At 39.4% G+C, this 144,179-nt stretch overlaps 2 protein-coding genes across 7 annotated transcripts; both read right to left on the reverse strand.

Moving 5' to 3' along the window:
- Positions 1–19,016: 19,016 nt before the first annotated feature.
- LOC128870315 (uncharacterized) lies at positions 19,017–19,556 on the reverse strand. Its single transcript, XM_054112924.1, has one exon. It carries the CDS (start codon positions 19,554–19,556, stop codon positions 19,017–19,019), a length of 540 nt encoding a protein of 179 aa, XP_053968899.1.
- Positions 19,557–20,248: 692 nt separating this feature from the next.
- On the reverse strand, positions 20,249–107,049 carry LOC128869671 (uncharacterized). Of its 6 annotated transcripts, XM_054112259.1 has the most exons (6): positions 106,353–107,049; positions 50,753–50,907; positions 50,395–50,688; positions 50,225–50,340; positions 50,075–50,162; positions 49,188–50,014 (listed from the first exon to the last, which is right to left on the reverse strand). In XM_054112259.1, exons 1-6 carry the CDS (start codon positions 106,358–106,360, stop codon positions 49,407–49,409), a joined length of 1,269 nt encoding a protein of 422 aa, XP_053968234.1. In that variant the 5' UTR covers positions 106,361–107,049; the 3' UTR covers positions 49,188–49,406. The 6 variants fall into 6 exon arrangements, with proteins under 6 accessions (XP_053968237.1, XP_053968232.1, XP_053968234.1 ...); XM_054112257.1 differs by having other exon boundaries at positions 49,184–50,162; positions 50,270–50,340; XM_054112256.1 differs by having other exon boundaries at positions 49,190–50,162.
- Between the last annotated feature and the right edge of the window lie 37,130 nt (positions 107,050–144,179).

Raw genomic sequence — 144,179 nt, forward strand, 5'->3', positions numbered from 1 at the left:
CCGAGGGTAAAGGCGATGTTAAAATACAAACTGGCATGTGTGATTTGACATTGAACGATGTTTTGTACGTTCCTTGTATGAGAGGCAATTTTATATCAGTTGGCCGTGCCGTCGAAATGGGTTGCGAAGTAAGCTTCAACAAAAAATATGCAACGGTGAAAAAGAACGGTGATGATATTTTACGACTCAAACAAAGCAACAACTTGTTCATGTTTGAAGATAAGCGTAGCAGTTGTTTTGGTGCCATGCAAAAGCAAGCAATCATATGGCATAATAGGTATGGGCACTTGAATTATACCAGCTTGAACGAACTTGCACACAAATCTTTAGTTCATGGGATGGAAAAAATAAGTTTCTCGGAAAAGCCAGTATGTAGGACATGTATGTTATGCAAAATTCATACACAACCGTTTCCAAATACAAATGAGCATAGATCAAAGTATTTGCTAGATTTGGTGCATACGGATGTATGTGGGCCTTTTGATACACCATCGCTAGGTGGATCAAAATATTTTTTGACATTCATAGACGATATGTCAAGAAGGATATTTGTCTATTTCATAAAATCAAAAGCTGAGGTGTTCAACAAATTTGTCGCATTTTGTACTAAGGTTGAGCGACAAACAGGAAATCGTATTAAAGCGGTAAGAAGCGACAACGGCGGTGAATATATAAATAAACAGTTGAATGATTTTTTCGAGAGTCGAGGCATTATACGTCAGTTGTCAGTTCCCTACACTCCGCAGCAAAACGGGGTAGCGGAAAGGGCCAACCGCACGTTGGTTGAAATGTCCAGAAGTTTGCTGGTGCATTCGGGTATGCCCGATTCGTTGTGGGCAGAAGCGGTAGCGACGGCAGCGTATTTGCGCAATCGTGCGCCGACCAGAGCGCTCAGCAATGAAACGCCTTATGAGGCGTGGTATGGCAAGAAACCATCAGTGCAGCACTTAAGAGTATTTGGTTCTGTGGCAGTGGCATTGGACAAAACGCATCATAAGAAATTCCAACAAAAAGGTAAGCAGTATGTAATTGTTGGATATTCTCTGGTGTCAAAAGCATATAGGCTATATGATGCAGAAATGCGGCAAGTAGTCGAAAAGCGGGATGTGTTATTTGATGAATCCAATAGCGTTGGAATGTGTAATGATGAACAAATTACATTTGATCTGGTAGATACGAATTCAATTCAAGTTAGCACTGATACAGCTGGCCGTGTAGATGACGATATCATTAATTGCGATGGCGATGGTAATGTAAGCGACGAGTATGTAAGTGCTGAAGAAGATGTTGAACGCATTGGACGTGGTAGGCCTAAGCTTTTGCGAAATGGCCAAAGAGGGCGGCCACGAAAAATATTTAATGTTTTAAGTGCTATGAGTACAAGAGATGTGTATGTGCCTCAAACATACGAAGACGCAATTGATAGCAATGAAGCAGATTTATGGAAAACAGCTGTGAAACACGAGTTTGACTCTTTAGTCACAAACAATACGTGGTCTGTGGTCGATTTACCGAAAGATCAATCAGTAATTGGCTGCAAGTGGGTATATACGTTGAAGCGCAATGAACGCGGCGAAATAGAGCGGTACAAGGCACGTTTGGTGGCCAAGGGTTGTTCACAGAAATATGGCGTTAACTATTTAGACACTTTTTCGCCAGTGTGTCGATTCGAAACTATACGGCTGATACTGGCATTAGCAGCAGAGTTAAAATTACATTTACATCAAATGGATGTATGCACAGCATATTTAAACAGCGAACTTAAAGAAGTAGTGTACATGAAACAGCCACAAGGTTTCACTGAAAATGATAAACCCACAAAAGTTTTAAGGTTGAACAAGGCCATATACGGATTGAAGCAGTCTGGAAGAGCTTGGAATTTTAAGCTAGACGAAGCGCTAAAAGGTCTAGGTTTTACTCAGTGTGAGAGTGAACCTTGTTTGTATAAACAGGATGTAAAAGGTAACCTATTTTTAATCCTTGTTTATGTTGATGATCTACTTTTAGCATGCCAGTCAAAGAGCGTCATGACTAAGGTTAAAGAACAAATATGTAAGACATTTGAGTGTATTGACAAGGGTCCTCTGCGTTTATTTCTGGGCATGCAAATCGATCGCGAAGGTGAACTAGGCGATATTACCCTTGGGCAATCACAATATATTAAAGAATTGTTGACACAACATGGTATTGAGGCATGTAGACCAGCATCAACACCATTGGATGCAGGTTTTCAGGTGGCATGCAATAACGAACAATGCGAGAAAGTTGATCAGATTTCTTATCAATCTACGATTGGTGCCTTGATGTGGTTAGCGATATCAACAAGACCTGACATATTTCATTCGGTAGCAAAGCTAGCACAACGAAACAAGGACCCACACCACGAACATTCGGCAGGAATTAAGCATATATTAAGGTACCTCGCATCGACCATAAACACAAAGCTTCGATATAAGGCAAGTGGTCAAGCATTAATAGGTTACGCCGATGCAGATTGGGGCGGTAACAGAATTGACAGACGTTCATACACGGGCTATGTATTCTTCTTGGCAGGAGGGGCAATTTCGTGTAAATCAGAAAAACAAAATTGTGTAGCGTTAAGCAGCACAGAGGCTGAATACATGGCAATGTCATCGGCAACAAAAGAAGCATTACATCTAAGGCGAGTTATAATCGAAATTGGGTGTGGTGATGGTCGAACTCCAACGATATTGTACGGAGACAATATAAGTGCACAAAATTTGGCAAAGAACCCTGTGCATCATGCAAGGACGAAGCACATAGATATAAGATATCATTTTGTCAGAGAGATTGTTCAAAAGGGTGACATAAAGTTAGAGTATGTATCAACAGATAGTATGATAGCCGATATTTTAACAAAAAATTTGTCAAAAAAGAAACATACAGATTTAATGAAATTGTTAAGTTTAGAATAATGACATTGGCATTGAGAAGGGCTGTTGAAATATGATACTTTGAATATCAACCCTACAAATGTAACAATGCGTATGTCAGTTAATCTTCTCTTCTTCTTAATTGGCGCTATAACCGCTTACGCGATTTTGGCCGAGTTTAGCAAAGCGCGCCAGTCGTTTCTTTCTCGTGCTAACCGGCGCCAGTTGGACACACCAAGTGAAGCCAAGTCCTTCCCCACCTGATCTTTCCAACGCAGAGGAGGCCGCCCCCTTCCTCTGCTACCACCAGCTGGTACCGCATCGAATACTTTTAAAGCCGGAGCGTTTGTATCCATTCGGACGACATGACCCAGCCAACGTAGCCGCTGGATCTTTATTCGCTGCGCTATGTCTATGTCGTCGTAAAGCTCATACAGCTCATCGTTCCATCGTCTGCGATATTCGCCATTGCCAACGTGCAAAGGTCCAAAAATCTTACGCAGAATCTTTCTCTCGAACTCTCCAAGCGTCGCTTCATCGGATGTTGTCATCGTCCAAGCTTCTGCGCCATACGTTAGGACGGGCATGATGAGAGTCTTGTAGAGTGTGAGTTTTGTTCGTCGAGAAAGGACTTTACTGCTCAGTTGCCTACTTAGTCCAAAGTAGCACTTGTTGGCAAGAGAGATTCTACGTTGGATTTCAAGGCTGACATTGTTATCGGTGTTAATGCTGGTTCCTAAATAGACGAAGTCTTTTACAACCTCGAAATTATAACTGTCTACAGTGACGTGGGTGCCGATACGCGAGTGCGCCGACTGTTTGTTTGAAGACAGGAGGTACTTCGTTTTGTCCTCGTTCACCACCAAACCCATTCGCTTTGCCTCTTTGTCCAGTTTGGAGAAGGCAGAACTAACAGCGCGGTTGTTAAGGCCGATGATGTCAATATCATCGGCATACGCCAACAATTGTATGCTCTTATAAAAAATTGTGCCTGAGCGATTAAGTTCTGCGGCTCGTACGATGCTCTCCAACATCAGGTTAAAGAAGTCACACGACAGCGAGTCACCCTGTCTGAAACCTCGTTTGGTATCAAACGGCTCGGAGAGGTCCTTCCCAATTCTGACGGCGCTGCTGGTGTTGAGCAACGTCATCTTACATAGCCGTATTAGTTTTGCGGGGATACCAAATTCAGACATAGCGGCATACAGATAACTCCTTTCCGTACTGTCGAATGCAGCTTTGAAGTCGACGAAAAGATGGTGTGTGTCGATTCTCCTTTCATGGGTCTTTTCCAAGATTTGGCGTATTGAGAATATTTGGTCGATGGTAGACCTTCCAGGTCTGAAGCCACACTGATAAGGCCCAATCAGTTGGTTGACGGTGGGCTTCAGCCTTTCACACAATACGCTCGCTAGAACCTTATAGGCGATATTTAGAAGACTAATCCCGCGGTAATTGGCACAAATTGCAGGATCGCCCTTCTTATGGACTGGGCAGAGTACACTTAAATTCCAATCGGCAGGCATGCTTTCATCCGACCATTTTTGCATAGGAGCTGATGCATGCACCTTACCAGCTCCTCGCCGCCTTGTTTGAATAGCTCAGCCGGCAGTCCGTCGGCGCCCGCGGCTTTGTTGTTCTTTAGCCGTGATATTGCTATTTTCACCTCGTCATGGTCGGGTAACGGAACGACAATTCCATCATCAACGATTGGGGTATCGGGATCTTCACATTCTCTATGACATGCGCAGATGTCACTGTTTAACAGGTTCGAGAAGTGTTCCCTCCATAATTTAAGATTGCTCTGTACGTCAGTCACCAGAGCGCCGTCTTTGTTCTTACAGGAAAACGCGCCGGTCTTAAAACCTTCTGTAAGCCGCCGAACTTTCTGGTAGAATTTTCGGGCGTTGTTCCTATTGGCCAGCATCTCAAGCTCCTCGGACTCACGTATTTCGGCCTCTCGTTTCTTCTGTCGGATAATACGTCTCTCTTCCTTCTTCAGCTCTCTGTAGCGATCCCACATGGCTCGCGTTGCGCCCGATCGCAGCGTGGCTCTATAGGCGGCATCTTTTCTTTCGGCGGCAGCATGACATTCCTCGTCGTACCAATTGTTTTTTCGGGCTCGCCGGAATCCGATTTCTTCTTCGGCGGCGGTACGTAGGGAACGAGAAATGTTGCTCCATTGCTCGCCCATGCCGGTGTGTTGGGCAGTGCTCTCCGAGAGCAGGAGTGAGAGTCGAGTGGCGAATCTTCTGGCTGTATGTTGTGATTGCAGCTTTTCGATGTCGAACATTCTTTGCGTAGGTAGATGTACGTTTTTTGCTGCACAGAGTCGTGTGCGCAGTTTGGCAGCAAAAAGGTAATGATCCGAGTCGATGTTGGCTCCTCGGATCGTACGTACATCTAATACACTAGGAGCGTGTCTTCCATCTATCACAACATGATCGATCTGGTTTCGCGTTTTTCGATCAGGAGACAGCCAGATAGCTTGGTGTATCTTTTTATGCTGGAATCTGGTGCTGCAGACTACCATGTTTTGGGCTCCGGCGAAGTCGATCAGCCTCTGTCCGTTACCGGATGTTTCGTTGTGCAGGCTGAATTTTCCGACTGTGGGACCAAAAATTCCCTCCTTGCCCACCCTGGCGTTGAAGTCGCCAAGCACGATTTTTATGTCGTGGCGGGGGCAGCGCTCATAGGAACGTTCCAAGCGCTCATAGAAAGAATCCTTGGTCGCATCGTCCTTCTCTTCCGTCGGGGCGTGGGCGCAAATTAGCGAGATGTTAAAAAATCGCGCTTTGATGCGGATTATTGCGAGACGCTCGTCCACCGGAGTGAACGACAGTACTTGGCGACGTAGTCTCTCTCCCACAACAAATCCGACACCGAATTTGCGCTCCTTTACATGGCAGCTGTAGTAGACGTCGCAAGGTCCTATGGTTTTCTTACCTCGCCCCGTCCATCGCATTTCTTGGATGGCAGTGATGTCAGCTTTTATTCTCACGAGGACATCAACCAGCCGGGCAGAGGCACCTTCCCCATTAAGGGACCGGACATTCCAGGTGCATGCCCTCAAATCATATTCCTTATTTCGTTTGCAGGGGTCGTCATCAGTATAGGGAGGTCTCATCCGAGGCTTTTTCAAACTTTTCATTGGGGGGGGATTTTTAAGTGGCGGGTCCCAAACCCAACGCACAACCAGCTATCCTGGAATGTTTCGCCTTCTCACGTTAGCTCACTCCCGAACGGGTGTTCGGAAGCTACCCAGAGGATACGTGGGCTAATCCCGGCCGTTGTGAGCTGCTTGAACCATATGCAGAAGAATCGTCCTGGCCATTCCCAAGTGAATGGCGATCAGTAACTTTCCCCACTTGCGTGGACTTCTACACATGGAACCATCCTCAGTTAATCACATCTCTGGTAAATATGTCATGACTATTTTGATTATTCGAAATTAAACGTTGAGTATCACACATCGTGTTTTTTATTCGTCTTCGGAAAACTCAATTTAATTTATCAAATAAAGTACTACTTCATGGTAAAGACCTAAAAAGTTGTTTAAGTAAATTATGAAACAATTTTGTTAACGCTTCATAATTCATAGATTTTGGCACAATGCTTTTTTTTACGGGGAGGAAGCATCGAAAGCCTAACCCCGTCAGTGTGGGACTTTAACCCGAACTAAACTTCCTACCGTCAAAGTACCGATTCCCCCGGTACAACCGTTAAGTATTCGTCGGGGGGCAGTTTGAGCACTAAACTCAACGACCGTTATTGTCCTGATGCAATACGTCGAAATTAGCATCTGCTTGTTACCACCCAGTGTTTAAGTCATCTGATAAGAGAGCCACCCCTGTCATAACAGTACTCCCCCACCCACCATGTCTCTGTCCATACCACTGAAAGGTAAGTTTCTATGTCTGGTATCGTCAGTTTACCTGCATCCAAATAAATTTATCTAGAAAGTGGTCCTACAGCACAACCGTAAGTTACTAAATCTACTACTACAGGAAAAGTTACTACATCTACTACTATGGAATTTCAGCTATTTAGTGCTATGCTTTCGCTTTTTCGCCTTCTCTCCATTTGTCTCAAATCATTGAGTACGAACGCTGACAATTTTTTGATACAATCCAAAACTTCTTTAGATTGTAGCATGTGTGGAACAACATTGTCCGGTGTTATTGGTTCTGCTATTTGGTTCTCTAACAACTCTCGTTCTTTACTATATCTTTGACAGTGAAAGAAAATATGCTCCGCATTTTCATTAGCCTTGGCACAAAATGAGCATATAACTCCATCATCATGGCCATACTTGTGGAGGTATTCTCTAAAACAACCATGTCCTGTCTGGAACTGCGTCATATAAAAGTAGACATTACCATGTTTTCTATCGACACATGCCTGCACATTACTAATGAGTCGGTGTGTCCATCTCCTTTTGGTTGTTATATCCCAGCGTCTTTGCCATTTAGATAGACTCTCGTACCTGATTTCTTTGCGCTCCTCAGCTATTAACGACCTGCCAAGGCTTCAGAGATTTTGTACTCTTGCCGTATGTTTCGTATTTTAACGATTGTCCCCATACCGGTGCAACATAAATTACAATGGACTGGGTAACTTTTGCCAGTAGTAGCCTTCTGTGCTGGCTTGGCCCGCCTATGCTAGCCATTATTCGAGATAGCGCCGTATTTACCCGTGCTGCTTTCTCTCAAGCTTTTTCAATGTGCACTCTGAAGTTTAAGCGTGCATCAATCATGACTCCCAAGTATTTCAGGTACGGTTGGGTGTTGATGTTATGCCCGTCTATGCTTAGTGTGATGAGAACATTTTTTTTCTACTTGTGATCAAAACTGCTCCAGTTTTTTTTCCCGCAAGCTGTAGGTTTGAAGATATAAGCCAGTTTTTTAGTTTGTGAACTGTCGCACTACATATAGTCTTCATTTGATAAAGCTCTTTTGCCACTATTGCCAACAAAATATCATCCGCGTATTCGATTAATTGGACTGCTACAAACGATCAGCAATAAGCCGTTCTAAAATTTTGCCCATCGTATCAATTATACGAGCTTGGTTGATTCGGCGTCTTATTAGGTTTCGGCAAAAGGACAAGTCGTTGCTGTTTCCAAATTATTGGGAAGACACCATCTCGAAAACATTTTTGATACGTCTCCGTGAAGAGTTTTTCATCTTCTTTCAGTGCGAGTTTAAGAACTCCGTTAGGTATTCCATCTAGTCCTGGAGCTTTAGCGTTTCCAATACGATCCAAGGCTGTATTTACCTCTGTTTCCGTGACAGTAGGTATATCTGTAATAAATGATGCGTCTGCTGGCAGTCGGTATTCTTGCTCATCTTCTTGTCTTGGAAAAAGGGTTTCCACAACCTTCTTTAAGATAACAGGACAAGTCGGAGCTTTTCCTGTGCGACCACTAATCTTAGACATTACCAACTTATACGCTCCTCCCCACGGATTTTCCTCAGCTTTGGCACACAGTTCTTTGAAGGATCACGCCTTGCTTTTTTAATCGCATTTTTGAGGCCCTTGCGTTTTATTTTGAAAATTTCCTGCAGCCTTTCTCTTTCACTTGTTCCTCTGCTTCTTTGGTATTGACATCTAGCTTTGTGGCAAGAGCCTCTGAGTTCAGTTATATCGCTGTTCCACCAGTATGCCGGTTTCCGTACGTAAGTGTGTTTTTTCCTGATCATTGCAGCATCACAGGATTTGGTCAGGCGTGTTACCAGTCGTAGAGCTTGCTCATTCGCGTCGTTTATGTTAGTTGGATGAGCGTTTAGCATAAGCTTAAAAATCTCCTCGTCCATGGTTTCGATCTTCCACCCTTTTGTCTGGGCTTTTTTAGCAGGCTTGTTCTTTCCTTTACTTTGTTTCGGATTCATTATTTCGATCATTATGGCCAAGTGGTCGCTGTCGGTATAAATATCGCAAATCTGCCATTTCGTATTTAAAGCTAGAGATTTGCTTATAAAAGCTATGTCAATAACGGAGCCATGACCATTCTTCTCGAAAGTGTTCTTTCTTCCAGCATTTTATAACACGACGTCAAGTAAGGAGAAGGCTTTGAGCAGTGCTTTCCCTCGTTGGTTTGTACATTTACTTCCCCATTCTAAGGTCCATGCATTGAAGTCTCCAGCTATTAAGTTTGGCGTTGTTGTCAGGGCTCCTCTGACCAGCTCGTCAAGAATCTTTTCAAATGCTGCTGGAGGTAGACTCGGCAGTATATAACAGCTATATATATGTACACCAGAAATTGTTGTCCTAGTGTAACTGGTTTTGTCTGCAGGTTGCCCCTCTTGGATAGTATTATCTGCTAGGACCCATATGGCTGCCTTCCTTGTTGCATCCGAAACCCACGTTCCAGCGTCTGGCTTGTTGTATTGTTCACATATTACCGCCACGTCTGCGTCCTGTTCGTACATCGTTTGCGTTAGAAGATCTTGCGCTTCCCTGCAGTGATTTAAATTTATTTGGATCACTCTCATTTTCTTTTTGTCTTGCATGCTTTTTGTTTTGGTGGTTGAAGTTAAACCTTCCGGCTTTATTGCACACAATACAAAAAGGTTCCCTTTCACAAGTTTTTTCGAAATGACCTTTCCCACCTCATTTCATACAGCACTCACTCCTGTCTTCAGAATGTGTACATTTAGTTGCAGTATGTCCATATTCTAGGCATCTATAACACTTCGTAAGGTTCAGTTTTTCACGAATTCTGCAGATCACCCATCCAACCTTAATTTTTTTCTGCGCTCAATAAGTACCCTGCTTCTAGCGCAGGAAGGCTTATAGCGGCTGTTTGAGTACCTGCATATGCCGGTCTTAAATTTTTAGTTGAGCTTTCGCTGAAGTTACTTAGTTCCTTGACTTGTGACCGGATGGCATCGACTATATCATCCTTCGTAGTTATTTCGTCTAGGTCCCGTATTTCTACTGACTGCTCGTGTGCTAGCGCTTTTATTTCCGCCTGATCTCCCAGTAACTTGGCAATCCCTTCTTTATATTCTCGGGCACGCCCTGTCTGTGCTCTTATAAGTTGCAGCAGTATCTCTCCTTTAGCTGTCTTTCTGATTCGTGACACGTTTTCACCAAGTTGCTGGAGACCATCATCTTTTTTGACCGCCCTAAATATGTCGATATATGACATTTCGCCAGTTTTTGTGATAACTATGGCATCAGGTCGCGGAGTGAAATTCATCTTCTTCTTGTTTTTGTTTTTGCTCTTTCGCGTCTTGTACTTGACCTTCACCCAGTTCTCGTCTCTTGGAGTTTCCACTCTCGCAGTTTTATCTGGGCTCTTATCTTTGTGGCAGGGCGTAATAACGTCAGCTTTTCTGGCTAGTTCTTGCGATATTCTGCTCCTTTTTGGGGGAGTCTTTCGCCGTGTAGAGTTATCCTCACGCGGCCTCTTTGGTGTTGCTTCGACCATTTTTCTGGGCACCAAACTCTGGCTAACTTTCTTCCTTAGCTCTACATTTTCCACTTTAGCACATGCGTGGAGCTTCGTAATAGTGCTAAGAAGGTCCCGCATGCTATTATTAATCGAGCGCTGAGGATGTCGCATCAATTAAGAGAGTTTGTTAATGTTCTCTCCTGCTTATTTAGTACTGGCAGTTAACCTACACATTTATAGGCCTAGATGGCGGATAGCTATCTTGCTGACCCTCACAGTAGCCTAAGCTCAGCCCTATGAATGTGCGCTGGATTTCTTTGGTATTTTGTGCGCATCGTCATATTTTTGCTGTGCTAAGTGCGTGCAGCCGCATATCTATATATATAAAAATTCAGCCGTTTTTCGCGTTGTGATGAACTTTACGGAGAATGGCTCAACCGATTTTAACCAAACTTTGTCACATTGAAGAGACACATATGGAGAAGGTTTGTGTTTTGAAATTTTAAGAATCGGATACCAGAGTCTCGAGAAATAAGCCAAAACGTGGACCCGGGTAACCCTAGGATGTGTTTGTACAGTATGGGTAGCAAATGGAAGCTGTTGATGATTTCTATAGTAAAGAGTATTTTTCATACCGTTCCGTGACTAGGGTTTCGAGATATAGGCCAAAACGTGGACCCGGGTAACCCTAGGATGTGTTTGTACAATATGGGTAGCAAATGAAAGCTGTTGTTGATTTCTATAGTATAGAGTATTTTTCATACCGTTCCGTGACTAGGGTCTCGAGATATAGGCCAAAACGTAGACCCGGGTAACCCTAGGATGTGTTTGTACAATATGGATATCAAATGGAAGCTGTTGGTGAATGCTTTAGTACAGAGTATTTTTCATGCCGCTCCCTGACTGGGGTCTCGAGATATAGGTCAAAACGTGGACCCGGGTAACCTTTGGTTGTGCATGTACAATATGGGTATCAAATGAAAGATGTTAATAAGTGCTTTAATATGGGGTAATTTTCATACCTATTGATGAATAGGGTCTCGAAATATATGCCAAAACGTGGACCCGCCGTGTCTTTGAACCGAATTAAACCAAACTTACACACATTGTTAAGTAGGTATTGAAGATGATTTCCGTATAGTTTGAATACCTATTGGTAGATAGGGTCTCAAGATATAGGTCAAAACGTGGACCCGGGTAACCTTCGGACGTGTATGTACAATTTGGGTATCAAATGGAAGCTGTTGGTGAATGCTTTAGTTCAGAGTATTTCCATCCGCTCCGTGACTAGGGTCTCGAGATAGAGACCAAAACGTTGACCCTAGAATGTGTTTGTACAATATGGGTATCAAATGAAAGCTGTTGATAAGTGCTTTAATACGGGGTAATTTTCATACCTATTGATGACTAAGGTCTCGAAATATATGCCAAAACGTGGACCCGCCGTGTCTTTGAACCGAATTAAACCAAACTTACACACATTGTTAAGTAGGTATTGAAGATGATTTCCGTATAGTTTGAATACCTATTGGTAGATAGGGTCTCAAGATATAGGTCAAAACGTGGACCCGGGTAACCTTCGGACGTGTATGTACAATTTGGGTATCAAATGGAAGCTGTTGGTGAATGCTTTAGTTCAGAGTATTTCCATCCGCTCCGTGACTAGGGTCTCGAGATAGAGACCAAAACGTTGACCCTAGAATGTGTTTGTACAATATGGATATCAAATGAAAGCTGTTGATAAGTGCTTTAATACGGGGTAATTTTCATACCTATTGATGAATAGGGTCTCGAAATATATGCCAAAACGTGGACCCGCCGTGTCTTTGCACCGAATTAAACCAAACTTATGCACATTATTAAGTAAGTATTGAAAATGGGTTTCGTAAAGTTTGGTTGTAATTCGGAGCAGTGGCAACGGGTACAGCGTTCTTTTGAACCAGCCATAATGTCGCTTACTTTTTTAACGCTTGGGGCGGAACTGAACTGTCCAATTGACAGTGTGAGTTACAATGTGTCAATATTTCTTTCTGATTTGGATGCCATACGGAGAAAACGTAAGTGCAACATGTAAAAATTGTTTGTGAACTTTTTTGGAGTGGATTTTGGAACAGTGAATAATTTCTTACGAAATTTGGGAATTTAATGTGAAATCCGAATGAAATTATGTGTTCGTGGAAAAACAATTTTTTTCGTTTTTTTTTTTTGAAAAATATAAATGGATAATGGTTAAAAAAGCTCCAATGCTTAATAAAACATATAAATTGAAACGAAAAATTCATGGATGATCAGGAAAAAAGACGATTGTTTATTCATATGCGTTGATTTGAAATTTAAAAACAATCTTCTTTTTTCCTGATTTTTAATTTATATTTTTATATTTACTCAAAAACAAATAGAAAAACAAAAAATATTGTTTATGCCAAAGCGCTTGAATAAAGAATAAAGACATAAATAATATGAAAACCATATATTTTCTGTTCTAAACCATATCTACTCTATTTTAATGTGCCCAGCGAAGGGGGCCGGGTTTGCTAGTTATATATAAAAATTCAGCCGTTTTTCGCGTTGTGATGAACTTTACGGAGAATGGCTCAACCGATTTTAACCAAACTTTGTCACATTGAAGAGACACATATGGAGAAGGTTTGTGTTTTGAAATTTTAAGAATCGGATACCAGAGTCTCGAGAAATAAGCCAAAACGTGGACCCGGGTAACCCTAGGATGTGTTTGTACAATATGGATATCAAATGGAAGCTGTTGGTGAATGCTTTAGTACAGAGTATTTTTCATGCCGCTCCCTGACTGGGGTCTCGAGATATAGGTCAAAACGTGGACCCGGGTAACCTTTGGTTGTGCATGTACAATATGGGTATCAAATGAAAGATGTTAATAAGTGCTTTAATATGGGGTAATTTTCATACCTATTGATGAATAGGGTCTCGAAATATATGCCAAAACGTGGACCCGCCGTGTCTTTGCACAGAATTAAACCAAACTTACACACATTGTTATGTAAGTATTGAAAATGGGTTTCGTAAAGTTTGGTTGTAATTCGGAACACCGGCAACGCGTACAGCGTTCTTTTGAACCAGCCATAATGTCGTTTACTTTTTTAACGCTTGGGACGGAACTGAACTGTCAAATTGACAGTGTGAGTTACAATGTGTCAATATTTCTTTCTGATTTGGACGCCATAAGGAGAAGACGTAAGTGCAAAGTGTAAACATTTTTTGTGAATTTTTTTGGAGTTGATTTTGGCACAGTGAATATATTCTTACGAAATTTGAGAATTTAATGTGAAATCCGAATGTTCAAATGAAATTATGTTTCGTGGATTTATTTTTTCGGTTCATATGCGATAAGCTACGATACACCATGAGTGAAAAAAATGGTAGAAAAAAATGAAAAATCAAAAGAAATTGTTAAAGGATGCAAACGAAGGGCACGAAAAATGCGTAACTTTGATGAAAAAATTAATAGTCTTATCATGCAAATTGTCAACAATTTTCAGGAGAAAAGAGATGATTTAAGAAAATCACAACAAAATAAAATAATCCTGACCATGTGGAATTGGGCTTTTAAACACATATGCATCGAAAATATAATCCACAAAATTGAAAAAAAAAAACATGTTTTAAAATCTCAGGATACCATAATTACAATCATGTTTATTGCAGTACAAATGCCAAGACAACCACGTAATCATATTGGTCGTTCGACAAATAATAATAGGCGCATGAGAAATGCCCGGAATAACGCGACATCAGAAGAACGTCAAGAACAAAATGAAGTAGTCAAACGATTGATGAATAATGTTATCCAAGCAACTATTTTAATTGGTAAATTCAATATGAAGACGTTCTAATACCAAGAATTCCAATGATTTCACCTGAATTGCCATTTGAATTCAAGCGTTTGCAACTGCCCATTCGTTTAGCATTTGCAATAACTATCAATAAATCACAAGGGCAAACTTTAGAAATATGCGGGATGAATTTAGAAGAACCAGTATTCACCCATGGTCAACTATACGTTAGCTGTTCACGTGTTGGGAAGCCAACAACATTATATATTTACTCAAAAGCAAATAGAAAAACAAAAAATATGGTTTATGCCAAAGCGTTTGAATAAAGAAATAAATAATATGAAAACCATATCTTTTCTGTTCCAAACCATATCTATTCTATTTTAGTGTGCCCAGCGAAGCGGGCCGGGTTTGCTAGTGCACATATATGAATTCACATATTTGAATTTGCGATGCCACTTTTCTGAGAGCCTGGTAATGAATCATTTCTCTATGAAGGAATTTGATTTGCTTGAAGGAATTTGAATAATCTGGATTTATACTTATATATATATATATATATATCCATGCTAATATATAAACATGCATACATACAATCATACAGTTTTCCAATATTTGGTGCAATTTTCATAAAAAAACCAAAAAGAACAAATCTAATAAGTAAACATGCATACAATTCACGTGGACATTTCAAATGAACAAATCTATTATGTACGCAAGCTAATGTAAGTTAATGTAAACTCCATTTCTTCACACATGCGTGTCACTCTCTTACTCTCATTTTTCTCCAGCAACCATACACCCGATTTACACACGGAGACATCTGGAAGGGAGACACTGGAAATTCTCTTTTCATGTCTCATTCGCGGCCACACGGGCAAATTTGTTTTCGGCAACATTTTGACATTTAATGCTTTAGCATCGTCTGGTTCGGATGTATTCTCGCATGCGCTTACATGTAAAGCGGAAAACGTTCGTCAACAATTTCTTAAATATATGAACGAAAAATGCACCGCAGATGTGCCAACTCCGACAACAGATAATACAATGATAGCAACGTTCGCGGATGATACTGTGTTAATGGCATCAAACAATGACGAAAAACTGGCGACCTTTACACTTCAAAAATTAATAAACAATACAGTAAATTGGTTTGACGAATGGGGTATAGAAGTTAATAAAGACAAAACTATACAAGTTATATATACAAACAAAAAGAGATCAAAATATAATCTAACCTTAAAAAACAACAAAATAAAAATCTGTCCAGCAGCAAAATATCTTGGAATAACTATTGACGAAAAACTAACATGGAAGCAGCATATCATTAACAAAAGAAATCAAATCAAGAATAAGTACCGGCAATTAAGTTGGCTAATCGGACGAGCATCAAAACTATCACTGTATAATAAGGTGACTATATACAAAACAATTATTACTCCTATCTGGAAATACGGAATAGAAATATGGGGAACGGCTAAAAACACAAATATTCAGCTCATACAGCGAACACAATCCAAAATATTACGAAATATAACAAATGCTGGATGGTATATTTCCAATGAAGCCATACATCGTGACTTAAACGTAGACACTATCCAAGAAACAATCACAAAATGTAGCACTAAGCATATACAGCGACTGTCAGTCCACCAAAACGAAGAAATGCGTAAAATAGCACCGGCAGAAAATATCAAACGAAGATTAAAGCGACTCACACCGACTGATCTAACTATAAGATTTACAGTGTAATCACAAAAAACAATAATAATAATAACAGATTCTTCTTACATTGGTTAAAGAACATAATAGACCCTAATTGTACAAAAATTACATATTGTTAATATATAACAGACTGTAATAAATAAAGGGGAGATATAAAAAAAAAAATAAAAAAAAAAATGCAAACTGGTTAAATAATAAATAATTTGTTGTTTTTTATTTAAATATATTTATAAATTGTTGTACTTGAATGAAAAAAATTAAATTAAAAATACTTCATACATAAATAATTAACTTAAAATTAACTTGAGTATCTAGAAATGCGGGGAAAATTAGAATTCAACATAAACATGCCCCATAATATATTTTAAATTATACCCACTTTACTAGCAAAAATAATCGTGCATTTCCCAAGCAGTGTTCGGATGTTTGTCATAGTTGTTATCTTCCGTTTGCTTGAAAACCATCACATAACTCAGAACCTTCTCCCACAAAAGAAGAAAACAAATGAAGCAACTGTCAAAAATTGCTTTAAGATTGGAAATACGAATAAGAAGAGCAAAGCGTGTCGCCAGTACAGGAGACAAATTCCCTTCTCTCTTCCGCGGCCGTCCTTCACCCTCGAACAAAATGTCTCCCTTCCAGTTGTCTCCTCGTGTAAATGGGCACATATTAATTAATTACCTACTGTTAGCTTGTGCTAAAGCAATTTTTGAGTTGAATTCCTTACCCTTGTTTTGTTTCTCCTCAAAATGAGGAACGGGCCAGGACTCAATACTCTCTATGTATTTACGTTCTCTGCACATATATAAATATATATATTCAGCCCTATCATAGAATCCGTCGAAGAAAACATACGAATACGAATGTCTATTACGAATAGGAAAATATTGTAATCGTGGGTTCCATGTGAACACGAAAAAAGTGCTGCCAAACTCAATTGTTAAATTTTAATATTTCGGCAATAGCTCACTTCAATGTAAAGAAGACAACTTGACAAATAATCTGTAAGTTTTTTGTAAAGTTAGTTGCGATTGTGTTAATGGAGGAAAAGACGGTAAAGAAGTAAACGGAGTCTCAAAATTGAGCGAAAAATATTAAGAAATTCCAGCAACCCTCTCGATGTGGACGAACCATTGTAAGTGCTTGCCTTTTTGTTAAAAAAACTTAAATTCGGTTAATCTAAAATTACCGGTGAAATAAAACTGCATTTACATACATTTTGAGTTTCATTGAAGACAGTGCAAGCTCAGCAAGCTCGTCTATAACTCCAGTTCTCCGACTATCCTCTGGTTTACGGTTTCTGGCGGAGGAAGGCTATCAGCACGGAGTTGGCAAAGATTTCAACGTGCCAATGGGACAGTCGACATTTAGCTATCTGCTAAAAGACGTATTGGTGTCACTACAAACACGATTGTATTCCCAGTGGATAAATCTCGACATGAGGGCCAATGAAAAACAGCAAAACAAAATGGAGTTCTATCAAAAATATAGATTTCCTGGCATCATTTTGTATGTGGATGGGACGCACATAAAAATTACTTCCCCCACTAAAGAAAATCCCTCTACCACACGCGGGGGGGCTACTACAGTATCAATGACATGATTGTAAGTATCGCGAATAAATTGTACTATACGTTTCTAATTAATTTACATTCAGATATGTGACAATAAAATGCGAATCCGCTACGAGACCCCGCAATATCCCGGGAGCAACCATGAATTTCACACATGGAATGTGAGCAATGCCAGATCCTTTTTTGAGAGGAAATACCTAGAAGGTGAATGAAATACTTGGATTCTATTTGAGTAATTTTCGTTACATAATTTAAAGTGCTATATTTGTTGCACAGGAGACGCTGGATACGCCTTTGAACCTTGGCTGATGCCACTTTTTCGTCCACCTGAAATGGGCAGCCCTGAAATGAACTATAACAACATACACGCAAAGGCTCGAAATATTGTAGAAAGAACAATCGGCGATTTAAAAAAATCGAATTAGGGAGAGTTTGCCAAATTGTCAACGTTGCTGCAGCTTTGCACAACGGTTGCCTTCATTATCGTGTGGTTGATTATGTTTCTGTAGAAACTGTGGAGTCTCTTTCCATTAGCGAAAATGTTTCAAATATTAGACAATCTTCATATATGTAGAGCACTAGTATAAAGTTTGTTCTTAGTGACAAATAAAATAAATTTAACACAAAACATTTGTGACTTTCAATAAAAAAATTGCTTTTTTGTTTTTTGACAACGTTTCGAGGCTCCTATTTTCACTTCTAGCATTTGTTGCTTTATTTGGTTTTGGCCGCATTCAATCACACTATGTTTCTATGGTGCCCACGCGTTTCTTTCAGTTCGGCTGCTTTCAGGTCGCACATATTTTCAAGTGCCGAACACATTCGCTGCATAGTCGAAGCGAGATTGTCTAGATTCATATCTTGCTGCAGCTCTAGCTGCTCTTTAATAAAATCTGCAGCATGAAATCATAAAGAGGCTCATATCAGTCGTGTGCTTCGGAGCTTCCCCATAAGACGTGCCTCGCATTGCCGTCGCGTCCGAGTAGCAGGGGTTTGATTGTATTTTCGTGCACAGTCTGCGGGCCACCTCATTCGGTTCTAGTCAATCATGTACCATGTATATTGAGGGAAGTATTAAGGGATTAAAAATGTATTTAAATGTTTTTTAGCAACAATACATGATCTGGGATTACCTTGAACCCGTTTATAGTAAATATTGTAGCTTTTTCCAGTAAACTTCTTCACCTCGGTGCTCCGCACCCAGGCTTCCTGAATTAAGGCGATGTCAGCGTCTTCCTCCGCCAGGAGAACGGTTAGGTTGTCCGTTGCAATCTGAGAGTGATGCGGATTCATTTCGACAACCTCTAGACCCATGTTTATTCGATTCCTTTTTCGGACTCGGTGTCATCAAGCAGCATGCCAGTTAGCAGCTCGTTGGCACCATCCACCTCATCTTTCTCCTCTTCCGGACTCGCAAAACGGAATATCTTCCGAATGCCGAAGGGAAGCTTTTGTTCTCACTTTCTCTTCTGTAATTAGAAAGAGGAAAGACATGCTGTTCTTTTGCGGAGCCTCCGCTTTGATGATCTATCAGTCGGTCGGATAAATTGATTGGCCTCAAACTCCGTGTTTAGTACTCAGGAGTGAGCCCTCGGCCTTCGAGGGATGTCTACAATTAGCTTGAATTTCCAGTACTCCCAACTGTTCTGGAATTTACGTTCCACGCGTTTGTCCGGAAGTGCAGCGAGAATCGGTCTTCACATTTGATGACACGGTACCCGCGGACTACCTCCACCGAATCGAAACCGGGTGTTTGACCCTCCGAGTTCGTCATTACATGGTCAACGACTATAAGAGACAACCGTGCCTCAATCTCTGACCACTTGTCAAACACTGGTTTTTCGCGATTGGAGTTTTCATCTACCAATGCCATTTGAAGATGGTCCCGTGCCACCTGACTAAGTCGCTTGGTAGGTTTGGAGGCAACTGCACCCTGATCCGAGATCTTGTTCTTCTTCGTTACCTTCCCTGCTTCGTCGTGCAAGCGGTTCCAGTTTTTGGCATCTATCTTGTTGGGGGCCTGGAATGCCAAGTATTCGTCCACCACCTTTTGGAATCTCGCCTTGTCGGGCTCATCTTTGGGATAAACTCTACCTTCGGTATCGTTTTTTTTGAATCTTGCCAAGGATAGCGAGAGACCTCTGGTAGAGCTCATACCTCGAGGGACCTTTGCTTCCTCGCGGATGTTGTTGGTTTATTTATAGTTGTTGGCGTGCTGTGGCTCACAGCTTTGTCCTTAACTGTTTCTTGGCTAGAGGCCAAGAGCTCATCCTCTGAGGGTGACCTAGTCATACTCAGTTCATCCTTGCTCGCACGTCTTGTTCGTTTGTCTGACTGTTTGCTTAGTACGTATGTCTCTTTTTTCTGTCTGACTGCTTGATTGTACTGTGGCTTTGTCCACGTGTTCGTTTGTATATCAGTCTGTGCTGTCAATGCGTAAGTATGTTTTCCCGACATTTTGTCCGTTTCTTTTGTAACTTTTTTTCCGTCATCCGAGGTTGTTTTTGTTTTATTCCTTTCAACTGGTTCATACGGTTCGTACCTGCCTCGCCAAGGGACCTACGCATGTCACCGTGCGCGGTGACCTAAGAGGATTATGGGGAAGTAACCGGTCGACCATGGCAGCACCCATACCATGCCAAGGCCACCGTTACAACCTGAGGCGGCCTGATATTACGGAGATATTTAGTGTTCTACCCCCAGGGAGGTGTTCCCCTATCCACCACCTGGAGATGCGCTCTCTAGGGACTACAGGCTTCCCCGAGGGCTCGTACTATTGAAAACTTAAGATGCATTCCTTTTTGTTCTCTTATAGAAGATATTTATTTTATTTATTTATATGTAAGAGTAATAGTTATAAATAACCAATACACTAAAATTTAACAAGAACTCTGGCTACTAAGGCCTTCGGCTCGAGATTCATACTTATAAGACTATTTTAGATAATTTAGAGATAATTTACATTAAGTATTAAAAAAACAAACAAAAACTTTGTGTTATTCCGGATGAAAGAAACAATAATTTTAAATATTTAGTTTAGCTAAGATTTGAAATTTAAGGAAAGCGTTAATATTATCTGAATTTGCTAATTTCAGATGGTCAGAGGGTTTGCTGCTGCCAAAAACTGTTGTTCGGATCTGACTTAGGCCAGGGCATTCGTCCAGGAGATGTTGTACTGATAAATCTGGTATATTGCAGTATGAGCATGGCGGCTTCAAGACTCCATTTAGTAAATGACTATGAGTTGGAATTGCATGTCCGATTCGTAGACGCACAAAAGTTCTGATACCTCTGCAAGGAGAGTCAGATGGGAAAATCGGTTTAGTTCCACGGGGATTATTTAATTTGTAGTAGTGATGATAGGCGGCCCAATCATGCGTGAGTTTTCCGGCTAAATAATTAGACGCATACCTCCGTAGGTCTTTAGGAGTGAAGTGGTTAAAGAAATGTAATGGCTGCATCCGTGCTTTATTTGCACGTTCATCAGCAACTTCGTTGCCTTTGATTCCAGCATGACCAGGAACCCACATAATTTTTATTGCGTCTTTCTTTTCATATATAATATTTCTAATCATATTGATGAGTAACATATCGTTTTTTGGGTTCTGCAAGGCTTCGATGACGGATTTGCTGTCGCTGCATATTAGATGTTTTTTGCTCGTTTGGGAGGCAAACATTACTGCTTCATGCAGTGCAGCTGCTTCTGCTGTGAAAGCTGAGCAGTATGTAGGCAGTGCACCGACAGAAATTGTGGCACCGTCGCTATTTGTCACAGCAAATGTTGTGCTGGTGTCCGATTTGGATCCGTCAGTGAGTATAAAATCCCATTCTGCACGAAAAGGTTCAGTAGCTTCGCTGTAGTGCTGTATGTATTCGACCGATGCTGTTTCAATTTTTTTAAGGCAGAATAATTTGTTATAGAAACAGGATTTGAGGGAAACCCACTGAGGGTATGTTGGTGTTCTCATAAGGATCGGAGTCGATATGATGTTCAATTCTTTGGCGAGTGTGATGCATCGCGACAGAACCGACGGCTTTTTGCTTTGCATTGTAAGCTGTGACGACCTTTCGACTATGTTGAATAGAAGTTTGCTCTTGCAGTGCATAATTTTTGGTATTAACATCAGCGTCTTGCTCAATACTCTGGATGCGATATCTGGTAGTCCTGCTTCCGTTAAGACAGCTTTGATTGGGGATGTAGGGAAAGCCCGGATACATCGTCTAGCGGCTGTGTGATATGGTGCCTGCAGTAGTTTTAGATGATTTTTGGCACAGTGCCCGTATATAGACAGGGCGAAATCAATTTTTGATAATATTAACGCTTTTGTTATATTTATTAGGGTTAAAGTATGTACAAAAAAGTGTTTAGACGAAAGATATTTTATAATATTTAATCGAGATAACAAACTTATTCTAATATATTTACAATGGTCTTTAAATGTAAGTTTTTTGTCAAAAACAACGTCGAGTATCTTAAGAGTGTTAGTGTGGGGGATTATAGTGTTAGAAATGGAAAGGGAAGGGAAGATACACTTATGTTTACGGCAGATGTGGAATGTTGCACACTTGTTCAAAGCAATGCTGGCTCCTGATGATTTAGACCATTCAGAGATCTGACTTGAAATATTTAGAAAATGAGTTTTTATCTGCGAAAGGTCGTTTAGGTCAGAGAAAATTACCAGATCATCAGCGTAAACAAAATGACTAATAGATGGGAGTGGAGAAATTAAGGAAGTGATTTCATTAAAAGCTATGATGAACAAAATTACTGAAAGAGGGGAACCTTGAGGTATGCCATTGTGTAATTTTAAAATATTAGAATTGTAATTGTTGATACTAACAAAGAATTTGCGGTTCAGTAAAAATGACTTAATTGTATGGTACATTTTGTTGCCAACTTTCCAGCGTTTTAATTGCCGAAGAACAATATGAGGACCTATCCTATCGAAAGCTTTTTCGAAGTCTAGGTTAAGAACTGAAACGTGTTTTCGAGAGGATAAAGCGGTTGAGGCAAAGTGTTCAAAATATAGAAGTGGATCAATCACACCAAGACCCCTTTGAAACGCAAATTGATTGTCCGATATGAAACCTTTTTGTTTAGCGTACCACAGTAACCGAGTTGAAATTATTTTTTCGAAAACTTTAGACATGCAGGGGAGTAAGGATATAGGTCTGTAGTTCGAAATAATGGTATTGGGCTTATTAGGTTTAAGGATAGGAATAATCTTTGCAGTTTTCCAGGCCTGCGGATAAATACCCTGGCTGAAAATGTTGTTATAGAGATTTACGAGTCTGTTTCTAAGATTGTATGGGAGATTTTTGAGAAGGGGATATGGGATTTTGTCCGCTCCTGGGGTTTTGCCGGTCATTGAGCCTATTGTAGTCTCAAATTCTTCTATCGTAATTGGTAAATCAGAAAGGATGGCTTTAGGGCAGGGAAAGGTGTTGTCGTAGGGTTCAGATAGGATTTTGTTCTTTACGGTATTGAAATTTGTATGGAAATTAGAAGAATGTGAATAATCCCTCCAAGTGGTTGCAAATTCTTCGGAAATATCCTGTGCACTGTAGATCGGACCTCTTTGGGAGTGGACGAATTTTATATGGTTGTGTTGGCCTGATCCTGTGAACGATTTTATGTCTGTCCAAATATGCTTGGGACTAGATGCCGGAGTGATTTTGGCCGTAAGCGTTTCTAATGCTTTCCGTTTTGCTAATTTTAACTCTCTCCTAAATACAGCGTTCGCTTTTTTAAATCTTACAAGGTTGTCTAATGTTCTACTTTGTTTATAACTGACCCACAATGATTGTTTGTGGTTTCTTAGGGATGAGAGAACAGTAGACCAGTAAGGAAGCCTTGTAGCAAACTGTTTTGATCTGGATTGAGGGATGGCAATGTGAGCAGCGGATCTGATTAATGCTTTTATGGATGAGGCCTCAGCGTTTATATTATGCAAAGATGGCTTACTGCTACATGTATCTGCCAAAAGAGAGAGGAATTTAGGCCAGTCCGCTTTGTCTGTTAAAAATTTTGCTCTAAGCTTAACTTGGTATTGGATCGGTAGGTTGAGGGTAGTAACTAGGGGGAAGTGATCACTGTTATGTAGCTCGTCAAGTGTTCGGGATGACAATTTGGGTCCTAGGGAGGCGGAAGCGAGGATAATGTCAGGATGGGTGAAGGAGCCATGAGTGGAAAAGTGAGTGGATGAACCGTCGTTAAGGACGATGAGGTTGTTGGATAGGACAATATCTTCAATTATTTCGCCTCTACGGTTTGTTGATGGAGAGCCCCAAAGTGGGCTCCAGGCATTGACATCACCGAGAAAGATGTAGGGAGGGGGAAATAGGATTAGGATATTTTGAAGTTCCCTGCTATTAAAAGTCTGATTGGGCGGAATATAGCAGGTTATAACTGACAATTTAAAGCCAATGTCTATTTCAACTGCTAACGCGGAGATGTTGGATGAAATGGGGATAGCTTTATGTGCGAAAGATTTTTTTACAAAAAGGGCAATGCCTTGTTTGCATGAAGAATTTTGAGGGAGGTTGTGGAAATAGCTATTGTACTTGATTGGGGAAAAAGCTGTTTTGTTGTGTGGGAGGTGTGTCTCTTGCAGAGCAATAATATCGGGAGAAAATTCATTTATGAGAATGTTAAGGTCTGGATAATTGTTTAGTAGACCATTTAGATTCCATTGCAAAATTTTCATTGTTTAATCTGAGATATTATCAGATAAATAATCGGATTGGGATATTTTATTTAATGTAGAAATATTGTACGAAGAAGATTTCGAATTATTTGAGTCATCGACTGAATTTATTGGTGCTATAGTTTGATTTGAGAGGTTAGGGCTTTTATTAGTGTGACTGTTGCTATCTGCATTAAGGCTTGCAATGTTGTTAGTGTTAAAGCTATGTTGATTGTTTTTGTTGTTGTTTGTAACTATGGATAGAGATGTAGAAAACAGGTTTGTATTACTTTGTTGTTGGTTACTTAAAATGCAATTTTCGGCTATGGAAAGAGGTGGTGAAGAGGTTTGTTTGTCACTTTGTTGTTGATTATTTGAAATATTGTTAGAGAGTGAAGGAAGAAGTCGTGGAGTTTTGGAGTTATTTTGCTGTTGAATATTTAATATGTTGTTTGTAGCTGCAGTAGGGAGAGGAGAAGAAATAAGAGAATCTTTAGTTACAGTAGAAAAGGAAGTAGAGTACTCGTTGAGTTGAGGTGGAATTTGCAATTTATGTATTTTTACTGCTTCTCTCATTGAGCATTTATTGTCAGTTTTTATTACAATAATCTCTTTCATTTGCTTATACTTTGGACAAAGCTTGCTGGAAGCGGAGTGGTTTCCAGCGCAGTTTACGCAGAAGATTCGAGTGCAAGGTACTGGAAGATGGGGAGGAAGAGCGCACATATCGCATGCTGGTGTTTTCTGACAGCGTTTAGCTGTGTGCCCAAGCAGTTGGCAGCTCTTGCATCTCATTGGATTGGAATAATATGCTCTTACCTTAGTTGTATACCAAGAGACATCGATTTTTTCTGGAAGATAGTAAGAATCAAATGTAAGGAGTACAACTCCGCTGGGAAATGATTTGCCCTCATTGTATTTCTGAAATTTATAAACACTAACTACTCCATGATCTTTAAGGTTTTCCACTATTTCGCTCTCTGGTATTTCATTTAAGCACGGAGCGTAAATGGTGCCCTTGGAATAATTAAGGGTATTGTGAAGGTCAATGTTAACTTTACAAATTCCATTTAAATGTTTGGTTGCCAGAAATTTCTTAGCAATATTGGAATTTTTCACCATTAATAAAAGATTTCCATCTTTTAAATCCGTGATTTTCATAGGTTCTGAGCTTATATTTTGTAGGGCTTTATGCACTGCAAAACACGAATATTTTTTCAGGGGCTTATTATTATCAACAGCACTTACCACGAGATATTTTGGGTTGTCTTTTTTTATTGTTGGTAAAGATGGAAAAAACTCTGTAGTTACTGATTTTGCTTTTTTCCTCTTTGGTTGGGGACTAGGGGATAACAAGGAAAACCTGTTATTCCCTAGTGGAGGTCCCTCTAGGGACATTTCGGCTTACACTCCAACAAACAATTAATCAGCAGAGGCAAAATCACACGAATTAGTAGTTAATGAGAAATAGGAAAGTAGAGAAAAGAATAATCGCACTGAGGAGAAAACACAACTTCGCTGTGGAAACGACCGTATGGTTCGGAAGGCAGTCGATGACTGTATAGAAGATATATTTACACTTAATTAAGATATAACTTGACGTATTGATTTTTTATTATTATTATTAGAATTCCATTACACACTGCGACTAGAGTTGATCTATTGTGCAAGGCCTATTTTTGAAGCCCTAGAGTTTTAGGTTAGGTTAGGTTTTTGTGGCAGTCGACTTAGAGTAGCCAAACTCACTCCGTTGTGATACCACTGTGTAACACGGGAACCCGACAGTTAGTGTTCATGGAGCCAATTAGACTCTCTTATGAAGCGTAGGATAGGTTTTATCCCAACACCGTATAGTTCCGCAAGAGAGTCAAAATGATATTTTCCCCACAACCTTGCTCTAGTCCTATCTAAGGCTGGACACTTACAAAGAAAGTGTTCTACTCTTTCTTCCTCTTCCTCGTCGCTACAACTCTGCAGTATTAATGCGAAAATCATCCTAGAAGAGGGCCTACCCAACAGCCAATGACCGATGACACGACCTTCGAGGTGTTCTCTCCTGAGAAGTTGAGCAACTCTCCTGATCTTCTCTTATCTATCTGCGGCCAAATCAGCCTAGTTGTACCACAAGTATTTTCTTCTCTCCATAACTTATTAGCCTCCTGAAGAATATTATTTTTGGAGTTTACTCCTTAAGAAACGATATATAAGGCCCATGGTATGAAAAATATGGGTAGTAAAATCGTGTGAATCACCGGAAGTGTACGCTGACGGAAGTGACGCGTTGCCCTTTTCTCTTTTGGTTTGTGTTTTTGATGGTTTATTTAATTGGTAAGTGTTTATTTTAAATTTTTCCAACGAAGACACAAACCACCACTTTGAATATTTGAATATTATCTGCGCAGCGCAATAGTGCAACAACAAACCATACAGCAGCTACTCAGTGTTTTTGCTACTACATTTCACCTCAAACTGTGCATGTGTAATTGTGCCTGCGAATGTTTTGTTACAATGGAGAAACTACTCACAGTGTTTCGCTGCTACATTTGACATCAAACTGTGGCTCATCATCATAAATGACGTGTTGCCCTTTTCTCTTTTGGTTTGTGTTTTTGATGGTTTATTTAGTTGGTAAGTGTTTATTTTAAATTTTTCCAACGAAGACACAAACCACCACTTTCAATATTTGAATATTATCAGCGCAGCGCAATAGTGCAACAACAAACCATACGCCAGCTACTCAGTGTTTTTGCTACTACATTTCACCTCAAACTGTGCATGTGTAATTGACATCAAACTGTGGCTCATCATCATAAATGTGTGGCTTACAAAGTATATTCACTAATTTTGCAAACAGCAAAATTGCATAGCTGGAAACATAAAACGCCTCTGTTAGCTATCCTACATAAAAGTAAATTTTGTAAACTGTGCATGTTAATTATTAATTGCGCAGTTACCGTGTAAAGCAAATTAAACTTTAGAACAGCCATTTTTCATACGCCGCCGGCCAAGGCATCCACACCAGAGCAGCAATAGAAACTTGGTTAAGAATTTGCGCTAGCTAAGCTACGAACCATTTCTGGTTCCATTTTGCACAGACGCTACTACAGTGCACATCAAACAGTGGACGAGTAGGTAGCAGCACAACGTACCGGAAATTTTACCCAATGCACGTTTTAAATGAGTTTCTGCAGAGAATGTTAATTAACATGCAAGAGAATTCTGCATTCTGTTGCATATAATTAACATTATCTGCTGCTACAAACCTTTCAAATCTCAATTTTACTAAAAATAGTTAACAGTAACATTTGCGCCTTCTCATCTCATTAAGGGGGAACACCACTGTGATTTTTCAAAAAAAAAAGAGGTGTGTGTGTCAGCTCCGACACGCGACTGGAGTTTACTCCTTAAGAACGATTACCGTGATATTTAAAAATAAAGGTTCCAGAGAGCTTAAAATACGTTCACATATGCATTAATTACCAATAAATCAACAAAATTAATATACCCGTTCACATATGGCAGATACCTGCAAAATTGACAATCAGCTATCAATACTGTTGTGAAAGGTTTTTCTTCATAGAAATTAATTTGCTAATAAATAAATGTATATTTTTCCAGTAATATAGAAAAGGTCTTCATTTACTCCTTTTGCATATTAAATACAATATATTTTTAAATATCACGGTAATCGTTCTTAAGGAGTAAACTCCAGTCGCGTGTCGGAGCTGACACACACACCTCTTTTTTTATCCTTAATATGCAAGTTGCCATAGGGATTCCAATATTGCCTCTGTTTTCAAGCAGAGTAAGATTAGTACCCTTTCTGGCTAGCTCAGCGTCCTTCCTTATCCTTCCTTCAATATCTCTATGACCCGGATCCCATATAAGGCTTACCTTGAAGACGGTGCCAATATAATTTCGCAGTTCTTGTTACGGCGTGTGTGTTAAGGTACACAATTACCTCCTTAATGGCTAAGACATCTGGCAGATATATGCTACAGTAGCCCAGAAATCAGTTTAGAAGCGTGGCCATACTGTTAAGTAGGAGCGCTGAAGTGGCGGCCACCTGTTTTTCTATCAGATTTAGAGCAACTAAGTTGACTAGCACCTCGAGCGCTTTATTAACCCTCTACTGCATGGAAATGTTTAAAATAATGAAAATAAATAAAACACTGCAAATTTATGTTGATTGAGGGTAATTTATTGCGTATTTAACAAAAATGAAAAAATTCACTTGGCGGTTTGGAAGAAAAAAATGAAGCCATATATGGCCTTATATGCGTTTAGGGTTATTTTTGGGAAAACAATTTATTGGGTGTGGAAACTTGTAAAACAGTTCCTTTTGTCGTTGTAGCACAAGAACACGTTGCACTTTTCGCAAAAGGTGTATGAGCGAAAAGAGCAATCATTTTGACAAAGTTGTCGGTTTTTCATCCATTTCGGGAAATGGCCTATTCCGTCCGTCCGCACAGAACTCAAGGGGAAATCCTGTCGCTTTTTTCTTTTACTGCTGGTAGGTATATTTTCTCTACTTGCCGATGGAGAGTTTGAGGGTGTGGATATAGGTCGTCCTCGTTTTTTCAATTTACCAACTTTGCAAAGATGTTCAGCTATTGCAAGCTTGAAGTCAAACAATGGCATATATTCTTTCGACTTTCGACGCCACAAAATCCAAGCATTGACAACGCACATATCAATCATATGAAAAAAAATCTTTTTATACCACTTTTTTGTCCTCAGTTGTATTCTATAAAGGCCTAGTAAAGAATCCAGTAAATCAACGCCACCCATATAATAATTATATACATCAACTGCCCTAGGAGAATTGATTTCAATATACTTCTTCTCTCTTTTACAGTACCGTTTTTTCGTTGACATAGGGTAACATCCGACTTATGTTGAAAGAATATTTACCACTTTGTTGTCAAACCAAGTGACGAGACCAAGCTCAACTCCATCAATATCTGCTACTTTTTCAACCATACTTCCACGGCCTAACTTTTTCATTTCTTTTTCGGTTGGCATCTTACAATTTGTTACACGATTTAACCTTACTGTCCCTAAAGGTAATATACCATTTTTCATTAGATACACCTGAAGCTTTGGACTGTTAAACCAATTATCAAAAAATAGTTGATAGTTTTTTCCTTTTGGTATTGTAGCTGCTAGTCTCGTTTCAACATTTCCACTTACTCCTATATTTGGTGCTCCTTCCGGGAATGTATCGCTTTGAGCTCCGGCAAATATATCAAAATCGTAACTGAAACCTGAAACTCCGCTCAAGACAAAATTTTTGAATCCCCATTTGTGGGGTTTAGCTGGATTGTACTGTTTGAGGTGATGGCGGCACTTTGTGGGAATTATTTGTTCATCAACCACTAAATGTTCTTCTTTGGGTACAAGCAACAGTCGAGCACGAATTTTGTCTAACAATGGTCGAATCTTAAAGAGCTTATCAAACCCGAGTTCACCTGGTGATCTTATATTTTCATTATTATTGAAGTGTAAAAATCGTTTGATGTTTTCCCATCTGTTACATGTCATTGCGTTGCGTACAAATTCTTGGCCAATGAATGTGTTCCAATAATGTCTGGATGATGGTAGTTTTATCAAAAACATGTATATTGTTATGTCTGAAATAATTTTTATAAGTAATTTTTTTAACTTTTTTACTTGAACTCACCTACAAACTGATCAATCTTGTTCCGAGTAATATTGGCAGGTTTATTTATATCCATTTGTAATGCAATTAAATTCGATTGTTCTACAATAAAGTTCATCAAATCGTCATTAAAAATAAAATTAAACATATCTGCTGGTGTCTCCAGTTCCTCAATAAAGTCAGGAAGGTTTGAATCTCCTTGAAATGGAAAACTTTCTCTGGAATAAGGAGGCAAACAAATTTCTTTCCAAATTGGAGGTCTAGGCTTTTTAGCAGATTTTGCATTTGATGTAGAAGGCTTGTTATAGTCATCTGAGTCATCGGTATCATCAGTCTCTGGTACATAAATATGCTCCTGTTCTGGCGGTTTACTTATAAAGTCTTCTTCGTCGGTATCAGATATGTAGTCATCATCACTTTGATCACCTCTATTAACTTCATAAACATACTTTAAGTTACCATAAAATGATCGTACATTCATTTCTAGGAAATTCCATTGCGATTTATCAAAAAACAAAACAGAAATATGTATACACATATGTTAGTTCATTATTTACCTTAGTGCATGAAACGCCATATATGGCTTCGTCAGTTTTTACAAAAAATCAAACACAAGATACTTTCTTTTCATACAAATTATATTTTTATTCAAAAAATAACTTCACTTTCTATACAAATATATATTTTTTGCTTTAGTCTTGCTTTTATTTTTTATGCAATAGTGCACATAAATCACTTCAAAATTTGCTTTTATTCTCACACTTGAAGCACTCAAAAAAAGATAACGGAAAAGGTAGCTAAAACACTTGTTGACAATATTTAGTTTTGCGTATGAGAAGAAAACAAAGCATAGAATGTGATAATTATTATTCTCTTTTGATTAAGTCCCGTTTTTATAAAAATACAACACAATCAAAGGTAAAAGCCATATTTGGCGTTGTATGCGGTAGAGGGTTAAGAATAGTCCTTAAAACGCCGGTGATGCATAAAAACGCAGTTCTTTGGACCTTGCTCAGCAGTTTCCTATAACTTGCCTTTTGAGTTGATAGCACCACACAAGTAGTCTACATACTATATATAGTCAAATAGGCGGGTCTACCGAAGTGCAAAGCCAGTGTATGATACGAGGTGTTAATCCCCATTTGATTCCGACCGCTTTTTTGCATGTGTGCCTGTGTGTTGGCCTATTTAAACCTATACTCAATATTAGAATTCCACGTAAGTTTCCTGTCTAATATCAGTCCTAGGTGTTTAGCATTATCTTCCAAAGGAATCTTTACACCTTTGAAAATTAGTGGGGAGACTGTGGGCAGTCTATGTTTCCTTGTAAAAAGAAATGGTCCAGTTTTATCTATTCTCTGTCCAGTTACTAAGCGTGGCCTTGCAGAATATCGATGAGCGTACTGGTATACTTGCCTTTAAACGCGATTGCCAAATCGTCAGCGTAAGCTGTGACGTGGCATCCCCCTCTCTTTAGGGTCAGCAGCAAGGAGTTCATTGCCAAAACCCAGAGGAGAGGGCAGAGGACCCCTGATTGAGGAGTACTTCTGCAGACCTCTCTGCTTAATATTGTGTTGACTAATCTTGCAGTTACCTTTCTTCTGACAAGTATGGTTTCGATCAGAGTAGCATCATTAGATTCGACTCCAAAATTTTCTAGAGCACCCGTTATGGCGGTTGTATTACAGTTGTTAAAGGGTCATTCAATGTCTAAAAAAGCTAGCAAAGCAAACTCTTTTTCGACCAGGCTTTTTTCCACGAACCCAACAAGCGAGTGTAAAGCAGTTTCTGTAGATGTGCGTTTTACGTAGGCGCGTTGTTCCGGGGAGAACCTGCTCATTGGTATGACGCTCCGTATATACTCATCGACAATCCTTTCTAGAATTTTTAGGAGGAAGACCTAAGTCTGTTAGGTCTGAAATCCTCAGGATTAGTGTGTGAGGACCTGCCTGCCTTGTGTATGAAGGAGACTTTCGTCTCTCTCCAATTAAGCGGATTGTAACTCCTATTCAAGCAGCTTCTAACAATGACAGAAATGAACGGAGGGATTACAACTCGTGATTGCTGCAAATCATTTGAATCCATTTGATTTGCTTGATTTGATTGCCGGCCATTCTTAGCAGAGTCATTATGCTCTACTGGCTTGTTGCTTGGGAAGAGTGAGTCTAGGAGGAGACCTAAAGATTCTTTACTTGACGCGGAACGTGTATTTCCCGGACCCTTGAGATAGCCTAGGCTACATGGTGTCTTTGCAAGAATAATCTGGCCGCATCCGTAGTTTCCTCAAGTCCCTCACAGTAGTTTTGGATAAAAAAATCAACTCAGAAATTGCTTCACCCTGAGTTAACAGTAGGAGATTCATTAATATGGCTGCCCAGAGAAAATAAGAGAGATAGAATCAGACCTGAGCACCTGGTTTTTGCATTGGCTTGTTTACGTAATAGATTTGTTCATTTGATATGCTGATATGATTTGTATCCATGTTTACATATTAGATTCCTTCTGTTTGGTTTTTGTTTTTTAAATTTAACTAGATTTTTTTTTTTTTTGGGTAGGAGGTTCAAATCAAAATGTCAGAAACATCATCAAGGCGCCGTCGCACCAGTGGTATGTGGGGCATGCTCCCACTAACACTATAACATTCCTCCTCCTCGGCTGATTTCCTCCCTGGAACCGCTGTAAACATTTCATCAAGGTGGAGCCGCGTTTATGTCTATTGACACAACCAGGTACCTGCGTCCAGGTCCTTCTCTTGTGGACGTATGGAGATCTTACGTCAGCGATGGTATCCACTCCCCCCACTGTTTTCATACGTGGTTCTGGAGGAAATTGAACATCGAAAAATTTGCGATAGCGCAGTTTTTACGAACTATCGTCTTGTCTTCTGTCTGATATTATTGTGAGTGATTCACTCAAGTGTCTGTGTTTGTCGTCATTCTGTCCGGAAACAGTTCATCTCCATTTCGTAATTGCAACTGTAGTTGCTGTTGCTGGGTCTTGCGCTCCCATTCGATGAATTGGAGTCGTAGCATAATTTTTCCAGCAAACGCTCGAACCGCCACCCATTTAGCACTAGATGAGCACATGTCCTGTACGATGTCATTAGGACTAGCTGAGTGTCCCAAAACCCTTTCAAGTATTGCACGTTCTCGTGCGAAGCGATCACAATGAAAAGCCACGTGTTCCGCGCTTTCGATTGCATTAGGACAGCTTGGGCAGAGTGGGCTTTCTGCCAGCTGAAAGCGGTGGAGATATTCCATAAAGCAGCCATGACCGGTGAGTATCTGCGTAAGGTAATAATCAGTTTCGACATGCTTTCTTTTTACCCACTGCTCGAGATGTGGTATTGACTTGTACGTCCAGCGCCCTTTAAGTGACTCTTCCCATCTTCTTTGCCCATCATACATAGATCGCTCTCGTTCGATGGCTTTTTTTGTTGCCGTTGGTTTAGCTCCTTGCTCGCTATAGAGGCGGCGAAGCTCTCTTGCGTGAATATCAACTGGCAATTTCCCGGCTACAACACATATTGCATCGTCTGATACCGTTCTATATGCACATGAAACCCGTAATGCACTCCGCCTGTGTGTGCGCACCACTTCACGCATGTGAATGTTCTTTGCTTCTGCCCATACCGGTGCCGCGTAGAGTATGATTGAGTCCACGACTGTTGATAATAGTTTCCTTATTTCCCCTTGTGGACCACCTATATTCGGTAGTATTTTTGTGAGAGCGCCCATTACCGCCGCTGCTTTGTTATTAACTGCTGCTAGATGTCGCTTAAAGCTCAATCTCGTGTCGGTCATTACACCTAGGTATTTTATTGCCTCCTTTGAGAGTATCTCGTGTCCACCAACTGAGAGTTTCATGGTCGCCTTTTTCTTCCGAGCACTTATCAGCACTGCCTCCGTTTTTTGGGCTGCCAGCTCTAGACCTGCATTGCTGAGCCAACGCTGTACTCTCGTTGCCGCATCATTGCATTTTGCTTCTAGATGATCCAGTCGCTTGTCAACTACAAGTAGCCCAATGTCGTCCGCATAACCTACGATTGTTGTTTTTGCTGGAAGTTTTAACTTCTGAACCCCGTCATACATAATATTCCAAAGAGTTGGCCCCAAAACCGATCCTTGTGGAACTCCCCCTGTGACTTCATATGTTTTTGGGCCATCATCAGTGTCATACCGTAAAATTCGTTTGCTGAAATAGCTTCGAATAATGCTCAGTAGGTAGCTTGGTATCTTCAAATTTTCTAGAGACAGCAGTATGTTGGACCAATTTGCCGAGTTGAACGCGTTTTTTATATCTAGCGTTATGACTGCGCAGAGCTTCATAGCAGTGTGCCCTCCGCTAATAGCTTCCCGGGCTATGTTTGTTACGATTCGGATCGCATCTAATGTGGATCTTGCACACCGGAAACCAAATTGGTTATCGGAGAGACCACCAGGGCTTTCTATTATTCCTGGAGCCGATCACATATGATACGTTCTAATATTTTCCCTGTTGTGTCTAACATGCATAAAGGTCTGTATGCGGCTGGGTGATCAGGTTGTTTTCCTGGCTTAAGTAGCAAAACTAAGCGCTGTAGCTTCCATCTGGTTGGAAAGGTTCCTTCTTCTAGGCATGTGTATATAAGTCCGCAAATATTTGCGGGTTTGCCCGTCTTTAGTGCATTATTTGGGACGCCGTCGAGACCAGGAGCCTTGCAGTCTTTTATGCGTTTCAGCGTTTGCAAAATAACGTCTGTTGATACTGGTGGAACGTTTCTGCTTGTGTTGACAGCATATTCCTGATCACTACTTTGTGGGGGAAATAGTTCCACTACTATTTACTCTAAAAGAATCGGACACGTTGGCTGTGGTGGTCTTGGCCCTCTGACGTTTCGCATCACAGTTTTATATGTCATGCCCCAGGGATCGTCGTCTGCACTGTTTCGCATTTCCTTAAAGCAATTGTTTTTGCTATTCCGAATTGCCTTCTTAAGGTGGAATTTTCGTGTACGATATTCTGCGTGCCCCTCGTTATAGTTTGGTCGATGGCGTGCTCTTTGTGCCTTTCTTCGTGCTTTGTTGCAGGCTTTCCGAAGGTCGGCTATTTCGGTAGTCCACCAGTAAGCTGCGTCTCCCCGCCTATTTCAATAACTATAGCTAGATGATCACTATGCGTGTATATAGATTCGTCTACTCTCCATTTGATACTTCTCGCCGTTACACAGTCTGCAAAGGCTAAGTCAATTATGGAGCGCCCTCTACTACAATCAAACGTGTATATTCTGGGCGTGTTTAGCAAGACAAGATCCATTGCCGCGACGGTTTCTTCCACCAACCGCCCTCTTTGAGTTGTGTGTGCACTCCCCCATGTTCTTGACCATGCTATGAAATCTCCTGTGATGAGTATTGGGCGCTTACCTCTTAGCTCAACTTCTATAGCAGTCATCATGCGCTCAAGCGCCTCAAGTGACCAACTCGGTGGTGCATAGCAGCTTACGTAGTAGATGCCCTCTAGTTTCAGCCATGTATATCCGCTACTAGGCGTGTTCATCACCCAAATCGCCGTCTGCTTCTCCGAATCTACTACCCAGTTATCAGGGTCAGTATTTTTGAAGGGTTCCGATATTAGCGCCACATCTATATTGTTTTCTGCAGCGTTTTGCCAAAGTAGGTCATGGGCTTCTCGGCAGTGGTTGGTATTCAGTTGGAGTACCTTCATGTTTTTATTTTGCGCACCGCCTCTTGATAGCGGGGACATTTCCCACTTCCGGCCGCGTGTGTGCCCTCGCATAATGCGCATTTTTCAGCGTTTGTGCATGATGCAGCTTGATGCCCTTCTATGCCGCACCGCCTACATAGTTTCGTGCGGTCCTGTTCCCTGCATGCATTCGAAATATGGTCATACGTCCAGCATTTATAGCATCTTTTTGGCGATATAACTTCTGTGACGCGACTGCGAATCCATCCCACTTTAACGTGTCCGAGCGTCAGTACCTTTTTGGCGTCATCTGCGTGGAGTAATGTGTAGACCGATTCTGTGCCCCCATGGGTGTTGCGCCTACTCTTACTTGAGCTTTCATCTGGCTTTTTCACTTGTGCCTGTTCTGCAATTGCGCTTAAAAGCTCTTCGTTCGTGGTCAGACCAGGGATTATTCCTTTGCATTGAATTGAATTGTAATGGTGTGAGTTTTTAAATTCACGATAGCGACATCTTTTAGAGCATTTTCAAAAGCTGTTTCGACGTCCTTGCTTCTCTTGAGCTCAATAAGCAGTCCTCCTTTTTGGGTTGGTCGCATGGTTTTCACCTTTTCACCAAGATCCTTGAATTCTACGCTATTTTTTACCTTTCGTAGCATGTCCGCATATGCCACATCCTTTGACTTTTTCTCGATTACGATCGCATCTGACCTAGTTCGGATGGATTTGCCACCATTTCTTTTCCTTGAAGGTTTTTTCCGCACTTTTGTCCACCCTTCCTTTGACCCAATAGTTTCCGTATTTTGAGAAAGAAGATTATTGCTGTCATTCTTTCTTTTTTTCGCAGATGGGGACTTGGTTGTTGCCTGCGCTGCAGTGGGTTTCGGGCTAACCTTTTCTCTCAGCCTTTTTGCCGCGCCTCTTAGGGCTACGCTTGCTGTTTTCTGTACTGGGGCAGAAATTGTCAGAGCCTTGCGCTCTTCGTCTTCAAGCTTTGTGATCACGTCGGTATGGGTGCGCTTTATAATGCTGCACATCCTCCTAATGTCACCATGGACATTTTTGCGTGGTTCGACGTATGATAGGACGCCATGTATCTCATTGCCTAAGCGTTCGGCAAGCTCATACAATGCATTTGGTTTGGGCGCTGCGGCAATGCCTTGCACTTCATTGTCCGTCTTCTGTTTTTCTTTCTGTTGTGGCTGTTCTGTAGAGTCATTTTTGCTGAGATGTGATGTTGGCGTCCCGACCAAGCCACCGATGATACTACTTGATTGCGCTGTTATTCTGTTTCCGCGACGCTGACTACCGGTGGGCATGGGTGATTCATTATCCTTTGTATTTTCTATAGTTGCTGTTGCTTGTGGAGGAGACCGTCTAATCACAGAGCTCCTCTTAAATGCGTTTGCAGCTTCACCTGTCGGCGAGTGAACATTTCTGTTTACATCAGGTACATGCGTCCCATCATTGAGGGTTTTTGAGTTTTTGTTTGTAATAATAAATTTGTTCATGCTATATGGGCCCCAAATCACATCCGCTATCTCCGCGCGTGTACGTAGTTACCGTAAGTCCCATAGTTATCTATGTAAACAGGGAGGCCATGCGAGAGTTGACTTTGGCCCTTATGGGGTCCAGAGTTCAGAGCCAGACTTCAAGACGGAATTAATGGGGAGCCATCTCAACCCAACCTACGTGGTCACTGAAGACTACGCGCTTTGAGCGCTCTGCCATGTTTGAAAGGGGCGGAGGAGGCTATGAACCCTTCTGAAAGCCATTTTTGCAAGATTTCACTCCGCATACTCAGGTAACAGAGATTCAAAGCCCCAGCCGTTGTTCGCGTTTAGCGATTAGTACAGCCGCTCCTTACGTGGAGAACAGACGCTGACCAGAGAGCCGCTCAATATGAGTCAGACGCTTCTAGAATTTTTTGAGTTGCCTGTTTTGGTCCGCGATTGGTATTTTATTTCCCACCTACCCTGCCTATCTGCTGAGCGTTCCCCTATCCGCCACGTGGGGACACGTCCGATGGGAGACAGGCAACTCCACACGGAAAATTGATCTAGATTGTATGTATGCATGTTTATATATGTATATTACATGATGGACAGAATAATCATCATTCTTGAGTATATTTACGTAGAACATATCAATGGTTTTCGAGAAAAGCGACACAGCTTAAAATTCGGAGCTTCGCCGTTAAAAGTAAAAATCAACTACAGAGTTTATATATTTTTATCTGGAAAAGCGTCATAAGCGAATCTTGAAGCAACTCTGAGAGATGGCGTTAGTGTCGTTTTGTCAGGTGATCGAATTGGCGCGTCACTTATTTAGAAAACTGACCTAACTCAGTAGTTGTGTCGCATTGCTTGAGAGTACGTCGACTTATTTCTCGAAAAGCGACACATATCGAAAAGTGTCGAAATTTTATTATTTTAATTTATCAAGAAAAGTGTATTTTTTTAGTTGCAACGTTTTTGACGATAAGGTAAGTGAAACAAATTGACTATTTCTATTAGTGTATTGTTTTTTTTTTGAGTTATGTCATTTTTCTTTAAATACTAATGAGCTCACCGAGCAGTATCATTATTAACTTTTGATTTATGTCACTTTTCTCGAAATAATATTGTTAATTTTTCGGATTGTGGCAGTTTTTGTGCATTTTTGAAGTGAAAACTTCTTTAGAATCGTTGGGAGTGATTTGAGACTCGATGAAACGAAAAAGTGACACTAAAAAGAGACATACATATAGATCTTATAGTATATAGCCTGCGAGAGAATGAGGTAGAACACAGTTATACAGCGTTCCCTATTCCCCGTCTCCTCTTTGTGCGGTGCTTCGTAGCCTCCCCATTCTTTGCTACGAAGCGTTATATAATATGTTGATATACGTATATGTGTGTGGCTGCGTACTGCTGAGCCACGCTAGTATAGTGAGTATTGTAGTATGTATTACTTGCTTTGGTGTTTAGTTCAAGCGTCATACGTATGTATGTTTGTATGTATGCTAGTACGTATGTGAGCGCGCCTGAGTATTACGGAGCCACGGTGAGCGAGAAGTACCTATACTACACTCCCTAATACTTGCTTAGACCAACCGTCCTCCGAATGTTTGTGTGTTAGTACGTCTGTGTAATATACGCGTTACGACGCTCATAATAGCAACCGCGTGTGCTGTATTGCGTCCGAATTTTTATATTCGTAAATATTTTCATTTTTAAATATTTACCGCTATTATGCCGAAAAATAATGAAGAAAAGTGTCGTGAATATCGACAGAAAAAAAACAAAAAGAAAATAAAACTAAAAAAACCGCAAAGACTTCAACAGAACGTGTACGTGAAACCAGATTGAGCAATGGAAAACAGTTTTAATTGTGGCAATTTATATTTCACCGAATCAATCAATAAATAGTCATAAGCCAATCGTATCATTTGTTGAAATTGAAAACATTGAAATAAAGAAAATAAAATATGAACTTTATAGCAATACTAGCAAACCCGGCCCGCTTCGCTGGGCACACTAAAATAGAATAGATATGGTTTAGAACAGAAAAGATATGGTTTTCATTTATTTATTTCTTTATTCTCATACTATTTATTTATTTATTCAATACCACGTTTTGGTCTCTATCTCGAGACCCTAGTCACGGAGCGGCATGAAAAATACTCTGAACTAAAGCATTCACCAACAGCTTCCATTTGATACCCATATTGAACATACACATCCGAAGGTTACCTGAGTCCACGTTTTGACCTATATCTCGAGACCCCTGTCACGGAGCGGCATGAAAAATACTCTGAACTAAAGCATTCACCAACAGCTTCAATTTGATATCCATATTGTACAAACACATTCTAGGCTCCATGTTTTGGTCTCTATCTCGAGACCCTAGTCACGGAGCGGCATGAAAAATACTCTGAACTAAAGCATTCACTAACAGCTTCCATTTGATACCCATATTGTACATACACATCCGAAGGTTACCCGGGTCCACGTTTTGACCTATATCTCGAGACCCTAGTCACGGAGCGGCATGAAAAATACACTGCACTAAAGCATTCATCAACAGCTTCCAATTGATATCCATATTGTACAAACACATTCTAAGGTCCACGTGTTGGTCTCTATCTCGAGGCCCTAGTCACGGAGCGGCATGAAAACTACTCTGTACTAAAGCTTTCACCAACAGCTTCCATTTGATACCCATATTGTACATACACATCCGAAGGTTACCCGGGTCCACGTGTTGGTCTCTATCTCGAGGCCCTAGACACGGAGCGGCATGAAAACTACTCTGTACTAAAGCTTTCACCAACAGCTTCCATTTGATACCCATATTGTACATACACATCCGAAGGTTACCCGGGTCCACGTTTTGACCTATCTCTCGAGACCCTAGTCACGGAGCTGCATGAAAAATACTCTGTACGAAAGCATTCACCAACAGCTTCGAATTGATATCCATATTGTACAAACACATTCTAGGGTCCACGTGTTGGTCTCTATCTCGAGGCCCTAGTCACGGAGCGGCATGAAAAATACTCTGAACTAAAGCATTCACCAACAGCTTCCAATTGATATCCATATTGTACAAACACATTCTAGGGTCCAAGTGTTGGTCTCTATCTCGAGGCCCTAGTCACGGAGCGGCATGAAAAATACTCTGAACTAAAGCATTCACCAACAGCTTCCAATTGATATCCATATTGTACAAACACATTCTAGGGTCCACGTGTTGGTCTCTATCTCGAGGCCCTAGTCACGGAGCGGCATGGAAAATACTCTGAACTAAAGCATTCACCAACAGCTTCAATTTGATATCCATATTGTACAAACACATTCTAGGCTCCACGTTTTGGTCTCTATCTCGAGGCCCTAGTCACGGAGCGGCATGAAAAATACTGTGAACTAAAGCATTCACTAACAGCTTCCATTTGATATCCATATTGTACAAACACATTCTAGGCTCCACGTTTTGGTCTCTATCTCGAGGCCCTAGTCACGGAACGGTATGAAAAATACTCTATACTATAGAAATCATCAACAGCTTCCATTTGCTACCCATATTGTACATATACGTCCGAAGGTTACCCGGGTCCACGTTTTGACCTATATCTCGAGACCCTATCTACCAATAGGTATTCAAACTATACGGAAACCATCTTCAATACCTACTTAACAATGTGTGTAAGTTTGGTTTAATTCGGTTTAAAGACACGGCGGGTCCACGTTTTGGCATATATTTCGAGACCCTAGTCATCAATAGGTATGAAAATTACCCCACATTAAAGCACTTATCGACAGCTTTCATTTGATGCCCATATTGTACATCCACAACCAAAGGTTACCCGGGCCCACGTTTTGACCTATATCTCGAGACCCCAGTCACGGAGCGGCATGAGAAATACTCTGTACTAAAGCATTCACCAACAGCTTCCAATTGATATCCATATTGTACAAACACATTCTAGGGTCCACGTGTTGGTCTCTATCTCGGGACCCTAGTCACGGAGCGGCATGAAAAATACTCTGAACTAAAGCATTCACCAACAGCTTCCATTTGATACCCATATTGTATATACACATCCGAAGGTTACCCGGGTCCTCGTTTTGACCTATATCTCGAGACCCCAGTCACGGAGCGGCATGAGAAATACTCTGTACTAAAGCATTCACCAACAGCTTCCAATTGATATCCATATTGTACAAACACATTCTAGGGTCCACGTGTTGGTCTCTATCTCGGGACCCTAGTCACGGAGCCGCATGAAAAATACTCTGAACTAAAGCATTCACCAACAGCTTCCATTTGATACCCATATTGTATATACACATCCGAAGGTTACCCGGGCCCACGTTTTGACCTATATCTCGAGACCCCAGTCTCGGAGCGGCATGAAAAATACTCTGTACTAAAGCATTCACCAACAGCTTCAATTTGATATTCATATTGTACAAACACATTCTAGGGTCCACGTTTTGGTCTCTATCTCGAGACCCTAGTCACGGAGCGGCATGAAAAATACTCTGAACTAAAGCATTCACCAACAGCTTTCATTTGATACCCATATTGTATATACACATCCGAAGGTTACCCGGGTCCACGTTTTGACCATTTTCCCGGCAATTATTCGAATTTTTCTCACCTTTTAAACCTTCCCTAGACCTCCACGAATAATTCAAGACCAAGATAAGATAAATCCGTTCAGCCATTCTCGAGTTATAAGCGAACATAGGGACAGATTTTCACATTTATATATATAGATTATAATGAATCTATATTTATCCCGCTCCTAATGCTGCTTTCGTCTCATTCTCTCTCAGTTTGTTTTACGGAAGGTCTCACTTCTATCGCGTCTAACCGTTAGACTGGTATTTTTTTAATATACATAGAAACTAAAATTAATTTAAAAATATTTACTATCACTAACTATTACTATTACTAGCTATGTAATATATATTATTTTGTTGTTATGGCAGGGTTTCATTCTAATGGAAATAGGGGAAGGAAAAATTTGGAGATGGCGCAAAAAATTAATAATACAAATACTATATTGGAAGGCGCTACATCGAATCAAAATTTTAAAAGTGTAACACGCTTAAATCAGCATTTGACCAATGAAGGTACTACTTTTTTATAGTAGGTGTATATTATTTATTTTCAAATTTAAAAATAAATATATCAAGATTAAAAATAATATTGTTTCAGATCAAAACGACGGTTTAGACATTAGCTTACAGTTATCAGCTGCCGCCAAGTCACCGAAATATGACATATTAAATAGAGAAACAGAAATTAAAGATATGGGCCCAAATTAGATATTCTCCTTATGTTGATTTCTCCGAAATTTGTTTGCTCTTGTCACTGTTGTTACTCCCTTAAAATATGTTTATCTTTTATTTTAGATAATTCTGTATTACCTTCTTGTGGACCGTCAAGTTCCAACTTGGTTTCAACGTTTCATCAATCGCCATCGAGTTCAAGTTCCGACTCATCATCATCAGATTCAGATTCATCATCTGACTCTGGGAGCAAAAGAACGGACTTTTCTAGTGATGACAGCATCAAAGATCCGAACTATATTCAATCGCTTTCTGAAGATGAATTAAATGAAGTCGAAATGGTCAGAAAAAGAAAAAGAAAGGCTGAGCCAAATACATGGAGGAAAACAGCAGCTAAGATTTGTCGAAATTCTGGAAAACAGTATGAATCTAGTTCCAAGAGTAAAAAGATTTTTGAAGCCAAGAAAATGGGAAAGACTTGCACTGAGAAGTGCAGATTAATGTGCAATACTAAAATAAAAGAAGAAGAACGACAAAAAATATTCGACGAATTTTGGAAACTAGGCGATAGCCAAAGATAGCGCCATTTTATGTTAATAAGTATGGAAAGTATTAGGCCTAAATATCAATACAAGAGAGCAAATAGTAATGCATTTTTTTTTCAAATTGGGGGGAAAAAATACGTGTGTGCATAACCTATTTTAAAGGAACCTTGGCTATAACCGATCGTCCAATTCGAACGGTGATGCATAAGAGACAGCAATCAGTAAGTGGAATGATAAGTACTTACTTAAGAGGCAAACATAGTAATCATCGTAGGACTGATGAAGCCATTAAGGAGGGAGTTCTAAAACACATTATTTCTATACCCAAAATTGAGAGTCACTACTGCAGAAAGGATACGAAAAAAAAGTATATCGAGGGAGGAAAATCTGTAACTGAGTTACATAGATATTATGTTAATCAATGCAAAGAAAATAATCTTTTGTATGCCAATTACTTAATGTATTTTAGAATATTTAGTGACCTCAATATCTCATTTTTTAAACCAAAAAAAGACATGTGCGAAAATTGTGTCTCATATACCAATGCATATGAAGAAGAAAAGGAAAAATTGAGGATTAAGTATGAAAACCACCTTTTAGAAAAAGATTTAGCAAGAGATGAAAAAAACGTGGACAAGGAAAGCGTAAGTAACAGTTTAATTGTGGCCGTATACGATTTACAGCAGTTCTTCAATGCCTAGAGGAAATAGTTCTTCTTTTTATTACACATCAAAAATATTATAAATGTGTTTAACTTCACAATTTTTGAGCTAAAAAGTAACTTAGCCAAATGTTATGTGTGGGATGAAACAGAGGCCAATAGGGGAGTTAATGAAATTGGGTCCTGTGTGCTATCGTATCTTGAAAACTTACGAGAAAAAACTATCAACAGTGATGGCAATGTACTTGATATCATTTTCTACTCAGACAACTGCTGTGGTCAACAGAAAAATCGTTACATGATGTCAATGTACTTATTTGCTGTAAGAAAATATCCCCATATAAATTCTATCACACACAAGTTTCTCGTAAAAGGGCATAGTCAGAACGAGGGCGAAAGTGTTCATGCTACAATCGAGCGCCAAATTTCGAAATCACTGATGTCTGGACCTATCTATGTACCGCAACAATACGTTACAATTATCCGGGGAGCTAAAAAAAGAGGCAACTTGTATGAAGTACATGAATTAAATTATGAACAATTTTTTGATTTAAAAGACTTAGCGGACCGGCTTTATAGTCCTTAAAAACTTAGATGGAGAACTTGTAAAAATAAATGATATTAGTATCTTCAGAGTGGAAAAAGAGTCCCCTTTTAACATCATTTTCCGAGACTGATTTTATGAAATTTGTAGTAAAAAAAGCCCGAACATCGTCTCCCGTAGCAGTACCTAATAGCGAATTAACAACTCTACCTGCGCTCAATCGCGCCTACAAGGCTAAACAGAAAGTTAAGGATAAAAAAAGGAAGGTTTATTAAAACTGATGGAGAAGAATATCATTCCAAAGTATTACTCTCAGTTCTACAATAACATCTAGGATTTTTCTTACCATTATGCCTTAAAAAAGTATTTTTTATGTTCTACCAATCTATTACCAAAGGATTTACTTGTTTTTGTTTTACTAGTTTATTCAGAGGATGTTTGTAAATGTTGTGTTACAATTTCTATTTTGTAATAAAAAATAATCAAAAATAAATTGCTTTTTTGCTTTTGACCCTACTACTCTTCGAAATGTATCTCAAAATTTGAAAAAAATGTAATATTCATTTTTTAAATCTTTTCAGGAAAAATAACACATTTGCGAAAAACTTACAATATTTCTTTTTAAAATAATCTAAGAATGTAAAATATGTTATTTCCACAAAGCACTGTTGTATTATGATTGCACAAAACCAGTAGAATTGTAAAATATGCATAATTGTAATGAAAAACTTAAATTATCTATTTGCGTAATTTTAAAATTGATTTTCTACAAAACTTGATTTTTGAATTATGTCACTTTTCTCGAAAACCATCTATATGTATATTAGGTTTATATGAAAATTGCGCTAAATATTGGAAAAACTGTACGATTGTATGCACGCATGTTTATATATTAGCAGAGAACATGTACTAGATTTGATTTTGTTTGTATGTTTGTTTGTAAAGCGTTTTTCAGTAAGAGAGCTTCAACTTTTTTTTTGAATAAAACACAAACGGTTTGACTTTTTTAACTAATTTTTTTTTTTATTATCGAGTTTGAACATATACATTTAAGTATGAAATTCGATTTGTTTTGCATGACCACCGCGTGCACGTTTTACGAAGTCCAATCGTTGAACCCAATTTTCAATATCGGCTCTGAGCTCACAAATCGTCGCCGGCTTCTTACTGTAGACCAATGACTTCACATAACCCCAAAGAAAATAGTCTAGAGGCGTCAAATCACACGAGCGCGGCGGCCATTCGACCGGTCCATTTCTGGAAATAATGCGCTCATCGAACTTATTCTTCAACAAATCAGTTGTAGCGTGTGCTGTGTGGCTTGTGGCCCCGTCCTGTTGAAACCACATGTCGTCTAAGTCCATACCATTCAATTGCGGCCAAAAATAATCGTTTATCATGTCGCGGTATCGATTTCCATTCACAGTAACGTGGCGATCGTTCTCGTCAACGAAAAAATATGGGCCAATTACACCGCCGGCATGTAAACCGCACCAAACAGTGATTTTTTCGGGATGTAACGGTGCCTCATGAATCACGTGTGGATTGCTTTCTGCCCAGTAACGCATATTTAGCTTGTTGGCAAAGCCATTGAGCCAAAAGTGAGCTTCATCACTGAAGATGATTTTTTGGAAAATTTATAAATTTTCATAAAAAATTTGCACGATTATTTTCATAAAAAATTTGCACGATTTGCAATCATTGCTCAAGTGTGTAGCGTTCCATGATGAAATGTATACTAATGAAGTTTACAAATAACAAGCGGAAAATAAAAAATATTGCGTCGTTCGCCCTCCCTATCGGAAAAAAGTTGAAGCGCACCTATTGAAAAACGCCTTATATATTTGAAAATTCCGCCAAATTTTGAAAAGCTCTTATGAATGCATGTAAGCAATTGAACTTTGATTTGAAATTTAATTCGAAAAGAAAGACAATTGCAAGTGCACGTGCGTGGAGCCATGCAGATTCTAAAAATATTATTATTAAATAAAAAAAATTCCCAAAGCATCGAATTGTCGCGTAAGTGATGAAAACATACGTTGTTTCTCATTTTCAAAAAATCAGGAATTATCTCACTTGTGGAGATAAAACTTAATGCATTCAACATTTTAAGGAAGATGCTGTAGGACCGAAATATCTCAAAAATGGAGCGGTTCCAACTCTAAACTCAGGTAAGTAAATGATCTTATTATTGTGCCCGCATATACAAGGTGAAGTTCAAAATAAACAAGACTGAGCTAAAATACAATGTCCGGCACTCGAAGTGTAACCAACTTCAGGCCGCTCGCGCAGCAGATGCTCGGGCATCAGCTGTCTGCCAGTTGGCTAAATGACAGTCCAGAGTATTGTTTATATGTGCGCGGAAGCATTTTGCCGAGAGTCAACGCGAAAAAAAATCAGTAATGGATTTCAAACGTAATAGAGTGATTGCATTATGTTTGGCTGGAGAATCATAATTGTGGGATTGTTCGTGAGCTCGAGACCTTAAAGTAAATAAAGTTTTTGTTTATCGCCCCATTACTCTTACAATGATACTGGTAGCATCGCGAAACGTCAAGGAGGTGGTCATCAAAATACTGCAACCTCACGTGAAACGTTTTGAAAAGTAACAAAGCGACTTGAGTGAAATCCCCCCCGAAGTGCCAACCAAATGGCGAACGAACTAAAAACAACTGACCGTAGCATCCACCGCATACTAAAAAATGATCTCAAAGTCAAGTCTTACAAGATCCAAGAGACGCATGAGCTCACATCAAAGCAGCAACAAGTCAGACTTGAGAGAGCGAAGGAGTTGCTTTGCTTGGCCGAAACTGGTCAATTTTCAAACACTGTGTTTTCTGACGAGACAATTTTTCAAATTGCGCAATTCGTAAACTTCTAAAACGATAGGTTTTATTTAACCGGCCGTTCATACAAGAATTTGTGTAATCGATTGGCCACCAGGAGGCAGCACCCGCCACAGGTAATGGTTAAGGTTGCTGTAACCGCAGATGGGCCCTATCCAATTGTTTTCATCGAGCCTGGCGTCGAGGTAAATGCGAAATATTATCGGGAAAGTATTCTGGAGGTTGCTTTTAAGCCGTAGGCAGACAAACATTTCGGTGGCAGACCATGGACGTTTCAACCAGACTCGGCACCGTCTCACAAAGCTCGAGTGAACCAAAAATGGCTAAAAAACAACGTTCCGAACTTCATAACGTCCACACAATGGCTCTCAAATTCACCAGACGTGAATCCGATGGATTATTCTCTTTGGGCCGTTTTGGAGAGCAAAGTCCGAACTAAAACCAGCAAAAGTAAATTGGATTACGACGCAAAACGTTTTCCTTTCCGAATAGGTACTTTGACGCTTAGTTTCAGGTTCATGTTGGAAACACAACGTTTCACCACCAGTTATAATGTTGTAAAGGAAGCTCTCGTCTGTTCTCGCCTGCCATATGATCAGTTAAAATACAATAAATCGTTGTTTTTAAGATATTCAATTCCGATTCCATGAATTTCAACGATGATTTTGGTTCATTTTTGGTAAATTTACGAAAAATTTCGATGGAGTTATCGGTGATTGCTGGTTTTGGGCGGCCTGTATGTTTATTATCATTTATGCCCTCACAACCATCTCTGAAACGTGTAAACCACTCATGAACTTTGGCACGAGATAGACAATCATCGTTATAAACTTTTTTTATGATAACAAAATTTGTTATTAGCTCTTTGTTCGAGACTAATTTTTGTACCGATGACACAAACATACTCACACTTTAGACGCAATAACTTCGCTTTCACTGAACCGAATGACCCGATTTACACGAGGAGACATCTGGAAGGGAAACATTTTGTTCGGGGGCGAAGGACGGTCGGGGAAGAGAGAAGGGATTTTGTCTCCCGTACTCGGCGACACGCTTTGTGCTTATCCGTATTTTCAATGTTGAAGTTGGCTGCAAGCTATTTTTTTGACGCTTGCTTCATTCGTTTTCGTCATTTGTGAGATAAAGTCCTGTGTTTTAAAACGTATATCGGAAAGTAAAAATGGAATACAAGTGGGAAAGAGAAGCAGTGGAAAAGCTTATAATATATGTGCAAGAAAATACTTGCTTATATAATGTTCGCTCCAGTGAGTATATGGATCGAGGCAAAAAAGCGTCAGCATTTACCGATATCCATAAAAAATTGGAAACGGAAATGTTTGGCGTCTCACTGGACGATGTTAAAAAAAATGGAAAAACCTCCGTAGCCAGTATATGAGGGAGCTACGTATACAGAAAAACTCCAAAAAAAGTGGAAGTGGAGTAAATGATTTATACGAAGCAAAGCTTTGGTGCTTTGACCAGTTATCGTTCCTTGAAGGCCATGTTGCAACTAGGCAGAGCCAAGACAATACTGAGGTAATAAAAAAATTTATTTCAATACATAACTAACATAATTTAACATGCTTCACAAATTTGTTTTTCAGATGCCTTCTTCGAGTAACTCAAGTAATTTAAGTACAGCAAACAGCACAGAAACCGGTAGCTCGAGTGTGAATGATGAGCCACTGAAAAAACGAAAAAAGGTACAAAACTTGACGATAAATATACAAAAAAAATCAAATTTTGTTTTTTATAGAAAAGCAACCAGTTCGCTGATGTGCAACAGGAGCTGTCAGAATTTAGGTCTATGCTCGAAAATAAACAACAAAATGGCAGAAAATACGCATGGTTGGGAGCTTTGGTTTCCAACCAAATGGATGAGATAGATCCTGATGAACAGCAGGACGCCGCTTGGGAAATCCAATCAGTGATAAAAAAATATATAGGAAAATCTCAGCAAAAGCGTAGCACTCCAACATCAAACAGAACGTCTTCATCGTCAGACAAGGATCTGTTGCAGCTATCCATGGAGGGAGTTTTTGACGGAGAAGATTTTTGCGAATAAAGTAGGTATGGCTTAAAAAACTTATGGAACATGTTGATGTTGAATTACAATTGTTTTTTTGTTTCATTTCTAGATACTGAAGCACCAAAAAAAGTGATAATTATATCCATGCCAAATATTATGTAAATAAGTAATACTTTAGTAAATAAGTAATAATAAGAATATGTTTAAGAAATGTGTACACCAAAGTGCCTTAAAGAAAAGACTGAATTTAAAGCCAATTATTTTTTTGTAACTTTGTTTTAGTTAAGCGTTTACACATGAAGTGAATTTTTATTTATTTATTTTTTTATTGAAAAACAAAGACTAATGTTTACATATATTTAAAAAGTTGATAATTATGCTCCGTGCCAAATACTATGTCTTAGTAAATAAGTAATAATAAGAATATGTTAAAAGACTGAATTTAAATCCAATTATTTTTTTGTAACTTTGTTTTAGTTAAGCGTTTACACATGAAGTGAATTTTAATTTTTTTATTTTTTAATGAAAAAACAAAGACTAATGTTTACATATATATAAATAAAAACAAATTATTTATTATGTAACCAATCCAGTTTGCCTTCTTCATTAAAATATTTGAGAAACTGTTCACGTACGTTCTCTGCTGCACCTTTTCGCGGATTGTAGAATACATCGGAATCAGTTGAGTGGTTATTATTTACAGTTTCTGCGTTTACTCTCTCATCAGTGAACATTTCGCCATTTTCGATTAAATAATTGTGTAAAGCACAACACGTCAATACAATTTTCTCTACAGTGGCCACTTTCAGATTTATCGGAGCTAGAAGGACGCGAAATCTATTGGATAAAATTCCAAATGCATGTTCCACCACATGCCTTGCACGAGAGAGTCTTTGATTAAAAACTTGTTTTTCCTGGCATTGCGTGTGGTAGGGATATGGCTTCATTAAATGCATCTGCAGAGGAAATGCATCGTCTCCGACTACGACGTACGGTAGGCGTCGATCGTTTCCTATTGAAGCAGCTTTTGGTATTTCCTTCTCTTCTTGCAGAACATCCCTTAATTTGCTTTGCAGAAATACTCCAGCATCGTTACTGCGACCGTTACAACCAACGTCCACGAAAATAAATTTGGAATTAGCATCCACCAGGGCTAGTAAAATTATACTTCTAGTCCCTTTATAATTGTAATAGAAAGCTCCTTCAGAACGTGATGGACGAAAAGTTATATGCTTACCATCTAACGCGCCAATGCAGTTGGGGAATTGCCATTTAACTGCAAATTCTTTTGCAATGGCCTCCCATTCTGAATTGCTGTTTGGAAACTGCGTAAAAATTGTCATTAATTGCAAAATATTACAATTTCTATACTAAAAATAGTGCATACCTTTAAATACGACGATTTCAATTTGTTATAAAGGGCACTGCATACCTCAGGAACTATACTGGAAATTGAAGATTTGGATAAACGGGTCTGGTAATCCAAACTCACGTAAGACTCTCCTGAAAAAAACACCCGCTCATAACAATGCTACATTACCATTTCTTTTAACTTACCAGTGCTGAGAAATCGCAGCGTCAATGCCAATTTTTCTGCTGCGGGAATCGCGGCTCTCATAGTCGAATCAGAGCGTTGTATTTCATTCGCTATTAGCGACAGCAAATAATCAAATTGAGATTTTGATACTCGTAGGAAGTTCCTGTAGCTTTGCTCATCGTGTACCAGCAATTCTTTGTTTAAAAAGGCGAACGAGCCGCGATCGCACCTATTTTTCCTCCATTCCTTAATCCATTGCCGCTTGGCTCTTTTGATAGGCAACGATGCAGCTTTCTCGCCCAATCTGGCCAATCCTATTAGGAATATATAGTAATTAAAAATCGTATGTGCACATTTTACAAGCACTTAGTAACATACCTAAAAGTATTTCCTCTTTATCGCTGTCATCGGAGTCCAATTGCATAGCTTCTCTAATGGATTGAAATATGCTTGTAATTAATTCGCACTTTTGTTTTTTATCCATATTTTTGGAAAATATTTCCTTCACTTTATAAAATTGAGAATAGTAATCGCTGCACAAATTTGAGAAATGTCAAAATATGCAAAATGTCAAAAATGTCGCGGAAACATTGTTGCCCGTGTGAAAGCGAATGAAACATCAAAAGAGAATTTCCAGTGTCTCCCTTCCAGATGTCTCCTCGTGTAAATCGGGTCAATGTCACCAAGCTTTCACTGGAAGTCAGCTAGGGATGTAACTTCCAACGCACTAAGTACCGATTTACACACGGAGGCATCTGGAAGGGAGACATTGGAAATTCTCTTTTGGTGTTTCATTCGCGCTCACACGGGCAAAATTGTTTTCGGACACATTTTGACGTTTACTACTTCGCATCTTCTGGCTCGGATATATTCTACAACCTGCTTACATGTAAAGCGGAGAACGTTCGTCAACATTTTCTTAAATATTTCAGTGAATAATACAAACTTGTTAAATAAAAATTAATTTCTTGGTTTTTTTTTTATTTACATATATATATAAATTTTTGAACTTGATGGGGGCAAAAATTAGAATTCAACATAAACATGTCCCATAACTTTTTTACATTATACCGACTTTACTAGAAAAAACAATCCTGCGTTTCCCAAACAGCGTTCGGATGTTTGTCATTTGAACCAATATTTGTCAGTTGATTTCTTCCGTTTGAGTGAAAACCCACACAGAACTTAGTTATTTCCCACACAAAAATAGGAAACGTATGAAGCAACTGTCAAAAATTGCTTTAAGATTGGAAATACGAATAAGAAACACAAAGCGTGTCGCCAGTACGGGAGACAAATTCCCTTCTCTCTTCCGCGGCTGTCCTTCTCTCCGGAACAAAATGTTTCCATTCGAAATATTTCCCTGTGTACGTGTGCGTCTTCAAAAACATTTTTTTTCTTGTTTATTTTGGAGTTCACCTTGTATGTACAGTGAAGTAAAAATAAACTGGGACACTTGTTTTCTTATTTGAATCCTTTATAACGTGAACTTTCAATAATAACGAAATACACATTGTTTACTCAAATGTGCTAAAAATTAGGGTGTCCCAATATTTGTTTGACTTAGGAAAATTATACTATTGCGATTACGAGTATTACTGAAATAACCGGCGTTGCCGTCAATACTAAAAAAAGAATTATGCATAGTTAAGTAAATTTTTCATCCGGGTCGGAAAAGAGTTTGAGATATGAATTGCACAGCTTTTGGAGCTTTTATGTCTGTTCGTGAGCGAGATGTTCTGTTCTTATTTCGATATTATTTACAGATTTTGCATTTTGTTGTTTAATTGCTATCTTTATACTATTTTTCAATTAACGGTATAATAGTTTTCCGAAGTGAAAATGACTGCTTTCAGTTTCTTTAGACTGTCGTTACCAAGAATTTCGTGAAAAGATTTTAATGCGGGTAACATAAAAAATTTTAAAGGTTAGTTAAGGTTATTTTAATATTTCCGCCTACTGAACTTCCATAGAAAATTTCTTTGTTGGGAATAGGACTATTGGCGAGCTGTGGTTGTATATAAGTTTTAATTTGAGGCGGTATCAATTAAAAATTTTTGTGTTTCCCCGTTACTGTCTTTACACTGGCAGTAAGTTTACGTGGAATTCGTTAGCCTAAAAAATGAATATCATAAAATTCGTTCGCGTAATCTTCTGGGGGGTTGTGATTGATGTATGCAGTTGTCATTTGAGGTATACTGGTCGTAATAGTCCTCCCACGATTCTAAATTTTCTTTCTCGTTTTGCTATTTTTCGTTATTTACCGTATTTTCAGTAGGTTCTATGTGATTAATTCGTCTACGTCCATTGGGACTGGTGGTTTGAGTTGGGTGGGTCTCGGCGGTGGGTTTTGGTATTGATAGGGCCTTGGTGGCTGCTTTTGATGATAATTGAAGCTTTGTTAGTATTGGGCATTGGCTAAATCTTTGAATTTCAAAATAACACCTCTTATTGGAAAACCCTATAGTTTTGAAGGTTCACTATTCAAGCCTCTAATAAATTTGTACAGTGCTTTATCGCGGTAGGTCTTTGTTAGGATGTTAATTGATTCGTGTCCTATTTCAAGGCAGGCTATTTTGTTTAATGTAAGAGAAAGGTGGGAAAATACATCTTGGTAAAACTCATTAATGGTTTACTCCCTTGGAAAATTGCTGACATCCGGTACTTTAAAATACTAATGTCCCTTTTGCATAGTGGGTACTGAGGCATTAGGATATGACTTCCTAATTAAGGGAAGTATTGTAGGATTCCAGGTCTACATCGGCATTTCCCGTTATTTTATTTCTAATGACATTTAAAATGCCAAAATTACAAGGAGTGCCTCTTTCACCTTCGTAGATTCTTAAAATTCTTTCTACGCTTTTCTTCCACTCACTAGTTATGGGGTTACCTGAGGGCTTAAGGCTGGGGGTTTTGGTGGCGCGTTGAGGACTGGGGGTCTGCCTAAGGGATCTAGCATTTTGGGATATCTTAAATGTCCTTATAAAAATTTAATTTTTTTTCTTTCTTTTTTCATGTTTTTAAATTTTTTTCTTAATTGCTCCAATTTAAATGTTTTTAAAAAGTTGTTCCAATTTGAATATTCTAGCACACTATTCTTACTTAAATGATCTAATTTAAATGTTCTTACAAAAACTTCTTCCAATTTAATTATTCTTACTCAATGTTCTTACTTAAATGTTTTCACTTAAATATTCGTACATGGATCCCACGGCGAACTGGGTGCTTCCCCTTTGCATGATAAGCTCCTCCGGTCCGGTTGCGCACTCTTCGTGGGTGTGTGGTTCTCATCAATCGATGTCTACCACCTGCTCAGCGGACGTTTTTCTTTTACTTTGCACTTTTGTTAATTTTAACGAAATTAAAACAAGCGCGCGGCATTACTTCAGGGCCTTTTTGTTCGAGTAAACGCGACTGTTATTATTACTCACATTTCATAAAAAATGAAAATGTATTTTTGCGGTTTGTGGCGTTTGTTTATTATTTTAGCATCAACCAAAAAATTAACTTGCTTAATTGTTATTAGTAATATTTATCCGCAGTAGTCACGTGGCACCGGTAGGTGAATTGCACTTGTTTACCAAAACAATTCCCATGAAACGGTAATGCAACGTAAACATGAAGCGGTAATCCTGCATTAGCATATTGGCTTTCCCATGAAGCGGTAAGCCCATCCTTAGTTTCATTGTTTGGCCGGATGCGCGTGAGGTGTCATTTACCCGTGAGATGGTAGCTTTTAGTTTAATCGCATGCTTATGCAATCGATTGGGTGTTAATTATTTTTACACCAATTTCTGTGCATATTGCATTAACTAGTACAACATATTGCTGTATACTACCCTTTGATGTAAATAAATGGTTTACATAATTAATTAAGTTAATTTTTTATTTCGATGTTTTGAAATAATTTTTATAATACACTTAATATCAATACAACTTAGCTAATAAGATGTTTCAAATTTCACATTCATACATGCAAACTTACAGGGTGAAGTGTTACCAACTTCACACTGTTTGTATCTGTAAAACAGCTCATGCCATCAATGTCAAAATTGTTCTAATGACAGTTCAATACATTGCTTATAAGCTATCAAAAGCATTTGCGTCTCAGTTTTGTTGATTTTTTTTCTGTGATGGAATTCAAACGTAATAGTGTGATTGCGTTATATTTCGCTGGAAAATCACAACCAGCCAGTGTTCGTGAGCTCAGACACCTCAAAGTGAATAAAATGTTTGTGTATCGCACTATAAAACGTTACAATGATACTGGTAGCATTGAAAAACGCTATGGAGGTGGACCAAAAAAAACCACAACAACGCCAGAAATGGTTCGGAAAGTGAAGGCTCGACTTGAACAAAATCCACGTCAAACTGGAAGAAAAATGGCCAAAGAACTTAAAATATCGCAAGACAGCATTCGACGCATATTGAAAAATAAGCTCAAGATCAAGGCTTACAAGTTCCAAAAAGCACACGATCTTTCACCCCAGCAAAAAAAGTTCGGTGCGAAAGAGCAAGTAATGGTTAGGGCCGCAGTGACCGCTGACCCAATCGTTTTTATCGAGCCTGGTGTAAAAGTGAATGCGATTTATTATCAGGAAAATGTTTAAGAAGCTGCTTTAGAGCCTTGGACACGCAAACATTTCGGTGGTAGACCATGGACGCCCAACAGGACTCGGCACCGTCTCATAAAGCTCGTGCGAACCAAGAATGGTTAAAAAATCTTGTTCCACACTTCATTTCGTCCACACAATGGCTTTCGAATTCGCCAGACGCAAATCCGATGGACTATTCCATCTGGTCCATTTTGGAGAGCAAGCTGAGGACTAAAAAATATGCCAGTATGGATGCGCTGGAAAAAGAGATTATACGAAAATGGGCCAAAATATGTACCTCAAGATCAGCATGCAACTCATTTTTTGACCGTTTGAAAGCTATAGTCAAGGCAAAAGGTGGTCATATCAAGCTAAAGTGAATATATGTTAAAATTGTAATCATTTTTGAACAATTTTGTCTTTGTAATCAATAAAAACTAATTTCACAGAAAAAAGTTATGGTGTTTTGAATAAGTAACACCGACGGTAAATAAGCATGAAGAAAAATGTACAAGCTCTATTGTTATTTTTTTTTTTTTGCCTAACACCAAATCATGGCATTTTACATTTCAATGCAAGCGCTATATTTAATTCTGTTGACTACGCTCCGCTATATTAACTCTCGTATGTTTGGGGGTGAAGTGTACGTTGCTTCTTGGGGGAATGCACACAGAGGCGTATGGCAGTTGTGCCAGTAGCCTAAAGACCGACCATTGTGGTAGAATGCCACTCCTGCACGAGGTGCCCCTGCTTTTAACCAAAAATGGCGGATCTAGAGAGGCATAACTCGAAAAAACCCGTAATCCTAGGTGTAATTTGAACCGTGCCTATAGGATGAATGGCACTACGTAAGTGTGTCTTATAACGGTGATCTCCAGATATCGGGCGCCCTCTGGTTGTAATTAGCCTTACCGCGACACCGGGGCACTGTCGTGGCTCGACCTTCCCTTCCCCTTCACTCGTGGGACCACATGGCAGAGTCAAACAATTTATTAAAAAAGGCAGAAGTGCCTAATATAAACCAGGTCGATAACGACCTTTCGGTAAACAGTGCCGAATTACCAACAACATCGCAGGCAGCTAAGGGCAAACAATGCCCTCCAACTATCAGCGAGAGCACGGATATGGAAGTTGACGACATGGCCCTGGGGCCAGATGGCAAAGCTTCTACCATATCACCAGAGGAAGAGGAGAAACTATTATCTTCTCCCACTCGTGACTCAGGAAGAAAGGACGAAGACAAGGTGCGGCTTTGCGGTGCCGCCAAAAAGCGCCTAAAGTACTTCCTGAGAAAAGGTCACAGCATTGACGAGGCAAGAGAGTTGGCTCAAAAACCAGCTGATCTGAAGCGACAACGCTCCAGCAGCACCACGCCAAAGCAAAGCTCCCCTAAACGTGCCAATTTACAGGGGAGCTCTAGCGTTGGAAAAAAGGCAGAAGAGACTACCGAAACGGAAGGACCAAAGGCAGCAGTGCCTAATCCAGAAGTCAAGGTAGACTCAACAAAAATGTCTTACAAAGACGCGTCGTGTAGCACGAAGTTGGGAATAATTCCTCCGGACTATCCCACTACAGTATGGTCGACGGAAAGACTAACGGCCATACAACATGCTATCCTGGAGGCGATAAGGAAAAAGCAGAGTGGCGCTGCAAAGCCCAAATTTAATAGCTGCACCTTTCGCCCAGGATATATAGTTATATCATGCGGCTGCGATGATACGGCTAATTGACTAAAGGAAGTAGTTCCTAAGCTGAAGCCGTGGAAAGATGCACAGCTGAAGATTGTGCAGGAGGCGGACATACCGCGCCCACAAATCTTCGTTGGTCACTTTCCAGAATTGGACAGCACCTCAACTGAGGATATTATTAGCCTCCTTGACGGCCAAAACGAGGGCCTCAACACCAATGACTGGCGGGTGCTCAACAGAGTGCGCAAGGGTACTGTGGTAGAAATTACCATTGCTATTGACCCAATCTCCGCAGAAGTCATAAAGACTTCCAACAACTGGTTGAACTACGGGTTCGGTAAAGCCCAACTTCGGCCAAAATCTAAAGGCCCGATTGATCCGCCTAAGGTTACCGAACAGGACCCTGACCCCTCGGCGAAACAAAGCTCTGAGGAAGCGGGAACTTTGACTCCAACGGCTTCAATAGCCCAGGACGATAAGGCCAGCTGCTCCAGACACGAGCCAGAAAAGCCAACAACATCCGGCGCATGGCGCCATAACGTGGCCGAGGGTATCCGCATGCGACCCCCGCTGCAGGCTGATAAAAAAGCGCACAGCCACAACAAGGATCGAAGGGGGGATCAAATGTCCGCTGAGGAAGCAGTCCTGCTGAAAAACAACCGAGGCAAGAAAAAGGCAGCCATTGCCAAACGAAGGATCACTAGATGACCTGGCCTAAGCGAAAACCCTACAACACCAGAAGACAACTCGGATGCCTTCAAATAAATCTCCATCACGCAAAAGCAGCCTCGGACGTGCTTACGAGGAGATTTAACCAAGAACTCTTGGATGTAGCTTTCATTCAAGAACCATGGGTACGTAAAGGAGTCATTCAGGGACTCCAGAGCGCAAACGGTAAGTTGATATATGCTGCCAACAAAGACAAATTGGCATGTGTCAGAGGAAACATCTATGTCGGATCACAGACATATTAGATTCGATATAGGTGCAACCAAACCACAAATGACAATTTACAGAATCCCCAGAAAAACTAACTGGGACTACTTTCACTTCTATTTAGAACAAAGTGTTAACTGCTCTAAGCGTCACATTCAGCTTATATCTGAGCTTGAGTTCGAATCGAACGAACTACATTCAAACATAATATCTGCGTTTCACGAAAGTTGCCCAGTAAAAGTGAAAAAGCCACAAAAAAATGTTCCTTGGTGGAATAGTACACTTTCCAACCTGCGTAAAGAAACAAGAACCCTATGGAATAGAGCTAAAGCAATGGGGGACTGGTCCTCCTACTCAACAGCCCTAACCAACTACAATAAAGAATTGAGGAAATCTAAAAGGGCTACTTGGAGGAATCACTGTGAAAAGATTTGTAGTCTTCCGGATGATATTCGTATCCAAAACGCCCTACTAAAAGATCACTAAAACGGCATTAGTACCCTGAAAAAGCCAGACGGAAGCTACACAAGGAATCCAGAGGAAACCAGTCAACTTCTGCTGGACACTCACTTCCCTGGATCACTTGTGCTAGACGAGATCTCTGTACCGGCAGAAACTACTACATCTGCGGGTGCTGAGAACTTAAAACTAGCAAACAAGCTATTCCATGAAAAGCGGGTACAATGGGCGATATCAACATTCAGCCCATACAAATCTCCTGGTCCTGATGGGATATTCCCCTGTCTTTTACAGCAGGGTGCACACCATATTATCCCTAATTTGACCAGACTATACAAAGCAAGCTTACTGCTAGGATATTTGCCTACAAAATGGGCTGAGGTTAAGGTCGTATTTATTCCAAAGGTAGGGAAAAAACCCGAACAATTGCCTAAATCATACAATTAGTCTCAGCTCATTTTTCCTCAAAACAATGGAAAAGATAGTTGATCAGTATATTAGGGAATACAATCTAGCTGAATTCCCACTGCATCGACTTCAATTTGCCTATAAAAAGGCTATTGAGTCCAAACAGATAGCTCTATGTGCATTTATTGACATATCAGGAGCTTTCGATAACACCTCCTATGAGGCAATCTATAATGCCCTATATCTAAAGGAGGTACCTGAACCCATCACTAGATGGATAATATTCATGCTGAAATCTAGGACGATCAGCACCGAACTAGGAGGAACAATCAAATCTATCAAAGCCACAAGAGGTTGCCCTCAAGGTGGCGTACTCTCTCCTCTTCTGTGGACTCTAGTCATAGATGAACTTCTCCACAAACTGAATAACCTAGGATTTCACACTCAGGGTTACGCTGATGACCTAGTAGTTTATGTATTAGGCTGGCATGAGGAAACCATTTCGGATCGCATGCAGCAAGCCCTTACAATAATAAACAAATGGTGCACGGAAAAAGGGCTCTCCATCAACCCATCTAAAACAACACTTGTACCGTTTACTAGGAGAAGGAACATAAATCTCAAATGTCCGACCCTTAATAGAACAACACTTGAACTCTTGACAGAAGCGAACTATCTTGGCGTTAGTCTTGACAAAACGCTTACGTGGAACTCCCATATTGAGAGAATTACTTCAAAAGCCACAAGGGCATTCTTTGCCTGTACAAGGCTTTTTGGTAAGACATGGGGACTAAGCCCTAGAATGACCTTCTGGACATTCACCACAGTTGTAAAACCCATAGTCACTTATGCATCCTTAGCATGGTGGCCCAAGGTCAAGCAAAGAAAGGCGGCAAATGAATTAAGCAAACTGCATCGCCTGGTATGTGTTGGTATTACAGGGGCTATGAAAACGTGTCCCACGGATGCATTGGGTGTGCTCCTGAACATACCACCGCTTCCAATTCTAATTGAAAGGGAAGCTCGCTCGAGTGCCTTAAGACTAAAAGGTATATCTGAACTTAAAAGTGGGGATATGAAAGGACATTTAAAGATCTTAGAAGACTTCCTACATAGTCCCGTTCTTCATAGGGATGATATACTATCACCCAAACCAATACTCTTCAGGAACTTCCAAGTTATAATCAATGAACGAACAGACTGGAGAACTAACTCTATCACCTTCAAACCTGGCTCCCAGCTATGGTTTACTGATGGGTCCAAATTGGAAAATGGTAGAACAGGGGCAGGAATCAATGGGCCCAAATTCAAAAAATCGATTCCGATGGGATCCTACCCAACAATATTCCAGGCAGAAATACATGCCATTGAAATATGTGTGAGAGAATGCCTTAGAAGGAAAATGAGAGGTACTCACATCTACATACTTTCAGATAGCCAAGCGGCTTTAAAAGCCCTTCTATCTACAACCATCACCTCTAAATTGGTAAACGATTGCCTAAACGTCTTAAACACGTTAGGAAACCTCAACACAGTAACACTATGTTGGATTCCGGGACATGAAGGACATGAGGGAAATGAAATGGCTGACTACCTTGCAAAACAAGGAGCAAATATGCAACTTACTGGTCCTGAGCCTTTCTGTGGACTGACAAAAGGCCACATTAATGAATTCCTTAGGAAATGGGAGGAAAGAAAACTTGCCGCACACTGGCTAAACTGTGCCGGTCAGCGTCAAGCCAAACTATTCCTAAGTCCCAACAAAGGAATATCTGACAAACTTCTCTCACTAAACAGAGTAGATCTGCGTCTTTTAACCGGATACCTTACAGGTCACTGCAGCCTGAGGTACCATCTAAACAAGATTGGTCTATCCGAGACCAATGTCTGCCGCTTTTGCGAAATGGACATAGAAAGCTCAGAACATGTGCTTTGTGAATGTCCTGCGTTGGGTAGACAAAGACTTCACCACCTTGGTGGTATCGTAGTATCTCCATGCAATCTTTGGAACAACAAACCCAAAACTGTGCTAAAATTTCTAAAAAGCCTAAAACTCTAGGGTTACAAAATAGGCCTTTCACAATAGATCAGCTCTGGTCGCAGTGCGTAATGGCCTCCTAATAATAATAACTCTCGTATGTTAACTTTTCCCCAGTCGTGTTGGGATAATAAACATTTCTTAACCGCGTTTTGTTAGCATTTGACGTTTAACCTGCCCATTCGTTCCTGATCTTTCTCGTTCTCTGCATTAAATATGTTATAACTATAAAATACGCTTTAAAAACTTACATATAGTAAGCTCTTGGAATAATTTGCTTTATTGTACACACATATTTTTGTACAAGTGTTAATATTGTACTATATGTTATATATGTACATATGTATATATTGTAATTGTATAATTTAGGTCTGAAGGCCATGATAAATAAATATATTATGTTATCACTCTTTCGTGTGCACACAAAAGTCATAAACTAACGGCAATACAACTTGGTTGCTTTAGTGAACCATTTTATTACTTTTCGTTTACTCTTTCACACGCATAACTTAAGACTGAATACACTATGCGAATGTACCTCTGCTCATATAGGCGAATTGAGTACTGAAAGTGGTGCCATTTAACAAGAGTTACTTTACTCTGACATCAGCTCCCTTCGCAATACAAAACAAAAATAGGAGAAATCGCAAATTTGTTAAAATTCAGTGAATGGCTTGTGAATTAATCAAAATTAAAAAAATTAAAACTACACTGGATGGCGAATTCAGAAGGCGCAGTATTCTTCTCTATCATTCTTGCTTAATAACTATCGCAATTTTCAGATTTGGCAACTTGTATCTTCTGGCGAGTTCTATTTTCGGTTTGGTAACTCATTCATTCGGTTTTGTTGCCAGTCCGTTCGCGAAGTTTCTCAGATCGTTACAAGACTTATGCTGAAAACAGTGAACGACGTAAACGCAGTCCCCTGTCAGCTGTTACGATCAAACTAATGAGAACCCCATGTAAATGAAAAATTCCTTCCTTCCGTATCGTAGTATCGTAGATTTTATTTCACGATAATTAAAAATTCACGTAATACCCTGTCAGCTGATTGAATTCTACACATTTGTCGAAAATCCAACTGCCCCCAGCTACAAGTAAACACAATGAATACAACCATAGAAAATGTCAATTACCTGAAAGTACTGGGCATCATTTTCGATACCAAGTACACATTCAAAGAACATTGTATCTACCTAAAAAAAAACCTTATAGCCCGACTTAACATAATCAAATACCTTTCCTCAAAACACCTACATATTCACACCAACACACTTGTGAACATAACCAGGTCATTGATTCTATCCAAAATAGACTACGGTCTTCCAATATATGGAGGATGCGCCAGCTCTCATCTTAAACTTCACAATAAACCTTATCACACGGCAGTACGCAGAAGCGTGTACGCCTTCCCAACATCTCCAATTAAATGCGTCCTCGCCGAGGCCGAGGTGCCATTCATCCTTGAACGATACAAAACGGCCACTTTGAGGCTCATTCCGAAAATATTGACCACAACCAACAGACCTCTATTTGATATCTTGAAAAACGCTTCCATGCACAAAGGAACTTACAAAATAAAGTCCGCTATACGACATTGCATCTCCAACCTTAACGACCTGGATACAAAAATACCTCCAACCTGTTCGACGGTAAACCGCCAGGCGCCATGGCTCCTACATCCTAACTCAATCAATTATAGTCTTCATTCCTTCAAAAAAAAATAACACCAGTCCTGACACATTTAAACAGCTGTAGCATGAATTAGTCAACAAGAAAGATTTAGCCAATAGATCCCTATTATTTACCGATGGGTCCAAAATCGACCACAGTACAACTTTTGCTGTCGTTGATAACAACGGCAAACTATTAACAGGTGGTCGACTACCAAGTTACAGCTCTATCTATTCATCAGAAGCCTTCGCAATTCTGAAGGTAGGAACCCTCGCATCTAATGCAAAAGGCAAGTTCGCAGTCTTCACCGATAGTTTCTCTGTCCTCCAGAGTTTGGACAATATTCACAACAGCAATCAAATAATCTCCCAAATACGCGACCATTTAATAAAAAAAACCTGGCAAAACAAAAATAATATGGACCCCAAGTCACAAAGGTATTACCGGAAATGAACATGCCGACTCTGCAGCCAAAAGTTTACACCTCTCTCCCGTCATCACGTTCAACCCCCTCATGCAAAAAGACATCCGCAAGCTTATCACTCATCACCTCTACTTACAGTAACACAACACCTGGACTCATTTCAACCACCCTTACACTAACCTCAACCCTGAATGCAAAAAGTCAATTTTCCCATCCACACTATCTTCACCCGCCTAAGAATTGGCCACTCCAAACTAACTCACGAACACCTCTTCTCATCCACACCCCCTTCTGCTTGTCCATATTGCAGAAACAACCTAAGCATACTACACATTCTCGACAACTGCCCAGCTCTGTCCACCAAAAGACAACTCCACTTCAATTCCATACAACCTTCCAAACTCCTAAAAAACATAACCGCAGACAATGTACTTAAAATATTCAATTTCATAAAAGATACCAACCTAATCAACAGCATTTAACCAATATCGACGAATTAAAAAAGCTTAACAATTTCCTATACGTGTAAAATAGCATATAAAGTAATATTTAAAACAATTGTACCGTAGGCCTAAGTAGCTAGTGTGCTCTATCAATTAGTGTTATATTTCATATTGCTCTAATAAATAATAATATATTAATAATAATAATCTTCATAGAGAAATGATTCAAACACACAGGAAGATGGCATATGCAAATACAAATATGTAGGTGAATTTATATTCATATGTGCATATATATATTACATGTATATACTATGCTGTGTGTATGTATGTATGTGCACTTGCCCCCGCAAAACAAATATTACGATTCCCTAAAACTTCTCAAGAAATCCAGCGCACATTCATAGGCACAGTATCGTATGCACAGTAACCTTCAAATATGTACAGTAACCTCCAAATACTCTGATTTCAGAGTAAGCTTCTAACCTTGCAGATATATGCATATGTTTTTCTGCACTTTTTATCAATTGAAGATCTACACACGTAAAGTAATATACTAATTAACTATTTACCTACTATCAGAGAACATAAAATAATTGTTTCGAAATTTACTCCTAGTATTGAAATGTCCGACACAGAACTTTTTTATAACTTTACGGAGCGGCCGCCGTAGCCGAATGGGTTGGTGCGTGACTACCATTCGGAATTCAGAGAGAGAACGTCGGTTCGAATCTCGGTGAAACACCAAAATTAAGAAAAACATTTTTCTAATAGCGGTCGCCCCTCGGCAGGCAATGGCAAACCTCCGAGTGTATTTCTGCCATGAAAAAGCTCCTCATAAAAATATTTGCCGTTCGGAGTCGGCTTAAAACTGTAGGTCCCTCCATTTGTGGAACAACATCAAGACGCACACCACAAATAGGAGGAGGAGCTCGGCCAAACACCCAAAAAGGGTGTACGCGCCAATTATATATATATGTATGTACGGAGCCGCGACCATTCGACATGACAAAAATTCAAGATTTACCAAATATTGGCAAATAATTCAACGCGAAATATTACAATATTAACTATTTTCGAATGGTCGAGAAAATTGGCATATGGACGGCTCGTTTTAAGAATGCGGGTAAATAATCATGGCCGCTACAGTTGCGCCTATTGCTGAAAACAGTGAAGCCCGTAACCGCAATTCCGACTCAGCTGTTTCGGTCAAACTAATGAGAACCCCATGTAAACGAAAAGTTCCTTCCTTCCGTATCGTAGTACCGTAGATTTTATTTCACGATTATTAAAAAAAATTCCGTAATTCCGACCCAGCTGATTGCTCTCTCACCACACAGTGTTGCCAAGCAGTACATTTCGAAATCATTTACAAAATAAACTTAGAAAAATGATAATTTTTGTTAAAATTGCTTAAAAATACTGTTGAATAATGTTAATTATAGACAAATGAACTATTTGCATTTGTTGGTTTTTAGCTTTGGTTTATTAAACAATGAAAAATTGTACCTGATAACGCGGATGTGTGAAAAAGTGTGTAAGCAAAAATATCAATGGCAACATTGTGTAGATACAAACAAACACATTCACACAAAAACCGATGTATTGTGTAAATATGTAATTAAAAGAACGCAGTTGTTCTCGGGGATGAGTTTTTGTGCACGGTAAGGGCATGCGGTAAGGGATTCCGTGCGGTCTTCACTGTTTTCAGCATATGAATGCATTTTGTTCTTGTAGTCGCTGGCTTAAAATTTTAGTTTTGGGAACATTCGCATGTAGAGGCATAAAGTGAGTGTGTGCGTGCATTGTTTTGCTTAGAATAGCACGAGAAAGAAACGACTGGTGCGCTTTGTTAAACTCGGCCAAAATCGCGTAAGCAGCTATCCCGCCAATTAAGAAGAAGGTATAATGCTGAAAACAGTGAAGCCCGTAAACGCAATTCCGACTCAGCTGTTTCGATCAAACTAATGAGAACCCCATGTAAACGGAAAGTTCCTTCCTTCCGTATCGTAGTACCGTAGATTTTATTTCACGATTATTAAAAAAAATTCCGTAATTCCGACCCAGCTGATTGCTCTCTCACCACACAGTGTTGCCAAGCAGTACATTTCGAAATCATTTACAAAATAAACTTAGAAAAATTATAATTTTTGTTAAAATTGCTTAAAAATACTGTTGAATAATGTTAATTATAGACAAATGAACTATTTGCATTTGTTGGTTTTTAGCTTTGGTTTATTAAACAATGAAAAATTGTAACTGATAACGCGGATGTGTGAAAAAGTGTGTAAGCAAAAATATCAGTGGCAACGTTGTGTAGATACAACCAAACACATACACACACAAACCGATGTATTGTGTAAATATGTAATTAAAAGAACGCATTTGTTCTCGGGGGTGAGTTTTTGTGCACGGTAAGGGCATGCGGAAAGGGATTCCTTGCGGGCTTCACTGTTTTCAGCATAAGGGCATGCGGTAAGGGGCTCCGTGCGGTCTTCACTGTTTTCAGCATTAGAAATATGTTTGCATATGTTTGTCTATTTGCTCTTGAATTTTTTATATGTAGCTGTGAATATGAGCTGTGTTATGAGGCAGGTCAAGATTTTTTTCTGCCCACATAAATATGGATCGTAGATGTTATATTATATGTATTCAACACTTTGTAGTATATGAATATACGTACATATATAATAATTTAAAAAGTACAACATATTGTTGAATAATAACCCTTGATGTAAATGAATGGCTTAGAAAGTTATTTCTTATGTTATGGTATTTGAATAATTCATACATATGTTATATGTATTCAACACTTTGTAGTATATGAATATATACATACATATATAATAATTTAAAAAGTACAACATATAAAATTTTTGAATAATAACCCTTGATGTAAATGTAATACACCTAAATTCAATACAATTACATAAGTTAATTAGATACTTAACACTAAACCTACCGACAATTCTTGTATACCTATTCCTACCGCGCGCGGTCAAATTGACCGGTAATTAAAAAGATTATCAATTTTATTATTCAGTGCAGATAATGGTTGATTTGTGGCTAAATGTATATAAAATAAAGAATTTTCATGAAATTTCGTCCAAATTTATTTCTATATAATTTCTAAAATTCTTTATAAAAAAAACAAATAAAATAAAATTTTAATACAGAATGTTATGCATACATAATATACTTATTCGACTTCTTCGGCTTCCCCACATTGTTTACAAATAATTGTAGTCTGAAATGTGCATTTGCCGCAAACATATTTTTCGCACTTCGAACAGATTTTTGTTGTTTTATAATCTTTACAAAATTTTATTTGGCAAGTTTTTCGTACGCACAAATCGGAACTTGTGGACGGTGTTGGTAAAAGCTTTTTTTCTTGAGATTTTGTATATGCATCTCTGAGTTCTGAAGCTAACTGGAACAAAAATTCCTGCCTGGAAATGTTTTCACCCGTCGTTTCTTTATACAAAATCCAGGCATTTATTCCAGCTAGGTCCAAAATGTTAAAAAAACCCTGAAGTGGCCACCTACAACTTTTCGACTTCACGCTGTATTTCCTTGCCATCTGATCTGCCACATCTACACCAAATTTTGTACTATTATAAAATCTAATAGTTTCCGGTATACGTTTGTTGCTTTTTTCTATTTCTATTGAGTTATGTTTGGAACTTAGGACAAGCACTTTTTTTTCGGCTTACTTTTATACACTGTAAGAGTGATGTAATTTGATTTATACAATTTGCTTGAAAATCTAACCATTTTATCTTTTCTTTCTTTGGCTAACTTTGGCAACTCTCTTTTGTTTCCACGAATTGTTCCAACAATTGTAGTATTTTTTGCAAGTAATTTCTTGGCTAATGATACACTCGTGAAAAAATTATCTGTTGTTACATTCCTTCCGCATCCTGTGAAAGGATCCATCAGCTTTAGAACAACGAACTCCCCAAGTGAAATTGAACAATCTCTCCTTTCATCCTTTCCCAAATAGGGAAACCCATTTATAATATACTTACTATTGACGTCACACGCCAACTAGAACTTTATTCCAAATTTGTCTGGTTTGTTTGGCATATATTGTGTAAATCTACACCTAGTCTTCGACGGGAATAACTGCTCATCAACAGCAATATATGCACCAGGTTTATAACAATTTTGAGAATTTTCAATAAATCGATCCCATATTGTAGATATCATAGCAAATTTATTGGTTTGTAAACGCTGGCTTCTTTCGCTCTTCTTATCAAATCGTATGTACTTCATAATTTCTGTAAAATCGTTTCGGCTCATTGTTTTCGAAAAAAAAGCGGGTCCCCAATTTTTATTCCACAAATATGAGATATCCAAATTTTTTGCCTCATATGCGCCGCGAGCATATAGCAAAGAAATAAATGCTTCTAGTTTTGTTTCATTTAGCTCCCACTTAGTCCCCAACACCCTAAATGCTTCTTCTTCTGTACATTTTATAATATGATGCATTATGCGCTGATCAATGATAAGAGTAAATGCCGTCTTCATTTGCCCTTTCATTATATATCGTTTAGCGTATCCTGTTGGTCCTGACATATCCCTAAAAATATTATGCACTGGTAACCTGCCAGATTTAGGTCTTCCGTTTATTTCTTCCCAGACTGTTCCATCAGCAGCAGTTTCGATGCGTTGATCCTCTAAATCTGTCTCACATTCGGATGTCAATAAAACCCTCTTTCTTTTCTGCCCTGAACGCTTATTTATAATATTCTCCTCTTCACTATCGCTTTCTGATTCCAATTCATTTGTAAATAGCTCTTGATCTATTTCCATGTTTTTTTCAATTTCAGAAGTTTCTTGTTCATCATATTCTGAAAATTTTTCTTCCATGTCCGTTATATTTCTTAGGTAATTTGTAATTTTCAAATGCTTTGACATTTTTAGGGTAAATATCTACAACAGATTATTACACTATGTAAGGAATAACAAATTTACATCCATGTTTTGATACTTTACCTTATCTCCTTCAAATAAACAATTGTAAAAAAAATTGCATAAAAAACTCTTTAGAAGTGCACTACTTGAGACTGTAATCAATACTATTGTTATTTACTCTTTTCACTTGAAAGCGACTCTGAGATAACTGTAGAACATTTTTTCTCACCGGTCATATTGACCGACCGCGGTAGTTAGGCTACATAACAATTTTTTTTGGGAAAATAGAAAAAATAACTAAAAGTAAAGAGTGACCAACATATTATATGCATATTCTAAGAATTGTCATATAGTTTGATAACGGTATTATAACGTTTAAAAATGTGTAAGTTTTACAAAAAGTTTGAAAACGGTCAATTTGACCGGTGTTGGTAGGTTTAGTGTTAAAATTTCACATTCATGCATGCATATGATTGGTTGGTTTAAGTGGTGATTCTTCCAGAATCCAACTAGCGCTTCCGCACCATTTTGTTGCCACATCCTCGTTACCAACTTGTTTTCCAGTTATTTTCAGCATGACTATATCCAGTCTGTGCGGTTCAGGAACCTTATCAGATTGTTGACATCTAAGCCAGACAGCTGTTCCAGACTCTCGAACAGCGGTTTACCCAGGGTTAACATTCTGTCCTTCCATAGGGCAGGGTATTCGCAGAGGAAATGGAATATTGTTTCCTTATGCATGCATATACTTAGAATTAATTTATTCATCTCACAAGAAATAATTCATTTGCGCATGCAAAATGCCGACGGCAAATAAGCCAGAAAGAAAAATGTACAAGTCTGCGTAATTTTCTTTTGCCTAACACCAAATATTGTATGTACCTCAAGATCACATTCGTGCAGCATATCGAGCTAAAGTGAATATATGTATGTTAAAATTGTAATCATTTTTGAACAATTTTGTCTTTGAAATCAATAAAAAAATAATTTAACAGAAAAAAGTTATGGTGTTTTGAATAAGTAACACTTCATATCGTTCACCCTGTATATATGTAGTATTTAGAAACATATCATTTGCGCATGCAAAATGCCTAAGGTAAATAAGCATGAAAGAAAAATGTACAAGCTCTATTGTTATTTTATTTTGCCTAACACCAAATCATGGCATTTTAGATTTCAATGCAAGCGCTATATTTAATTCTGTTGACTACGCTTCGTTATGTTAACTCTCGTATGTTAACTCTCGTATGTTAACATTTGCAAGCCCGTGGTGAAATAATAAAAATTTCTTACCCGCGTTTTGTTAGCATTTGACATTTAACCTGCTCATTCGCTCCTGAGCCTTCTCTATTAACTTACGTTCTCTGCATACATCATGCTATTTAAAGTTATTGAACTGTATTTCATTTGAGAGTTGGAAAAAAGGCGTATCTATACAAAGTGATGGCATTACAGTTACCACATTTTCGGCTGGCGTTCCCAACACAATATGTTTATCGTAAACTTTAAATATCTTATAGTTGAAAAGAATGTGTGAAATGCATTAAAATTGACACCGATAAGTGCACATTATTTATATTTACCGTCTTTTAACTGCTAAGTATAAGTTTATATAACATCTAATTTGTACAAATCAAGGCCAGAATATGGCATTATGGAAGCGGTTTGGAAGAATGTACTTACCGAGACAAAATGACAATAATTATCACACGCTAATGCATATCAAGAAACGCAAAGATATGAAGTAATTGTCTAAAAAGGCGCAAAAGTCTTGGGTTAAAATGTTAGTTAAATTCCTTAAAAACCCATTTGCCGTTCAGAGTCGGCTTAAAACTGTAGATCCCCCATTTGTGGAACAACATCAAGAATCGCACCAAAAATAAGAGAAGGAGCTCAACCAAACACCCAAAAAGGGTGTAAACGTTAATTAAGATGGTTCCGCATTCCGGAACGGACATAGGCTGATCGGCCTCGCAGGGGCTCGAAACATGGTAATCTGCAGCACCAGATTCTAGTATAAAAAATACACCATGCTACGGGGTTGTCTCCTGATCAAAAAAGACAAAACCAGATCTATCATGTTGGGATAGATGGAAGACACGCTTCTAGGGGTTTAGATGTAAGTATGGTCCGGGGATCCAACATCGACTCAGATCATTATCTCGTGGCAGCCAAATTACGTCCATGCCTCTGTGCAGCAAAAAACATACTTAAGTTACTACAGTTTCCACTCAACTTTTTATGCAGTCGCACGATCTGCGAAGAATAAATCAATAACAAGTGGCCCTCTCCTATTGTCGAGTGTATATACTCCGAGATCGTTTAGAAGCTCCATATTCAAGTACGCGAATGCTACTTCGGTAGCTGTTCCTCTTACGTAGGTGTTTTTACTTCCTAATGTGGTAGATCAAGCGTTGAAGTCTCCAGTAATTATTATTGGTCATTTTCCGCTCAGCTCTGCTTCCAAAAGTGTACCTTAACCCAAGTGAAACCCTCGTGTCATTCTACATTAAGTATTTTGTCTCCGGAATCTCAGCAAGGTTCTGTTTATCTTCTCCAATGTCGTGAGTTTTTAGGTGCTACCGGCTCCGATAACAGCGCCACAACAATCCTTTTCTCCGTCACCAATTGATCTAAGAGGCCCTATGCCGTATTGCAGTGGTTGATATTAAGCTGCAGTAGTTTCATGGTCATCGCATTCGCACAGCCTTTTGGCAATGCGGACCCTTTGCACTTCCAGCTGCATGTGTGCTTATGCATAATACACATTTATTTATTTTTGCTGCGATCTACGGCATTTTGACCTTCTTCACCGCACCTTCTGCACTGTTTATTGCGATCAGGCTCCTTGCACGCTGTGGCAACTTGTCCATATCCCCAACATCTATAGCAGTACTTGGGTGGCATTACTTCCGAGACTTGACATCGTATCCAGCCAACTTTTAGATGCCCCAGAGCAATAGTCCTCTTAGCATCTTCTGCCGCAAGTTGTATGTAAACGGCGTAGGTTCCTCCATATGCTGCTCTGGTACTCGTTATCGCTCTTTTGTCTGGCCTTTTAATATGCGTTTGCTCCACCATGGCAACCAATAATTCGTCTGTCGAGTTTAGTTCCAATATAGGGACTCTGATCTGCACAGTGACCATGTGTGTTCGCAGATTTATTTCAATTACCGCCTGATATCATGGCATCGAGGGTCACTCTCTCGGCCGAGCGGGCAGCGCTAACTAAGCTTCAGCGCTTAACATGCGTGTACATCACAGTTACCCAAGGATGATATCACTCAGGTGATCAAACTCGAAAAGAAGTTCGAAATTGAACTGAACAATAAGTTAAACTTGAGTGGACCTGCGTTTGAAAAGAAACTCAAGGAGTAAACTCTGCACTGCTCCACAGAGGGCTCGAAGACAATAGTAGGCATAGGCGCTGACATTTACGGCCAAAACCAAGCGCTCTGTGCTGTTTTCCTCTAGGCAGTTTTCCAAGCATCTTCCAAGCAGAGATGTAAGCCATCTGTCCATGTACAGAGGTAAGCTTAGACAGAAATTTCCGGAATGAGGGAATTGTCATTCTGAGTGACAGTCAGGCGGACTCATGGCCCCATCGTCCTGGGAAATGAAATCCTCATTGGGTCTTGAGTATATCGAGAAGCTTAATCTACAAGAATTGCATCCGGCTAATTTTGGTCCCAGGATACAGGCCTTTAACTGGGAACAATATATGCTATGGGACAACCCAACATCAAGGAGAAGCTCAGGAGTGAAGTGCTAGGGTTAAGGGAAATTTGCTGGCACCAAACTATGAGGCTACGCCAAGCGAAATCCTAACTGGGACGTTTCTGCGACCAATCAGAGTAGACTCGAAAGCCCCTTCTCCTGGAATGCAGTGCTATAGCGCGGAGAAGATTCTGATATCTTGGCCAATTTCAGTCAGAAGAAAGGCACATACGCTCAGTCCAACCCGGCGCAGAAGCTTGGACGGTGACAACATCCAAAAAGGCGTCACTTGGAGTATTTGAAAAAAAGATTCTGGGAAAGATTTTTGGACTTTTGCTCGTTGGCAAAGGCGAATATCGCAGGCGATGGAACAATGAGTTGTATGAGCTTTACGGCGACATAGACATAGCGCACCGAATAAAAATCCAGCGTCTACGTTGGCTGGTTCATGTCGACCGAATAGAAACGGCTCTGAAAGTATTCGATGTGAAAAGAGGAAGAGGAAGGCATCCTTTACTTTGGTAAGATCAGGTGGAGAAAGACTTGGCTTCACTTGGTGTGTCCAACTGGCGGTCAAAAAGAAGAAGAATAAGTATTGAAACAAAACGTTGAAATCAAAATATTATTATTAATATAAAATAATATTAATTAATTAATATTATTATATATAATAATATTATACAATATTATATTATTATATTATATTAATTAATATTATATTAAATGAAAATTAATTCTGTGTCTATATTTCCATAGATGTGTTGACTGCATTAGGCTTAGCGATATTTGCTACAACTCCATTTTGTTCGTTGCGCTTTGGGTTGGTTGCTTTTGCGTTTGTTATATTTTTAACTTTATATAAGCATTTGTTTTGAATATAATGTATTTTGCCAGCGCATATGCGAATACTGTCATTTGACGTTTTTATTCCGACGATTGGCGCAGCCCAAATTGAGTATTGACCTGGCGAAATTAAATTTAGATCTTGCAGTCTGTAATTCTGATTCAACCAGGTGTTGAATTGCGTAAGTGACGGACTCACTTTGGCAGAAAACAAGTTGAAAATTAGTCTTCACAACCTCTGCGCTTTATTGCAGAGACCTTTTTGTTTGACGAAAAGTACTGGATAAAAATCTTTGGGTAGTAATTCATCGTAAGTTTTTGGTATTGGGATGAGACTTACCTGTTTTCTCGACGAAATCTGATTACAAAAAGCACTGAAAGGCATATCCTCGAGTTGAAATGCAGATATCCAATCCAAACCGATCACATTAAGATTGATTGTAGTGACGAAACACGTCAGGATTTTTATTGCTACTTTAAGATCCACTTTGCCCACAAATTGTGTGTACCGGGGTAAATCGCCAGTCGTACTTCTTGCGGAATGCGTCCTAATTTAAATTTATTATTCGTTGACATTCTCTTGACAGCACGTCGCAATTAATTGTGTTGGCTTCTATGTACAATTTTGTTAACATTCAAGTTCTTATATCGAAGTCTGATTCGGCTTTAAGTCCTGTTCGGTTCATACTATATGTGCAGTCGGGGTTAAAGCACTATCGCCAACCTTAGCAACTATGTATGTATATGTAAAAAATAGCCAAACTAATAACAGCTAAGTAAGTGTTTTTATTTGGTATTTTTTAAGTTACTTTTCTTGGGATATCATAAAAGCGATATTTTTTTGTAAACTCACTTGCTCTAATTGATAAAGCGGCAAATAAGCAATCGAAATATTGGAGCACTATAACCGTAACTAGTTTAAGGTTACTTTGAATAAGTGGCGATGACGGTCAAATTACGCCATTCAACGCTGAAAACGCTGGCTGTCTCCATCAACGAGGCCAATAGATTTAATAGCTCTAAAACTAAAGGCTACTTGAAGCTCCTGGAGGAATAATGGGCAAAGTTTAAGGAGGCATAAGAGGCGTCGAAACCATAGATGCTGAAGAGCATGCCTAGGGGCAAGCAGAAACGTGGTACGTAGAGGCACTTTGCAACTCCAAGCAAGTACAAAGCCGAACGATGTTGCCTCTTACCAGTACACCTGCCGTAATAACACAAGCCATCGAAACACCGAATCCGGTCGTACGTCTGGCAAGAATTGAACTTCCGAAATTTAGTGGTTATTCAACTGCATGGATTCAATTCCACGATGTATTCAAATCATTGGTGCATGACAACACAACGATTTCTGGTTGTCAGAAACTGCACTACCTACGCAGCTGCCTTCAAGGTAAAGCGCTGCAAGTCGTATCTAACCTCACAATTTCGGCAAAAATTTACCACATGGCTTGGGGTCTGGTCTGCTCGAGATACAAAGTGATACGGATCATTGCGGAAAGTAACTTCGGAGCAATATTCAGCATAAAGCAAGGAGCAAACGAAACGGCACAAGGGCTTACACACATTCTTAGTGCAGCGCTGCAAAACATACGTGATCTGCAGGCCTCAGAACAAACTAGTGGGAGCTCTCGTTAACAAACAATAAATTTAGTACATTCGGAGACTTGCAAGCATTCCTTGAGAGCCGTTCTCGTTTACTGGAGGTACTAGCACCTAGTGATACCGGTCCAGTCAGTAAAAGGGCAGTAACACAGCTGTTCTGCATGCTGCTGATTCCTCCAATCGTCATTCATCTCATAATAATCCATCTGCAAATCCCGAGTCCTGCTGTTTTTCTCAGCATAAAATATGCGCTTTTAGCAGCTTCAAAAAGTTAAGCGCAACTGCTCGAGCGCAAATCATTAAGCAGAGGGCAGCATTTTTTAATTGTTTTTGCCAAGATTACAAGGCATCAAACTGCAAAAGCTCATCCAATTGTTTAATCACGCGGCTGCACCGGGCCAGGGGTCTAGCGAAAGGTATACACATCTTGCAACGAGTGATGCGATCGATGAACTATACGAACGCAACATCGACGCCCGTGCTGCGCTATCGCCTTCGGCTGACATCTTGACGGAAAAAACACAATAACGATGACTGTTCGCGTTAAAAAGCGGTAATGTAAGGGAGTTTATGGTCTGATTGCGAGCTCACTAGACACCAGTGGAGCACACACTTGCCTAGTAGTCCGCAAGCCAGCGACAAGATTGTCACGACCAAGTTCCTCTCAGTCGATAACTCGTAAAATGCCTCAGAGAGTCGCATTATGAAGCGTTGTAAATGTCAGCTGCGGCTCCGAGGGTGGGTTGAGCAGTGGTAGCCGCCCACGCACGTAATAAAAAACTTTATTTTTAATCATTTATTCCCGATTAAAAAATTTATCAAATGAAAGTTAGACTAATATTTTGAAGAAATAAAATTGTCAGCTTATTATAAAGTGGTGGATTATACCGCAGCTGGTCACACAAATATGAAAAATATACAATATATATGTGTTCAGTGATTTCCTCCGAAAAGAAAATGTATCTGATGATAGTTTATGTATTGTTTTTAATAAATAATTAAGTCAGCTGGCTATATGTAGGTCGAATGTGTGTCCGCTGATGCCCTGAAAGTGTAACGTAGGGGCTAGTCGGAAACGAGTTTTCCCCCAACATACTGCCAGCGGATTTGTTTTATTACTTACAGGATCATATCAACAATCCGCACAAAAATGTTTTTTCGGGAGGAAATGGCGTACTTTAAGTTATTCAACATTACATTTTATGTGCAAACTGAAATGTATAATTTTATGGCAATGTTTCGATTACTAATTATACATTTCAGTTTGCACACAAATCCGCTGGCAGTATATTGGGGGAAAATTCGTCAGCTGATACATTTATTTACGCTATAAATGTTTCCGACTAGCTCCTACGTTACACCCTCAGAACATCAGCTGAAACACATTCCAACTACATATAGCCAGCTGACTTATTTATTTATCAAAAACAATACATAAACTATCATCTGATAAATTTTCTTTTGGGAGGAAATCACTGAACACGTTTAATCCACCATATTATAATTAGCTGACAATTTTATTTCTTAAAAATATTAGTCTAACTTTCATTTGATCAATTTTTTAATCGGGAATAAATGATTAAAAATAATTTTTTTTATTATTTGCGTGGGCGGCTACAGCCGCAGCTGACGTTTACAACGCTTCATAATGCGACTCTCTGAAGCATTTTACGAATTATCGACTGAGAAGAAATAATTGATAAAAATTAGCGCCTGGCTTACGGACTATAGTGCATCATCGACATTTCCGCCGTCAGCTAATCTCTGCGCACGTGGGACAACTGTGTTCCTTTCCTCTGCTACAAAGAAAGCGTCCAAAAGGGCGATTCAGCAACCAACAACTTGCTCGCGAAGCATCAACTGCTACGCTCCTGCGACTTCATCAGTTAATACGTCATTACACTATGACGATACAGATATCACCATATTATTGGCTACTTCGGGGGTCTGGCACACCATGCGCGTACTTTTCGACAACGGAGCGTTGCGCACAGCGACTTTATCACAGGCATAGGTCTCCACCGAGTACTACGCCAAGGGGTGAAGTACTGCTTCATCATCGTAGTTGCAGCCGGCTCACGTCATCAACGCTTTAGTGCTGCCAAAGATAACCAATAATCTGCCGATCACCTGTGTAAAGGTCCCGAAATGGCAATATAACAAAAAGCTTACGCTGGCCGACCCACACTTCGCCACGCCAGCTCCTATTGTCATACTCATCGGTATGGACGAGATAGAGCAGTTCCTGACTACTGATCTACGAAAGGGTCCACCTGGGACACCACTTGCTCAGCGACCAACACTCGGCTGGGTTCTATTTGAAAGAACCAGCAATCAACAACTACTAGAGAAATCAGTCAATCCGAAGTACCTAGCTTGCAATATGGTGTATACCTTGCCGAAGTTTTAAGCAAATTTTGGAAACCTGATGGCGTACCGCACCGAAAGCTTCTCATAGATGCGGAAAAGTTTTGTCAAAATCTAATCGAGTCAACACACCAACGAGCTTCAGATAGGCGTTTCATTGTGCAGCTACCTCAAAAACCTACGGTACCTGTAGGAGAAACCCGCTCTATCGCATTGCGCAGGTTTTTCAGACTAGAGAGCTACCAACCAAAAACTACGTCAGCACTATGTGGATTTCATGCATGAACTGCTATTGATGGGTCTCATGGAGCCTGTACGTGATATACCCTAGTCCTGTTATTACATACCGCATCATGCCATTTTACTGTGTTTTAGTATGCATCGTTATGTCATGACCGCCGACATAGCGAAAATGCACCGGCAGATATATGTTCACGAGAAGTCTGTAGATTTTCAAAGAACCGTCGGAAGAGATTGGCCAACTGAAGAACTAAAAGACTATCGAATGCTTCGCCTCACTTACGGTACAACTGCTGCAAGCCACTTAGCGGTGAAGGCGCTGCAACAAGTTGCAAAGAATAACAAGTTCGAGTGCCAGTCTTTAGCGAAAATCATTCTACGCGATTTCTATATGGGTGATTTTTTACAAGAGTTGAAGGCGCTGACGAGCTTGCGCTGTGTCAGAGGGAAGTGTCCCATATGTATGTAAGTGCCCTCGGCGGCCTCGAGCTAGGAAAGTAGGAAAGTAGGCAAGTACCAAACCTGAAAAAACTCAAATCAGCAGAAATGATTGAAGATGCTACTAAGAAATTAGAAGGTGCTTTAATCAATTGCTTTGAGGAACTGTGCCCACTTAGGCAAAGCAGACAGGGGAAAGCGGTTCCTTGGTGGAACCCTGAACTGTCGAAGCTTCGTGTACGGTCCAGGAAACTTCTTAATAAGGCCATGAAGACCAAAACAGAAGATTACTGGGCTATTCATCGACTTACACAGAGAGAATATAAGAAAAAAGTACGGAAAGCCAAACTTGAATCCTATAGAAATTTCTGCAGTAACGTCGTGGAAATGAGGAAAACAGCGAGACTTTGTAAGGTCCTTCATTTAGACCGCTCAGTAAGGCTGGATTCCATTCGAAAACCTGATGGTTCATACACCATTTCCAAATCGGAAACGTTTAATGCTCTACTCGAAACCCATTTTCCGGGTAGTAGAACTCTCTCTGAAGTTGAGAGCGGCATGAACAATAACGGTAGCAACGGTGGAACCTCTCGGTATAGCTGGTATATTGCTAGTCGGATAGTGATAAGGGAATCGATAAGATTTTCCTTATCTTCCTTTGAGAACTTTAAGTCCCCTGGACCTGACGGAATATATCCAGCAATGCCTAAAAAAGGAGGAGACAGGCTGATTGAGGCCCTGAAAAGGATCTTCACAGCCTGTCTTGCATTTGGTTATATACCATCCCAATGGCGACGCGTAAGAGTAGTATTTATTCCGAAACCAGGAAAAGATGAATATTGATTAGCAAAAAGTTTTAGACCAATCAGTTTGACATCGTTCGTGTTGAAAAGTCTGGAGCGAGTGGTGGAGAAACATATTCGAAAGGGGGTATTGCCGAGAAGTCCACTTAGTAGAGATCAACACGCTTACCGGAGTGGAAAGTCATGTGAATCAGCCTTACATGATCTTGTTAGCAAGATTGAAGCCGGGCTGGAAGCTGACGAATACACAATGGGCGTGTTCGTGGGCATTGAGGGGGCTTTTGATAATGCCACTTTCGGCTCGATATGTTCTTCTGCCGAACGACACGGAGTTAATGAATTCATTATAAAATGGATATATTCCATGCTCTCTGAGAGGCTGTTAACCGCTGGTGGGAGCAGTGACGAACAAATCACAGTCAGGGCCAAGCAAGGATGTCCCCAAGGGGGTGTCTTTCTCCGTTGCTGTGGTGCTTCGTCGTAGACTCTCTATTAGTGTAGATGCAGGAACTCGGTTTTCACGTCCAAGCATATGCGGACGACGTCTGTGCGCTAACATCAGATAAATCCTTAAGGAGGCTTTGCACGAAAGTGCAGAGGATTCTTGACAAAATCGATGACTGGTGCATGAGACAAGGTCTTTCCGTTAACCCGAACAAAACAACCATAGTCTTGTTTACGAGAGAACGGAAATTGGATAGACCCAGTCTTCCAACACTGAAAGGTGTGACACTCGGTCTTTCCAACGAAGTTAAATATCTAGGAGTAATCTTGGATAAGATGCTGACTTGGGAGACACACGTTTCACTGAAGGTGAATTGTGCATTGAAGATTTTTCAGCAATGCCGTAGAGCCTTTGGCAAAACTTGGGGTCTGAAACCTGCTGTGGTCCCATGGATATAGGTACACAGCACTTATCAGACCAATCATCACTTACGCTTCTGTGGTCTGGTGGCGACGGAGCATGGTTAAGTCCACAATCCGGGAACTATACAGGCTGCAAAGAAGTGTATGTTTATGCATCACGGGTGCCATGAGTACAACCTCTGGTGATGCCCTAAATGCTATGCTCTATTTGCTCCCCCTGGATCTTAAGAAACAACAGGAAGCAATAAAAGCAATGTGTAGACTCCATAAATATGGGTTCTGGTACGAAGATGGAACTTCGGGACACAGAGAAATCTTTAAGTTGCTGTCGGAGCAGTATCCACTGTTTTTGGAACCTAAAGATGACCTGATACCCCAGTTTCATTTGGAAGGAAATTTGACGTCAGATTTCCATTGCGTGAGCAATGGTGCAATCCAGAATGCATGCAGGGAGGTTTGACGGATATTTTCTTTACCGATGGGTCCAAGAATGAAATAGGCTCTGGAGCCGGATGGTACTTAAACGATAGTAATAAGTATCACTATGCTATGGGGGGAATGGCAACTGTTTTCCAAACAAAAGTTTTTGCCATCCTAAAAGTAGCCGAATGGATAATCGAGAGGAGATGGAGCGGGAAACAGATTGGAGTCTCCACTGACAGTCAGGCTGCATTGAAGGCCCTGGAGAACGCGAAGCAAACCTCAAAGATTGTTCAAGAATGTAAGAAGAAGCTTAATTCTGTCGCAAGACAAAACAGGCTTGTACTTATATGGGTTCCGGGACACTCCGGTGTTCAAGGAAACGAAATTGCCGACGAATTGGCCAACCGTGGATCAGCGGTGCCCCCACAGGGGCCAGAGCCAATAATCGGAATCAGTTCTGCAGGAATCAAGAACTGGATCAGCGATTATGTAGGCAATCTACATAAAGAGCGATGGTCCGGTCTAGAACGCTGTAGAACTGCAAAGTGTTTTGTGGCAAGTCCGAACAGAAAACTGTCAAACTTTCTACTAAAACTTAGAAGGAAAGACATTCGGTTGATGGTCGGCATCAATACAGGACACAACCCATGGGGTCAGCATATGACCACCATTGTAATCATCGAGGACCCGGTATGCCTGTCATGCTGGGAGGAGGCGGATAGCACTGAGCACTTTCTCTGTGAGTGTCCTGCCTTTGCTAGAGCACGGCTATGAGTATTGGGTTCCGATGTCATGAGAATGAGTAATATTCGTTCTCTAAAACTGGAGGATATTTACAGATTTGCCAAAGAATCTGGAAAATTTTCACAGGACTAACTATCTCTATCTTTGTCTCTATTCTTTTCTATCTCTTTCTCCGATACTTTTCTCCCTCCCTTCTTGACTATCTACCCCCTTTGCAGAGCTTTAAATACAATGGGCTCTTTAGCCTGAGTGTTTTAGGAGCCACCAAATCTCCTGGTGCTCCTTGGCTCGACCTTTTCAAATTCAAATTCAGGCAAGTAATTGCAAACAGATTTTGATAAATTTTCAACTTATGATCAATTCAGATAAATCACTGGCTAGCTGAAGAATGGGAAGTAAGAACGTTGGGCTTGACATAGAATACTCTTCACGATTATTTGACGTGTGCGATAAGTCTTAAAGAACCTCCATCTACCTCTACTAAAAGATTTTCATTCTGATACAAGTACAACTTTCAATCCGCTGGGTCTAATGACGCCTTGTTCCATAAGAGCGAGAATTTGGTTTCAGCAAATCTGGCGTACTAATGTCGATTGGTACGAAACAGTTCCTGAGAAAATATTAAGAGATTTGTACATTCATCCTGGCGAGCTTCGTTTGCTGTATAGTCTCCAGGTAAGCCTTTGGCTGAGCATGAGCCCCAACGCATCCACCGCATTTGCAGACGCTTTGGAAAGGATACGGTCGAAGTCAATCTAATCGCATCCAGAGCAAGGGTTGCTCCTTCGAAATTAATATCTTTACTACGACTCGAGCTGAGCGCCACTCATTTAGCAGCAAAACTCATGAAACAGATCGCAGATAGTTTGGATGGACAGATTCCACCGTGACATTGACTGAGCTACAAAGTCATGCCAGCCGATGGTTTACGGTCATTGCGGATCGTGTAGCAGAAGTGCATGAGATATTGCCACCAAAATGTTGGGCGCTTGTTAGATCTGAGTGCAATTCTGCTGACTACGCTTCCAGGTGCATATCAACATCCAGTTTGCTCTCCTATAAGTTGTGGTTGAATGGTCTGACTTGGTTGTCGTCGCCAAGCTATATACGACATGAAAGCAAATTAGAGCTGCTAAAGAAAGCTGCTGCCGTAAACATTGTTGAACAATCCCACCAATGGTGCCTTCGCGGCAAGTTCTCCTCGTTTTCGAAATTGAAAAGAGGTACCGCTAATACCATGCGTTTCATCACCCATGTCCGCAATTGCATATACGCCATACCCCGGCCACAAACAGGACAGTTAACCAAGAAGAAAGTTCAAGCCGCGGAGCTTCAACTCATCAGGTACACTCAAGTCTTCTACTTACCCAATGAAATTGTTCTTTGCTACATGAAAAGGCCGCTCACACAACGTAGAAGTCTTTTTTGTTTACAGCCATTTGCCGATAAAAACGGTGTTCTTCGCGTTGGAGGTAAACTAAAACACTCCAAGTTGGCGTGTGATGCAAAACATCCTGTCGTCCTAGCCAGGGATTCCGCGCTTGCTAAGCTGATAATGCGAGAAATTCATGAAAATACACTTCACGCTGGACCTCCAATAAGCAAGTAATCCAGTAACGCTGTTATTGAGTATTGGTACACGCAATATAATCCGCAACGTCTACCATAATTGCGTCAAATGTACTTGCTTAAATCGAAATATAGCAACGTAATCATTCGATGTTTCACGGTGGCAGACATTCCAAAACCGCCGTTGAATAGGTAACCGTATTTCTCCAGCAATCACTTAGCATTCGACCTCTCTAGCACTTCTAGCACTTAACTCATGCAACCAGATCATTAGGAAGTCGGGAGTTTTCTTCCTGTTTCCTGGAATTCTTCACTTTCCCGTTGTGGCCCATCGTCTATGTCTTCGAAATTTCCCAATAACAGCTTTATCCAAAATAACTGGTGAATAAAAAGCACTTAGAACCCTTACGGGAACCCTCGTGTTTTCCCCCGACTTCACTAGTTTTCTTTCCACGATTATATTCGCCGTCTCGTCAGCAGCTTTTATGACACACACTTCGCCTCTTCTACAGCTTGCTTCCACATTAACTCATATCACTGCTTCAGATTTTGGCGGAATCTTTTGATGGTGACTTTGGGTTACCATTCTGGACTGTACACTTAGCTTATTTATTTATTTATTTATTTAAGTCTATGTATTACAATCCTTACAGACTATGATATAAAAGTTGCTTAGACTAAACTACAGGTATACATGTAATTAAAAACAACTATAATATATATAGAATTCAGGAGATTTAAAAATGCTACTCTTGAAAGCGAAAAATTGAGAACAACATCATTATGAACGGAATTCAAATCTCGTAAAGCACGAGCAATGGGAGCATTACTGGCATACTTAGTTTTAAAGATTCCCCCATAAAAAGGGTAGAAGCTCCTAAGAGTTGAGGAACATTAAATCAAATCCTTTACAACAAGTAGGGAAAATCAATTACTCCAGTAATAATATTATGAGTAAAAGATAGACACAGTATAGACCTACGAATTTTCTAAGGACTTAAATCTAAAAGCTTGAGACGAGCGGAATATGACGGCATGGGATCAATAAAATACAGAGACCGAAGGGCATATTTGAGAAATATTTTTTGCACACGTTCGATTCTATTGATAGCCTACTGACTACACGTCGTCAAAATAAACATAGCATATTCTAAATGAGATCTAACAAAAGATATATAGAGTAACTTAATAGTGTAGCGATCAGAGAACTTAGTTGCGTTCCGTCTTGCGAAGCCCAACAGCGAAAAAGATTTTGAAGTAATATAATTTATATGGTTATTAAAAGAGAATTTGTTGTCAAAGATAACGCCAAGGTCTTTAAACTCGCTAACACACTGCAGGACACATGTCGAGATACTGTACTTAGTGCACAAAATGTTAGATGTTTTCGAATAAGATATTTGAAAGCACTTAGATAAGTTCAGCGAAAGTCGTGAATTCTGGCACGACAAGTAAAGCCTATTCAAATCGGTTTGAAGTTTAGTGGCATCCTGTTGAGTCTTGATCGCTGAGAAGATCTTAAGGTCATCAGCATAAAGCAAAAATTTAGCATATGAGAAACAACTTTTGATGTCATTAATAAATAACACAATTAAAAGCGGTCCCAAGAAACTTCCTTGCGGAACACCAGAGGTGGCAGCAAAGGAAGTAGATGAAATACTATCAATTCTTACAACACAACGTCTATTGCTCAAATAAGAGTTTATCCATTGCAGAAATGCAGAATGAAAGCCAAAACAAGCTAAGTTTTTAACTAAGATTCTATGAGAAACTTTGTCGGAGGCTGTCGATGTATATACAATCGACCTGGAAGCCAACCGAGAAAGAATCAATGCAGTATTCACTAAAAACAGCCAGATTAGATACTGTAGATCTGTTAGCAATAAACCCACCCATGCTGATTAGGGCAAATTAAAGATTTAACCGCAAAGCTCAGCTTTGCATAGACCGCGTGCTCAAAAATTTTGGAAATAGTTGACAGCTTTGAAATAGGCCTATAATTTCTAACGTCATTTTTATTGCCACTCTTAAAGAAGGGCGTAATGAAAGAGAGCTGCCATGCGTCAATGAAACACCCCGACGATAAAGATTTGTTGAAAATGATTTTCAGGGGAAAGACCAAGGCCGGACGAGTTTTTAACAAAACTGCTGAAAGTCCATCAGCATCAGTTTGAGAGGATGAATTTAACTTAATTAAAGCTTTATTTATATCCTCATGAGAGAGGGAAAGACCTCCAAAGTTCAGGGCATAAACTAAGTTAGAAGAAAAGTCGGACGGAGGATCAAGTTCTTCGTCAACACAATTGGATTTAAAAAACTCAGCAAATAAGTTTGCCGCTTCACTTGGGCTTCGCGCTTGACTATTATCGAAAGTGTATATACGAGTGGGAACACTGGCACTACTCCTTCTAGATTTTATGTATTTCAGAAGATTTTGGGATTTGCTTTAATGTTTAACTCCATGTTGTTAATATAGCTATTATAGAGAGAATTATTTAAATCATTGAAATCCTTTAGCATTCGCTATCCCAATTAATGTCCAGTAATAAGTCATTGAAATTGGAAAAATCGCATAATAAATAATTGAATGATAACCTGGCATCAGACGGAATAGCAGCAAAACTGTAAAAGTTGAGTTTGAAAACTAAGGGTAAATGATGGTTATCTTTAGGAGTTATGGGACTCAAACATTCATTGATCTTGTAGCTTATGTTATCACTTACAAATATGAGGTCCAAGATTCTATTCAGAGAATTAACAAAATTATTAATTTGAAATAAATTAAGACTAAGCATATTATCAATAAAATATAATTCATGATTTGCAGTAACATTATTTGGTGTGAGAATAGAGTCAGAGACTCTAGTACACCAGTTTATCTTACTTAAGTTGAAATCACCTAACACACATAAATGATTGTCATTTAGATTATTTAAGACTAGATACACAATGTTGTTAACATGCGCTTTATACAGCTCGTATGAACTATGAGGAGGCACAAAAATGCGTTTAAGTGACACTTGATAGCAATAAGAACGCCACGCCCGCGCAAGCACCCTGTTTTTGCAGCATCCCTGTCTTTGCGAAAAACGTTAAATAAGTTCGGGTCGAAAAATTCACTGTCGCAGAAACTTGTATTTAGCCAAGTCTCAACAAGAACGAAGATGTCGTAATATAACTGCGCACTAAGGGAATGTACATACTCAGCCTTTGTACGCATGCCGGATAAGTTCTGAAAATAGACCTTAAGGCCACCACAAGGAAGATTCGAAGATGTTGTTATGCCGGTGTCGGCTGCTGCGAGTCCTTCTGAAAAAACCGACACTGCTTCACTGTTACATTTGTTGGCCAGATTTCTGAGCTTAACCACTTTTCATACGAGGGCTCCGGAACTCCCAACTTAAAGTTGACCCTTTTAATGCTGGTTAATGGAACATCCTTTTTAAGCCTGTATGCTTAGAGACGTAATCTTTAATAGCATCTTCAGATACGGAGGGAGAGAAAGAAGCCAGGTGTAACCATTTGTATTTGACCGCGACATCCAAACCATTACAAGTATTTGTTCCTATTACTCGTACTTGGTTTTTGCTCCGTTTCTTATTGACAGTGGTCCACTGTGCATTATCAACTGGAGCAGCAGGCGAATGAACAGAGCGCGAAGTGTTGGGTGCAGCAGCGACTGGCGCAGAAATTTGTACATGTTTTTTGCACCGTTTATTATTGACCGTCGCCCACTGTGCATTATTAACTGCAGCAGCAGGCGAAAGAACAGAGAATGAAGTGGACAAAAGAGCAGCATTAGAGACAGCATCGACTGGTGCCGAAACCTTAGCGTATGTATGTGTAGACAGATTAGAGCGAATAGCAGCAGTCACATTAACTCCAACATCAGCATTAGCAGCAGTAGTAGGTGAGAGCGTAGCAGAGGAAACAACAACTGTTGATGCCAAAATCTCAACGTGCGAATGTGAAACAGTACTTGACCAAGCATTAGATGTGGATCGTAAATCCTTAGTAGCGACGGGCGAAGATAGAGCAGCATGAGAAATTAGTGATAACGGTGGGCGGGTACATTTAGCAGCAGTCACTTCTCTAGCTGCAGCATTATCACTACCAAACTTCTCAAGAGCAACAGTAATGCATAAGCGTAGGTTCTTAACCTCAGTTGTAAGTAAGGAAATCACATTATCTTTTTCCAGCAGATCTCGCTGCATAGAGAGAAGATCTGAGTGCAAATTCTCAGTTTTCTTCAAAAGTTTATCATTGTCCTCACGAATATCACTGATTACTTTATGCACACCAGCATTCTCAGATCGAAGAGAAACCAATATGCTGTATAATGATTCTAATGATATTTCTCACTTTTTGGTGGTTTCACTGTCACTATCACTTTGATTAGGCGAACCAATAGAATTTATATTTGATGAGTTCGATGAATTTGATTGAACAGTTGAGTTAGTTCCGGTAGTTGATATGGCGTTCATGGGAGGTGGAGGGGGTGATTTGATTTACGCCAAGCAGCAGCACAGACAATACAGAAAAAACTCCTATCCGAGCTCATTAGAAACACTAAATCAGCCGGTAGGATACCAACACATTGCGTATGAAAAAGTGCAGTGCGCGAAGTGCTGAGCCCTTTCAACCTTTTGGCCACACGAACAAGGCCTTATTATGCCTATATAGTTTGTAACTAATTAAGCTAAATTATATTTTTGAATTTTTTATTTATTTTTGTTAATTTTGCGTAATGCAAGAGTCGCTGTCTCAGGTAATGCTAATTTTTTAACATTGAGAAAAAAAAGCAAAATAATAATATTGAACTAAAAAATCAAAGTACGACACTAGCATACTAAAACACGCCCCTTCAGCGCAACCCCTAACAATATATTTTGGCATGGTAATTATATAAAGCCTTAAATCAGTGGAGTACCATGAAATCCACACCAATTATAACTTCATCCGTGGTTTCAGCCAGTAAAAATGTGTGAACTATTGACAAAGCTCCAAATCCGACCTCGCAATCAACCTTTCCCGAAATCGTAGCTCTGTCTCCTGTAGCTACCTGAAACTTGTAGCCAACCAATGGTTCTATATTAATGTTTACCAAGTCTGACCGGATGATCAAGTTCGTTGCACCTGTGTTTAGAGTTAACACCTGGTCGACCATTTATGGTTCCCCTTATCGTTAAGTTGCTTCTTTTCCGTCCAATTTCCGAGGCAGAGGCTGCGGGGCATTCAGTTGTGGGATCAGTTCCCGCCCCTTAGAACTGGTTCGCTTTAGTTTAACGCCTACTGTGTATCAGGAGCGCCATTGTCAGTCTCAACGCTTCGCTACTTTTCACTTGAGTTTGCCTTCGGTTGGATGTGTAGCATTCTGCAATTTTGTGCTATATATTCTATCTTACCCAGGTTGTAACACTTTATCCGAGCTTCTGGGTGAATGACATTTGTGACAGTTATGATGGCATTTGCGATATTTGCGATGACATTCGCGACGCCATTTGGGATACCGCAGTCAACATCACATTCTTGTCTATAACTGGTGATAGTCTTGGGTTCTCTTAAATCTTGGCCGATGATTTCTCAACTTCTAGCTGTGACACATATTTGTCTTCAGCTATGGCCTCTGCCTCCATATCTTCGTGTAGCCGTGCTTGCAACTTTGCTTTATTACCAGAAAATATTTAACAAGCAACGTTGTTGCAACTCCTTCTAACGTCGCTGAATCTTAAGTTTAAATGTCTCACAATAATTCCTTTGAGTTTGATTTTGGATTGTTAAATAAAAGTCACAAATTATTGGCAACAGTGAATGCTTGCTTTAGTGAATCACTTTATTGCTTTACTTTTCGTTTACACGCTTTTCTTAAGACTGAACACCCTATATATGCATTAACATACATATATTCATTAACAATTATCGTTTTTTCTAGGTTTGGCAACTCGTATTTTTTGGCGACTTCTATCTCGCCATGTTCTGTTTAACCATCTGATGTCAAGGCGAATTATGCCGAAAACAGTGAACGACGTACGTAGTCCCTTACCGCAGCCCCTAACGAGCACAAAAACCATTAATATTATTGCTTACACAATTTTTCACACATCCGCGTTATCAGTTACATTTTTCATTGTTTAATAAACCAAAGCCAAAAACGAACAAATTCAAATAGTTCATTTATCTATAACTAGCTGACCCGGCGAACTTTGTTCCGCCCTAGAGGCAATAAAAAAAAAGAATTTTGGATTTTATTAAGTTATTTTTTTGATTAATCAAGTATTTCAATGAAGCTTTAATAGATTGCACTCTTCAGTTAAGCACCTTGTGATACACGACATTTTTTGTTTTATTATCAGGTGCACGAACAAACAACACAGATGGTTTTCCGACCCGTGAACATGCCACATATAAAAACTTTAAAGGATTGGGCTTGTGATTTGTTAATGGTTATGGCGAATGCAAGAAGGATCGGAAATTGAAGTCTTTTAAACTCAAACGGAAGATCGGTTGGGATCATGGGGATCCTCGGAATGAGAACTTCTTCACCTTCGAATTTCCCATTAAGTATCGTCGCATAAATCACATTGTTCATCAATTTATTTACCACCAAACGCGTACCGTAGCAAAGTTTTGGTAGGCTTATGTTTCGAAGCATGATTACTACGGAGCCAACTTTTAGGCGTAAATTGTGCGGTGGTAAGCCAGGCACATCCAAGGAGTTTAAAAATTCAATTGGATAGTTGGTGGCTTCATCTTCATTTGTTACACAGTCAATGGATTTGAATGAATGCATTGTTCTTCTACATCTTTATTCTTAGCCGCTAAAATTGCTCGCTCACTCAACCATTCATTATTTTTGTAGTTATTAATGATGTTTGGGAATACATTATTGATAAGTTTGTCTTTCGTTGAGACAAAGTTACAGAAATTTTGAGGAAATGAAATCAATCCGCTCGATTCGTCGACAGGTACTCGACCATTACCGATAGTCAGTAATTACTCAGAGAAATCTTCAGTAGATGTATAATTAAGTAATGCAACTCTCATATTTGTTGTCAGCTGAAGTTTCTTCACATAGCGTCATAGATTCGATGATTTGAGGCAAGCGTTTATTTCGTCAGCAGCCGTTGATCTTGGAATTACTGGCAGTGTTTGGCGGAAGTCGCCAGACAGTAAATTCATTACGCCTCCAAAAAAAAGTCAATAATGGCAATTTCACCCTTCCACTAAGGCATCACAATCCGGGCGCCACAATACTCGCAAACAACGTTAATTGGCCCAATGCGAACGCAACGCAAGCAGTAATCAGTGTTGCAATCATATCGAAACGCTGCTCGGTTCAAATCAGCACTTGATAATTCTCTTCTTGTGCGCCGAAAATGATATATTTGTTTATCTCTGTTATTCGCTCGACGATTTCGCATTGCCAAATGAACCGTTTCACGGGCTGCCTCGCTTCGCGCTTGTGATTGAGAAGCACGAAGTCGAGCCATACTAACGCGGCGCTCCTCACGGGCAATTCCTTGTTCTTTTGCTGTCGTTTCATTCATTCGCAATGTTTCGTATCATTCTTGCATTACGGCTTTGTCGGGAAAGATTCGATCGTCTTGGTCGCGGCATTGATAATGATGATTCAAAGTGAATACAAATTACTGTGATTATATATTTCTGACAAAATTTATGTTATCAAATTTTCTACTTAACCATAGACAAAATTACGTTTAGCTGTCCTTTGCGTTTTGTTATACCAAATTTTATAGTGACTTCACGGAAACGCGTTCGAATGGGATAAAAAGTATCCTATGTCCGTCTCCTGGTCCTAAGCTTCCTCTCCACCGATTTTCAGCCAAATCGGTTCAGCCGTTCTCGAGTTATAAATAGTGTAACTAACATGACTTTCTTTTATATATATAGATTACCTTTAATCAACAGTGTTTTTAAGTTATTTTAATAAAAATTATAATTTTTCTAAGTTTATTCTGTAAATGATTTCGATATGTACTGCTCGGCAACACTGTGTGGTGAGCGAGCAATCAGCTGACAGGGTTCTACGGGAATTTTTAAAAATCGCGAAATTAATTCTACGATACTACGATACGGAAGGAAGTAATTTTTCATTTACATGGGGTTCTCGTTAATTTGATCGTAACAGCTGACAAGGTACCGCGTTTACATCGGTCACTGTTTTCAGCATCATTCCTTACGTACAGCCGCCGAGGATGAAATCGGATTTCAGCGAGTCCGAAAAAACAATTGGTACGACGGGGAATGTCATGCTGCCGCAAAAATATAAGATGTTCCCTATAGAGCCACGCTGCAATCTGGTGCAACGCGAGCCATGCGGGAACACTACCGGGAGCTAAGAAAGGAAGAGAGGAGAAACAAGAGGCGAAAGGTAGAAATGAGAGTGAGTGCGAGGAGCTCGAGATGCTGGCCGATAGGAGCAACGCCCGAAAATTCTACCCAAAAAGTTCGCCGGCTTAAAGAAGGTTTTACAAACATCGGCTATAAGGTTCTAGCGAGCGTATTGTGTGAAAGGCTGAAGCCTACCATCAACCAACTGATTGAACCTTATCAGTTTGGCTTTAGACCAGGAAAATCTAATATCGAGCAGATATTCACAATACGCCAAGTCTTAGAAAAAACCCATGAAATGAGAATCGATACACATCATATTTTCGTCGACGTCACAGCTACATTCGAAAGCACGAAAAGGAATTGCCTTTAGGCCGCGATGTCTGAATTTGGTATCCCCGCAAAACTTTTACGGCTATGTAAAATGGCGTTGCTCAATTTAAGCAGCCCCGTCGTAATTGGGAAGGACCTCTCCGAGCGAAAACAAAACGAAGTACCTCCTGTCTCCAAACAAACAGTCGGCTCACACGCGTATCGACACCTATGCCACTGTTGACAGTTATTATTTCGAAGTTGTAAAAGACTTTGTTTGTTTAAGAACAATCATTAACACCGATAACAATGTCTACCTTAAAATCTAATGGGGTATATCTCTTGCCAACAAGTGCTACTTTGGACTAAGTAGGCAATTGAGTAGTAAAGTACCCTCTCGACGAACAAAACTAACACTCTACAAGGCTGTCATCATGCCCGTCCTAACGTATGGTGCAGAAGCGTGGACCAATATCCGATGAGGCGTCACTTGGAGTGTTTGAGAGAATAATTCTGGGATAGATTTTTGGACCTTTGCACGTTGACAACGGCGAATATCGCAGGCAATGGACCAATGATCTGTATGAGCATTATAGTGACATAGACATAGCGCAACTCTGAAAGCTCCAGTTAGCACGAGAAAGAATCGACTGGTACCCTTTATTAAGCTCGGTCAAAATCGCGTAAGGATCAGAAAGAAGATGATTGTTATGACAGCGTTCAAAGTGCTCATTTGGCCATAAAAGTTTTCAAAGCCAAGCAGAGCAATAACAGCTAGGACAGCCTGCCAGCATTTGGCCAGCACTAACACCTTATTCGCTCAGTATTGCCTCAATTGATAGTCGGTTCGCGCAGTTTCTTCTTTTGTTACAATAAGTAAACTGTTGTTTTTGTAACGGGTGGTCAACTGATCCACCGCTCTTCGGAAAATACGGTACGTTAAATATACGGTGAGCCATGTAAAATTTTCTTTTTGAATCGGCTATAAAAAAATAACTAATCAATATTTTTTCAAACTTTTTTTTTATTTTGAAGATTGAACATTGTCATTTATTAATGAAAAATAATATTGTTCAAATGACTGCCACGACTGGCTTTACAGTAGGCCATTCGATCAACCCAATTTTTAAGCACATTTTCGATTGTTTCATGAATGGCAACTTCGATTTCATGTTTTAAAGCATCAATCGTCTCTGGATGGTTTGCATAGCATTTGTCCTTAACGGCTCCCCACAGAAAGTAGTCCAACGGGCTTAAATCACAGCTCCGAGGCGGCCAATTGATATCGGAATGTCGGCTGATTATTCGGTTTTCAAAAACGGTAGCCAAAAGTTCAAGTGTAACTTTGGCAGTGTGACAAGTTGCACCGTCTGTTGAAACCAAATGTCGTCCATATCATCCTCTTCAATTTTTGGAAACAAAAACTCGTTGAGCCTGTCACGGTAACGCTCGTCATTTACTGTAACCGCGGAAGGAGAGGAAGACTCACCACTTTGGAAATAGGTTTTCAATCTTTCCCAATTTTGTTCAAGCGTATAGCGTCCCATTTCGTAAATGTCAAACCTTTAAGTAAATTATGAACACATTTGACATGTCATTTGTGTTACCATTCTCAAAAAAATAGGTGGTTCAAAACGCAAACGCTATATGGCCCACCCTGTATATGAAAATTGCGCCAAATATTGAAAAGCTCTCATGATTGCATGTAACCAATTGAACTTTGGTTTGAATTTTAATTCGAAAATAAAGGCAATTGTGAGTGGACGTGCGCGGTGAAGTAAACATTTTTAAATTATTAATCAATAATTAATAAAACAAAAAAATGCCTAAAGCTTCGAAATATCGTGTTCGGGAGTGTAAAAGTGAACAAAACATTCGTTGTTTTTCATTTCCCAAAAATCGGGAATTATCAAATTTGTTACCATTCTCAAAAAAATATGCTGCATTTTCAATCCTTCTTCTCCTTTTCAGCATTTCTTCTTTCATTTAGATCAAGGTTTTTTTTCTTTATACACATTTTTAGATACAAAATTTTATAATTTATCATATAGATAATGTTGTATTAGATCCTAATGTGTGCATTTCTGTAGAGCGTAATAATTGTTTCGTTTTTGTGCTCTCCGCGCGTGTCTCTTACCTTATGCTAATATCGATCTTACGACTTCCTTAGATATTACTGTTGATTTTGTTTTTACAGTTGAAACTTCCATATTAAATTTCAAGCCAGTAGTAACGAAACGGTGCTAGAACCTTTGAAGCTTATCTTAAGTTTTACCAATTAAAACTGCATCGTATGGATAGCAAATAATTGTTATATTATGACTAGCGGACCCTCACCCGCTTCGCTGGGTGAAAGAAAAATATAAATGAAAAGAGTTCTTTGTTTTTTTCTTGTTTCATCATTTAATTCATGCTCGGCCATTATTTTGTGACTAATTCTAATAACGGAAAATTCAGCCTGCACAACGAAACATCCGGTAACGGACAGAGGCTGATCGACTTCGTCGGGGCCCGAAACATGGTAGTCTGCAGCACCAGATTCCAGCATAAAAAGATTCACCAAGCTACCTGGCTGTCTCCTGATCGAAAAACGCGAAACCAGATCGATCATGTTGTGATAGATGGAAGACACGCTTCTAGTGTATTAGATGTACGTACGATCCGAGGAGCCAACATCGACTCGGATCATTACCTTGTTGCAGTTAAACTGCGCACACGCCTCTGTGCAGCAAAAAACGTACATCTACCTACGCAAAGAATGTTCGACATCGAAAAGCTGCAATCACAACAGACAGCCAGAAAATTCGCCACTCGACTCTCACTCCTGCTCTCGGAGAGCACTGCCCAACAAACCGGCATGCGCGAGCAATGGAGCAACATTTCTCGTTCCCTACGTACCGCCGCCGAAGAAGAAATCGGATTCCGGCGAGCCCGAAAAAACAATTGGTACGACGAGGAGTGTCATGCTGCCGCCGAAAGAAAAGATGCCGCCTATAGAGCCACGCTGCGATCGGGCGCAACGCGAACCATGTGGGATCGCTACAGAGAGCTGAAAAAGGTAGAGAGACGTATTATCCGACAGAAGAAATGAGAGGCCGAAATACGTGAGTGCGAGGAGCTTGAGATGCTGGCCAATAGGAACAACGCCCGAAAATTTTACCAGAAAGTTCGGCGGCTTACAGAAGGTTTTAAGACCGGGGCGTTTTCCTGTAAGAACAAAGACGGCGATCTGGTGACTGACGTACAGAGCAATCTTAAATTATGGAGGGAACACTTCTCGAACCTGTTAAACAGTGACAGCTGCGCATGTCATAGAGAATGTGAAGATCCCGATACCCCAATCGTTGACGACGGAATTATCGTTCCGTTACCCGACCATGACGAGGTGAGAATAGCAATATCACGGCTAAAGAACAACAAAGCCGCGGGCGCCGACGGACTGCCGGCTGAGCTATTCAAACATGGCGGCGAGGAGCTGGTAAGGTGCATGCATCAGCTCCTATGCAAAATATGGTCGGATGAAAGCATGCCTGCCGATTGGAATTTAAGTGTGCTCTGCCCAATCCATAAGAAGGGCGATCCTGCAATTTGTGCCAATTACCGCGGGATTAGTCTTCTAAATATCGCCTATAAGGTTCTAGCGAGCGTATTGTGTGAAAGGCTGAAGCCCACCGTCAACCAACTGATTGGACCTTATCAGTGTGGCTTCAGACCTGGAAAGTCTACCATCGACCAAATATTCACAATACGCCAAATCTTGGAAAAGACCCATGAAAGGAGAATCGACACACACCATCTTTTCGTCGACTTCAAAGCTGCATTCGACAGTACGGAAATTAGTTACCTGTATGCTGTATCAGACAATTTGGTATCCCCGCAAAACTAATACGGCTATGTAAGATGACGTTGCTCAACACCAGCAGCGCCGTCAGAATTGGGAAGGACCTCTCCGAGCCGTTTGATACCAAACGAGGTTTCAGACAGGGTGACTCGCTGTCGTGTGACTTCTTTAACCTGATGTTGGAGAGCATCGTACGAGCCGCAGAACTTAATCGCTCAGGCACAATTTTTTATAAGAGCGTACAATTGTTGGCGTATGCCGATCATATTGATATCATCGGCCTTAACAACCGCGCTGTTAGTTCTGCCTTCTCCAAACTGGATAAAGAGGCAAAGCGAATGGGTTTGGTGGTGAACGAGGACAAAACGAAGTACCTCCTGTCTTCAAACAAACAGTCGGCGCATTCGCGTATCGGCACCCACGTCACTGTAGACAGTTATAATTTCGAGGTTGTAAAAGACTTCGTTTATTTAGGAACCAGCATTAACACCGATAACAATGTCAGCCTTGAAATCCAACGTAGAATCTCTCTTGCCAACAAGTGCTACTTTGGACTAAGTAGGCAACTGAGCAGTAAAGTCCTCTCTCGACGAACAAAACTAACACTCTACAAGACTCTCATCATGCCCGTCCTAACGTATGGCGCAGAAGCTTGGACGATGACAACATCCGATGAAGCGACGCTTGGAGTGTTCGAGAGAAAGATTCTGCGTAAGATTTTTGGACCTTTGCACGTTGGCAACGGCGAATATCGCAGGCGATGGAACGATGAGCTGTATGAGCTTTACGGCGACATAGACATATCCCAGCGAATAAAGATCCAGCGGCTTCTTTGGCTGGGTCATGTCGTCCGAAAGGATACAAACGCTCCGGCTTTGAAAGTATTCGATGCGGTACCAGCTGGTGGTAGCAGAGGAAGAAGAAGGCCTCCTCTGCGTTGGAAAGATCAGGTGGAGAAGGACTTGGCTTCACTTGGTGTGTCCAACTGGCGCCGGTTAGCACCAGAAAGAAACGACTGGCGCGCTTTGTTAAGCTCGGCCAAAATCGCGTAAGCGGTTATCGCGCCAATTAAGAAGAAGAATTCTAATAACAATGTTTTATTTATTTTAGTGACTTACTCTAATGATTGTAAACTAACAACTTATTCTAAAGCCTTCTGATGCACAAAATTTTTGTTTTTATTTTCATGCGGTGTATAAATATAAAGTAACGATGTTTTCCCTACTCGAGAACATCCTACATACAGTTGCCCATGTCCAAAGCATGGATAAGTTAGGTCAATTCCACATAATTGAAGTGTTTGATCTTGAGACTTATTGATTGTAATAGCAAAAGCAAGGCGAATGGGAAATTGAAGTCGCTTAAAATCAAAAGTCAAATCTGTTGAAATGATTAGAATGCGCGGAATCAAAACATCTTCACCTTTAAATTTGCCTTTCAAAATTGTTGCTTCAATTACATTGTTCATTGTCCGTTTCACTGCTAATCTGGTCCCATTGTATAGTTTCGGCTGATTGATATTTCGATACTGGCATTGATTTCATTGACATCGACATTTTTGGCAGCTAATATAGCTCTCTCGCTTAGCCAATCTTCATTTCGATAGTTTTGTGCAATATTTGGGAATACATTTTGCACTAATTGTACTCTTGATTCTGTTACGGTACAAAAATTAGTTGGAAGTGCGATCATGCCTGTATTCTTATCAATTGGCTTTCGTCCATTTCCAATTTGCAACAAATGTTCGGAAAATTCAGCAGCTGTGGGATCATTCTGTAACTGCACACGAATATTAGTAGTTAATGTGAGTTTTTGAACATATCTCCACAGATTAGAAGATTTAAGGCACGCTCTCAATTCATCAGCTGCTGTTGATTTGGGAATAACAGGCAAAGTTTGTCGAAAATAGCTGGCCAATAGAATTAGTGCACCACCAAATATGTTTGTGTTATTTCGAAAATCTTTCAGTGTTCTATTTAAGGCTTCCAGTGATCTTTTATGAGCCATCGTACATTCATCCCATACAATAATTTTACATGTTTGTAAAACCTTTCCCATTCCATTTTTAGAAATGTTGCAAGTTGGTTCTTCATTTACTTGCAAATTTAATGGTAACTTTAATGCAGAATGTGCAGTGCGACCGCCGTCCAATAAAGTTGCCGTATTCCAGATGATGCCAAAGCCAATGCAATATTATTCTGTGATCGAATGGTGGCCAAAATTAACGACAACAAAAACGTTTTTCCAGTCCCACCTGGTGCATCTAAGAAGAATATTCCTCCTCTTTCATTTGCAACATTGTCTATAATTATGTCATATGCCTGCCTTTGTTCTGTGTTTAATTTTGGGAGGTTTGTTGTTACAAATGTGTTCAGATCATTTCGATCATATTCTTTTTCACGTCTTAATTCTGCATTTATGCATCATGCATCGGACGATAACTCACTCAGAGTTTTACTTGCAGTCATCGGGCAAAAGTCTTCGATTTTAATTAATGCCTCATTATATAATTCATCTGTATAATTCAAGTTTGGATTTGCAGTAATGCGACGTACTTGATGTAGGATATCTTCTGTCATGTATTCTTTGTAAGTACTCCACAATTCTTTTGGGTTTGCTGGGAAACATGTAGCAATAATGATGGTAAATAGTGTTCTTATTTGGTGTGGAGAACTTGTTGCACATGCATCCATAAGAGTTGCATCCCACTGATTATCATTTTCAAGCAAATTCAATTCTTTGCATGCTTGCTGATAAGTACAACAAAGATGACCATTAACTCGTTTCAAACTTTCGAATGATCTTGGGCCGGGAATATCAACTAAGAGTAAACGTAAATAGAAACATTCCACTTTACTTGGATGTACAGTGTAAAGTCGTCCGATTGAATCACCCAAATGAACACCTGGATATCCATCTACAGGTATTCCTCGTTGCCTTCGTACCCAGGACCGTGACGATGCATTCCAAGTATAATATTTAGGAACATTTGAATAAAGCAATGTTCTTGCAAATGAATCTGTTCCACATAAGTTGAAAAATGCAGTTAGTGTTGTTGCTGGTGGTCGTTCGGCCATTTGTTGAGCAGTATTTTCAGTGAAATAAACACTTTGTTCATTTTCTAAATGGACTGACAAATGAATAACAGCTGGATGGCGATCATGAATCGGAAATGATAATATTCTCCAAACTGCTTCGTTGCTACTAATGTATCTTCCCATTTGGTAATTAGTAATTTCATCATTTCGATTTACAACTCCAAATATTGCCATGTTACTTCCTTTATTGATATATTTGCATATGTATTTGATGGATTTTACGGAGTTACAATATACAACATTTATATATGCGTTAAATGTTTCCGATAATAATTTGGAATACGGAACTATCCAACGGTTATCGATCTCCACATCTTGATTATTTATTTTCACAGTGACTGTTTTTCCATTATCTTCTGGTGATCTTCTACCGTGCAATGGATATCCATCATTTCCAGTCATTGTTTCAGCAATTAATTGCCTTGGGTAGTTTTTTGAACATTTACCATCAACCATGCATGGAGAATTTTGATTTAACGTACCACACGGTCCATGAATCATGTTTTTGGTTACAGTAGTATGTAATTCTGGATCTTCATTAATATATCTGGAATTTCAGCACATATAAGATGATCAATTTTATTTGTGGTTAGTTTTTGTTTTAACCAAATCAAAATATGCGCATGAGGCAAGCCTCTTGTTTGCCATTCCACAGAATACATGAAACATTGTACATCTCCGAAAACTTTATGTTTTACAATGAAATCCATTAGAGACTGTAGCTTTCGTCTAAGCACTCTTGCAGTAATGTCATGCCTATCAGTAGCTGATTGCCCAGTATATAAATGATTCTTAATATCATCCCATTTCGGATTGCATGTGAAAGTTATGAATAAGTCGGGTCGACCATAATTTCTGACATAACACATTGCATCTTGGGCGTATTCATGCATATGCCTTGGACTGCCTGTATACGATGAAGGTAATATTACCATTTGACCAATGCTATTAACGTTGGTATCGTTGTTAATTGCATCTGGTAAATGTATGTATTCGTCACAGCGTAATTTTCTTTGGTTGAATCTAATGTAATTCAATCGTTCTGTTTCTATTTTCGCATACATGTCAACAATATACTGATGAAATAATTTACGACATTTTAAAATGTGATTCTCTTGATTTTCTCTTATCATGATTCTGTATGCATAATAATTCATTGCGCTTACAGTTTTATTTGTTTCTTGACCATTTGCTGGATTTATTTGTTTTATATCAATCGAATAACCATCTTCACCACGACAGAACATAAGAGGATATAGTAATGCATCATATTTTCGATGCGTTTCATTAACACGTTGCAGTGTATCATTTCTTCTTTGCAAAACAATATCTCTTGGTTGAAATTCATCTCCAGATATAACAATTGCAACCTCGTTGCTTGAAGTTAGTTGATTGTGTCTTCCACGATGTTCGCCGGCAGGCATTTTATTTGCATCAATTTTAATTTTATGATTATCAGATGACAATCTTTCGATTGTTGTTTTAAAACTTTGCACCAAAACATTGTGTGTGTGTAATAAATCTTGTAACTCTCTCATAATGACTCTGTTTATATTTCTGGAAAATGCACACCGTGCTTCAAGCTCATCATCGTTGTCATTAATGAAATAAATTTGCAAAAATTTTGACTCTTGATCGGGTAGTGGTAGTAATGAACCTATTAAGTGATATGCTTGCCCTTGAATCTGAAAAAAGCCATAATTTGTGTCCATAAAGTCTAATGATTCATTAGATGTGTCAGCGATTGTTGTTGAACGTTGAAGTTTATGTATTACCTTGAACGTTGGCATGAAGTTATCGGTTATAATTTTTCCAGCACCAAAAGATGTCATTTGAAAACATGAATTATATGTGGAAATTTTTTCAAAAAAATGTTTGGAATCGGGTGATGTTCCCGATAATAATGTAGCTAATGGTTCGGGCGGATATTGTATGTCTGGTAAACGAACTTTTCCTGCAGCGCAACACATGCCTGGTGTTTCAGTTTTGAATTTCAATGCTTGCCGAAATCGGTAAATTTTATCCATACTTCCAATGACAACGTATTTGTGAGATGAATAATCAAGTTGTGGATTATATTGAAATGCTGCACCATTCAAATTTACAGAATTGATATTTATTGGCTGATTTTGAGAACGTGACCTAGTACGATCTCTTTGTTGACTTAATCTATCAGCATGATTTTCCTCACTTTCATTTTGTCTGTGATTTTGCGCATTTCTATTGTGACGTATATTACGTCCGATGTTAGAATGTCTTCTACCTCTTGAGCATTTCTTTTACCGAATCAAAGTGGTCTTCTTTATGTCACTCTGAGCTCTTGATTGCTACTTTTCTTGTTTTTAAACTGGAATTCAAATTAACATACTGTTAGCGCCATCTTTTAAAAATATAATTGAACTGTGAGCTCGCGCTGAAATGAAAATTACACAGAACAGAAATGGGAAATGATCAGCAAAAATAATATATATTTTTGAAATTTTTCTTGAAAATATCTACGGAAAGTGTGAAACCAATCTCTTTTCTTAAATATCTTAAGAAAAAACTTCTAAAATATTATTTATTTTTGCCGATTTCTGTTGTGTGTATTTTTCACACCATTTATTCACTGTTTCACTTGTTATCAATCATTTGCAAAATTAATATATATTTTGTAAATTTTTCGTGAAAATATCGTTGGAAAATGTGAAAACAATCTCTTCTCTTAAATATTTCTGACGCACTTTTTTTATCTCTTTGGTTGATGCCTGGAAACTGCTTCACTTGAACACTTTACCAAATAAAACACTTTCTTGTTAGTTTTAACACTTACTTTCGCTGTGCACTATTACTGATAACCTTTGGTAATCTTCTAAGAAAACGGCCTTGCTTAAGTACTTTTTTAGCGACGACCTGTTCAGGTTCGTTGAGCTAATGGTTTTGCTTCGGTTATCCCGAAGTGTGGGTGTAAAGAAGAAGTATTTAAGCAAAATGTTAAGTTAGTCACAGCAGCATTGTGTTACGATTAATTATTGCAGGCGGTCAGCTACAGCTGTGCCTGCTTATTTGTATGTTTCTATTCTATGCGAATGCAGGCGTGCAGCCACTGCTGTATGAATATATGTATTGTATATGTATGTATGTTTGCATTCCATTGAAATGTATGTAATGGAATGAAAATTTAGGCATAAATACTGATGCGTTAGCTTGTACCTACCTATGTGAGTAAAATGTACGCTCCATGCAACCGTTTACAATAACAACCACACGCGTAAAAAGAACGCTGCCTTGTGTATACTGTGTGTTGACGAAGAAGTAAAGGAGATTTTAACCAAACATAGTTACAAACCTTCTCCACATGTGTCTCTTCAATGTGGCAAAGTTTGGTTAAAATCGGTTGAGCCATTCTCCGTAAAGTTCATCACAACGCGAAAAACGGATGTATTTTTATATATATAGATTGTTTAGTTTGTAACCTTCAAGTTGGTTAACTTCAGAAATAATTTTATCCATAACGAGATTAAAAAGTTGAGAGCTTAATGAATCCTCTGGTCGTATTCCCGTTAAATTCCTCATTTACCATAACTTTAGTTGTGCAATTAGTATTGAGATTCCCAATAACGTCAACAATTTGTCGAGGAACTGTTCTCTATTTTAAAATTTCTAAACGTCATTTAGCCTGACTCGGGCCAAAGCCTTTTTAAGGTCTACAAAACACATGAAAACTGGACAATCAAACTCAATTTATTTTTCCATGATTTGTTGTAGGATAAAAATTCAATCTGTTGTTGATCGGTTTTTACGAAATCCTTGCTGTTCTTCTTGTCCGTACAAGTGTGGCTGTAATTTTGACGATAGGATATTTGTGAAAAGCTTTTGAGTTGAATGCAGGAGCTTTATTCCGCGATAATTATGCGGATCGTCTTTTTTACCCGGGATTATTATACTTGTTTTCAAGGAGAAGGAATAGCTATTTTAATTGCGCTAATAATAAACAGTTCAAGGAAATCCGTATGCGACGTTTACTGAGGTTGAAAAGTTATGGCAGCAATACGCATGCGAAATTCAATATTATGTACATTGTGTAATAAGCAGGAACAGGTCAAAGCGTTTATGAACACACGTAAGTAATTGTGTTTGTTTTTGTTTTTATTAGTGAATATAATAAGTAACGCCTGTCCGTGTATTCTAGGTGAGGCATGGCAAGTTCTGGGATCTAGACATTCCTTGCAGCACCGACCAGTTTTTCAAGGAGTGCTTTAGGATGAGCCGGGACTTCTTTGCCTTTTTATGTAACGAAGTCATGACCATTGCAAAAACTGATACAACGTATAGGAAATGCATCCCTTTAAACAAACGTGTCGCGATTGCTTTATATACGCTTGGTTCTTCAGCTGAATACAGGACGAGCAGTCGTTATTAAAGAAAATCCTTCAAAGCCCTCTTCTCAGCGAGAATACGAAACCAATTTTTGGTACAAATGTTCCAGTCGTTGTGCTAGGAGACTCAGCGTTTCGCTTTACAGAAGCCTTACCTTTACAACTCAACGGCCGGATACAGCGAAAAGAGTTTTAATTACCAACTTTCCAAGTCTAGAAGAGTAGTAGAAAATGCTTTCGGTCACTTGAAAGCAAGGTTTAGAAGAATTGGTAAAGGCATTGATAATGACATCAAAAATGCATCGTCAATAATAAAATGTTGCTGTATTTTGCACAATTTTGTAAATGAACGTAATGATAGCATTAACAACAAATGGATCCAAAGCCAAACAAATTTCGAATTCGTAAATCAACGAGAGCAACCAGAACCTACGTACTATACTCAAGACCACAACGTCAGCGCAGAACAATTTCGAGAATCAATCGCTTCGTTTTTATACTCCTTTTAAATTTCATTTATTTCACATTTTCATTTTAAATTCATTTTTTATTATTAAATTAATTAAACCTACTTAAAGTACCAACAATTCCTTCTGTAAACTTAAAATTCGTACTCTGTATTTACCAAAAATTGTATTAGAATTATGTTTACAGACCTGTTTTCTTTGCCGGCATTCATTTCATTTAGTTTTTATTTTGATGTTTCTCCTACATTCGTAATAATAGTTATCGATAACACAGAAAACACAGGGTTGTATGTCGAAAATTATCGTTATTATCTAGGATTATTTTATAATCTCAGATTTTGGGAGAGAAAATTTATATGGGAAATCGCACTTTTTAATCACGGATTTTGAGTTAAGCGCGAAAAAGTAGATCATCTACTTATATGTGAACGTATTATAATGCCAGTAAATTAAAACACGCCAAATATTATCCAACTATTGCTAAGGATGTATTTCGATCACTCTAGTGGAAGTATTTACAAGAAAATTTGATTGCCGAATTTGGGGGTCGACATTTTTTGCCTACCTTCAGCATTTGTATTCGGACCTCAGGGTATGATGTCTCGAGGTTTTGTCTCGTCGACAATTTTCGTTTATTCTTTAACCTCCTTCAAGTATGATACTTACCTACGGGATCATATCAACTTCTCAAAAATGAATAAACAAATTCGAAATTTGAAATTTGCTTCGAATTGAAAGACTCTGGGGTATATGATGAACTTTTTTACTTTTTTACAAAAACGATGTCCGCGCCAATTATATATATATTTTGTACAAATATACCTGGTTTAATGACTACAATGGGATTATAAAATTACGGAATTTAAAATGCATTCTTGTTGAAATGTTACTCTATATAAGCAAACCTACCAATGCATATGTTCATGTTCGAAATGATCGAACATAAGTATTAATAAGTAAGCACATGAACTTTAAGATTAATTCGGATTTACCTACCACGTGTGTTCTCCCAATAAAACCAACAGGTTATGGGCCCAGTCCCGCAATTAGAGTTTAAAGGTTAGAATTAATTTTTCAAGATGAGTGCGATGTACCAGATAGAAAAGCTCGACGAGAATAATTTCGATTCTTGAAGCGTACAAATGCGAAGCGTACTGGTACATGCAGAGCTGTGGAATATCACATCGGGTGAGTCACCGAAGCCAGAGGCCAACGCAGAGGTTGTGACCTGGACTGCGAAGGATGAGAAGGCACTTTCGATAATTACACTAAGTATAAAGCCTTCACAACTAAATTACTTGTGCAATGACATAACGGTAGCAGACGCGTGGAGACGACTTAAAGAAGTGTATCAGCCCAGCAGTCCCGTTAGGAAAGTATCATTGCACAAAAAGTTACCTAACCTCAAATTATCAGAAGGTGAGAAAATGGCGGCATATTTGAATGCCTTTGCAACAGTCATGGATAAGTTGACCGAGGTGATCATCCTGCTATCAAGTCTTCCAAAGGAGTTCGTCATCGCAATGGAGACGAGAGACAACTTGCCAACAGGAAAGGGAATGCAGAATGAATAGTGATACACACACAAAACTTGAAGGTAGCACTCAGCAGGCGGTTGCAGTGAAGTCAGCGCAGGGCAGCGAAAAGAAGTTCAAAAGTAAGCAGTTGAAAAATGTTATTTGCTTTCGCTGCGGTCAACGTGGACACATCAAAGCAAGTTGTACAACCAAGCTGAATGAAGGTTCGAAACAACAAAAACAGTATTCGTTTACCGTGTTAGCTGCATCGAACTGCAGCATGTTTGACAGAACGAAATGGTGTTTGGACAGCGGCGCAACCGCGCATACATACATATGTGTTGCGATCGCAATTTATTCTCTAACTTCGAGAAGCATACCGAGGTGATTGCATTGGCTGGTGAACATATCATTCATGCAGAAGGCAAAGGCAGCGAGAATATATCTACGGGGTTGTGTGCTTTGACTTTGAACGATGTTTTGTATGTTCCTTGTATGAGAGGTAGTTTTATTTCTGTCGGTCGTGCCAAGCGTTGCCGCGAGCTTCGAAAAAAATGTATCAATTTCCAAGCAAAAAATGTTTTAAAATGTATCAAACTCATCAAGGGCAACAATTTTGATTATTTTTTCCCTAAATATAAATAACACTAGATATTTAAAAAAATTCATATTTATTTTAGTAATATCTATTTATATATCATTTGCCTAACAAAAATCCCTGATTATTTGCACAAATTTACACATTCAGACTTATTAGGCAATTTTTTTATGCATGGGTACATAGTAAAAAAACATATACATGCAAGGTACATTTTTTCAAAAAATAATTCAGGAAATAAAAGTTTTAATTTTTTGATAAAAACTGAAAACTTAAAAAACTAAATAGAATTAACAAATTTTCGTACTCATATTCACTTCGCAAACATAACAGCTTCAACCGTTTTTCCATAACACTTATTTTTTAAATTTGTTTTTATCAAATTAAATTGTGAAAAAATACGTTCAGCCGCTGCTGAGCTATGAAGTAAACTCATTACTTTTGATGCCAATTCAAAAATGTCTTTATACAATGGACATTTTTCTGCATTTTTTATATTACCTACATTTCCCCAAAAATTTTGAATATTGTTTAAACTCGACAGATTAGTTTCTAATTGCAACAGTTTATACTATGTGCATATATCTTCTTTTTTTTCACTATCATACATGTCAGGAAGTGAGTTTAAAAGTGTTGAGAAGAAAATAAAATCATTTTCTGAAACTATTTTTTCAGGATCTATTGAAGATATACACTTTAAAGCAATATTATCCAATTTAAGCCATTTTGTGATTTGCAAACATATTTCAATAAAAAACTACGTATCTTTGATTTAATTTGCAAAACATCTGCGCTATATATTTTTTTCTGTGATATATATAATTCTGTTTTAACTCCAAAATAAATGTCTTTCAAAAGTAGAAAATTTGACTGGTCATTAACATTTAATGTGCTTAGTTCCGCTTTATTACAAATATCGCGTTTTATAAAAAAAAGATAAAATTAGTTTATAGTGGGCTTCACAGTTTTTGTAAATTTTATTTAAGCGAAACTCCTCTGACTGGAAATCTAAATTTAATTTTGTGATAATGATCAATATATGTATGTTAAAGAAAATAGAAATATATTTTATAATAAGGATCACCAATCTTTTCAGCAATGTCTTTAGATATTGAAATGTTTTCCTCTGCCAGTGAAGAAATAAAAAAAAGTTGCAATGAATCCCACTGAGCCAAAAGTCTATCAGCAACTTGCTTTAGGGATAACCAACACCTACCACAAATTCACAAAATTGTATGCTTTTTTTCGTCAACGTAATCTTGGAACTCTTTAAATTGGCCGATTCTTTTGGGACTATGTGCAAAAAATTGTATACATCCCGCGCTAGTTCCTCTATTTCATAAATGCAGCGAGTGACAGGGCATATAAAATAAACTTGAATTCAATGTTTTGAATTTTGCACACAGCCCTCCTATCTCACTGGCCATAGCAGAAGCGTTATCTGTAGCATGTCCAATTACATGTTTTAACGTAATTTGTAAACTATTTAAATGGTCTTTGATAACATTATGGTAAATATAGATACAGCGTTACAATCTCTTAGTTGAAGTAGCCCAAAAAACATGTCACAAGTTGTATGCTTGGTTTTGCAATAAAACGGCGCTAACAAAGCAAGAACTTTTTTTGAACTAACGTCTGTACTCTCATCAACAATTAATGAAAAATAGGTCACTCTCAAAATGCTTGCTAATTGGTTCTTTGCCTTTGACTGACTTTGTTCTAGCACAGGTCACATTTTTTGCAAATACTTGAATCCGGAAAAATATTTTTTAAAACTCGAGGTAGTGCATTCATTGTTGACATTGGTAGATTGTGGACTGCGCAAAATATAACTGGCGAGTGTTCAGCGTTTTTTTGGTGCAAAGCAGATTTTTCGGGCCCTCGAATATGTGTTAATATATTGAACATACATATAATACTTTCCCTGCAGTATACACAAAATGCATTACCATTTTGTTCATCCAGCCAATGAAATAATTCCTTTCAATTTTCCCTGAAATGACGTTCATATGCTTTGGGCGTTGAAGATCTAAACGAGTGGTCAAATATATTTGCAAATTAAATGAATGTACATATGTATGTGTGCATGGCTGAGTATACTTTACAATTAGCTTTCGTTTTCTATGTTTTTTGTTTCTTTCCTTGTGGAATCCACCTTATTTTCATTGTTACTAGTATTTTTTGTAAGCCGTTGTACAAATCTAATAATATACGTTATTATTATATGAAATACTTACTTATCCATTTTTATCTAAAATCAACGCACCATATCTTTCCAAATATTAACAGTAAAGGACCAACAACACTTATGCTGAAAACAGTGAAGCCCGTAAAAGCAATTCCGACTCAGCTGTTTCAATCAAACTAATGAGAACCCCATGTAAACGAAAAGTTCCTTCCTTCCGTATCGTAGTACGGTAGATTTTATTTCACGATTATTTAAAAAATTCCGTAATTTCGACCCAGCTGATTGCTCTCTCACCACACAGTGTTGCCAAGCAGTACATTTCGAAATCATTTACAAAATAAACTTAGAAAAATTATAATTTTTGTTAAAATAGCTTAAAAATACTGTTAAATAATGTTAATTATAGATAAATGAACTATTTGCATTTGTTGGTTTTTGGCTTTGGTTTATTAAACAATGAAAAATTGTAACTGATAACGCGGATGTGTGAAAAAGTGTGTAAGCAAAAATATCAATGGCAACATTGTGTAGATACAACCACACATACACACACAAACCGATGTATTGTGTAAATATGTAGTTAAAAGAACGCAGTTGCTCTCGGGGTGAGTTTTTGTGCACGGTAAGGGCATGCGGTAAGGGATTCCCGTAAACGCAATTCCGACTCAGCTGTGTCGGTCAAACTAATGAGAACCCCATGTAAACGAAAAGTTCCTTCCTTCCGTATCGTAGTTCCGTAGATTTTATTTCACGATTATTAAAAAAATTCCGTAATTCTGACCCAGCTGATTGCTCTCTCACCACACAGTGTTGCCAAGCAGTACATTTCGAAATCATTTACAAAATAAACTTAGAAAAATTATAATTTTTGTTAAAATTGCTTAAAAATACTGTTGAATAATGTTAATTATAGATAAATGAACTATTTGCATTTGTTGGTTTTTGGCTTTGGTTTATTAAACAATGAAAAATTGTAACTGATAACGCGGATGTGGGAAAAAGTGTGTAAGCAAAAATATCAATGGCAACATTGTATGGATGCAACCAAAGACATACACACAAAAACCGATTTATTGTGTGGATACAACCAAACACATACACACGCAAACCGATGTATTGTGTAAATATGTAATTAAAAGAACGCAGTTGTTCTAGGGGGTGATTTTTTGTACACGGTAAGGGCATGCGGTAAAGGATTCCGTGCGGCCTTCACTGTTTTCAGTATTATTCAAATTAAAGTGGTGCACAACAGAGAACTGCACCGTTTGAGTGTAAAACATTCATACGCTTCGCTTGAACAAAAAAACAGGCCTTTGAGATCAAACGATCGAACTTGTTCAAATAAGTTATTGTCATTGTTTATTTCAGCTCAATCAAATCATGTGCTGCGTTTTAGCTCTCCGATGTTATCACCAATCGTCTTCATAGCAGCCGTTTCGGGTATTTGCTCGTTCGGCTGTACATTCATTTTTTTGAGCAAGAATAAAAGGGCTATAGAGCCAAATGAGCCGGTTTGAACACGTATGATCCCGCATGAGTTTTTGCATGTAACGATAGAAAAGTAAAAGCAAAATTTTAAAGCAAAAACACTATATTTTCATATTTGTTTTTTTTCTTAAAACTTATAATAAAACACGAAAGAAAATAATGTTAATAAGGAAAACATTGCAATTCATTTTTTCCTTTCAATCCTTTCAAATACGAAACGCAATTTACAGCGTACATTGTACGTCAACGCTCGTTTGCTCGAACATGTGCTATTTACAATAATGACAATTACTTCTTTGAACAAGTTTGATCGCTTGAACGCAAAGGCCGATGCTAATTTCATTCAATGCTGCTTTTTGTTCAATGATTAGATTTGAGCCGAAGACATTAGATCATACGTGTTGACTGAGCAGAACTACGCGTTCGCCGGCATGAGCTGACTGCACTTGACCAAATATTTTGGTTCAATTGACTGAATGTGAGCAAGAAATTTAGCGTGTGAACAACTCAAGAAAACAGTGAGCCATGCAGGTCTCTGGTGCACAAGTCGACATATATGTGCTTTCAAGTCATTTGCTAAATTCACACAACAATGCAGTGCTCTGTTCTCAACTAACACTAACAGGCAATAGCAGCTAGAGAGAAAACCAAATCATGCTTTTGTATGACTTGTTTCTCTCTCAGCATTGTCACTACACACATATTTCGGCAAGATAGCAAGAAAAGCAATGACACTGAAAGGCAATGAAAAACAATTAAATTCAAACAAGTGAATTGTGTCAAATGTGGATTATTTACTTACATGAATTCCTGATATTTTAAAATCAAATAGGCAATTAATGTTTGGTATGATGGTTTTGTAGAATAAAAATTAAATTCTGATTAATATTTGAATATAACTTACACTTTGCCTGCAAATATTCTTCTGCGCACTTTATTGGCTTTTAAATTTACTAAAAGCGGTCTTATTTCATAACTTCAATAGCTTTAAAAATTATTCATCGAAAGTTTACCGTTATTTATTAATATTCTCCCCTTAATACGCAAAAGTGCGCGGGGAGCGAAGAAATGTGTATGCAATTTTCATACATCTCGAAGGTGTGCTAATACACACTACGTACATACATACATATGACACCAATTCACACATTGTACTTGATGTTTTTCATCAAAGCTTGTATAAGAATGTTTTTCTACCATTGCCATACAAGCATATAAGCAGCGTCGTGCAATTCGTGCACTGTCGATAGAGCCGAAGTAGTATTGCTTATTGAAGACAGTTTTTCTTCGTTGCTGTTCAAGTTGTGTGCCTACATTGCTTTTTGTCATCACAAACAGTGTCACATGCAATGTGTGACTTGTTGCTTTATAATAAGCAAGTCATTTGTGCACCACTTGAATTCAAATCCATATGTACATACACACACATTGCACGTACGCTCAACAGTGGTGTCAAAACAAAATTGAGCCGAAAATAGAAAAGAAATCAGGGTTATGTTTCTGTATAAGAGTTGCCAAAGAAAAATTTTAGCATTTCTAAAATTTTAGTAATGAAAGAAAATAAATTTGTTTTAATTTTAGTTGCCCCTATGCAAATTTAAAATTAATTTAGAGATATAAGCAAAATGTTTCAAAATAGGGCATTTCGGAATAAAAAAGTATCTATGTATCAAATCACTAAATTTAGAAAAAAGTGTATCAAGAATGATACAATTGTAGCAAAACGGCAACGCTGGTCGTGCCGTCGAAATGGGTTGCATAGTAAGCTTAATCAAAAAAATATGCAACGGTGAAAAACAACGGTGATGATATTTTACGACTCAAACAAAGCAACAACTTGTTCATGTTTGAAGATAAGCGCAGCAGTTGTCATGCAAAATCAAGCAATCGTGTGGCAAAATAGGTATGGGCAGCATGAATGAACTTGCACACAAATCTTTAGGGCATGGGATGGAAAAGATTAGTTTCTCGGAAAAGCCGTTTCCAAATACAGATGATCATAGAGCAACGAATTTGTTAGATTTGGTGCATAAGGCTGTATGTGGGCCTTTTGATACATCATCGCTAGGTGGATCAACATATTTTCTGACATTTATAGACGATACGTCAAGAAAGATATTTGACTATTTTATAAAATCAAAAGCTGAGATGTTCAACAGATTTGTCGCCTTTTGTACTCTGATTGAGCGACAAACAGGTAATCGTATTAAAGCGGTCTGAAGCGACAACGGCCGTGCATATATAAATAAACAATTAAATGAATTTTGTGGCAGTGGCGTTGGACAAAACGCATCATAAGATATTCCAACAAAAAGGCAAGCAGTATATAATGGTTGGATATTCTCTAGTGTCAAAGGCATATTCTCTATACTCTAAAGGTGAATGTCTGTACGTTGTCCGCGCATCACTACGAAACGACAACACCAAATAACGTAAACATTTTTATACATTCATATTTTTACCCAATGAAGGTTATAGGCATGTTTTTATGATGGAACTCCCTTCCCAGAGCCCCCAGGCCGCGCCACCACTCTCATTCGTCACTAATAATCAAATATTTGCTTAAATTTAATCTAAAAAATCTTAGTTTTTCCTATTTCCCACTATTTATAGCACACTCTAGACTTCATAATCCGCATAAGCTGTTCAATTTCTATGACCCAAATGCAAAGTTCAAAAACGATTTGAGATAGAAAATTAATAAAAATAATTTTGCTTGATATTTTTCTGATTGGTTGTTTCGATTTTATTCAATGAGGCATAGCAACGGATGCCGGGTATTGTAATATTATGGTTATTAATAAAACATTATTTTCAATAACATTATTGTTTGTAATTCTTTTATATACATATCCTAAATCCCTCAAAACTACTCCTATGCGACGGGGCCGCGGGTTAAAGCTAGTAGGCTATATGATGCAAAGTCGCGGCAAATAGTCGAAAACCGTTATGTGTTGTTCGATGAGGCAGGTTGCGTTGAAGGATCTGGTAGTAACAGAATAATGCTTGATTTTGAGCGTAAGCAGCAGGTTCAGATAGAAGCCAATAAAAACAACAACAAATCAGGGGACACAAGGGAAGTAGTTAATGAAAAAAACAGCAGCTGTGAGAGTGACGCGAACGACAGCGATGATGGTGTAAAAGAAATCAGCAGCGAAAATGACGAATTTCTAAGCGCTGATGATCAGCGGGTGAAGCGTGGACCAGGAAGGCCAATGCTGATTCGAACAGGTAAGCCAGGTCGTCCCAAGTAGAAATTTAACGTGTTGGATGCTATAGACATGAGTGAAATAGAAGTACCAGAAACAATGGCTAGTAAGCAAGTGGCTATATGGATTAAGGCGATGGACAGGGAGCACCAGGCGCTCATTTCAAATCAGACTTGGTCCTTGGTAGATCGGTAATCGGCTGTAAATGGGTGCATAGTATCAAAAGAGACAAACACGGCAACATTGATCGTTATTAGGCGCGTTTGGTGACCAAAGGGTGTTCGTAGCAGTTTGGTGTAAATTATGAAGAGACTTTTTCTCCGATGCGTCGTTTTGAAACGGTACGATTACTATTAGCGTTAGCGGTAGAGCTGAAAGTGTATATACATCAGATGGATGTGTGCACAGCGTATCTCAACAGTGAGCTTAACGATGTCGTTTATATGAAGCAGCCAAAAGGGTATTGCAGGGGTAGTAATCAACAAAAAGTTTTGCGGTTAAATAAAGCTATCTACGGTTTAAAGCAAAGCGGTATAGAATGGAATTCCAAGCTGGATGCGACGTTGCGCGAGTTGGGTTTTATTAGTTTGAGAGCGAGTGGTGTCTATATAAGAAAAATGCAGAAGGTAATATTTGCCTATTACTTATATATGTAGATGATCTCCTTCAAGCGTGCCACTCAAAAGAAGTAATAATTAAAGGCAAAGTAATATATGCGACAAGTTTGAGTGCGTTGACAAAGGTTCAGCTCAGATGTTTTTAGGCATGCAAATTGAGCGAGGTTATATATCGGTTGGACAATCACAGTACATCAAAGATTTGTTGCGACAGCATTGTATCGGTTCATGCAGACCAGCATCGACACCACTGAGCGCCGGTTTCCAGGTCCCGTGCAACAGCGAAAACTGTAAGAGGGTTGACGAAACGTCTTATCAGTCTATAATTGGAGCGCTGATGTGGCTAGCGCTATCCACGGGACATCTTTCACTCAGTATCGAAACTAGCACAGATGATCATATGGTAGGTATTATGCATGTGTTACGGTATTTAGCAGCAACGGTCGATATGAAGATACATTATCGTATATGCAAGCAACTATTGAAAGGGTATTCTGACGCGGATTGGGGTGGCGATAGAGTTGACCGCAGGTCTTATACCGGCTACGTGTTCTTTCTGGTTGGTGGTCCCATATCCTGGAAGTCGGAAAAACAGGACTGCGTCGCCTTAAGTAGTACAGAATATTTATCTATGTCATCTGCAGCAAAATAGGCGTTAACCCTGCGACGTATTATCCGCGAGATTAATTGTGGCAATGCGCGCACACCAACTGTGTTATTTGGATACAACCTCACCTTGCAAGGAATCCTGTGCACCATGCAAGGACAAAACACATTGATATTAGATATCACTTTGTGAGAAATATTGTTGAGAGAGGCGACATTATACATATTAGATTACGTATCAACTAATGATATGATAGCAGATGTTCGTTAATTTAATTTGTCAAAAACGAAACACAATGAATTTTTAAAATTGTTAAGCCTTAAGAAATGTATAAATATTTTTGTAAGAACATCTGCATTGAGGAGGGCTGTTGAAATGCTACTTTATAAAAACAACCCTAGCAATGCATATGTTCATGTTCGAAATGTCGAACATAAGTATTAATAAGTAAGCACATGAATTTTAAGATTGATTCGGGTTTAACCACCGCTTGTGTTCTGTCAATAAAGCCAACAGTTCTCTTTCACAATGGGAATAAATTTGGTCTATACACATTCTTCTAAAAAAAGAAGAATACACAACTGTTACCCTGGTTTTAGATAAAATTAAATATGTGTAACACAACTACTAATATAGTTCATATGTGTCGAATTAAAAATGGTAAACTTCTTTCTAGTCTAACAAAGTGGTTACACAAAGAATCCTTGTTTTCTTTGCTTGTGCGACAGTAGAACTAAAACACAATATTTTATTTAAAAAAATTGGCATATTCGGGAAGCGCTAGCTCCCGATCAACAGAATGTGATAAACCCACTTCTAATATCAAGGGATCATATAATTTTACCCCCGTTACACATAAAACTGGGGCTTATAAAACAATTTGTGAAAGGTCTTGACAAGAACGGAAATTGTTTCCTATTTCTATCAAAAAAGTTTAAAAAACTAAGTGCAGAAAAGATAAAGGCGGGAATTTTTGATGGTCCACAGATAAGATCTTTAATAAAAGCCTCAAATTTTACGGACGTTATGACAGAGATTGAAAAAAGTATGGAATGAGTTAAGTTGACTTGTTCAAAATTTTTTTCGGAATAAAAAAATTCTGATTATTCCCAATTGGTCGAAAAACGAATGAGTCACTTTAAAAGTCTTGCATGTAACATGAACCTCAAGTTACACTTTCTTCATAACCACCTCGACTATTTACCGGCCAATCTTGGAGATCTAAGTGAAGAACAAGGAGAGCGGTTCCACCAGGACCTTCGTACGATAGATGAACGCTATCAAGGCTACTGGAATTCATATATAACGGCTAACTATTGTTGGAGCATTCAGAATAGCTCTCTGCTTCCAACTTCAAAAAGAAAATTAAACAAACGAAAGTTGTTTCGACTTAAAAACTTAATCTATACTATAAAGGTGAATGTCTGTACGTTGTCCGCGCATCACTACGAAACGACAACACCAAATGACGTATTTTCACCCAATGAAGGTTAGAGGCATGTTTTTATGATGGAACTCCCTTCCCACAACCCCCAGGCCGCGCCACCACTCTCATTCGTCACTAATAATCAAATATTTGCTTAAATTTAATCTAAAAAATCTTAGTTTTTCCTATTTCCCACTATTTATAGCACACTCTAGACTTCATAATCCGCATAAGCTGTTCAACTATGACCCAAATGCAAAGTTCAAAAAACGGTTTGAGATAGAAAATTAATAAAAATAATTTTGCTTGATATTTTTCTGATTGGTTGTTTTGATTTTATTCAACGAGGCATAGCAAAAGATGCCGGGTATTGTAATATTATGGTTATTAATAAAAAATTATTTTCTTTGAAATTATTGTTTGTAATTCTTTTATATACATATCCTAAATCCCTCAAAACTACTCCTACACGAGCGGGGCCGCGGGTTAAAGCTAGTAACATATGATTATCTTTAAATATTAGTGCTTTTTTTAATATAAAAAGGCTCGAGTGTCCTATTTTTGAACAAGAGCTGATACTGGAATTTCAATTACAGATTTGATAAAAAATTGTACCAAGATCATATGTCATAACCCAATCATGGACGTGGTTGGACATGGACATGCTGTTGTGCACTATAATTACACAGATTTGAGTACGTAGAATGAGAGGAAGTAATTCGCTTATAGAACTTATCATTTATTATGAAAACCAATATTTTTCAATATCGTTCATCGGATGTTGTCATCGTCCAAGCTTCTGCGCCACACGTTAGGACGGGTATGATGAGAGTCTTGTAGAGTGTTAGTTTTGTTCGTCGAGAGAGGACTGCTCAGATGCCTACTTAGTCCAAAGTAGCACTTATTTGCAAGAGAGATTCTGCGTTGGATTTCAAGGCTGACATTGTTTTCGGTGTTAATACTGGTTCCTAAATACACGAAGTCTTTTACAACCTCGAAATTATAACTGTCAACAGTAACGTGGGTGCCGATACCACCAGACCCATTCGCTTTGTCTCTTTATGCAGTTTGGAGAAGGCAGAACTAACAGCGCGATTGTTAAGGCCGATAATGTCAATATCATCGGCATACGCTGACCTTAGTGCGGGCTCTTAGTCTCCCGCACAGTGCGCTCATCAGAGGTTAAGACCTATTGGTAGTAGGTGACTTCAATGCGCATCACGATCTGTGGCATTCAAGCTTACCGAATGATCGTAGGGGACATCAATTGGCAGAGCAGATAGACGACTTGACATTCAGCACAGTAAATGATGACATCACAATTGCTAGCGCAGGTCTGATAAATAGCATAACCCAGCGACCTTTGCTATCGCTTGTATCAGACCACTTGCCCATTATCATCTAGATCGAGAGACCTGCCGACTTCGTGTCCGCGGATCACCGGTCTTACATTAACTTGAACAAAGCTAAAACCTTATTATTATTGTGCGGACTTCGCCGCTCTATTCATCTCCACCCACGTGCGCGCAGGCGAACGCGAACTCCAAAAGGTGCTCATAGCTGCTGCTGCCCAATTTCTCCGATGAAGCAGCCGTTTCAGCAATGGATCGTGACCACCTATGCCAAGCCGATCCCGGGAATCCTCGCATAAAGGATCTCAATTTGGATATCCGGCAACTGGTAACTAAACACAAGCTTACTAAATGGGAAGAGCATCACTGTCGAACCCAACGAAGCACAACGATGAGGTGGCTATCACCGTCAATGGTTGCTCTTCGTTGGACCCGAAGAGATGCGGGAGCTATTTCAGCCGGCAATTCATTCTGCATCCTCCAACCGACAGATCTAAACGCTACCAGACGGCTGCACAAACTAACGAACGACAGCGATGAGGTTGAGGGGGCCATCAACCATATGAAGTAATCTAAAGCCATAGGCCCTGACGAACATGCAAATGCTGGCAAACCTGGATCCATTGTGAGTAGGATACCTCACTAGGGTTTCCTATATGTCAATGACCACTCTCATCATTCCTGACACGGGGAAATCAGCACTGAAACATTAGAAGCCCGACAACCAAGGGCAATCTTATAGTCCGATAACTCTCCTTTCCCCAGTAGTGAAGATTTTTGAAGCCCTCCTAATCTCACTCTCCACGAAACATCTGACTCCAGCCGCACATCATCATGTTTTCTGTCGAGTGCACAGTACCACCACAGCAATCACCGCCATGCACCAAAACCGCTCCTGCGAGAGAACTGTCCTAGTAGCACTGGACCTGAAGAAGGGTTTCGATACTGTCAGCCATTCCACGCTACTAGATGACATTGTACAGACGACACTCCCGCCGGGACTGAAGAGATGGCCTGCGAATTATTTGCGTGATCGGCACTCGTCAGTCACTTTCCGACACCACAACTCAAAAGAGAGGAAGATAAAGCAAGGTGTTCTGCAGGGTGGTGTACTATAACACTTGCTTTTCTACTTCTATATATCGAAGCTCCCCCAGCCACCAGTGGGAGTCTCCCTGGACTACTATGCTGACGACTGCACAATAGTGGCGTCGGGTCATAATATCGATGGCTTGTGCGCCACAGTAAACGATTATCTCACCAGTCTTTCTCGCTTTTCCACTACGAGGAATCTACAACTTTCCCCCAAAAAGACCACGGCGATCCTCTTTACCACATGAACAAAGGAGGTCAATCTACAGCTAAAGCTCAAAGTCGACGACACAGCAATACCGACAATAAATAACCCCAAAATTTCGGGAGTAACCTTCTATAATTTGCTCTCGTTTTCTGTGCACACAACCGCAATTGCTATTAAAGTCCAAAAGGTTCTCTAATCGCTAGCCGGCATTACTTGGGGCAAAGGCAAAGAAATGGTGCTAAGAACATATAAGGCAGGGGCCGGCTGGTTCTAAAATACGCTGCGCCTTTCGGATCGCCTGGAACCAGTGACACACGCAGTGCACTAAGCCCCAGACATTCCAAAACACTACAATCGAGATGATTCCTGATGTCCCCCATAAAATACCTACACAATGAGGCACAAAGGATTCCAATCAAGGAGCACAATAAAATGCTCAGCAAACCGTTTCTACTCCTGTTCTACCTTAGGTTTCACCCTTATACCGCACGTCTGGAGGCAACTTTTCAATTACGGCGACGTGATCCAAGGCAAATCGAATCAACAACTACTGGACCGAACAGTGTTTAGACAGATAATAACCAGCATTCATCGGGAAACCCTTACCACCCCTGAATACCGTAATCGGAGTCCAACCACCACCCAAAGCAGATGAAGACCCGCGACTGGATATTGTAGCAGGTTAAACTCCTACCTATCCGGAATTGGCCCTGACATACCAAATATAATAAGATAAGTCTCCAAAAATTGTGATTGTGTTGGTCATATCATATAAAGTTAAAGCAGCAACTGCAATGAAACAATAACCGATTGGAAGGGCATGAGAATATGTATATGTGAAATAAGCGGTCATAAAGCCGGAATAGGTTTTTCATTATTTTAATGAATTAAAGAACATTGAGTTAGATATAGTATATATTTAACATATTTTATTAATTCAATACACTTAAAGCGAAATTTCCTTAAACCTTCAGCAGGACACAAATAAAAGCAAAAATGTATTACAAATATCGGTTGACAAAGTGTCCTGATCTCTTCAAATTCGTGCATGTTTTTAATCGGTGCCGAGTACCGAATAGAAAGTACTTAGTACCCCAACTTTTACGTAATTTTGGGTACCGCGTATTGGTTACCACGAAATAGAACATCACTAGTTTTCTTGCCTTAATGTAGAGCAATTACCTAAGGAATATATTGTTTCCTCAATTTCGATTATTCATATGTTGAATAAAGTAGTAAATACCGTTTTCATGAAGTTAAGAATGAAACATGTGCTATATATCTGAAATTCCAATTTTGGTGGAAGTTTTTGCAGAAATTGGTGCTCTAAAAAACTGTCGATGACATTACAGGTGCGATGCGAAGTTAATTTTGTTTTTGCAGATGTTTCAAATGGAAAACAAAAGGAACTTCTTGTGTGTGTTTGTAATATTCAAAGAATTCGTGTATGGATATTTTGTGAAGACTGTAGAAAACACGTAACTATTGGTTTTGATTACAGACTTAAACTTAGCCATTTAATTTATATAAGGACCAACCTACAATGTTTAAATCGAGGCCACTTGATTCGACCATTTAGAAACAAAACGCATTTGAATGTGATTGTGTCCAAACACTCTTGATTTACCCACTCCAGATTTTTTGGATTAAACTAACAATTGTAAATGAGAACAGTTAAAGTAAAAGGACCTTGATTTATGTATTTTCCGAATATTAACTAAGTACGCAGAATCGGATATGTGGGCTGTTTTAAAAGAAGTGAACAGTGGACTTCTGGACTTTCTATGAGAAAAGTACGGCGTTGTCATGATAGCGTCAATGATGCCTTTTTCCAAATAATTTCACCAGCTTCAATTACTATTCCTATTACTTTCTGATTTCAAAAATATAGAATTGGCTTTGAAATGGAGATAACTGATTTTGGGAGTAAAAGGGGTGCCGTTAGAAAGCTGGAAACGTCCAGATGGCTGATTGGTAATTTTTCTTTCGTTAAATATATACACTTGCCAGAAAAAAATATATGTACACAAAGAAATTGTAAAAAAAACTAAAATATTTTAAACTTTTAAAAGAAATGTCAAGTCAGTAATTTTTCTACAATTTCTATACACTTATTCCTAAGTACATCTTCAGAAATTAAATTTTACAACACAAAAGCAGAAAACTTCACCTCCACGAAGCAGAAAAAGTATTCGTACATTGCAATAGACGGTTAATGTATTCATATTTAACAAAAAAAAAGTCTGATGTGGAATGGAATGAACTAATTTCGAAGGTAGAGGGGGTATTCTACTTTCTAAAAGTGAAAACCTCGCTTGTCGGCGGCTTATAGTTTTTAAGTTATTTGATTTCAAAATTTGTAAAATTGCCCAAGAATCCTCCTATTTTGGTTATTTCAACAAGCCGAAGTGCTGCCAGACATCGTATAAATAAACAATTTAGATAATAAATGAATAAAAATACAAAATTTGACAAATTATTTCTATATTATATACGTCTATTCATATATATACTCGTATATATATGTAGGTATATTTATGGATATATATATATACTAGCTTATACCCGTGGGTTTCACCCCACATTTCTATCAAAAAGTATTCAATGTAAATAAAACAACTTTAACTTTTTTAAGTCAGTTTAGGTATTATTTAAAACGGTCGGATATACGACAATTTTTGTTATATTATTTTGAGTATAAATAATAAGGTTTTTCGGTGCGCCAACTCTGGAGCAGGCTATATATAATTGGTCATGGGTAAAACATGAGTTGGTTAGATTGACTCCTGCTACAGCTAATGATTGTCCCTGAGCTTTGTTTATGGACATTGCGAAAGCCAGTCTAATAGGAAATTGGAGGCGTTTAAAATTGAAAGGTATATCCGTCGGTATCATTGGAATTCTTGGTATGAAAACTTTGTGGTTTTCAAAATTTCCTGATAAAACCATAGCTTCTATAACATTCGGTAAAAGTTTCGTGATGATTAGCCTTGTGCCATTGCATAAACGTGGAGGATCCAAATTACGCAGTTTAATTATCATGGCCCCCTTTCTAAAAGCTTTTTGCGAATATAGATATTACAATGGAATGCATCAGCTGTTTTTTGTTTACATATTTACAGTGATGGCGATTAAACAATGATTTTATAACTTGCGGTGTACACTGTCAATATTTTCCGCTAGTTAAACTTGCACTTCAGTTTGATGTGTGTGGTTTGCTATTTTATTAATTTGGATTATTTCATATTTAATTTCAAAATAAAACTATTTTAGCTTACATACGTAATCATATATCTTTGAGTGTAATATTTATGTAGCTAAACCGGCATTATTATCTAGGCGTGGCGTAGTTTTTAAAGCATTTTTTTAAATAAAATTGATATTTCGCTTAGATTGCTGGACTGTTTACTTACCGATAAAGCTTTACCAATAAGAGAATGCATTCAATTCAGCAATACCTCTATCGTTGATAATATAAACTCGTTTCTATATCAAATGGTCTAACCCCTATTTTTCTCAAAGCTCATATTTTTTCTAGGAGTACTAAATACTAACTTCATTAACCTTTTTCCAATTTTTGGTATTCTACCATAAATGCGTCCAGTGATATGCAGTATGAAAAATCCCATTTGTATAGGAGGTGTCACGCCCCATTTCCAGCTATCACCAGTTTTCATGCAGGTGTTAGGTATTAACCTTATATAATCTCTTACCAAATTTCAGTTGTCTAGCCCGAATACTTCCGGAGATATGGACAATGAAAAATTGCATTTATATGGGAGGTGCCAAGCCCCCTTTCTCGTTTTTCTCAGTTTTCTTGGAGGTGTTACGGATTTACCTCATATAATCCCTTCCCAAATTTCATTGGTCTAGCCTAAATACTTCCAGAGATATGGACTATAAAAAATTCCAGTTGTATGGGAGGTGCCACGCCCCCTTTTTCGTTATACCCAGTTTTTCTGGATGTGGTAAGGATTAATGTCATATAACCCCTTACCAAATTTCAGTAGTCTAACGTAAATACTTCCAGAAATACGGACTGTTAAAAATTCCATTTGTATGGGAGGTGCCACGCCCCCCATATATATCAAAATATTTTTTATCCCATGACCATCCCGGTAAGGTATCCAGTTTGTGTTTCAAATTTGGTTACGATCGGTTTATGCGTTTAGGACGCAAGTCGATCTATAGATACATACATAATTTGAATTTTATATATATAGATAGATATTTATGGATATATATATATATGTATATATATATTTATGGATATATATATATATATATATATATATTTATGGATATATATATATATGCAAAATGAAACATACTTTACTGAAAATCAAGCATATAGATATACATATATATATATATATATATATCTATATACACTTGTGCCCATACAATTAGGCCACTACATAGAGCATGTGGATTTAACAAAAACACAACATATATAAACCAAGCTTTTGCATAACGGTAATAAAATTAAGAACTGTTACCTATGACGAAAATAAGGAGACAAACAAAAACAAAAGTTAACAATGCATTTGGGTAAAGTTCAGAATAGTATCAAAATACGGAAAGCCACGTGTGCTCACAATTAAGCCAGTGCAGGTTAAGTAAAGAAGATAATAATTTATTATAAAAGTTATAAAAGTAAAGCTCAAAGTAGTTACTTTTAAGTTATTTTGAACTAGTTTTCGGATAATTTAAAGAATTTTTTCGTCAGTATGGGGAAAAATAAGAGCTCAACTCCTCAGGAAAGAAAAATTATATGGGAATGCTTTCAAAAGCATAAAAACGTTACAAAAGTAGCAGAGCTTCTGACTTTTTCGAGAGGAAGAGTTAAGAATGCACTCAAACATTTCAAAACAAAGAAGAGTTTTGAGAATTTGCCGCGTAAAAAGCCAAGAAAGACCACGTGTTACGATGACAGAAAAATTGTTCACATGAGTAAGGTGGATCCTTTTTTGACTTCTACTGAAATAAGGACTCGAATGGAGGAGTACCACAACGTAAAAGTTTCAGCTCAAACCATCCGGCGGCGTTTACAAGAAAATTCCTTAATTTTTTCCTTGGATTTTTCAGCAAGATAACGACCCCAAGCACTGCTCCAGGGTTGTTAAGGACTGGTTTGTGTCAAAGAAAATAAATTGTTTGGAGTGGCCGGCTCAAAGCCCCTACTTGAACCCCATTGAAAATTTATGGGGCATTATTAAAAGGTCAGTTTCTGCTAGAAAACCGTGTAATAAAGCAACATTGTGGGCAATGATACACGAGGAATGGGGTAAAATTACACCGGACCAATGCAAGACACTAGTCCGAACAATGAGCAGTCGCTGTAGGGAAGTTATTTTGAAAAAGGGTTTCCCAACAAAATATTAATTTAGCTTTTGTTAGTTTTTGACACGTTAATGTCGAATTTCCTTTAACTACAACAACTTTCTCACAGGTGGCTTAATTACATGAGCACTGAAATTTCATCATCATGAAGATATTTTAATTTTATTTTTTTAATGCGTACTTTGTTGCATATTTATAAGTTAAAACAATAAAATAAAACTAATTTCCTTTCTTAAAATGGTAATTGTTGTTTTTATTTGCCTTGTTCCAATGAATTACCATGCCACGTTGGTTTGGTCATACGAGTGACCTAATTGTATGAGCACAACTGTATATATATATATGCTTGATTTTCAGTAAAGTATGTTTCATTGTATGCATTTTGAGTTTACAGATTTGTATTTGGTGGGTGTATTTAGATTTGTATTCAAACAAAAAAAAAGTTATTTATTAATATTTCATACATATATGTATATGTTGTATTTGAAAAAATATCATATATTAATATTTGATATACCTATATAGGTATATATTTATACATATATTTTATTAAAAAAAACAATAGCGCCGCAGCCGAAAATTTGGAATAAAAACTCGCGCGATATTTAATTCCAAATTTTCACTATATTATGAATATGTGATATATATATATATACATATATATATTTTATTAAAAAAAAAAATAGCGCCACAGGCGAAAATTTAGAATAAAAAATCGCGCGATTTTTAATTCCAAATTTTTACTATATTATGAATATATGATATGTATATATACATACCTTCTGCTCAAATATGAACGAGACATTATCAATAAAACGGTCCGCGGATGACATATGGCAAAAATAAAGTTTTGTTTTTTGGTAGGACTGTTATAAGCTTACATGGCAAATTTCAGCGTGATATGTCACATAGTTTGTTTTCTGTGCTACTGTAAACAAGTCAAGCTCGAGTGTGTTCTTCGAATTCTATTTTATGACTTCAATTGTCTCAAAATGTTTTCCACGGAGCGGCAACTTGACCTTGGGAAACAGGAAAAAGTCACATGGAGCCATATCAGGCGAATACGGTGCTTGCGGAACGATATTAACATTATTTTTGTTCAAATAATCGCGAACAAGACGTGATGTGTGAGCTGGTGCATTATCGTGATGCAAGAACCATGACTTGTCCCACAATTCCTTCCTTTTAATACCAATGTTCTCGCGCAAACGCTTTAAAACGTCTAAATAATTTTCAGCGTTAACCGATTTTGCGATTTGTGCGATTTTCAAGCACAATTTCCTTTACTTTTCCGATGCTTTCGTCGTTTACTGATGTTGCTGGACGACGTTCATGAGTCAAGTTTTCAACCGATGCACCGCCCTCTTTGAACGATTTGTACCACTGGAAAACACGTGCACGCGATAGAGCAGAGTCCCCATAGGTTGTCTGCAACATTTTTAAGGCGTCTGAAGCCGAAAATTTGTTGGAATAACAAAATTTCAAACAAATTCTTTGTTCAACTTGAATTTCCATCGTTAAATTCGAAGAGCACTCATTCCCGGCAGCCGACCAAAATCTGCCGCCCCAGTACACTAGCCCTGTCTAGTGAAACCCATATCATCCCACCCCTTACGTCACAGGAGCAAACTCCCGCAGCAATCCTGCTCCAAATACTTCTCCTCAGAGCTGGAATCGAATCCAACCCTGGGCCAGAAGTATTCTACTGCTGCGTCTGCCACAAACGGCTTCACCCGAACTCCACCTCGGTTAGGTGCAACAAGTGCAACGGGTGGAGCCACCTTAAGACCTGCTCGGGTCTTAAGTCACATAGGGAGTGGTCCACACGGTATGTGGCCACGTGTTGCTCCCGCCAGCAGGCGTCTGATGCCTCCACGGCTAACACACCCCCTGATAGGCCGGCACTACCAACCGCCACCACTACCAACACCTCCACGGTGAGGAGCCTATCGGAGCAACACAACTCCCCTTCAACCCCTCCCCTTCCTTCCAGCTCCAACCCCAGTGCGGGGACAAACCAGCAGCTCCTGGTCCCCCGTACAGTCTGTTCCGTGTGACAGGCCGTAATACCTCGGAATCTGGTAACAGTCCAGTGCAATTCCTGCAATGGCTGGTGCCATTTTCGGAGATGTTCCGGCCTGCGCACCACCCGTGAGTGGACAACTGCCTACGTCGCCCCCTGCTGCAGAGCTCTGTACCCACTACCGCCCTCGGAGGCGCGGCCGCCCACCACCATCAGGCCGCAACAGCCACAGTGGATTGCGCAGCAGGCCCAACGCAGACAACACCACGCGTCCCTCACCCCCCGAATCACACTGACCTCACCGAGAAGCTTCAAGCTTCTCCAATTTAACTGCAACGGACTTACGAGTAAGGTCGACGAGATAGTCGACTTTATGAGCCGGCACAGTATTAAGATAGCTGCGGTCCAAGAGACAAAGCTGCACGCTAGGTCATCTCTGATCACCAGGGATGGCTATAACGTGCACAGACACGATCGCGAGCGAGACAGTGGTGGTGGCCTAGTGTTTATAGTCCACCACACAGTGCAGTATCGTCTCATCGATGAAGGAATCGACCGCAGGGACAGCACCTTAGAATGTCAAGGTATAGCTGTCTGGTCAGGCGATTCCGAGCTCGAAATATTTAACATATATATACCCCCTGTCACCTGCTGCCCGGCAGGATATCACCCTGATATAGATGCGCTCATCAGAGGTGAAAACCGATTGGTTGTAGGTGACTTTAATGCGCATCACGATCCGCAGGGTGGTGTCCTTTCACCCTTGCTTTTTAACTTCTACATCTCGAAGCTCCCCCAACCACCAGCGGGAGTCTCCCTGATCTCATACGCTGACGACTGCACGAGAATGGCGTCGGGCAATGACATCGATGGCCTGTGTTCCAAAGTGAACAACTACCTCACCGACCTTTCTCGCTTTTTCACTGCGAGGAATCTCCAACTTTCCCCCACCAAGTCCACGGCGACCCTTTTCACCCCCTGGACAAAGGAGGTCAAGCTGTCCCTTAAGGTAAAAGTCGACGACACACCAATTCCGACTGTGAATAACCCCAAAATTTTGGGTGTAACCTTTGACAGCTTGCTCTCCTTCTCTGCGCATACAACCGCAATTGCCACTAAAGTCCAAAATCGCAACAAGGTCCTCAAATCGCTGGCCGGCAGCACTTGGGGCAAAGACAAAGAACTGTTGCTTTCGACATTTAAGGCAATTGGCCGGCCGGTTCTCAACTATGCTGCGCCTGTCTGGTCGCCTGGAACTAGTGATTCGCAGTGGACTAAGCTACAGACCTGTCAAAATACCGCCATTCGGACAGCGACCGGGTGCCTCCTGATGTCACCTATCCAACACCTTCATAACGAGGCACAAATGCTCCCAGTTGCGGAGCACAACAAATTGCTCAGCAATCAGTTCCTGCTCGGATGTTACCGTAGGTCTCATCCCTGCAGACACCTGCTTGAGCCCGAGCCGCCTCCCAGGCACGTCAGGAGACACCTCCTTGACTACGCTGGCGATATCCAGGACAAGACTGACCGTAACCTACTGGACCGGACAGTATTTAGACAGTCTATAAACGACATTCACCGGGAGACCGTTACCACCTTCATGAACTCCCGTCCTGTGAATGCCGTAATCGGAGTCCAACCACCACCTATCGCAGATGAAGAGCTCCAGCTTCCCCGTGAGACCCGTGTAACACTGGCACAACTACGTTCTGGATACTGTAGCAGGTTAAACTCCTACATATCCAGAATCGACCCCGACATACCAAACACATGTCCGGCATGTGAAGGTACCCCCCACGACACTAACCACCTCTTCACATGCCCCCTCAAACCGACTCATCTAACCCCCCTCTCCCTTTGGACCCAACCTGTTGAAACAGCATGTTTCCTGGGCCTACCCCTAGATGAGCCAGACGAAGACGAACGATGATATGCCTACACTGACAGGGCTACCTATGCTGTTAACAACAACAACAACAACAACTAGCCCTGTCTAGTGTATCGTATATCACCCCACCCCTTACGTCACAGGAGCAAACTCTCGCAGCAATCCTGCTCCAAATGCTTCTCCTCAGGGCTGGAGTCGAATCCAACCCTGGGCCAGAGGTATTCTACTGCTGCGTCTGCCACAAACGGCTTCACCCGAACTCCACCTCGGTTAGGTGCAATAAGTGCAACGGGTGGAGCCACCTTAATACCTGCTCAGGCCTTAAGTCGCACAGGGAGTGGTCCACACGGTATGTGGCCAGGTGTTGCTCCCGCCAGCAGGCGTCTGATGCCTCCACGGCTACTACACCCCCTGATAGGCCGGCACTACCAACCGCCACCACAACCCACACCTCCACGGTGAGGAGCCTATCGGAGCAACACAACTCCCCCTCAACCCCTCCCCTTCCTTCCTGCTCCAACCCCAGTGCGGGGACAAACCAGCAGCTCCTGGTCCCCCGCACAGTCTGTTCCGTGTGTCAGACCGTAATACCTCGGAATCTGGTATCAGTCCAATGCAATTCTTGTAATGGCTGGTGCCATTTTCGGAGATGTTCCGGCCTGCGCACCACCCGTGAGTGGACAACTGCCTACGTTGGCCCCTGCTGCAGAGCTCTGTACCCATCACCGCCCCCGGAGGCGCGGCCGCCCACCACCATCAGGCCGCAACAACCACAGTGGATTGCGCAGCAGGTCCAACGTAGACAACCCCACGCGTCCCTCACCCTCCGGATTACACAGACCTCACCGAGAAGCTTCAAGCTTCTCCAATTTAACTGCAACGGACTTACGAGTAAGGTCGACGAGATAGTCGACTTTATGAGCCGGCACAGTATTAAGATAGCTGCGGTCCAAGAAACAAAACTGCACGCTAGGTCATCTCTGATCACCAGGGATGGCTATAACGTGCACAGACACGATCGCGAGCGAGACAGTGGTGGTGGCCTAGTGTTTATAGTCCACCACACAGTGCAGTATCGTCTCATCGATGAAGGAATCGACCGCAGGGACAGCACCTTAGAATGTCAAGGTATAGCTGTCTGGTCAGGCGATTCCGAGCTCGAAATATTTAACATATATATACCCCCTGTCACCTGCTGCCCGGCAGGATATCACCCTGATATAGGTGCGCTCATCAGAGGTGAAAACCGATTGGTTGTAGGTGACTTTAATGCGCATCACGATCTTTGGCATTCAAGCCTGCCAAATGATCGTAGGGGACAGCAATTGGCAGAGCAGATAGACGACTCGACATTCAGCACTGTGAACGACGACGCCCCCACCAGGGTAGTGGGCAATTGTAGCAGCTCGCCTGACCTAACAATAGCTAGCGCGGGTCTGATAAATAGCATAACGTGGCGACCTATGCTATCGCTTGCATCAGACCACTTGCCCATTATCGTCTCGATTGAGAGACCTGCCGACTTCGTTTCCGCGAATCACCGGTCCTATTTTAATTTTAAAAAAGCTAATTGGGCCGGCTTCACGGAATTCACCGAGGACACCTTCGCCGCTCTTCCCATCCCCACTGATGTGCGCGTAGGCGAACGCGCATTCCGCAAGGTGCTCACAGCTGCTGCGGCTCGCTTCATTCCAGCTGGAAGTTATAAGGACATTCGTCCTCATTTCCCAGCCGAAGCAGCCAGTTTAGCAAACGAGCGTGACCACCTACGCCAGGCCGATCCCGGGGATCCCCGCATAAGGGATCTCAATTAGGAGATCCGGCAACTGGTAAATCAACATAAGCGGACTAAATGGGTTGAGCACCTGAAGACCTGTAACCTCACCTCTGGGGTGAGTAAGCTCTGGTCCACCGTTAGGTCCCTGTCGAACCCGACGAAGCACAACGACAAGGTGGCTATCACCTTCAACGGTTGCACTTCGTCGGACCCGAAGAGATGCGCGAGCTATTTTAGCCGGCTTTTCATACTGCATCCTCCGGGCGACAAAACCAAACGCCGTGTTACCAGAAGGCTGCACAAACTGACGAACGACAGTGCGCCACTTACTTTCTCCGGTGATGAGGTTCAGGGGGCCATCAACAAATCGAAATCATCGAAAACCATTGGCCCTGACGGATTAAACGCGCTGATGCTGAAGCATCTGGGATCCCTGGGAGTAGGATTCCTCACAAGGGTCTTCAATTTGTCCCTGGCCACTCTCATCATCCCTGACAAGTGGAAAGCAGGGAGAGTGGCCCCACTACTGAAACCTGGGAAACCCGCCAACCAAGGGGAGTCTTATCGGCCGATAACTCTCCTTTCCCCAGTAGTGAAGACACTTGAAGCCCTCCTACTCCCACTCTACACGACACACCTGGCTCCAGCCCCACATCAGCACGGATTCCGACGAGTGCACAGCACCACCACGGCACTCACCGCCATAAACGCCCAGATAAATCGCGGGCTTAACCAAAACCGCCCCTGCGAGAGGACTGTCCTAGTAGCGTTGGACCTGAAGAAGGCTTTCGATACAGTCAGCCATTCCACGCTACTAGATGATATTTATCAGTCGACACTCCCGCCAGGGCTGAAGAGGTGGTCCGCGAACTACCTGAGCGGTCGGCACTCGTCAGTGATTTTTCGAGATAAAATATCAAAGCAGAGGAAGATAAGCAAGGTGTACCGCAGGGTGGTGTCCTTTCACCCTTGCTTTTTAACTTCTACATCTCGAAGCTCCCCCAACCACCAGCGGGAGTCTCCCTGATCTCATACGCTGACGACTGCACGATAATGGCGTCGGGCAATGACATCGATGGCCTGTGTTCCAAAGTGAACAACTACCTCACCGACCTTTCTCGGTTTTTCACTGCGAGGAATCTCCAACTTTCCCCCACCAAGTCCACGGCGACCCTTTTCACCACCTGGTCAAAGGAGGTCAAGCTGTCCCTTAAGGTAAAAGTCGACGACACACCAATTCCGACTGTGAATAACCCCAAAATTTTGGGTGTAACCTTTGACAGCTTGCTCTCCTTCTCGGCGCATACAACCGCAATTGCCACAAAAGTCCAAAATCGCAACAAGGTCCTCAAATCGCTGGCCGGCAGCACTTGGGGTAAAGACAAAGAACTGTTGCTTTCGACATTTAAGGCAATTGGCCGGCCGGTTCTAAACTATGCTGCGCCTGTCTGGTCGCCTGGAACTAGTGATTCGCAGTGGACAAAGCTTCAGACATGTCAGAATACCGCCATTCGGACAGCGACCGGGTGCCCCCTGATGTCACCTATCCAACACCTTCATAACGAGGCACAAATGCTCCCAGTTGCGGAGCACAACAAATTGCTCAGCAATCAGTTCCTGCTCGGATGTTACCGTAGGTCTCATCCCTGCAGACACCTGCTTGAGCCTGAGCCGCCTCCCAGGCACGTGAGGAGACACCTTTTAGACAACGCTGACGAAATCCAGGACGAAACTGACCACAACCTACTGGACCGGACAGTATTTAGACAGTCAATAAACGACATTCACCGGGAGACCGTTACCACCTTCATGAACTCCCGTCCTGTGAATGCCGTAATCGGAGTCCAACCACCACCTATCGCAGATGAAGAGCTCCAGCTTCCCCGTGAGACTCGTGTAACATTGGCACAATTACGTTCTGGATACTGTAGCAGGTTAAACTCCTACATATCCAGAATCGACCCCGACATACCAAACACATGTCCGGCATGTGAAGGTACCCCGCACGACACTAACCACCTCTTCACATGCCCCCTCAAACCGACTCATCTAACCCCCCTCTCCGTCTGGACCCAACCTGTTGAAACAGCATGTGTCCTGAGCCTACCCTTAGATGAGCTAGACGAAGACGACCGATGATATACTTACACAGACAGGGCTACCTATCCTGTTAAAACAACAACAACAACAAGAGCACACTCGAGCTTGACTTGTTTACAGTAGCACAGAAAAGAAACTATGTGACATATCACGCTGAAGTTTTCCATGTAAGCTTATAACAGTCCTACCAAAAAACAAAAAATTTATTTTTGCCATATGTCATTCGCGGACCGTTTTATTGATAACGTCTCGTTCATATTTGAGCAGAAGGTATAAATGAAAAGTGTTAGAAACGTGTGTGTATGTGAATGTAGTTTGAATAATTATGAAAATAAATGTGATAAGTGCACTTATTGTATCAAAATTTGGTGAAGATAAAAGACCAATTTTATCAACAAATAACTTAAAAACTATTATTAACTGAATAGTGTTGGTGCTAGTTTTAGCAAAATAAGCACGAAATCAACATCTCCTGTGAATTTCATTGGAAAATTCGTAATTTTTCTCTCAAAACAAGTGAGGGGGGCAGTGCAAGGAGTCCTAGCCGTTTCTTGAAGGTTTTTTTGTGCTGAAAACGAATATGACCTTGAAAATGCTCCAGCACGTCAGGATTTTTGGCAATTTGAGGTTAAATAGTCAAAAAATACAGATTTTGCCCACTTAAACATTTTTTTTTTAAGCAAGGTAAAGTTTTTTTTTTTAATTTTCCACAACGGCATCGCAAAGTACTACTCTTTAGCTTTAAGGTCCTTTTTTTTAAATATTTTTACGATTAATAATATAAAAAAAGTTATTCTATTTTGAATTCGCCCTTTACAGGGGCGTTAGAGAGTTAGAAAGGTTGAATTTGCATATCTAAAAGTCTCCAATTCAAAATAGAATAACTTTTTTTATATTAATCGTAAAACTATTTTTAAAGAAGGACCTTAAAGCTAAAGAGTAGTACTATACGATGCCGTTGTGGAAAATTAAAAAAAAACTTTACCTTGCTCAAAAAAAATTTAAAAAATGGCCAAAATCTGCATTTTTGGACTATTTAGCCTCAAATTGCCAAAAATCCTGACGAGCTGGAGCATTTTCAAGGTCATATTCGTTTTCAGCATAAAAAAACCTTTAAGAAACACCCATAGCCGTTTTAGAAACTGTACCTCGCAGGACTGTGTAATCTTGTGCCTGATCGAAACTTTTTTTTTGTTCAAAATTAACAATATGGCGGCCTCAGGAAATATTTTGCAGATTTTCGAAAGAAAAACCTACAATTTATTCTTTAAAAAAAATCGAAGCTTTAAAAAAAAAAAATCCTTCGATCAGACTCGATTTTTATGTTTTTCAAAAGCAGTATAAATTTTATTGAAATGTACCAAACGATTTTTAAGTTACAGTGATCCCCAGTTCAAAAAAACGTAGTTTTGAGAAAAACGCATTTAAAGTTTTCCTATCGATTTATGTTCAGTTATACGAATTATTTAATTACATACACCGTGTCATCTGTCCCTGGGTCATATAATAGTTCTTCAGCCGTCATAGGAGCTTCGAAAATACCGATACATCAAAATGGACACTCATAATAACAAAACCGGAAAAGTCGGTTGCTTACAGCTGCTGCTAGCCACTTGCACTCGGAGCGCCTTTGTTAATTTTTGAATAACTCGAAAAGTATTAATCGGATTCACTTCAAATTTTCACACAATATTTTTGAGATATTATACTTTAAGAAAATGCAAAACAAAGAAAAAACAATTTTTTGAAAATTGTGACTACCCCTACCCCTTAAGCATTTCCTTTGAGGTCATGCTGAGCTGCCGGTTCCTGCGCTCCAGTAAATCCCACAAACGTTCAATGGTATTGAGATCTGGGGATTAGGGCGGGGTGCGCAATTATTGATTTGTGTTATACAGCAACCAGAGCTTAACATTATATACGGAATGCTTGGCACCATTATCATGCAGAAGCCAGAAATGGTGAGGACCAAGCTCCAACTGTTGAACGCTTTGCATCATGCTAGTCTTTAAAATATTTAAATAAGAAAATTGATCCACCATCATGCCTCCCCCGCCATGCTTCATGCTTATTCGAAATTTTCAGTATTTCTAAACATTTTTGTTTTTGTAACGTGTATATATATACATTTCGAAACCAAAAAGCGCCGCTGTCGAAAATTTAGACTAAAAAATCGCGCGATATTTATTAAAAATTTTCACTTTATATAAAAATATTTCTTTTTTGTAAAATATATATATGTAGGGTAGAAGGGGGCACATACGCCATTTTTTTTTAACTGCTGTGGAAACTAAAAAATATATTTTTTTGGTTTGATATTTGCTTACCTGGAAACCTTCATTTCTTAACTTCTTTGTTTTTTTCTCCTTTGTAATTTTTTAATGTTTCTATATATTTTTTTAAAGATTATTTGAAGTTACCCAAAGTATAGCTACTTATAGTTTTTAATAAACTTTTTTATTTAAACACCAAAGGATGAGAACAAGAATGAGAAAGATGAGGAGAGGGGAGGGAGAGGCAGAGGCAGAGGAAGAAGGGAGAGCAGAGAATAGAGAGAGAATGAGAGGAAAGGAAAGAGGGAAGTAAGAGAAATGGTTAAATCTATAAAATTCCAAGTTCGGGATAAAGTATATACTTTATTTAACATTAAATTGTGTTAAATCTGATTCAAATACATATGTTGCAGCAGCTCGAGAAGTACCAGGGGGATGAATGGGTTCAGAAAGCTTCAGAACAATATCTGTTTTTGGCACATATGACACGATTTCGAATGAAACTTCAAACTCGCCTATTATTTGACCAACATAAAATTGATCTATTTGACCTTCAAAGCGCACAAGAACATAATCATTTAAGTCCAAGCCCTCGGAGTCAACGAACGATCCAGTTGATTTATCTGTATCTGCAAAACTTATAAGTAATGAGTCATCTCATGTTTCAGCCGATGATATCCGTTTTTTGAATTCAAGTTCCTTTTGGTTACTTTGCGTGATCGTACTTTTTTCAATTCAGTATTTTCTTTTTCTTCCTTGGACGGCGTAGATGTAAGAATTTTAGATGAACCTTACTGGGAAGTACTGTGGTTATACCAGTTTCATCAAGATTATATATGTCACCAGGATCGAACGAATATTTACTATACAAAATTTGTACATTGTCAAAAAATGCCATTACAGCTGCTTTTGTAAATGACGTAAAATGCGCAAGGCTCGTGTTTTCAGGTTTTCTCAAACTTAAATCTATGTTTCGCTTCATGAAGCCTTGCATTCAATCAATTCCTGCTGTTTTGATACTTATCCAAGTTACACGAACTTTTATGTCGTTCACATCGGCATAGTCGTAAACGAACTTCCGCGCAGCGCTGTACGTGAATCCATGTTGAAGGTTAGAACACTAAATACTTGGTAGGAGCTGTACTTTGAAGAGAATGGAAATGTTTCGTTGTCTGAAGAATTTCCAGAGTCATCAAGTGCTTGGGGTTTTTCTTTGTTCATTTTTGCTATTCTGTCTCTTAATGTAGGGCGACTTAAGCCATATGTTCGCGCGGATTCGCTTACGTTAAATTTTTTTGCAAGAACATCCTTAATAGCAAGTATCATTTTTTCCTCATCCAAATTGCTACGGTTAGTTTTTCTCTTATAGTTCCGAACCATGTTGCTACTAACAACCTAAGCGTCAAATTTTATATAAGTTTATCTGAGTCTAACTCATGGGTAGGTTGCATTTTCAAGTGGCGCATTTACCCCATGGGGCACATACGCCACTGGGGCATTGACCCCATGGGGCACAACCGACAGCGAAACTGCCCCACCTGTAGCCTGGCGAATGCTTTTGATAATGCCACTTTCGGCTCGATATGTTCTTCTGCCGAACGACACGGAGTTAATCAATCCATTATAAAATGGATATATTCCATGCTCTCTGAGAGGCTGTTAACCACTGGTGGGAGCAGTGACGAACAAATCACAGTCAGGGCCAAGCAAGGATGTCCCCAAGGGGGTGTTCTTTCTCCGCTGCTGTGGTGCTTCGTCGTAAACTCTCTATTAGTGAAGATGCAGGAACTCGGTTTTCATGTCCAAGCATATGCGGACGACGTCTGTGCGCTAACATCAGATAAATCCTTAAGGAGGCTTTGCACGAAAGTGCAGAGGATTCTTGACAAAATCGATGACTGGTGCATGAGAAAAGGTCTTTCCGTTAATCCGAACAAAACAACCATAGTCTTGTTTACGGGAAAACGGAAATTGGATGGACTCAGCCTTCCAACACTGAAAGGTGTGACAGTTGGTCTTTCCAACGAAGTTAAATATCTAGGAGTAATCTTGGATAAGAAGCTGACTTGGGAGACACACGTTTCACTGAAGGTGAATCGTGCATTGAAGATTTTTCAGCAATGCCGTACAGCCTTTGGCAAAACCTGGGGTCTGAAACCTGCTGTGGTCCTATGGATATACACGGCACTTATCAGACCAATCATTACTTACGCTTCTGTGGTCTGGTGGCGACGGAGCGTGGTTAAGTCCACAATCCGGGAACTATACAGGCTGCAAAGTGTATGTTTATGCCTCACGGCTGCCATGAGTACAACCTCTGGTGATGCCCTAAATGCTATGCTTGATTTGCTCCCCCTGAATCTTAAGATACAACAGGAAACAATAAAAGCAATGTGTAGACTCCATAAATATGATTTCTGGCATGAAGATGGAACTTTGGGACACAGAGAAATCTTTAAGTTGCTGTCGGAGCAGTATCCACTGTTTTTGGAACCTAAAGATGACCTGATACCCCAGTTTCATTTGGAAGGAAATTTGATGTCAGATTTCCATTGCGTGAGCAATGGAGCAATCCAGAATGCATGCAAGGAGGTTTGACGGATATTTTCTTTACCGATGGGTCCAAGAATGAAATAGGCTCTGGAGCCGGATGGTACTTAAACGATAGTAATAAGTATCACTATGCTATGGGGGAAATGGCAACTGTTTTCCAAACAGAAGTTTTTGCCATCCTGAAAGTAGCCGAATGGATAATCGAGAGGAGATGGAGCGGGAAACAGATTGGAGTCTCCAGTGACAGTCAGGCTGCATTGAAGGCCCTGGAGAACGCGAAGCAAACCTCAAGGATTGTTCAAGAATGTAAGAAGAAGCTTAATTCTGTCGCAAGACAAAACAGGCTTGTACTTATATGGGTTCCGGAACACTCCAGTGTTCAAGGAAACGAAATTGCCCGACGAATTGGCCAACCGTGGATCAGCGGTGCCCCCACAGGGACCAGAGCCAATAATCGGAATCAGTCCCGCAGGAATCAAGAATTGGGTCAGCGATTATGTAGGCAATCTACATAAAGAGCGATGGTCCGGTCTAGAACGCTGTAGAACTGCAAAGTGTTTTGTGACAAGTCCGAACAGAAAACTGTCAAACTTTCTACTAAAACTTAGGAGGAAAGACATTCGGTTGATGGTCGGTATCATTATGGGACACAACCCATGGGGCCAGCATATGACCACCATTGGAATCATCGAGGATCCCGTATGCCTGTCATGCTTGGAAGAGGCGGATAGCACTGAGCACTTTCTCTGTGAGTGTCCTGCCTTTGCTAGAGCACGGCTACGAGTATTGGGTTCCGATGTCATGAGAATGAGTAATATTCGTTTTCTAAAACTGGAGGATATTTACAGATTTGCCAAAGAATCTGGAAAATTCTCACAGGACTAACTATCTCTATCTCTGTCTCTATTCCTTCCTATCTCTTTCTCTGACACTTTTCTCTTTCCCTCCTTGACTATCTACCCCCTTTCCAGAGCTTTAAATACAATGGGCTCTTCAGCCTGAGTGTTTTAGAAGCCACCAAACCTCCTGATGCTCCTTGGCTCGACCTTTTCAAATTTCAATTTCAAAAGCCTGGCGAATGTGCCCCAGGTGCAGCAACTCTTACAAAAGTTATTTTTTTTGCACTCCACAGCACTTTTGCAAAACTAGTTTTAAACTTTATTTAAGGAAATATAGCCAGTATCACACTTATGAAAAGTTTTTGCCATTTATCAAAATTAACAAAGTTATTGCAAAATATACTTACATCCAAAAGTTTCTACAACAATGCAAGAAATTGAATAGACGCGACTGTGAACGATCACTTGCAAACTTTAAATGTCAAGGTACGTTAAACGAGAGGTGGTCAACTGAAGTACAATATATCGACCATGAATGTTCGATATCACTGATAAATTTAGAGAAAACGGGGGGTGGCGAATGTACCCCAGCGGCGAATATGCCCCCTTCTACCCTACATTTCCAAACAAAAAAGTGCCGCAGGTGAAAATGTTATTTATCACCATTTTTTAGTTCAAATTTTAACTATTTTTTAAAATAATGATTTATCGAAGGCCAAAGGCCAATTTAACTCTTTTTAAAACGACAAAAGTTCTATCGGACCTCATTTTTGGTTGACTGGTTTTTTCTTGTTTCGCTTTATTCTTTTCTCACTATCGTTCATATGACAAGTCATCCCGCTCATTTATTTTGCACGGTATTACAAACGTTTAGAAGAACATTTGTAATAATAGAATTTTAATAAAATTATTGGGTAAAAATAGCTTTAATTCAAATCTTGGATTAATAAAGAGTTTTTATAAGGGAATATTGTTACTTTTCTGTGTTTATATTTAGGTAGAACAAGCGTCTGCATAGGGCATTTTTTCAATTTATGCCTTTTTAACGTTAAATATTACTATTAATTCTTAATGCTAATTTATAAAAAGTACTATAAATCAAATTGTGTGATGTAATTTTTAAGTCTCGGTCCACACACTTAGACATTATAAGCAACTTTTTCGGGTGGTAATGGAGAGCCAACCCTTTCTTTTTAATCGCCACTCTCCCCATTCCCACCGATGTGCGCGACTAACGGAATATGTTTTAAATATTCCTTTTTAAGTTTTAATTGTCTTTGTTAGTCACTAAAACCAACAAACGGAATATGTTTTAAATATTCCTTTTTTTTATTAATTGTCTTTATTAGTCACTAAAATCAACTGTTTAAACAGAAGTGTCTACTAAAACTAAAACTTAAGAGCTAATAATTAAATTTGTATGTTACAAACTTACAAACTTACTTACAGCTACAGTAATCTTTAAACAATGGAAGTTCTCTTAAATAATGATCTTACTCTTAAAAGTAAGAGAGTATGTAACTCATCCTCCTTGACTTCAAAATACTCCAGGATTTTATTTGTGCCTTGGCGTTGTATTACGTTTAATCTTTTTACTTTTCTTTATTCTAATTTTTTTGTATTTATGTATGTATGATTTCACAGAGCTCTATTAATTTTTAGTATATCATATACATATATTTAAGGCAAATAGGCATGTATTACTACGCAATATATAAATATGTACAATGTACATACATATGCACTTAGTATATAACGATTTGTGTGCAAAATAGTCAAATACGGGTTACTTTAAATAAAAATACGAATTCCACAATTATACCAGCAGTATATTTACGGGCCAAAAAAATAAATTGTACTGATCAAAAAAAAAAACATTTAAATATGTAATAAATAAAAATTGATTGAAAGACTTTTCATTTATCGGCTTGCACTTCGCTTAAACGGCCGTTTGATATTTGATTCGTGAACATTCGCTAATTTCATTTTTCTAAATTTTGGTTGTTCTTTGTGTCGAACATTTAAATAATTTTTGACAAACCCGTCATTTCTATTCTCTACATACTCCTCTCTTTTTTTCATTTGCTTATTTTCTTAAATTTTTTTTGTTCAATTTTCTCCTTTACTTTATTATCCGCTTTGTTGTTGTGGACATTGTTGGGCGTATTTTCAATCGTTGAATGGAAAGTGTTGTTGTAAAGCTCTATTGCTTTACTTACTTGGTCTTTTATTGGCATCTTTTTTTCTAAATTTAAAACTCTGATTCTTTCAGTTAAAGTGTTCTTAAGCCTTTCCACATCAGAATTGCCTGTATGGCTGTTTGGCTTCGATAAATGTAATTCTATATTTTCCTCTTTACAAAATTGTTTTACGTTAATAGAGTTAAATTCGTTATCGCAAACTATTTTTTTCATTTTACCAAAGGCCGAAATGTACAATCTTATTTTTTCTACAAGAGTAAGACTATTTCTGTCTTCAAAGGAAAAAGCTACAGCATGATTTGAAAATTTATCAAGGAAAATAATAAACGAATGTTTGGAATTAACGTAGGTATCTATGTGTACTATTTCTCTTTTATCGGAAGCCGTTTCCGTGATATGAAATTTTTTCTTTATGGGATTTCGGTCATACTTTGATGCTGTGCAAATATCGCAATTATTTATTACTTTACTGATAATATTCTTTACATTTGGGTGATACATTTTTCGCTTTAAACTTTCGTAATTAGGGATTACGCCCGAATGGCCAGATCCTTTAGGATAAAAAATGGATATTTGCTTTATGGCTTCTTCTTCAGTTTTTACATCTTTAGCCATGTATGAACATTTGACAAATTTTGCACTTTTACTGTTTTCAAATAATTCGATTAACTTTAACTGGACGGTATTGTAAACTGAATCACTGAGCTCACAATATATTCCTACTTTACCCGATAGCATGCTTCGCCTAACTATGTCGGATATAAAATCAGGGATATCAGTTTCTTGAATATATATTCGCTTATTTCCGAGTATGTACTCTTTTTCGATTGATTTTTCTTTTAATAAAATAATTTGTGTTTTAAAGCGGTTCACAACCGTGTCTAATATTGGGAAGTGGTCATTATGATCTTGCTCTTGGGAATGTATGGTTGCCATGGTTGAAAAATTGTCATTTTCTTCACTAAGCATATTAATTTCGTTGGTGATGGAATTTATTGGGCTGAGAAAATCGCCAATTTTATTATCTTTTTCCTGAATATATGCGATTTTCGCGTCGTATTCTCCTAATTGGACTAGCCACCTTTGAAGACGTGGATTAATATCCTTACCCGTATAATTCACTTGTAACCACTTAAGCGGTTGATGATCCGTTTGCAGATCGAATTCTTTACCGAAAACATATGGCCTAAAATGCTCTGTTTCTTTAGATAAAAAATTACATTTATTCACCTGTATCTTAAGACCGGCTTTTCTTAATGATTCAAATATTAGTTTCAAGTTTGTTAAATGTTCTTCCAAAGAGGTACTAAAAATCAAAATATCGTCTAGGTAGACCACACATATTTTATTTATGTATTTTTGGAGAACTACATTCATTAACCTTTGGAAGGTTGATGGGGCGTTTTTAAGCCCAAATGGCATTCTGATGAACTCAAAATGTCCATGAGGGGTCGAAAACGCAGTCTTTTTCCTGTCTTCAGGCTTCACTACAATTTGATGGACGCCTTTCGCAAGGTCCAATGTAGTGAAGTACATTGCTCTTCCCAATTTTTCTAATATACCGTCTATATTAGGAATTGGAAACTTATGGCCCACTGTATTTTCGTCAGCTTCCGATAATCGATAACAATTCGCCATTCGGGCACAATCCACAAAGGACTGTTATACGGGGACGAAGATGGCGCTATGATATTTTGCTTAAGCATATCATTTATTTGGCGACTTATCTCTTCTTCGTGAACTTTGGGATATCGATAAATTTTCGAGTAGATGGGATTGTTAGTTTGCGTAACTATTTCGTGCTGGATACAATGAGTAGCCGTCAGACTCTCGCCTTCTTTATAAAATAAGTCTTCGTACATCAATAATAATTTTTCGAGCTTTTCGTGCTCTTCACTGCCTAAAGTGATCCAAATTTAATTTGGTACGTATGTCAGGTTGTAGAGTAGAATGGGGTAAGATAGGTCATTTTTTTTTGGAGAGCTCTTGCTACGGTGTTTTTGCATTGATTTTGAAAAATAAGCAAGATTTTGAAAGGTTATTTATCTGCTAACATTTTGGTTATACTGACTTATGTTTGGCTAAATATTTTGGAAGCTGCATTCAATAAGACAAAGGTAATTTTTTTCGATATTTTCAAAATCGGGGGGCACGATAGGTCACTATATGTGAGGGGAAAAGAACAATGCACATGGCTTGGAAATTAACGTTTTAACATTTATTTATAGAGTATGAACACTGCACATGTTATAAAAGTTAGGAATTTTTCTTTAATTCGTCACGCGAGCACGTAATGTTTCGAACGGAATTTTAAATTGTTTCGAGGGTGATCGAACACTAGCGCCATCTCGGACTGCCGCGATTGCGTTTTTTACGTCCTCTTCACTTCGTTTTGGCGTTTTTCGCACATAATTACGCACCATTTTGCTGCAAAAACAATTAAAATTTATTTTATTCAATTAAAAGTAGTGACCTATAATGCCCCCAGACGGCTGACCTATATTGCCCCCAAGCACATGTTTTATGTTAGTGTCGATATTTTTTTTAAAAACTAAAATATCAAAAAACTAACACATTATTCGTGTTCAGCATTATTTTCTACGTAAAATAAAACTCACCTGACAAATATTTACATACATTAAATGCACTGCACCGTAGAATAAAAAAAATGGTATGTCGGAGAAAAGCGCACAAAAAACTAAACGACGCCAGAACTAGGATAACTAATCAATGGTGACGGCCGAAATGACAGTCGCGAACGTGGTTCCCCACCACTATTCAATTCACATAAGACGAGTGACCTCTGCAAAAACAGTGCGACGAAAACCCCACCTACCTATTGTGCCCCCATACCTATCTTACCCCATTCTACTCTACTGGCTTCAGCGTACAAATACTGTGGATATCGAAAGGATATCCATGAAAAAACAATTTATTGCCATTTATTTCTATAAAATCGTTTGCGAAATCAATTTTGGCTCTTAGTGGCCTTAGGACGTTTCGCCCAATAACGGCGTTATAATTATTATTATTTAAGTTAGCTACTTTCCAAGAAATAGTTAAATTCTTTGGGAAAAGGAGTGGTTATTTTATTTTTTATCTGATTGACACCGTTAATAGTTCTAAAATATAGTGCTTCCTCAAGATTCTCAATAGAGAACTGACTTAAGGTGTTTGGCCCTATAAGACTAGTCGTGGAACCAGTGTCAATCAAGCAATTAATTTTTTCACTTTGTATTGTTATTGTTATTATGGGTAATTTTGGATATCAAGGCCATCGCAAAAATTTACAGTCGTCTATATTAGCAATATCCATGGGTTCAACCCCATTATTACGATTATTGCTATTAATGGTTGAATAGTCCCTATTTCTGAACCGCGAAGAACTGCTATTATCATATAATTTACTCGTGTTTTTATGGTGTTGTTGTGCTGGACTATCTTGTTGCTTATATTGATAGTTTCTAACTTGAGCATCGCATTTTTGTAATTCACTTTTATTTACAGGAAATGTATACATATTATTAATATTTTTAAATGATTGGTTAACATTTTCTCCCTCATATTGCTGATTTAAATTCGAATTGCTTTTAATTTTTGTTTGTTGCCTTCTATGCCTAAAATCTATGCACCTGGTATCGTCCAACAGTTTTAAATTTGTGTACCTTACAATAATCTCATCCAAATTATTGTTCTCTATAATATGTGCTCTAATAGGGGCATCAATTTTTTCGAGTAAAATATCAACTAAATCCCTATTAATACTTTGAAGAGAATAAAGTGTTGACTTTTTACCATCAAACTCGTATAGTTCATTTAGGCCAAATTTTACCATTCTGCAACTGTTGAAAATTTCTCCATATGTTCGTCGTGGTCTGAAATGCTGCTTCAAGTGCGATTTGATAAGGTTCCAATCAGCATCATCTTCTAACTCTTGTATACTCCTGCCAGCATCACCCATATTTTTTTCGTTTCTTATAATTTGAATTCCAAAACGTGTCAAATCCACATTACTTCCACAAAGCTGTAGTACGTTTTCAACGGACTTGAAAAAAGAACATACTGGTTGTGTGCCCTCTAACGGTCTAATGTGACGAAATTGTTGTAAAACGTCTTTAGAACTTAGTTAAAGAAATTGATTTTGCAGTACTTCTTGTTGTCTGTACATATTTATTTGTTGTTGTTGTTCCATAACTATTGTTTGTTGTTGTTTCATAGCTAATTCCTTTGCTGCTAGCTTTTGATTTAATTCGTCCATTTTCGTCATACAACTTTGTCGCTTTTTGTTCATAAACACATATGTATATTATTGTGCTTGCAAAAGTAAATCAATTGTTTTTATTTTTGTTTTAAGAACTCAAGAGAATATTCTTCGGTTTTAAATCACTGAGGTGTTTTGTTGTTTTTGTGTATGTTTTCTTTATATTTTTCTACTTGCTTCTGTATCAGTTATTTCATTTTAGAAACTGTTCTTCACCTACTGACGTTTATCATTTTTACAGATGCGTGGACATTTTTCTCAAAATTTCCGAACTTTAGTCATGAAATTAAACTTGAGTTTGTTTTTGTATTTTGCTTTTACTTATTTTTGTTTTTTTTTTTTCTTCTAAAATTTAAATATGGGAAGATGTGTTAATAGCACTTTCAGCAGTTTATGCTAATTTGCTTGTTGTGTGTGAGTTTTTTTTTCTTTTTGTTTTTATCTTAAAAATTATCACAAAAAAGTAATAAGAAAAAAGTTTTCAAAAATAGTATTTCTTGCAGCTTTCGCTTTGCTTTTTTTCGCACAAAACCTGCTTGCTTTTCTTCTCCTGGAAATCCCTGTTGATGTTTTTAATTCCTCTTTAATTTATGATAATTCTTAGCCGGCTTGACTTTTCTTCGCTTTCGGTGCTTTATATAATCTATTTTTTCCTTATAACGGAGCGAACGGTATTACTTTCAATGTCTGAAAATTTCTGTTTTTCGACTGCGCCACAAACGGAATATGTTTTAAATATTCCTTTTTAGGTTTTAATTGTCTTTATTAGTCACGAAAACCAACAAACGGAATATGTTTTAAATGTTCTTTTTTTTATTAATTGTCTTTATTAGTCACTAAAATCAACTGTTTAAACATAAGTATCTACTAAAACTAAAACTTAAGAGCTAATAATTCAATTTTTATGTTACAAACTTACAAACTTACTTACAGCTACAGTAATCTTTAAACAACGGAAGTTCTCTGAAATAATGATCTTACTCTTAAAAGTAAGAGAGTATGTAACTCGCGCAGGCGAACGCGCAGTCCGCAAAGTTGTTGTTGTTGTTGTTGTAGCAGTACCTTTGCCTTGTCAGTGTAGCGTAATCACCGGTCGTCTTCGTCTAGCTCATCTAACGGTAGGCCCAGGAAACTAGCTGTGTGTCCAGAGGGAGAGGGGTGTTAGATGAGTGGGTTTAATAGGGCATGTGAAAAGGTGGTTAGTGTCGTGTGAGCTGCCTCCACATCCTGGACATATGTTTAGTATGTCGGGATCGATTCTGGATAAGGAGGAGTTCAACCTGCTACAGTATCCGGAACGTAATTGTGCTAAGGTTACGCGGGACTCTCGGGGAAGCTGGAGCTCTTCGTCTGCGATAGGTGGTGGTTGGATTCCGATAACGGCATTCGGGGTTCGGGAGCTTAAGAAGGTGGTAAGGGTCTCCCGATGAATGTCGTTAATGGCCTGTCTGTACACTGTCTGATCCTGGAGTGGTCTGTGTTTTGTCCTGGATCTCGTCCACGTAGTTGAAGAAGTGTCTCCTGATGTGCCGGGGAGGTGGCTGAGGCTCGAGCAGGTGTCTGCATGGGTGAGGCCTACGGTGACACCTTAGCAGAAACTGCTTGCCGAGCATTTTGTTGTGCTCCTTGACAGGGAGCATGTGAGCCTCGTCATGCCAGTGTTGAATTGGGGACATCAGGAGACATCCTGTCGCGGTCCTAATGGCAGTATTCTGGCAGGTCTGGAGCTTCGTCCACTGCGTATCACTGGTTCCAGGCGACCAGACAGGCGCGTCATAGTTGAGAACCGGTCGGCCTATTGCTTTGAAAGTCGACAGCAACATTTCTTTGTCTTTGCCCCAAGTGCTGCCGGCGAGCGACTTGAGGACCTTGTTGCGATTCTGTACTCTCGTTGCAATAGCGGTTGTGTGCGCAGAGAAGGAGAGCAAGCTGTCAAAGGTGACTCCCAAAATTCTGGGGTTATTAAGCGTCGGTATTGGGGTATCATCGACGTGCACGTGAAGTTGCAGCTTGACCTCCTTTGTCCAGGAAGTAAAAAGGGTCGCCGTGGATTTAGTGGGAGAAAGTTTTAAGTTTCTCGCAGTGAAGAAGCGAGAAAGGCGGGCGAGGTAGTCGTTTACTTTAGAGCATAGGCCATCAATGTCATTGCCCGACGCCATTATCGTGCAGTCGTCGGCGTATGAGACCAGGGAGACTCCCTCTGGTGGCTGGGGGAGTTTCGAAATATAGAAGTTGAACAGCAAGGGTAAAGGACACCACCATGCTGTACTCCTTGCTTTATTTTTCTCTGTTTTGAGGTTTGGTCTCGAAATATCACCGACGAGTGACGACCACTCAGGTAGTTCGCGGTCCACCTCTTCAGCCCTGGCGGGAGTGTCGACTGTAAAATGTCATCTAGTAGCGTGGCGTGGCTGACTGTATCGAAAGCCTTTTGTAGGTCCAACGCTACTATGACAGTCCTCTCACAGAGGCGGTTTTGGTTTAGTCCGCGGTTTACCTGGGTGTTTATGACGGCGAGTGCCGTGGTGGTGCTGTGCACTCTACGGAAACCATGCTGGTGTGGGGCTGGAGTCAGGTGTTCTGTGAGGAGTGGGAGTAGAAGGGCTTCAAGCGTCT

The sequence above is a fragment of the Anastrepha ludens genome, chromosome X, assembly GCF_028408465.1.
Source record: "Anastrepha ludens isolate Willacy chromosome X, idAnaLude1.1, whole genome shotgun sequence".
NCBI lineage: Eukaryota > Metazoa > Arthropoda > Insecta > Diptera > Tephritidae > Anastrepha > Anastrepha ludens.

Bases quoted from the DNA above. Each gene is read 5' to 3' on its own strand.
- LOC128870315 (XM_054112924.1), bottom strand. From the start codon at position 19,556: ATGAGCTCTACCAGAGGTCTCTCGCTATCCTTGGCAAGATTCAAAAAA.
- LOC128869671 (XM_054112256.1), bottom strand. The intron at 50,341-50,394 runs GTAAGTTAAAAG...TGTTTTTTTCAG, and splicing joins GCTGCGATTTCTCAGCACTG to GAGAGTCTTACGTGAGTTTG. The intron at 50,163-50,224 runs GTATGCACTATT...ATTTTTACGCAG, and splicing joins TGAAATCGTCGTATTTAAAG to TTTCCAAACAGCAATTCAGA.